This window comes from Bufo bufo, chromosome 1, assembly GCF_905171765.1.
Source record: "Bufo bufo chromosome 1, aBufBuf1.1, whole genome shotgun sequence".
NCBI classification, from domain to species: domain Eukaryota; kingdom Metazoa; phylum Chordata; class Amphibia; order Anura; family Bufonidae; genus Bufo; species Bufo bufo.
In genome coordinates, this window is record NC_053389.1 from 59,041,624 (window position 1) to 59,185,802 (window position 144,179).

Genomic DNA, 144,179 nt, shown 5'->3' on the forward strand with positions numbered 1-144,179 from the left:
GTTATTCAATAAAAATCTATCTGTATAGCGCCACCTGCTGTTTGCTCTTTTTCTAATTTCTCTGTCCTCACTGAGGTGGACGCACATGCTCAGTTCCATCCTTCAGCTGCAGCAGAAAGGACACACACCCCTGGGAAAGTACACGCCCCCTAAGCTGACAGCTTGAAATAAATCTAGCAGAACAATTGGAGCAATGAATGTGGAGATCTCTGGATCGATGTGAGGTACAGGGCCGGTTCTAGCTTTGTTAGAAAGCGGACGTATGATTTTTATTTTTTACATTACCCCTTTAACGTTCCAAAAATTTCGTGAAAAACTCACAATTTATCACAATCCAAACTGAATACAATATTGCAACATTTTAGCAAAACCCTGGAAGGGCTGCAATTCACATTTCAACCACTAGTCATGCTCTCCCACACATCTCAAGGGGGAAGAAGGGCTATATTAAACCAACAGATCATCGGACAGATTTTCTGACCAATCATTGGTCAGATAGCCGTTTACACACATAGATCTTTTGTTATACATACCAGCCATTGGTCTGATTGGACAGACATTGGTCAGATAATCTGTTGGTGTAATACCGCCCTAAGGAAGGACACATCTGCGTTCTCTGAACCATCCATGGGCTTTCTGTGAGGGATGTATGGGCTTGAGAAATGATTTAATTTTTTATTGATTGGGTGGAATTAAAATGATCCTTGCATAGAGAATGGCAGGATGTTCCCGAACTGTGAAATATCTGGAAACTGACATCAAATGCAAATAGGTTTATTAACTTGAATCACTTGATTTATTTCTTAATAAAAGCTCTAGCAGCAGGCGGTAAACAGACTACATATCGGTGATTTCCAGGTTTATATCACTCAGTAGTTTCCTCTCCCCAGGGATTCATTTAAATACATTCAAATGTAAATGCAGAGCTCCAGATTCTCTGCACAGACATACAGTAGTTAAATTCTGCTGCCTGCAGCCGCCACTAGGGGGAGCTGACGAGTGCATTATTATTGAGTTTGCCATGTAAATGGTAGGCAATAAAAGGAATCTGTCAGCAGATTTGTACCTATGAAACCGGCTGACCTGTTGCATCTGCGCTTGGCTGCTGAAGACATCTGTGTTCATATGTGCCCGCCTTGCTGAGAAAAATAATGTTTTAATAAATGCAAATGAGCCTCTAGGAGCAACGGGGGTGTTGCCGTTACACCTAGAGTTTCTGCTCTCTCTGCAACTGCCGCGCCCTCTGCACTTTGATTGACAGGGCCAGGAAGTGAAAGCGTCATAATGCCTGGTCCTGTCAATCAAAATGCAAAGGGCGCAGCAGTTGCAGAGAGAGCAGAACCTCTAGGTGTAATGGTAACGCCCCCGTTGCTCCTAGAGGATTATTTGCATATAATAAAACATCATTTTTCTCAGCAATGCGGACACATATGAACATGGGACCAACACAGATGCCTTCAGCTGCCAAGTGCACATGTGAAGGATCAGCCAGTGTCATAGGGACAAAACTGCTGACGGATGCCCTTTAGCTCCCTCTAGTGTTGGCCGTGCCCTTTACCTCTTTATATGGAGAAATATCAAGGAATTAAGAATTTCTCCCTATTTAGATTAAGAAAACAAATTAGTGTTTAAGAGTGACCATTCACCTTAACGGAGACCTCCTGACGTTTCTGTTTTTAGTAAATTCTTGTATTCCCTGTAATATAACAATTCTGGAGCATCTTTTCTTGTAACATTGTGTCGTTCTTCCATTGTTCCTACAAGAAATGTATGAATGAATTGAGTGTTACCCATTGGGGGGGTGTCGTTATACAGTCTGACACTGCCCAAATACTGCTGGCAGTGTCAGATTGTGCATGGACACTCCCCCCCCTTCCCCCCGCCCCCATTGTTAATTTATTTCTAACAGGAATAAAGTAGGAATAGAACAACATTTATTTAAGATACTCTAGATTTGTCTTTTCATGAAGAATACAAGTATTTGGTAAAAGAGATGTCAGCCGAGTCTCCTTTACAGGGGTTGTCCCAGTAAAGACTAGGAGATAAATGTATAATCACAAGAACACGGACCTGCACTCCCCATTTTGAACTGGGGGGCGCTCACACACGTCTCTGTCACTCCATTTAGCCGCTGTCTACAACAGTCCCATAGAGGTGAATGCATGCACGTCTGCTGTTCCATTCAAACGAGGATCATGGTCCCCCATTCTTGTGACTGCCCAGCAGTCGGACCCTCACCAGTCAGGTCAGACAACTATCCCCGATTCCGTGGATATGGGATAAGCTGTCTTTACGGGACAACCCCTTTAAATTTTACGAAACTTCCACTAAAATCACAGTCAGTCAATCAGCTGGACACCTCATTTTAAATAATATCTTCCAGACTTAGGTCTATTGCACACGACCGTATGGCTTTTTCAGTGTTTTGCGGTCCGTTTTTCACGGATCCGTTGTTCCGTTTTTTGTTTCCGTTGTGCTTCCGTTTCGGTTCTGTTTTTCCGTTCTGTTTTTCCGTATGGCATATACAGTATACAGTAATTACATAGATAAAATTGGGCTGGGCATAACATTTTCAATAGATGGTTCAGCAAAAAACGGAACGGATACGGAAGACATACGGATGCATTTCCGTATGTGTTCCGTTTTTTTTGCGGACCCATTGACTTGAATGGAGCCACAGACCGTGATTTGCAGACAATAATAGGACATGTTCTATGTTAAAACGGAACGGAAAAATGGAAATACAGAAACGGAATGCATACGGAGTACATTCCGTTTTTTTTTGCAGAACCATTGAAATGAATGGTTCCGTATACGGATTGTATACGGAACGCAAAAAACGGCCAGTAAACGGGAAAAAAAACCGGCCGTGTGCAGGAGGCCTTAAAGGGATATCGATAATTTGATAAGCGTGGGTCTCAGTAAGGTTATTCCTCATGTACACACACTGCAAATTTGATGAATGCAAAGTTTGCGGAAAGCTCAGCGCCTCTTTAAAATGTAAGATATAAAGAGGGATCGTGTATCTGGGGGTCTAGTTATAAAGCTACAATTTGTGTTCATTGGAAAAAACTTACCCCCCCCCCCCCTCCTCCCCTCCCCGGACTAGTCTCCCAATCTTACATCCATCCATTTAAAGGCGCCAGGCGTACTCTGCAGGAGATCGGGACTTAATGTGTCTTATCAGCTCATGATGAGGGAACATGGAAAAATCAATACCGTGACTTACAACGCCTAAGCTGACAATCTGTCCGCACGAAAGACATCCACACATCCATACGTACCGTCCAGTGTGTGCTTAGGGCAAGCGTGGGAAAGAAGTAGAGAAAATAAACCTCCGGCGGACGGAAGCCTCATATTAACGGTGGAATAAGATGGAGGTTTTGATTCCTTGCGCTTGTTAATAAGAGATCTATAATATTTGTTTCACATTTACAGCTATGAAAATATATAATTTTTAATAATAATTTGCACATTTCTTTTTTAAGAGGTTTTACCATATTTTTATATTGACAGCCTATTCTAGGGATTGGCCATGAAAATCTGACAGACTAGGGTCTGACACCCCTCTGAGCAGTCGCTCTGACGCAGGAACTACACAGCTCCGTCTATTGTGTAGTGGACTGACATGGCTACTGCAGAATTTACTACAATGGGAGCAGAGCTGCTGTAACTAGTGTAGAGCGAATGCGAATTTCAGGGAAAATTCGATTCGTCGTGAAGCTGAATTTCCTTGTGTTTCGTGGTAACGAATCGATTTACCCTGAATGGCGGTTAAAAAATATAAAAAAATCATACTTACTTCCATATGATTGCCGGCTGCTGCCATCTTGATTGAAGATCTCGCGCAAAATCTCGTGACGTATGACGTAGCCATGCTGGGCAATGTCATCACGGGCCGTGCAAGATTTTGCGCTAGATCTTCAATCAAGATGGCGGCTGGCTCTTTGCAATCAAATGGATGAGGCAAGTATGATTTTATTCATTATTTTTTATTTATTTTACACTGTACTATCAATGACAGATGCCGCGATCAGCTGTGAACGCAGCATCTGAGGGGTACAATGACGGGGGGAGGCGCAGTCGCCGCTCTCGGTCATTCCACCCACTATTTACAAATTAATGCGCTTTGTGATAAAGTAATTCGGCACAAAGCAAATTTTTTTAAACTTCGCTCATGAATTCTTTTTTTAATACTTTGCTCATCTCTAGCAGTAACCACTACAAAATGGACGGAGAAGAACAGTCGGCGGGGGCGTTGAGTGTCGGACCCTCGCCGATCTGATATTGATGGCCTTTCCTTAGGGTATGGTCATCAATATAAAAGGAGTGGACAGTTCCCAAATTAATGGAACATGCAGTCCTATCTGGTACAGAGCAGGAGGAGCTGAGCAGATTGATATAGAGTTTTATGGGAAAAAATTCTGTGTAACTTTTATTTATTTATTTAAACCTCTACTCTATGTTTAGGAGTCCAGTGGGCAGTCCTAGATGTCAGTCATAGATAAGACCGCCCCCTGGACTCCTAAGTACAGAAGGAGCAGAGATTTAATTGAAATAAAAGTGAATATTTTTGCACAAAATTATATATCAATTAACTCAGCTCCTCCTGTTCTGTCACATGCTGCCCACAGATACAACCGCATCTATAATGTCACAGGTCCCCTTTAAGCCGCCTCTATCGATAAGCATCAGTCTTATTATAATATACAATTTAGCAAAAAATAGATTTTATTAAAATTTCTGAATAATCTGTATTTAAGTTATTGCAGCTCTTGTGCCTCCTATTACGTATTTTCTTTTACATATTTTTGCCGCATTTCCTTTAGAACTGGATGAGAAAATATATTTAGTCCCACAGATATGCCCCCATGACTGCCCTCTGGCAAGAATGTACAAGACTTCATTCACATTTGACACATAATGCACATGATACGCTATAGAGAATCCTAAAGGATCTGGCACTTTAGGTTGCCCAATACCATCAACCACCAGAGATGAGCAAACTGGCAAAAAAAAATAGCAAATTTGAGACAATTTCCCAAATTTATGTTTTCATAATTGGGGGAGAATAGAGCAAATGCTGTATGATAAGAATAGACTTTAGGCAAAGGGAAGACATCTTTAGTTTGTTTGCATACAAAACCGATAATTGAATTAAAGGGGTTGTGCAATGGCTTAATATTGATGACCTATCCTCAGGACTGTCAGGGTCAGGGAAAGCTAAATGCAGCAAAGTACAGATATATTCTTATTCTTGAAATCCTGACCCAGAGTGCCGAATGTACAACGCAATAACCCCAAGCACACAGCTAAGACAATACAGGAGTAGCTTAGGGACAATTCTTTGAATGTCCTTGAGTGTTCCAGCCAGAGCCCTGACTTGAACCCAATCATCTCTGGAGAACCTGAAAATGGCTGTCCACCGACAGCCCCCATCCAACCTGACAGAGCTTGAGAGGATCTGAAGACATGAATGGCAGAAAATCCCCAAATCCAAACCTTGTGGCCTCATACCCAAGAAGAACTGGAGGCTGTAATCATCACTGCCAAAGAGGCTTCAAGTCCTGAGTAAAGGGTCTGAATACTTATGTCCATTGTCCATGTAAAAATGTAGTTTTTCCTTTTCAATAAATTAGCAAAGATTTCTAACATTCGGTTTTTACTTTCTCATGATGGGGCATTGAGGGCAGTAGGATGAGGAAAAAAACTAGATTTTTTTTTTTTATCTTAGCACAAGGCCGCAACAGAACAAAATAGGAAAAAAGTGAAAGGGTCTGAAGACTGTATGTAGTAGATGGTTGGTGGACCAAGAACCAAAGTAGAATTTATACTTCAGGGCAGGTACATTTAAGATGTCACTTTTTTCCACCTTCAACGTGGAGGCTCGGTTCATAATACAATGGGTCCCACCAACCTGGGTTTACCTACAGTAAATATCAGAATTTTCTGTGTAAGCACTGTGATTAGGGGCATGGGAAGATTAGAAAAGGTCACATCCCAGGAAATTGGTTTTACTGCCATTAGTACTGTCCACAAAGAAACATATTTTTCACTCCACATCAGAAATTCCAAAAAGTAAACAAAGTGCGTTATTTTTTTCTTGTTGCTCCATGACCATTTACTTTTAAATATGCAGAACTTTCCATTTTGGTTATACATCTGAACACCCAAAAATGGTATCCAAACATATACTGCAACAGGTACCATGACTTTAATTGGTGAAATCCGGATAGGGACAGAAATCAGGTCAAATTGAGTCCAAAGATGCATCATTTTCGCACTTCAGTTATTTCCATCAGTTATTGTGAGCCAAAACCAGCAGTGAAGCCTCCACAGATATAAGGTGTAATGGAAAGATTTTCATCCGTTTCTGTTTTTTTGACCTGCACCTAGTTTTGGCTCATAATAACTGATGGAATTAAGTGACCAAATAACTGAAGCGTGAACTCAACCTTAAAATGATTTATCTTTGGACTGAATTTGACCTGATTTCTGTTCTTTTCTGGATTTTCCGCCAAACCGAACAACACACATCTACGGTCCATTGATCAAAGCCAGAAAGGAACAAAAAGATCAAATGGATTCCAAAGGTGAATCCTTTGAACTCCATTTGATCCATTAAAGTCAATGTACCTGTCACAGTATACACTTGAATATCGTTTTCAGGTACTGTGTTAAGATATATACCAAGATGGAAAGCCCTGCAAAGGTCTAAAACTCAGTGTGAATGCAAACTTATATGAAGCTAAAATATACATTAGATAGAAATAAGCCAAACCTGTGGATTCAGTGAGATCAGTCAACTCCCCCAGCAGCAGATATTTGAAGAAAGAAGGATATGTATGCAATAATTCTTAATATATGTATTTACACACCATGCAGGCATAGTAGTTTTGGTGTGTGCATGTTGGTATTTTTTCTCTAGGTTCACATATTATGGGTAGTTCTACTTACATTCGGTAACCGTTAACCCTTCAAGCCCTCTGGATATATATGTATTATCACCTGATAATCATCTTTTTTTTCATTGATGATATGATAAATCAGCTCACCATACCCTGACTCCCTAGTGATGTTGATAAGCTTGTGTTTACACACAGCAGCCAATGAGGAAGGAAAGAGCAGCAGCCTGAACCAATGAGGAGGCGTGTCTCAGACTACCTCAGACTTCCTGTTGTCCCTGTATCTATCTGTAGTCACAGATCACAGCTCTGCTCTAAGGGATCCAAGCTAAAAAGCCACCAAAAAGCAAGATCTGAGGAAAATAAATAGCAGGCGATCGTCCATCAGAGATGCTGACTGGCAGGGTATTTTCAAACACCTGCCCGGACAGTCACTTTAAGTGATGTGTGTCGATCATTTTAAGACAATATGACACGGAAAGGTTATATATTTTTTTTCCTAATTTCTGTCCCAGCAATATTACCGGTGACTATATTGGAGCCTTCATAATCCCTATCTGTGGAGTATGAATCCAAAACAGTATTACCCAAATCCCTCATGTCGTATGAGCGTCAGTGAAATGTAGAAGGGGAATTTCCAATTTAATTAACAGCTGTCTAAACGTCAGGACAAACAAGTAGATTGGGAGTTTATTTTTATTTTTGCAGATGTGCAGTGGTTTCGCAGCAAACATGTAAAATGTCATGGAAATGTCTGTGCACATAAACATCAAGAGAAGAAAAGGGACCAGGCTGGTGTAGACGGGGAAGGGGATGAGGCGGCAGGCCCATCTCATTTACCATTTTCTACTGTCCATTCACACGTCTGTAGTTTTGGATCCGCATCCGTTCATTTCAATGGGGCCGCAAAAGATGCAGGCAGCATACCGGACAAGACAGCGAACAGCAAAATGCGGGAAACGCACATGGCCGGTGTTAGTATTTTTCGGATCCGCGATTTGTGGACTGCAAAACACTTACGGACGTCTGAATGTACCCTAGAAAATGGTCTAAATGTAAGACAGCTAGGAGCGGTGGTAGATATGCCGAAGTTATGGAAAGGCCGGCGCCCTCTATATAACTACGGAGGATCCACCGCCAGTGCAGGGCTTTATTAAGACTGGTGTATAAAACTATGTGCCTCATAGTTTTGTGGGATTCAGTATAAGTTGTATTTTATTCATTTATATCCCTGCTCTTTCTATGTTTAGGAGTCCAGGGGGCGGACCTACTGATGATTAACATTCCCTGTAGGTGCCGCCCCCTGGACTCCTAAGTAATTTATTTAAATAAATGTTGGTTGTCAGTGAATAAAAATTGTTTTCTTTAGGTGTCACGCACACGACAGTATCCGTTCTGCTGATCTGCAACATACGGTTACCTAACATTTGGCATCCGCATTTTTTGCGGACCCATGGACTTCCATGGGTCCGTGGTCTGCATTTTGCAGGCAAGCATATGACATGCTGTATCTTTTCATAGAAAGCACTTTGAAGTCAACAGGTCCACAAAGAGCTTTCGGTTTTCCTGAGCAGGTTAAAGGCTATGTACACCTTTGGGGGCAATTTTTCTTTTATTACTGCTGTATACTTATTTTGAGCTAAAAATAATTTTTTCAATTGGTCTTTATTAACAATATGGAATCATTTTTTCTGTACGGAGCTGAGATGCTCTACTAGCTGCCTTTTGATTTGTTGTCCTTTCCGTCATCTGAGGAGCAGACTGGCTCCTTATCTCTGCTCTCTCACATCATAACCACTCATTAAAGCTCAATCCTTATCTTACTAATAAGAATGTGGCTTAAATAAGTGTTTATGACCTCTCAGTAGTTTAGAAATAAGGGTAATTAGATGACCGGCACAAAGTGAAAGTGCAAGTGCAAGTACCAGTCACACAAAAACAGTTAACCCTTTGTGACTAAACAGCTCAATATTTTTAATAAAGGCCAATTGAAAATATAATTTTTACCCAAAAATAAGTAAATCGACTCCAAAGGTGTACATAGCCTTTAAGAACTGAAAGCTGAGCTCTGATTAGTTGCCATTAGGCTACTTTCACATTAGCGGCAGCCTTCTCCGGCAGGCTGTTCTGGCAGGTGAACAGCCTGCCGGATCCGTGCTTCAGCAAGTCCACGGGTGCCGCTGGAAGTCCGCTTTGGCCCCATTCACTATAATGGGGGCAGGCCGGAGCTCCGGCCGCAGCACGGCAAACACGCAGAGAGGCGGCCGAAATAAAACTACGACATGTCGGTGGGGGAGGGTCCAACACCAGGTGGACCTCCACAGTTACATCTCAAAACAATATAACAAACTAAACTCAAGCAACCTCCTTTTTAGAATCAAAGTAGAGACATGTCTGTGAAGGTTCTCATTCATCCAGGTCACGGTATATCAGTAGTAATGACTTGTACAAGGAACCTCTGGCATTAAATACCAGTGACTCATGCTTCGGCCCCTTTAAGGTGGCCAGACATTCAATAGCAGACAGCCAAATGTTTGTTGGGTAGACCACCAATTTTCCAGACCTCCCTATACACGTACGTGATCAATTTCATTAAGCTTGCATGAGTTTGGCGGGAGGGCAGTAAGTCACTGGCAGATACCTCCTCCTTTAGAACAAAGGATGGGGCATGTAAAATTCAACATGTCCAAAAAAGGCTTAATAAAGGACAGTGGAACGTCAAATAACATTAAATGGCCAGCCAGTCTACTAAAAAAGGCAGGTTTGGCCAACCTTAGTCTTAGTTTGGGAGCTGCTACCGTACGTACAGACTCCACCAGGTACCGTATCTACAGAGATATTTTTCTCTACACTCAACTCTTCTAGAGCATAATACTCTGTAATATGACAGATGGGACATCTTTTTTCTATAAGACTCTGCATCTCCTCTTTATATAGAATTGGAGGCATCTACAGAGGTACAATAAGTGCCCATACACTTGCATGGGCGCCATATTACAGCGCCATACAACCGTAGGGACCGTCCATATGGTTAGCACGGTTGCCTGCAACTCTGGTCTCAAATCCCTCTAAGGGCAACACTAACATGGAGTTTTCATGGGTTTCTTCCTACACATCTCAAGCATATCGAGCACAGGGACCGATTGTGGGTGATAAAACTCTGCAGAGTGCTGCGGAATATATTGGCACTACATAGATGTAGCAGAACTAAAAGGAATTGTGATAACACATGTCACAGTGTTATCTCCTGAAAAAAGTGATTGAAAAAGTCAATTAACATTTTCTTGCCAATCCGTTCTCTTCTGGCTCTGCTACATCTGTATAAACATCTAAAATAATAATAATGTACTATTCACTTTTCAATGCAAATCTACGAAATCTCATTAAAGTACTGACGGCCGTTCCGTCATCTCCACTGAAGACAATACAACGCAGACTGTAATAATGTTTTTATGAATTATTGGTAATCCACAATGTGATCGTTAACAATACCAAAATGTTGCATTTCTGTTGTATGAACTGGAAAAAGAAGTAGGTTGGAGGCACACCCACGTGACGTCGCATCCGTTACCTTCTACAAAGTACCGCCAACACACGTAAACCCACATTGCATTACATTACACAATTGCATTACTTATCTCGAATACAAAAAAAAATATGTTCACCTTCTGAATATTCAGTCATTCTTTAGTTACCCCCGGAGCAGCAGTTTACTTAAGTATACAATTGTGTCGACCAATTTGGCAGTTGTCAACGTGATGTCATTTTGGGTGGAACTGGACGCTTGGAGGATGGGTGCAATGACAAGGTTCCATGTTGAGTTTTTGTCGGAAATGTCCACTGTGATCTGTCCAGCCAGAAATGAAGACAACACAAAATTCTCACAAGCCTCCGAGACCACCCATTACTTCTTACATATGATCACCCCTTAAAAGAGGATTGTACCTGTGGCGGCCCAGCAGCCCGTACCTAGAATAAAGTAAAATAAAAAACTCCCAACAGTAGACAAAGAAATAATAAAACTATCCAACAAATTTTTTTTTTTTAAAAACTCTACAAAGAACCCAGCAGTAGATTCCAGTGTTTACAGCAAGGAATGGCAGGATGTGATGGACTCGAAACATGAGATGGCGATGTATCCGCTTCCAGGAGGGACCGGAAGGTTGCATATTTGACATATACATACAATCGGGATAGTTTTTTTTGGGGTTACTGAACCTTATGCATGTGTTTTGGATGTTAGGACTCTTCTGGCCTTTTCAGTAGTATGCTCTGTGCATCGGAATGAAGCCATGGCAAGCCTTATTGAGGGCAATATCAAGTAGTTGTGCGTTTCGCACAACATCTACTGTGTAAAGAAAAAGCATGCGTTGCGTGTCAACCTTATGGAAAGGAACTGAAACACGATGAGACCGTGACCCTGTTTGTAAGGTTTACGTCACCTCATGACAACGTTACGTGAGGCTGAATGTATAGCAGTTAAGAGGAATGGAGGGGGGGGGGTCTGTTTTTTTGTTTTTGTTTTTTTTAGGCCGCAAAGACCCAGCAGTTGTGAGGCATAAAAAAAAAATACTTTAGATATCAAGAAACAAGACAATGCTCTGATCACGTAATCATTGCTCCTGACAACCTTAAACACGTTCCCCATCTCAAGGGCCAGGGCATGTGCATGTGTCCAGCCACATAGGTCAGTTTATTCTGTACATCACTCTCACACGTACCACTCCTTCTTTGAGATGAAGGAACCATCATTCTGGGGCACAAGGTTATCGGGAAGATCTTCTGGCTCATATTGGAACCCTAGAGTTCTGTCCTCACCATAACCGCAGCGATCCCCCTCTTCCACTGTGAAGTACGGGCGCTTTGATTCATCGTCATACTTTGTGCTCATTTTACGCCCATTGATGCCTTCGTCATCTTCCTCCTCTTCGTAGCTAACGCTTCCTACCGGGCCTGGTTTCTTTTCGTCGTCAGAATCCTCAGGGTATTGCAAACTTTGAGCCATCGGTGGGTGCTGGGCCACACCAGCCTTGCTGTAGCCGTTTCCGTAGACGTGCTTTTTGGTGTTGTAGTCCCCCTTGAAGGTGTGATGTCTTCTTCGAAGCAGCACAAACAAGATAACCGAAACAGCTAGCACTAGAACTGCTCCGCCTACGGCCCCTCCAATGATTGTCGCGCTGAACATGGAGGAGTCGCTCTTGAACGTCTGTCCTGTAGGAGTCGGGGTGAAAGGGAATTCTGGGTAGGAAAGACAAGGAAAGGGACAATATCAGGTTCTGGATTCATGCTATAACCCATAGGCAGAGACGCAAATAGAGAGTAGTAGTATCGGCTATTCCCACCTGTTGACTGTTCTCAATTGGACCCTATACACCAGGTCAATGTGTTATAAAAAACTTATAGAAAACAAGACTTGTGTAAGGTAAGTACATTAGGGCTCATTCTCATGGCCGTTGTTCAGCCATGCCCGTATTGCGGCCCGCAATATGCGGGCACTGGCCTTGTGCACTCCGCATCACAGATGCGGACCTAATCACTTAAATGGGTCCGCAATCCGGAAGGTCGGTGCAGAACGGTGGCACTACGTAGTGCTTCCGTGGGGTTTCTATCTGTGCCTCCGCACCGCAAAAAAATAAGACATGTTCTATTTTTTTGCGGTGTTGACGGATCACGGACCCATTCAAGTTGAATGGGTCTGGATCCATAGCGGCAGCCACACGGATGGTGCCTGTGCATTGGGGACTGCAAATTGCGGCCCCCAATGCACAGAACGGCCAAACAACGGCCGTGTGTATGAGCCCTTACTGTAATAATGGGTTGTGTTCTATTAAAGGGAACCCGTCATATTGAACGTGCAGTCCGATCTGCAGGCAGCATGTTATAGAGCAGGAGGAGCTGAGCAGACTGATATATAGCTTTATGGGGGAAAGATTCATATAAGGCTCCATTCCCATGACCGTATTTTCAGTCCGCGTCCCATGCGCATTTATTTTTGTGGGGGGCCTTTTCTTGGCCTGAAAAAACCTCCTGAAATTCATTTTTGGGGGACTTTTTTTTTTGGGCCACACAATGTTTTACTTTTTTACTTCTTTTTTTTTTACTTTTTTATTTCCTATAGAAAAGTCTATAGGAAAACACTTGAAAAAAATGCCACACCCAAAAAAAGTCAAGGCTCCTTTCACAAGCTTTCCTTTCTGGTTTTGAGATCCATCATAGGATTCTCTTCCGTTCTGTCCCCATTCATTGTCAATGGGGACAGAACTGAACTGAACGGAATGCACCCGAATTCCTTCCATTCCGTTGCGTCCCATCAAGCAGCGTTTTTTTGTCCAGCATGGGATGCGGAGCAAGATGGATCCGTCATGACTCACAATGTAAGTCAATGTTGGCGGATCCGTTTTCTTGGACACAAAAGAAAACGGATCCGTCCCCCAATTGACTTTTAATTGTGTTCATGACTGATCTGTCATGGCTATTTTAGAGATAATACAACTGGATCCGTTCATACCGGATGCAGACGGTTGTATTATCAGTAACGGAAGCGTTTTTTTTGATCCGTGACGGATCCAGAAAAAACGCAGATGTGAAAGTAGCCCGTCTGTCTAAAAAGTGGCGCAAACTGGAGCAATTTGGCACAACTAGGGTTTCAACCCTTTTTCCTGACTTGCTCAAAGAGGGAAGTCGGGCTTAATGGGAAAAGGTGTAGCCTCACTTTTAAAGATGTGTGACCTAAGAGGCGCCATTTTGCCCCACAATTCTAGCGTAAAATTCTGTCTCGCAATAAGGGCTCATGCACACGACCTTATGTATTTTGCGTTCCGCAAAATAACGGATCAGCAAAAAATAAGGATGACGTCCGTGTGCATTCCGTATTTTGTGGAACTGAACAGCTGGCCCCTAATAGAACAGTCCTATCCTTGTCCGTAATGCGGACAATAATAGGACATGTTTTAACCCTTTGTGGAACGGACATACGGAAACGGAATACACACAGAGTAACTTCCGTTTTTTCTGTGGACCAATTGAAATGAATGGTTCCGCATGCGGTCCACAAAAAAACCGGAATGGAAACATAAAGAAAATACGTTCGTGTGCATGAGCCCTAAGCCAACCAATAGCTGGTGTACAGTCAGAGAGAAGTGTTTATCTCTGCACCACAGGATAAGGCCTCTTGCACACGAACGTGGTTTGGTTCCGCATCTGCATTTTTTGCGGCTCGGGTGCGGACCCATTCACTTCAACGGGGCCCCAAAAGATGTGCTGTCTGCATCCGTTGCTCTGTGCCGTGGCCCCGTAAAAATTATAGATCATGTCCTATTCCGTTTTGCAGACAAGAATAGGCATTTCTATAATGGGCCGTCTGTTCCGCAAATTGCGGAAGGCACACGGGGCGGCATCCGTGTTTTGCGGATCCGCAAAACACGGCACGTTTGTGTGCAAGAGGCCTAAATCTGATGCAGGTCTAGACCGCCGGTCTAAGCTTACACCATCTATAGTAGGGATCAGAATCTTCACAGATGAATCACTGACCATCTTGTCATGGATGTCGGATGTTTGAATGAGGCCTTATATTGAATCTTTTTCAATCTGCTCAGCTCCTCCTGCTCTGTAACATGCTGCTCCCAGATCAGACAACATGGACGGCATAACACGTTCCCTTTAAAGCTTTGCTCATGGCATCATGATAATGAAAATACAAATACAAATTTTCAAGAAATACAATGCAGTGGTGAATACCTATTTGAAAAAAAAAAGGAATTCATTGTGAAAATTTAAGGAGAGATTTATCAAAACTGGTGTAAAGGAAAACTGTCCACAGCAGCCAATCAGATTTCACCTTTCATTTTTCAGAGTAACTTTGGAAAATGGAAAGGTGGAATCTGATTGGTTGCTAGGTGCAACTAGGCCAGTTTTCCTTTACACCAGTTTTGACCAATTTCCCCCTTGGTATAAAATCCATTACTAGCTCTCTAATATGTCACTTCCCTTAGAACACTCTTTTAGATGACAGTTATTGCGTCCCTGCTAGGGTGGAGGGAGTAGGGAAGGAAAAAAGAGGAAAAATGGAGGATTTTAGGAAAGGCAGGCAAGCAGGTGGTGGGGCATACATATAAACTGTACAAATCAGTGAATAACAAGACACAGGCTCCAATGTCAATTATGAAGAACAACCAGCACATTTTTTTTTTTCTTTTGTGATCGACAAACCATCACGTAAATGATAATTACACCCAAATAACGCATGCTACACATGACGGCCACAGCGCACTTCTAAATGCAGGCTATTGAGCTCAGGAGGAAATTACGGAGAGTGGAGAAGGTTACACAGAGAATAAAAAGGGATAGAACCGGAGGATAAAAGTGATGCTGCTACTACTAAATACACAGGGGGTCATTTATCAAACTGGGGTAAAGTAGAGCTGGCTAAGTTGCCCATGGCAACCAATCAGATTCCACCTTTCATTTTCCAAAGGAGCTGTGAAAAATGAAAGGTGGAATCTGATTGGTTTCTATGGGTAACGAAGCCAGTTCTCCTTTACACCAGTTTGATAAATCTCCCCCACAGTGTCCAATTATCTAGATATTAAAGGGATCTATCAGCAGGAAATGTGATGATAAACCAGACACAATGCATTGTAGGGCTAGCTCAGCAGAATGTAATGACGCCTTTCACTTAGCGATACGTTCCTTCATTCTGGAACAAGAGTACTTTTATTCCATATGCAAGTGCACCGAGGGCGGGCCAAAGCCACTCTGTGAACCTTTGCTACTTCGGCTTCCTCTGTCAGCCCCTCCCCCTCTTTATTGATTGACAGTAGAGATGAGTGAATTTCTTTAAAATTAGATTCACCAAATTTCACACAAAAATTTGCTTAGTGACGAATTACTTCGCCACAAAGCGCATTTTTTTGTAAGTAGCGGGTGCAATGACAGGAAGCTGTGATAGCGCCGCCCCCATCATTGAAAGAACCCCTCAGATGCCGTGTTCATACATGATTGAGTGTACAAACAGTGTGAAACTAACATTAAAAAAAACATTACATCAAACTTACCACGTCCATTTGCGCGGGAAAGGCCGGCCACCAAGATCTTGGCTGAAATCATGTGCCGGCCGGCGTGATGATGTAATCTTGCGCCGCACTGGATTTCGGACAAGATTTTTAAGCAAGATGGAGGCTGGCGGCCTTTTGCGCGCAAATGGAGGCAGTAAGTTTGAATTTCAGGAATAATCGATTCGCTGACACGAAGCAAGAGGAAATTCGGCTTCTAGGCGAATCGAATAATTCCTGAAATTCGGATTGAATTCCACTTCGTGGGATTTGATTCGCTCATCTCTAATTGACAGGGTCAGGTTCCTGTAAAGTCATGTTGCCAATCAAGAAGAGGGAGGGGTTGTATGTAATAATGACGAAACAGCCGGACCCTGGCTCTTTCAGTTGAATGCGTCCAGTGAGGAAATCATGCTCTTTTCACAGGAGCGCACGGCATTATACTGATTTATAATGCTGTGTGTCTCTGCAAGACCTTCCTTCTACAGGATCATAGTGACAGAGTTATGTCAGTATAAGGGCTCATGCACACGACGGTTGTTTTTGTCTGAATCCGATCCACATTTTTTTACGGGTCGGATGCGGACCCAGTCACTTCGATGGGGCCACAAAAATGCAGTCAGCACAATGTGTGCTGTCCGCATCCGTATGTCCACGGCACCCACAAAAAAATAGAGCAGACAAGGATAGGACAGTTCTATAGAGGGCAGGAGGTTCCATTCCGAAAAATGCAGAACACACACGGCCAGTATCCATGTTTTGCGGATTCGCAATTTGTGGACCGCAAAAACGACAATGGCCGTGTGCATGAGCCCTAATTCTGTAAAAGTAAGGTCAGGCAGAGACACACAACATTATAAATCTGTATAATGCCATGTGCTCCTGCAAGACAAGCAGTGTCCAGAACGGAGAATCACACTCACATTCAATATCTGTCAGCCAGATGTTTGTTTGGTTGGCAGCTATTCTTCACCAATATCATATCGATGACCTTCGGGGATAGATCATCAATATCTAAGTCCCGGAAACCCCCTTTAATGTGCATAAGTCATTAAACGAAGCAGTATTTTAGACCTACTGGAAATGGTGCAAAGTGTGCGCAATCCATTTTATTCAATTTTTCCCAATGCTTTGATGATCTACATCCTGCAATGTGTGCACGTTCTCTACTCCATGTTCTCTCTTCTTCTTGTTATGTAACCTCTTTAGGGACTTCATACATTAAAATAATCAACACGGATGCAAAAAAAACGCAAACTGCCTCAATTACCGCATGTATGATTCCTGCTGAAGACGTGAATTCATTGACCTAAGAAGGGCCTACAGCACTTACTGGAGCCCCATGGCCTCTTCAAGCAGCTGATCGGTGGAGATGCTCGGCTGTTGCAAGGACATAAGTTTATCAAGGAGTCGAGCCAGATAGGTCATGTCATTGGCCCCTTATAGACAGGGTGGGTTTTCTATCTATAACCTAATACTCTGTTCATCGTCACTACTCTGAGTACACGTTTCCTCTGGATTCCTGGTTCTCCTACCAGTTTCTAGATGTTAGAGAACTGACATCTATTCTATAATATGTAGGTAAAAAGGTGACTAGGCTGTGCTAGCCCCTGGAAAAAAAATCATGAATATTACAATCTCAGAAGCCATAGCAGAAGAGGCCTTCAGGCGCATGTAAACTCTGTGCTTATGTTAGAGTGTGCTGGTCAGCAGGAGCAGACGTTTCAGTACTTTCCTTTCTTCTTCTCACTGAATCTGAGGACAGGAACCGAATCGGAACCCATGCAGAGGTCTGGGATTATGAGGTATCATAGCTTTGCTGGAGAATTCTAAATTTTTCATACATCAGAATGCATATATACATATATATATATATATATATATATATATATATATATATATATACACACACATACACATATACATCTTTTAGATATTTTAGTTTTAGCTTTTTTGAATCTATATCACATTTTGGACAAGCACAAGCTGGAGCTCATAAACCTGTCATTGGTCACCCACAGTGATTAGATATCATCTAAATTGTCACTTATGTTATTTTTCCAGTTGATCATAATAGATTTTTTTTTCCATAAATACAACATTGTGAGATTTCTAAACTTAAGTAGTAAGACAGGAATGTGTACGGGGGAAGGTGGGTGGGGGAAGGGGAAGGGTGTGTTGAAAGAGCTGGGGAAATGGCAAATTATTCCCTACAAGGAGTTGGTTCAGCCATTGGCAATTCCTATCACAGACATCTTTGTTGGAGACGTGTGCAGGCCTGCAGATATTTCCTGAACTATTCTGTTTACCTGCAGTCCTCTCTTTTCTGGGACAGACTGTTTGTCCCCGCCCTGCGAGAATACAGTAAGCCTTTTCTATCGCTCGATCCAGCAGTCTTGTAGGTGTGGAGTAGCTGGGACGTGTAGGCAGCACATTAGTTGCTCTAGTGCACCCACCGAAAAAAATTGTGCTTCAACAGGGCAGCAAAACAGAAAGACAGGATTCACGAGTGTCCAGGCAGTCGCTGCCAAGATGGCATGTACTTTGGTAGTATCTGCATGGAGCTATTCCATCCATTGGTAATAAAGCACAATGTGGCTGCAGAAAAAAATCCGTGTCCGGAGATCCCCTCCTCTACAATATGGTAACGCACGGGACAATTTTGTCTTAACCAAAGCCATAAGGAGATACAGCAGAAGCCCCAAGCACCTCTATAAGGGCTCTTGCACACGACCGTATGTATTTTGCGGTCAGCAACAAACGGATCCGCAAAAAATACGGATGACGTCTGTGTGCATTTCGTATTTTGCGGAACGGAACAGCCGGCCCCTAATAGAACAGTACTATCTTGCGGACAATAATAGAACAATTCTATCTTTTAGCAGAACGGATATACGGAAATACGGAAACTGAATGCAAACAAAAACGGAACGGACACAGAAAAGAAAATACGTTCGTGTGCAAGAGGCCTGAGGTAGTGTTTTTTGGAAAAAACATTGATGTCGTTTTTTGAGCCAAAGACAAAGGTGAATCCAGAAGGAAGAAGTTAAAGTCCTCCCATTCTCCTTCCACTCCTTGCTTTGGCTCTATAAAAAAATACACTGAGTTTAAAAAGAAACAAAAAACCGAAACTCTGGGTGTAAATGAAACTGCCCTTAGAACACTGTACAAAACGGAGTCATAATATGTCCATGAGCTAGCTGACGTCTCATTAACCTCTTCTTGCCGAGGGTCAATATAAGGTCCTCCTGGGAGTGTGATAACAGATTGTGTCTTGCCATCACCTAGTTAAGTGATAACCTGATACTAACATTATGACTGGCAACGGACACTATTTGAAAACTCGATGCATGTTGGGGAAGGAGGGATATACAAGGGAGACAGTTTGTGTCTTCCTTGCCTTTCTGCATATACAGAAATTAAAGAGGTATTCCATAGGATATGCCATAAATGTTTGATAGATATAGCTCCTATCTCTCCATTCACTCTAGAAGTAAGGAAACAGCTGTGTGCGACTATTTGTCTCTTCCCGTAACTCCCAAGTAAATGGAGAGAGCATGGCCTCCTCTTCGTTCATTTTAGTCCCAGAGGGATATCTCACTAGGTAGATCAGGGACATCTCTCTAGGTAGGTCAGGGACATCTCTCTAGGTAGGTCAGGGACATCTCTCTAGGTAGGTCATGGACATCTCTCTAGGTAGGTCATGGACATCTCTCCAGGTAGGTCATGGACATCTCACCAGGTGGGTCAGGGACATCTCACCAGGTGGGTCAGGGACATCTCACCAGGTGGGTCAGGGACATCTCACCAGGTGGGTCAGGGACATCTCACCAGGTGGGTCAGGGACATCTCACCAGGTGGGTCAGGGACATCTCACCAGGTGGGTCAGGGACATCTCACCAGGTGGGTCAGGGACATCTCACCAGGTGGGTCAGGGACATCTCACCAGGTGGGTCAGGGACATCTCACCAGGTGGGTCAGGGACATCTCACCAGGTGGGTCAGGGACATCTCACCAGGTGGGTCAGGGACATCTCACCAGATGGGTCAGGGACATCTCACCAGATGGGTCAGGCACATCTCACCAGATGGGTCAGGGACATCTCACCAGATGGGTCAGGGACATCTCACCAGATGGGTCAGGGCCATCTCACCAGATTTTTAGAGCAGTCTTTTTGCTCTACAGCTGGGATCGGAGGTAGCTCCAATTCCAACTGTTATCCCCCTGATTTCCACGGTCTGTGACCACAGCATGATCAAAGGGGATTTCCCTTCTGACTGGGTCCCAGTGATCCGATCAACGGCTGGGTAAGCCCTCTGCCATTGGTCCTGGGTAGTGTTAAGCGAACCTGAGTTGTCAAGTTCGGAGTACAAGGTTCGGGTTCAGGTTATCTAAGAATTCCGTTATGTATTCCGCTACCATGGACCATAAGTCCTGGGGACCTAGAAAGGACCCCAGGACTTTAAGATCAGAAATCCTGCTAGGACACACGAACGTTGCCCTAACCGCAACCTGTTCCATAGAGACACAGAGCATAATGTATTCATATACAGAAATATGCTAATACATTATAAAATCATTTTATAAGGCAGTAATTGCTTAATGGGATTGTAAAAAAAAGTAATAAAATAATGTAATGAAACATTTTTTTAATTAAAAAAAAAAACCTTGTAAAATATAAATAAGCAATTATTTTTCAGAAAATACTGTTTATGGCGCCTACATTATGTAAAAGCAAAAAAAAACCCCCAAAAAATAAATTATTACATATACACACGACCGAAATAACCCGAACAACTCATTGAACGGGTTATTCCGTGTGAAAATGCAGTGTCAGAAATAGTTTTTTTTCTATATTTACGATGAAAAAAGGCTATAAATTACAAAGTAATTTATATGTAAACTCAAACAGCACAAAAAAATATGCACTTTCTCCCGCCTAAAGCTAGGCCTTATACAGCCATGTCCATGAAAAAAAAAAAAAGTTATTAACCACGGAGAGGCAAAAAACTGAAAAAAAAAAAAAAGCTGGTCATTAAGTGGTTAATGGCTTAGCAGCTACAGAACATTGGCTTGTCTTTAACTCTGTGGAGAAGGCGATATTTAGAAACCCGATTTCCATAAAAGAGTAATCCCAAGACTGTGCATCCGTTACCACCCCCTGCAGACGCGGCAGCTATAAGAAGCCTGCTTTCCCGGGGATCCCTGACACCACAAGCCAAAAACGAATATCCAGCTAAAAATGTTATGAATAAACACTATCATTAGGATTTTTTTTTATTGCGTCTTAAATGAGTTTTTTCATTTATGTCATGACTGAGACGGGAGATTTATCAAAACCGATATAAACAAGGGCTTAGTTGCCCATAGCAACCAATCAGATTCCACCTTTCATTTTTCAGAGCTACTTTGGAAGATAAAAGATGGAATCTGATTGGTTGCTATGGGCAACTAAGCCAGTTTTGATAAATCTCCCCATGTCCCCTTAATTACTAGGGGCATGTGATTATTTCCCTAGCTTGGCCAAATCTTTTTGCAGTCCTTCATTCAAGACGTATCTTCTCCACATTCAATATGAGCCTCAATGAAAAGGCAAATTCTTTGTGAAATATTTGATCGGTGTCAAAAGGGATTTTTTCTGTACAGTAAGGTAAGTGTACGGAGTAGTCATTTACTGGAAAACCGAGAGATTTATCAAAACTGGTGCAAAGGAAAACTGGCCTAGTTTCCCATAGCAACCAATCAGATTCATCCTTTCAGTTTCCAAATGAAAGGTGGAATCTCATTGGCTGCTATGGGCAACTAAACCACGTTGGAAAATGAGAGGTGGAATCTAATTGGTGGCTATGGGCAACTAAACCATGTTGGAAAATGAAAGGTGGAATCTGATTGGCTGCTATGGGCAACTAAGCCAGTTTCCCTTTGCACCAGTCTTGATAAATCTCCTCCATTGGGTCACAATGACATAACTCAATCAATACTCAGCCTGAGCCCATGTTTTAGGCCGTTTTGGATGTCACCATGATGGACAGTCTGATATATGGACAGCGCCAATTCATTTACCTGTAATATTAACCTCCACTTGACCGGTCTGACTTCCAATGGTGTTTGTGGCCTCACAGATATAGGTCCCAGAGATGCTGTAAGTTACCGGGCCCCGGAAGAATATGGTATTATTTTTCACATCCGCACTGTCCGGGAGAGTCCCATTCGCCCTGCATAAAGAATGAAACATGAAAATCATGGTGGATACAAGGTTAAAAAGGGTTGTGTCTCTTCACAGGAACCCGTAGATTTCCAGGAGGAATAACAGAGAAACGGCACAATTTAGAGGTACGAGGTTTAATAGATGCAGTGTGTTAAGATATATAGTGTATACAGCAGTGTACTGACATGTGAGGTACGAGCTGTAATTTATACTTCACATATCAGTACACTGCTATATATACTATATATCTGTACACACTGCATCTATTATACCTCGTACCTCACATATCAGTACACTGCTATATATACTATATACCTGTACACACTGCGTGTATTATACCTCACATATCAGTACACTGCTGTATATACCATATATCTGTACACACTGCATCTATTATACCTCATACCTCACATATAAGTACACTGCTATATATACTATATATCTGTACATACTACATTATATCTCATACCTCACATATCAGTACACTGCTATATATACTATATACCTGTACACATTGCATGTATTATACCTCACATATCAGTACACTGCTGTATATACTATATATCTACACACTGCATCTATTATACCTCATACCACACATCAGTACACTGCTGTATATATTATATACCTGTACACACCATCTATTATACCTCATACCTCACATATCAGTACACTGCTGTATATACTATATATCTGTAAACACTGCAGCTATTATACCTCATACCTCACATATCAGTACACTGCTGTATATACTATATAACTGTACACACTGCATCTATTACACCTCATACCTCACATATCAGTACACTGCTGTATATAATAGATATCTGTACACACCATCTATTATACCTCATACCTCACATATCAGTACACTGCTGTATATACTATATATCTGTACACACTGCATCTATTACACCTCATACCTCACATATCAGTACACTGCTGTATATAATAGATATCTGTACACACCATCTATTATACCTCATACCTCACATATCAGTACACTGCTGTATATACTATATATCTGTACACACTGCATCTATTATACCTCATACATCAGTACACTGCTGTATATACTATATATCTGTACACACTGCGTGTATTATACCTCATACCTCACATATCAGTACACTGCTGTATATACTATATATATGTACATAGTGCATCTATTATACCTCATACCTCACATATCAGTACACTGCTGTATATACTGGCCAAGAATGCGTAGTGGGAGGGGCTATGAATGGGGCACGGGGGCCCAATTTAGATTCTTGCTATGAGGCCCAGTGATTTCTATGTACACCCCTGCACAATGTTTTATTTCTTTAGAAAAGATGATCAAGAATTCTTATTACATTGGAAAAGTATTAAATAATTTCAGAAATGGTAGGTTACTATGGTAACATCCTTAGATTTCTAGGAAGAATAACAGAGGGAAGACACAATGCAGAGTTTTCAGAAAATATGCTGCAGGTATTTTCCTCTGTAAAGTGAGGCGGTATGTGACATTAGGGCACAGCATTACGAGCCATTCCACGGTATAACGTTATTACCGGTTCTGCTCCCAGGATAACAGGAGGGATTCCTGCAGTGAACATGGCAGGTGGAGGGGAAATCAAATTCAGCCCGTTGCCTTCCAGTCTAATCAGCGGAGGCGCTGCTCGTTATCTCACGACGCGTCAGCGAGAGATGATGTTTATTGCAGTTAATTAGCGCCGATGCTCAGTCATGTAGTGATTCCAGGCTGATTTCATTCACTTCTCCTGACGGTTTGGACTCAACTTTACGTAACGGCAAAAACAAAAAGTTTTCTAGTCGCCCTCAATATGTCCCCTCTAAAGACTGAAAACTGATCTCAAGCGACACCTGTCGGCCCGCCTGTCACCCGCCGCCTCAGCATTAGTGACAGCGTAAGTGGAATGGAGGGTGAACGCGGCGGCCGATTCTAGGCTCTGACATATGTTGAAATGGCTGCGGCTGCTGTAACGTCATTCCTCAGTCTCTAGGGTTCAGCACTGATAAAGCCGGGTGAAGCTTCGTCTCAGCTTTGTGCGGTGTAATGGAGGTGTAATTCACACATCCGTGCCCAGGATGACATCCGTGACAAGATTGTCAGTGGTTCATCCCGTAAAGATGTCCATAAAGGATCCGTGTTTGGTCCGTGAATCCGTTTTTAAGCTCTCCGTATGTCATCCATATTAAATGGACATTGCTAGGCTGAAAATTATATATATTTTTCTAGAGTATATCCTAGCAATGGTCCATGAAAACCACCGACCTAACATGGATGGCATCCGTGTGTGTGAGGGATCCGAAATCATGGACAAAAACAGGTCACGCTTCCGTGCCGTCACTATGGACCCATGGTCCGGGGAAAACCACTGATGTGCGAATACACACATTAAAGTCAATGGATGTGTGGACAATGTCAGCGCATGTAGGGACCCAATCCCAATGTACTTGTATATTTCTCGGAGGTATAACAGATGAACAGCTCAACAAGCAGTTCTAAGAAATGAGACTCCACAATTATTATTTGAAGAAGAATCAGGAGAGGTGAAAAGTCCCAAGTGGCCCTCCGGAATTTTTTATATTGAAGGCCTATCCATAGAATAGGTCAAGTGTCTGATCATGGGGGTCTTAGTCACCGCACCCCCACTGATCAGCTGTTCTGCATTAGCTCCAGCACCTTAAGGAGGCACCAGACCTACACAGCTTCATCCAATGTGTGCCAGGAATCAGACCCCCACCAATCATATATTCCTGGAGCACCCCTAAGCAAAAAAGGCTGGGCTGAGCATGCATGTGTCCTGGTACGGGCAGGGAGAGCTGAGTAAGCTGCTGCCAGACTCTACTGCTGGTGACTTATCTCCCTGAGAAGTAAAGGATTGATCATCTACCTCAACATCCACCAGGAGCGAAGAGTTGAGAGGCCACCATACACATTATTAGTTGGTAGACGGGTCCCACCAAGTTGGTCATTTATAGTAATGCTGGCCCCTCAGGTAATGGAGAGGATTAGGGGCTCCCACTGGCATCAGGGCCTAGCTGTGTTTGCAGCCCCTTAGCTACAGCAATGCAATTATCATCATGTCTACTCTTCATTAATATTTGTGTACAACTTTCCATTCCCCAAAAAGATGTTTCTGCAGAAGGATTGAAGAATGAAATTAATCAGAGCACAATAATGAAACACGCCCGAGAGCGACATGTGAAATGCGCCAGATTATTTCCTCTTCAAAAGTAAAAACTGATCAAAACCCCTGTTTGCTGGGATATTTCTTATCAGCAGACGTCTTTGTTCTGTCTTTTTCTAGAAGGCACAACAGCGAGATATAATTGGCGGCGGCGGCTGTGGCCTCGCACATGAGCAGACATTTTAATAACAGTCAAATTATTTACAATCACGCCGCTGTTGTCCTTTGGCCATGACTGAAGGCAAGAACGATTCCCGAAAAAAAAAAAAAAAGTTTATTGAGATAAGGATGAGGACAATGTCTGGCGACAAACATGACAAGCCTTCTTCTTATTACATTTTAAAGGAACCAGAACATGGAAGGCAAAGGCAAATAATAATCTAAAAGGAGCGTAAAATTAGCTGCAAATTCTGGAAATGGAAAACAGTTCCAGTGCGGTTTTCCTCATGTATCTCATTAGGCTGTAAGTGGCATCTATGGCAAAAATGGAAATACTTGATGTGAAAAATATACTGTGTCATAATATACTATAGCAGGGGTGCTCAACTGGCAGACCATGGTCCACATATGGACCTCTTCATGTGCCACTCTCAACAGTTGACCACCATGGTGAAGCAGAGAGGTGACGGACGGACTGGGGGGGGGGGGGATGTGTAGAAGGTGTTTGGAGGCAATGCAGGGCATTTCACTGCACTCTTTGAGGGGACATCACTGTGCGGGGGGCACTTAAGAGGGCATCACTGTAAGGGGGCACTTAGGAGGGCATCACTTTGAGGGCGCACTTTAGAGGGCATCACTTTGAGGGGGCACTTTAGAGGGGCATGACTGTTGGGGCACTTAAGAGGGCATCACTGTGAGGGGGACAATTAAGAGGACATCACTGTGAGGGGGCACTCAGAGGGCGTCACTGAGGGGGCACTTAAGAGGGCGTCAGTGTGAAGGGGCACTTCAGAGGCCATCACTGAGAGGGGAGCAGTAAGGGGACATCATACTCTATGGTGAACACTAAAGGGGCATCTTACTGTCTATGGGGACACTAACCCCCTTAGTGTCCCCATAGACAGTAAGATGCCCCTTTAGGACTGGTGTTGTCCCTCCTTAGATTTTTTTTTCAGCTCAGACCTTCATCCAACAGCAAACCTAACTATGTGGACCTTTAGAAACGTACTTGAAAACCCCAGTACTATAGTGTACAGATATTATAGAAGCAATCAGATATAGGGTAAGAGCTATGCTTACATTCGCCATGTGTACGAGTGGGCAGGTGGATTGGCATCCGCTCTGCATGTCAGCTTTACTTCAGGACGCTTCACATACCAGTTACCATCAAAACCTTCAATTGAGACTAGGGGCTCATCTGGAAAAAAAAACAAACAGTAAAATGATAAAGTAGAAATGGAAGAAAAGTAAAGTAATAAAAGAATATAGCACTTTTCATCTGTTTCCATTGTCTACAAGCATATCTTCACTTAAAGTGATTGACTGGCCTAGTTTAAGGTGAAGCTCCATCCTTGGAACCATATGTACTAGTGAACTGGACAAGTTATCATCAGATCCAGCTTACAGAACGTACAGCATGTGAGCTGCAAAAAAAGTAACATCAGAGGACAGACTGCCATTTACAACAGTCTATATTCTACTACAGATTATCCAGCCTTTCATGAGTTGCTAGGTGTTCAACTGCTATGACCCTCAGAATGAATAGAGTCTCCTGGAGACATGGGCATGTAAAAGAAAAAAATGTAGACTGATCGTCCATGACATTAAAACCCCCTGCCTGAAATTCTGTAGGTCCCCTTCATGTAACCAAAATAGCTCTGATCCATTGCAGCATGGGCTCCACAAGACCTCTGAAGGTGTCCTGTGGTATCTGGCACCAAGACGTTAACAGCAGAACCTTTGGCTCCTGTAAGTTTTGAGGTGCGGCTTCCATCCAGCATGTGCCACAGATGCACAATTGGATGCTGCTGACTTTGGAGGCCAAGTCATCACCTTGAACTCTTTATCATGGTCCTCAAACTATTCCTGAACATTTCTGCAGTGCGGCTGGAGCATTATCCTACTGAAAAAGTCCACTGCCATGAGGGATTACCATTACCATGATGGAAAATTGCCGAGAGCATCATACTGCCTATGGCAGTTTGCCTTCTTCCCATAGTGCATCCTAGTGCCATCTGTTCCCCAGGTAAGTGACGCTCATGAACCAGACAGTCTACACAATGTAAAAGAAGGCATAATTCAGACAGCTTTACTCCATTGGTCCATGGTTGATGAGATTCCCTGTGTCTTTGGACATCTTTATTTCATAACCAGCTACAGTAGCTCTCCTTTGGGATCAGAACAGACAGTATAGCCTTCACTCCTCATGTGCATCAGTGAGACTTGGGTGCCTAGGTTGCTGCTCCACCAGTTGTCCTTCCTTAGGCCACTTTTGGTAGGTACTAACCCCTGCCTACTGGGAATACCACATAAGACCTACCATTTTGAGGATGCTCTGAACCAGTCATCTAGTCATCAAGATTTGGCCCTTCTCAAAGCCACTCATATGCTTGCTTTTGCCCATTTTCCTGCTTCTGAAACATCAACTTAAAAAATGTACTGTTTAATATATCCTGTCCCTTGATAAGTGCCTGGACCATCATCTATGAATTCCTGAATACCTAATATGAAGCAAAGTACTGACTTTTTTTAATTAATATGTAGTTTTCTATAGCAATTGACATGGGTTAGAGGGATTGGCCCATCTTGCTAGGATATGCCAACAATGTCCGATAGGTGCTGGTCCCACCTCAGAGACTGACATAACGATATAATTCAGGATCAGGATGAGTATTATCAATGTAATATGGATAAAAATGTATATACAATGTGACTATCTTTTGCTGCTAGCAGCTAGACTTTACTGCAGTGACGTCTTCACAGAATTGGCCATCTGTATGAGCGCTGTATGCTTCTCTCAGCTAATTCTCCTGGCTCCCCGTGTGTCGGATTGTGCGATGCCTTTACTTGGCGTCCCATGTGCTTGAACTCCTTGCTTATCCTTCGATACAGCGCACCGTTGATTGAGTTGTATCAGATTCTATATCCAGCGGTTCAGTTTTATACTTGTGTATCACGACTCTAATATCACGGGGGATCCTTTTAGATTATGTGAATTACACCATACGCATTTCGGAGCTACCGGCAAAAGCCACGGAAGAAGGAGCCGGTAGCTCTGAAATGCATATGGTGTAATTCATGTAATCGAAAAGGATCCCCCGTGATATTAGAGTCGTGAAATACACAAGTATAAAACTGAACTGCTGGATATAGAATCAGATACAACTCAACCAACGGCGCGCTGTATCAGAGGATAAGCAAGGAGTTCAAGCACGTGGGACGCCAAGTAAAGGCATTGCACAATCCGACACACGGGGAGCCAGGAGAATTAGCGGAGAGAAGCATACAGCGCTCATACAGACGGCCAATTCTGTGAAGACGTCGCTGCGGTAAAGTCTAGCTGCTAGCAGCAAAAGATAATCGCATTGTATATACATTTCTATCTGTATTACATTGATAATACTCATTCTGATCCTGAATTATATCGTTATGTGGACAATCTAAACAGATGAGAGATACATATGCACTTTAAAAGGGGAATGAAAAATAACAAATATACTAATAATCATGAACATTGATTCTTAAATTAAATTAAGCATACTATTAGTAAGAATATTAACAATTCATTATCATGAACATTGATTTTTTGGAGTTGAGTATATAACCTGGATTAAGTGACATTATTGATTATTTATCTTAATCATGAACATTGATTATTGGATGAATTGAGAATATTTGGACCAATTAATGTGATAATCTTTTAATACTTGGACCATTAGATTTTTTAGGATACGATTTCATCATTATTATTATTTTTTTTTTATCATACAACTCAATTATTGATATATTTCACAGAATGGGAATCATGTTTATGTATACTTGATTAAGGACTATAAAGATATACAATTGATAGCTAATTAACCACCATATGAATTTCTGATACAAATGCGGCTTATATTGTATTTTTAACCTTATTTTTTTAATTTCTTACTATTACTTTTCTATATTTTTTTGTACATTTTTCTTCTTATTTTTAATTGTTATATCTAATTGTTTTGATATATTAAAATTTAATTCTTAACGCAGTTCCAGGTGATTGAGTAATATAGAAAATTATTACTAAAAGGCTGTGGGGCAGGCCTATAACAGTGCACCTACTACCAGAAATTGAGACGGGTGAGCCACTATACTTTTTCTCTAATTTTATATCGCTTGGATATGCCACCAAAGGGCAAGATGGGCCAACCTCTTTAAAGGCTCTAAGAAGTAAGAGAACCATGAACCTTGACCATTCCAAAGAGGATCAAACATCAGCAACTGCATGTAATTCTCATAGTGATTTACATTGACATACCACCCCCCCCCCCCATGGGCTCCAAATACTTACAATGGACACTTAGAGTGGTGTTCCTTGTGAATCTTTCCGTTTGGTAATTTATGACACACGTAAGGGATTGTCTGTGAGCCTCTCGAGTTGGCACGAGCCTGTAGCGACTGATGACGGTCACCGTGCCATTGTCGTTCTTAGTTTCCTGATACTCCGCCTCTCCTTTTAACTGGGTTTCCCATGTTATGGTGCTTGGCGGTTTTCCATTGGCTGACATGCAAGTGGCGACCACCACCTTCTGTTTCGACCTTGGATTTGCAACCAGCTGTATTGAAGTTTCTTCCATTGTATTGGTGGGTCTGGCTATAGAACAAGCAAACAAGGACACTCAGAAAACAGAATGGAGGATACATGTAAGAAAACAAAGTCTGTGTTGATTAAAGAAGGACATGTACTGAAGGGAACCTTTCTTTTATATTTTTGGAACTCAACAACAATTAAACATTAATGTCCATATCAATAATTTACAGTACAAATCTGTGTTTTCCACTACATTTCTAGGAGCAAGGAGCATCACATACTATTAATAATGTAAAGGCAACCAATAACGCTGCCCATGACAACCAACCACTTTCCAGTGGGCATTTTGGTGGAAAATGAAAGTCAATCATCTGATCGGTGGATCTATTTCCAACTTTATACTTCCCCTGTATCTAAATACTACCCCATAGACTGAAAATTACAGTTACGGTCCTTTTACATGTGCCGATCATTAGGACAAGTATCGGGGATGAGCGTGCTGTCGATCACCTGACCAATCAGCAGTCGCTTATTCATCAGGTGATTGTTTCTTTCCGCCAGCACCTAATATCATTTATGGGTAGCAACTCGCCCTGTGTAAGCAAGGATGTGCTGACCACAAACCATGAATCTTTATGGGGATAAACGATCACAGTAGCGATCATGCATCCCCATACAGAGAAGATGATTGCTGTGTGTAAATGTCTCTGTCTCCTCTACTAAACGATCAGATAGTTATTATGAACAAATATCCTATTCTTGAAAACTGCCTGTGAATCGGTCCGTGTAAAAAGATCTTAAAGTAGGATTTTTTTTGTGAGAAGTTGACCTCTATCCACAGGAGAAGTATTACATCGTTGAGATCCTATTGCTGGGTCCCTCACTGAATACGAGAATGGGGAGGTCATACCACTCAGAGTCCCCAAAAGATGAACATAGTGGGAGGTCAGGCATGTGTGCTGCTGCCTCATGCACATGCTCGACCTACCACCGATTTCGGAGGGGTATGATCTCCCCATTTTTAGATCGTGAGGGTCCCAGCGGTAGGACTCACACCGATCTAATAGTTATCCCCTATGCTGTGTATAGGGGATAACTTCTAACAACTAGAATACTTTAAGTTGGGCCTTCTAATGAACTAATAAGGGTAGTGTCCGAGAGATGACTGACGGGGGTGTTGGGTGCCTGACCCCCACCGATCAGCTAGTGATGGCCTATCGTAAGGATAGGTGATCACTTAGTGAAGGCTGGTCAGCCCCTTTAAAGGGAATGTGTCAAATTAGACATTCAGTTCCATCTGCAGGCATTTACAGCTCTCTCTATATGCACAGTCATACAGGAAGATCTGTCAATCACCTAGTAGGACTGCCCACTGGACTCTTAAGCCCAGAATGAGCAGGGTTGTAAATAATAAAATACAATTTATACTGAATCTTCTCTCACCTATATCTCTCACATTATATGCCTTCAGATCAGACACCATGCTCAATGTGACAGATTCCCTTTAATTGCAGAGTTGGTCTAGAGCTGTTTGTCTCCCATCAACGCGCACCTGATGTCCTCAGAGCTTGTGAGAAGCCATCATATGGCTGTGGGTTTGATCCCTGAAGCTGAAGATGCATGTGGACATATACAACTAGAACTTCTGGTTCAGCTTCCAGAATAAGAAAAGCAGGATCTAGAGCAGGGGGCCAGCAACCCTCAGCATCCATGCTGTTGAGAAACTACAATTCCCAGCATAATCCATTCACTTGTACAGGAGTTCCAAGAACAGCCAAGCAAGTGTGCTTATCCCTGGTCTACGGTGTAGGTCTGTAGTGTGGATTTTTTTTTTTTTTTTAGGAAGTCATCTACCATAGTGATGATATATTCGTAAAGGGCTAAATTTTCTGCAACGATAAATTACCTCAATTCACATGAAAGGGACAGAAATTTCTGCAACAAATCTACCAGGTGTGAATATAACCAAGAGGTAGCTGCACCTAAGCAGCTTTTGGAGAAGAGTTTGATGCAGGTTTTTTGAGCCCAAACCAGTGGATTCAATGGGGAATGGGAAATATAAAGAAGGGACATAGTTCTCCTCCTTGCTGGATCTTCCTCTGGTTTTGGTTCACAAACTGAATCAAATCTGCTTCAAAAACTACATTTGTGATTCCATTCAAATATTCCAATTTTATTTATTAGATTACAGGGATGGTCCAATATCATCGAGTGCATTATAGTTTATAAAACTCTATAAAAACTGCAACCACCAAAAAAGCGTGTGTGAATAGACCCAAAAACTGCAATTAAAAATGCAGTAAAAATATCTTCTACTGTAGCCTATAAAAACCATCCAAAGCTGCCAGGTAAGAACATCAAGGCTTGTATTTCATGGGCTGGATATGTAGATGGTGAGTCAAACATCAGGAACCACCCAAATCTGTGTTAGGTATTTCGATAGATTTGATCTCATCTCCACCCTGACGGACAATGGATGGATGATGATCAGGTATTTTCTTCTATGGGAATTTACAGAAAATGAACAAGCACTCTTGTTTGGCCAACCCAAGAGAAGACATGCCCGACTACCTCTCCATTCGTTTTCCACTTGGACAATTGGATGGGATGGGGGACGGGATAGAGATAGAGGTGGGGTCTGTAGGGACGTTTCTAAAAATCTACTATGGGAATAACCCTTTAAAGGCCCTGAGCTATTTTAATGAAAGATGAGTTCTAATGACTTGTTTATTTCTAGACCATATGTTCCATAAAGAGTCTATTGCTCGCAGGGTGGGGTTGCTATTTTCTGCTCAGATTAGATGTGTTGTGATCCTGTCTTATAGCAATTATGACATTATGTATTCTGTTTTGTACACTGGAAACCACCTTCATAGAAACACAACCAGGTTTACTCATCCGTCGCTGTTGAGGATAAAGGGCTTGCCGTCAATTGAACCTTTATGCTTGTGTGGAGGAGATGTCCTTCAGGTGCATTATAAGTTGGCGTTATGGACACAGTGATTAGTCTGTAATAGTACTACATCTTAGGCCAGGTTCACATTTACAGTATAGGTTTCTGAAGTCTCCATCACAGATTTGAGCAAAAAAGGACCAAATACTGCTGCATGCCGAAATCCATGCAAGAAACCCAATGGACCTCATTACAGCATATAGGATCACTTGGGTGCTGGCGGTGTCTGGCATATGCCGGATCCAGCTATTCCAGTTCTGTTCCTATGCCCGAATTTCAGCGCATATGTAAACTTAGCCTTGATATGTGCGGTTTAGATGGGTTATCTGGGATTCTGATGGCCTAATCTCAGGGGCGGATTGGGGACTTAAAGTGGCACTGGAAAAAAACTAAAAGTGGCCCCATGTTGTAGGTGGGTCCAAACTGACAGATGGGACAAAACAAATAGGCAGGGACAGCAGAACCAAATAACACAGGACAGCACAAAATACTGCCGCCCTCATCACAGTATTCAACTGTATCACAGTTGAGTTCAGGAGGGCACCTGTGGCCATTGAGCATCAGATCATTAAGTGCCTAGCTTGTGGTCATCGAAAGGGCTTGAGTGGCCCCCTGGTCATCAGCCCACTGGGAAATTTCCCTGTAGGGTCTATGGCCAATCCGCCCCTGCCTGCCGATCAGCTGTTTGATGAGGCTGCTGCACTCCCTGGAAGGCTGTGGCCTTCTCACAGCTTACCAAGAATATCGCCATATATTGTACAGTGGCTGTGCCTGGTATTGCAGCTCAGGCCCATACACTTGAATGAGACTGAGCTTCACCCAGGCCATGTAACCGATGAACGTAACACTGAGCGCTGCAGCCTCTTCGAAAAACTGATCAGACATTAATAGGATAGGCCATTGATATCAAATTTCCATATAACCCCTTTAAATGGGTTGTTCGAGGCTGTTAACCCATCTCCAGACAGCCATACATGGTCTCAAAGTAAAAGGACTCTCCTCTTATTGGATCATTTCAGGTTCGGCACCTAACTCAAGTAGGACCGGAAGTGTACGTCACCACCGTTAGCCACTAATCAGTAATGTATCAGTAATGGCACGTGACCACTGAGGCAAATGATTGGCCAGCAGTGGTGATGTGCATGTAGGCAGCAGGTTACACTTCTGGTCCTACAGGAACCAGAAGAGGTGGAGATTAGAGCTCAGTGCTAGTCTGAGAATGATCTGAAAAGGAGAGTCATTTATTTCCCTTTACTTCAAGACCATGCCCGGCCCCCACCCTTTTAACTCAAGTTTTTTGTTAAAATATTTTAAAAGAGTTTTTGGTGTTTTTATCAGTGTTCCCTTTTATACTATTAAAACAAAAAAAACATCCTGACATCTTGCAGTTTCCACTCTGGCCACTGAGCCTCATAATAGGCTGGCACTTCCTGTTCTGTGGAGATCACTTCTCAGCAGTCATCTCATTATCATCACAGGCAGGAATACAATAAAGGATAACATCTACCTATGGATAACAGTAGGTGATAGTCACAGCTCACCTGCTCCCCGTCCCCGCCTAATGACCACCGAATAGGTCACAGAGCATGCCCACAACACTCCCCCATAGAAGTTAATGAGTCCTCTCCAGTCTACTGGTTTTAATAGGTGGCTGCTGTAAAGCACATATCTGAATGCTGTTAACATGCTTTCCTCATGATCACGTACAGAAAATTGAATACGATTTTAAATGTTTAATCAGTTTCTGGTTTTAATTAGTAAAAAATATAACGGTGATACATTGCCTTCAAGAAATAAGGTAGACTCTTACCAAGTACAGTGAGGTTCAGCTGACTCTCCCGGTTTCCTGTGGGAAAAGTTGCAAATTCGCAGATGTATGCCCCCTCATCTTCCAGCTGTAGACGCTTGATGTGGATGGTCCCGTCAAGGACCGTGGGGTTCTGGAAATCCACACGTTCTTTGTATGGAGGGAGGACAGAGCGGCCCATGTTAGGGTTGTAAATGGCCACATTTTGTTTTGTTCCATTTGTTGATTTTTGCCATGTGACCTGAGTGATCTTTACATTGGGTAGAGGATTGATGAAGCTACAATGAAGTATAACATCTGTGCCAACATATCCCGATACTGTGTCATTTACCAGTACCATTTGAGAATGTGCTCCTGAAATAAAAGGCGGAAAACATATATTTTAGACCAAAATGTCTACATAAAACGTAGTATATAAATATATTTGTAGCGCATAACAGAACCTCCCAAGTTTAAAAACACCTTGTATAGATATTGCATTAAAATGGCTTTGGCCGACTTTGGGGGCATTTTTTATGATCACATTCAACATATTTTGGGCTAAAAATTTAATTTTTTTTCAATTGGTCCTTAGGAAATTACAGTTTTTCCTCTACAGCTTTCAGTTTCACTGCATCTGCGGACTCTTCCCTCTCCTTCTCAGTGAATCCACTAGGACGCTGCTCTGATGGCTTAATCTGTAGCCCTTATCTCTTGTTCCCTGACAGCTCATAAACACTCATTTAAGCCATGTTCTTATTAGTTTGATAAGAATTTCCATAAATGAGTGTTTTAAAAAACAACAATCACGCTGTTTGTGACTTTTTATGCCACAAAACTGGCGTGAGTGTGAATGATAATTGGATCTCCCCCCTCACCCCCTTGTCCAATCTGTGAGCAACAGGTTATAGAACAGGAGGATATATACCATATTTTTCGCTTTATAAGATGTACTTTCCCCCTAAAGTGGGGGGGAAATTGCAGTGCGTCTTATAAAGCAAATAGTAGTGAGCACTTCCATTATGGATGCGCTCACTAGTATGCATTAGGTGTCAAGAGCAGGGAGTAAAGCGCTGCGAGCACTTCCAGTACTCACCCTCCCTGGTCTTTCTTCCCGGGGCCAGCACTGCACTGTCCTGACTGGCCGGAGAAGACAGGGGAGCGTGACTTCTACATAGACCGCCGGATGTGGAGAGGAGCCGTGGTGCAGGAGAGGTAAGAGAAGTTTTTTTTATTTTAATCTGATCTGATCGTGTTCTAGCAAGGAACTCTGATTGGGGGGGTCTGACACTGAGGGCTGATCTGAGGTCTGACATTGAGGGCTGATCTGAGGTCTGATGGGGGTCTGACATGGGGGGCTGATCTGAGGTCTGATATAGGGGTCTGATCTGATGTCCTGATATGGGAGTCTGATCCAATGTCCTGATATTTATGGGGGTCTGATCTGAGAATCTAATATGACGTCTGATGTATAATATTATAATTTTTTTTTCTTCTCTAAAACCTGTGGTGGATCTTATTATCAGGTGCGTCTTATAAAGCAGAAAATATGGTAATTTTGCGGGCAAAGATTCGGTGGAACTTGTAAGTTTACATTTTAATTGCTGTTTATTCTGCAGGAGTCCAGTGGGTGGTCCTAATCAATGATTGACAGATATCTCTGATTAGGTCCACCCACTGGATTTTTTAACATCGAAAGGACAGGGAAATCATACATACTGTATAATAAAATACATGAAATACTGAATCTCTTCCTATTAAACTATACATCAATTGGCTAAACTCCTCCTGCTCTAGAACATGGTTCCCACAGATCAAGCTGCATGTTCAATGCAACAGGTTCCCTTTAAAGGGGCTCTTTACATGCTACATCCTTATAAAAGCTGTAACTCATACTTTATTAACCCTCACCAAGAATGGTTAGGCCAGTGGTCAATGCCAGTGTCACCCCAAACAGTGCCATAGACAGGAGGATCCTAGCATATACTATCTAGCTAGAGTTCGCTCCTGCATCAGTTGCTCTGCGTTTGTAAAAGCTCATCTCCAGAAATTACAATTACATTGGACAGAACATTAATATTCGCTTCACATTGATTCTTCTGTATTGTTCCTGTAGTCAGATGATGATACCTAATAAGCTGAAATTACAAACTGCGTGCCAGATGCCATGCTGCTCAACAACGAGGGTGAAGAAATCCCTGATCAAATCTGTTGTTGGACTCAACTTCTTCTCCACTGTCTGGAACTTTTCACGAGTCTCAAAACCCACAGCTATCCCCGTCCAAGAAAAAATAATTGCATAATTAAAGTGCGTCTCCACCCAGGTAATAAATCGTGAATGTTCCCTGCTTTCTCGGCTTGTCAGTATCGGGCATGTTCCTCCGTAATCATGACCCTTCATCTTCTCAGACTACTTGGATTAGTTATTAAAAGGGTTATGCCATGATCGATGTAAGAAAAGTAAAATCAGACATCATATAGTACATGACAACCTCTTTCTAACAAAGCTAGAACCAGCCCTGTACCTCACATGGATCCACATTGAATTCTCCTATTTATTTCAGCTCGGAGGTGTGCTCTTTCTGCTGTAACTGCTACAGATTCTAATAGAAGATGTAGCTGGTGACAGAACTGCTCCCCCTCCGTCCCCATTCACTGCAGGTAACAGAACTGCTCCCCCTCCTTCTCCCTTCACTGCAGGTAACAGAACTGCTCCCCCTCCTTCTCCCTTCACTGCAGGTAACAGATCTGCTCCCCCTCCTTCTCCCTTCACTGCAGGTGACAGAACTGATCCCCCTCCTTCTCCCTTCACTGCAGGTAACAGAACTGATCCCCCTCCTTCTCCCTTCACTGCAGGTAACAGAACTGATCCCCCTCCTTCTCCCTTCACTGCAGGTAACAGATCTGCTCCCCCTCCTTCTCCCTTCACTGCAGGTGACAGAACTGATCCCCCTCCTTCTCCCTTCACTGCAGGTAACAGAACTGATCCCCCTCCTTCTCCCTTCACTGCAGGTAACAGAACTGCTCCCCCTCCTTCTCCCTTCACTGCAGGTAACAGATCTGCTCCCCCTCCTTCTCCCTTCACTGCAGGTGACAGAACTGATCCCCCTCCTTCTCCCTTCACTGCAGGTAACAGAACTGATCCCCCTCCTTCTCCCTTCACTGCAGGTGACAGAACTGATCCCCCTCCTTCTCCCTTCACTGCAGGTAACAGATCTGCTCCCCCTCCTTCTCCCTTCACTGCAGGTAACAGAACTGCTCCCCCTCCTTCTCCCTTCACTGCAGGTAACAGAACTGCTCCCCCTCCTTCTCCCTTCACTGCAGGTAACAGAACTGCTCCCCCTCCTTCTCCCTTCACTGCAGGTAACAGAACTGCTCCCCCTCCTTCTCCCTTCACTGCAGGTAACAGAACTGCTCCCCCTCCTTCTCCCTTCACTGCAGGTAACAGAACTGATCCCCCTCCTTCTCCCTTCACTGCAGGTAACAGAACTGCTCCCCCTCCTTCTCCCTTCACTGCAGGTAACAGAACTGCTCCCCCTCCTTCTCCCTTCACTGCAGGTAACAGAACTGCTCCCCCTCCTTCTCCCTTCACTGCAGGTAACAGAACTGATCCCCCTCCTTCTCCCTTCACTGCAGGTAACAGAACTGATCCCCCTCCTTCTCCCTTCACTGCAGGTAACAGAACTGCTCCCCCTCCTTCTCCCTTCACTGCAGGTAACAGAACTGCTCCCCCTCCTTCTCCCTTCACTGCAGGTAACAGAACTGCTCCCCCTCCTTCTCCCTTCACTGCAGGTAACAGAACTGATAAGAAATGTTTTTGCAGAATAACAAAATACAATCTTGTAGAATAGAAGAAAGAGGGCCATGAATGAACAGCATAATGTCTGTCATCACTGATACATTCACGATGATCTAAATTTGTAAGGAAGAGGATATGTATTTATATTGTGCTATTCTCCACAGACTCCAATGGAGTTAACATAAACAGAGGATCCGCACCAGAAAAACAAGATACATAGTATAGATTTCATATGGATTTTCTGCGTAGAAATCTGCACCATGTTCAGTTACTCTTAGGCCCCTTTCACACGGGCGAGTATTCCGCGCGGATGCGATGCGTGAGGTGAACGGGGGCTGTTCAGATGAGCGGTGATTTTCACGCATCACTTATGCGTTGCGTAAAAATCGCAGCATGCTCTATATTTAGCGTTTTTCGCGCAACGCAGGCCCCATAGAAGTGAATGGGGTTGCGTGAAATCCGCAAGCAAGTGCGGATGCGGTGCGATTTTCACGCACGGTTGCTGGGAGACGATCGGGATGGAGACCCGATCATTATTATTTTCCCTTATAACATGGTTATAAGGGAAAATAATAGCATTCTGAATACAGAATGCAAAGTCAAATAGGGCTGGAGGGGTTAAAAAAAAATAAAAAAATATTTAACTCACCTTAGTCCACTTGCTCTCGTAGCCCGGCATCTCCTTGTGTCTCCTTTGTTGAATAGGACCTGTGGTGAGCATTAAATACAGTTACAGGACCTTTGATGACGTCACTCCGGTCATCACATGGTACGTCACATGATCTTTTACCATGGTGATGGATCATGTGATGACCGGAGTGACGTCATCAAAGGTCCTTTACCCAGGTCCTAAAGAAAGAATACATAAGGAGATGCCGGCTGCGCTATCAAGTGGACTAAGGTGAGTTAAATTTAAAAAAAAAATTTTTTAACCCCTCCAGCGCTATTTTACTTTGCATTCTGTATTCAGAATGCTATTATTTTCCCTTATAACCATTACAGTGTTTTGCACTCGCGCGGAAAAATCGCGGGTGTTCCCGCAACGCACCCGCACATTTTCCAAGCAACGCCCGTGTGAAAGAGGCCTAAAGGTGTTGTCCAACCCTATGCAGTTTTAAAAACAGTGTACACTGCTCTAAAATATAAAAGTAGTAATACTCCCGTTACCCACTCCCCTGCCGATGCTTCCTTGGTCCAGAGCCAGTATACTTTTTTCCTGTTCCAGCAATGACTTGTCAATATGTGAATGCTACAGCCAATCACTGACCTAAGCAGTGATGATATTTCTCCACTACAGCTAGAGATTGGCTGCAGTGGTCACATGTTGTTTCGACATTTTATTGATAGTGCAGGAAGAACGGAGATTGATGGGTGTTTTACAGTGAATTCTGGGATACTGAAATAAAATAGGCTTGACAAGGCTTAGGTGAATAAAAAGTTCAAAGTAAGTAACAGTCAGCTAGGCTATGAACAAATGAGTGAGCTCTCCATTGACCAGTCCCCAACATGGCATCTAGCCAATGCCCATGGTAATACAGAGAGAAAGACATCTTACCCAATCAATATAATCAGAACAGCAGAGGACTAGGTTACATGCATCCTAAGGGTCTTCAGTGTGCAAGACACATATACAGTTTCTCCAACCCCTAGGAATGCAGCCTGGTACCAGGTACCAGTCTTGATGATGATAGAACAATAGGGGCCTGTATATGCTCACTAACTCACTACATTACAAGGAATAATTAAAGGGAAACAACTACTAAAAATAAACCTTGTCATACAATAGGCAACTTTGGAAGTGGTCTTAGGGGACATGGGCTTCTAAGAGTGGAGTACCCTGCTTAAGACTACCCTCTATAAGCCATAACTGGGAGTCGGCATGTTAAAGTAGAGGAGTAATCCCTTTCACTTGAATGACCTTCATGTAATACAATTTCAGCAATCTTTAACTTGACACTTAAAGGGAATCTGTCATCAACTTTTTGCTGACCATATCAATGGCAGAATAAAGTAGAGACAGGTGAGTGGATTTCAGCAATCTGTCATTTATAAGTAAAAAGTAAGTGGTTGCCGAGAACCAACATCACAATCATTGCAGACTGGGCCTAGAAAAGAGTCACGGCCACCTGAGAAGAGTCCTGGTTATTCATAATCTCCTGCTCTCCTGCCCACCCACTGGTGATTGATAGGCTTCTTCCTAGTTTTCTCCCTTTCTGTCTAGGAGAGAACTGCCAACCATCAGCAGATGGTCAAGAAAGCAGGAGATTAGGAATAACCAGGACTCTTCTCAAGTAGATTTGACTCTTTTCAAGGCTCAGGCTGCAGTGATTATTATGCTGGTTCTCGGAAACCACTTACTTTTAGCTCATGAGTGACACAGCGCTGACATCAGCATGTCTGTCACTAATTTATGCTGCCCTCAGTGAGGTCAGTATAAAGTTGATGACAGGTTCCCTTTAACACATTAAATACACAGTCGCCGCAAACTTTAAACTGACTCTTAACACAACACAAGCCATTGAAAGTCATAGTAACATCTGCTGCAGCTGTATTCTTAAAACACTATATCAAGTTAACCAGTGCTGCATCTGTATTACACCAGACATTCTCTTTGGTCTTCTGAAAATCAAATCGGATTGCCACGCCGGGTTCCTTTCTAAACAGCAGATGCCTTTTCTGCTATTTTACGTTGATGATGAGCTTAAAGTATATAAAGGAAGAGCGTTTCTAATAAAACTGAGGCATAAGAAACAGTTTAAGGTGCTATAAGGCAATACGATCATTGCAGGTGGGCATCTTTTAACCATCCGTGCACACAGGCTGTGACTCGCTCCATTTATCTTGACCATTAGACAGAACAGTAGGATATGGTCGTTTAACCCCTTTTTTTTTTTTGGTGCGGATTATTCCGATCTCCCCTGTTCTCCAGGTTTCTATTAGAGAAAATGCAACACTCGGGCAAAACTAATAAATTCTCTCTAAATATTCATCGAGATCTTCTGACACAATGACTAACCGAAAAAATATGCTGTTTTACAGTGGAAATGAATAATCCGGTATCACTCACGGGGTCCTGCATTAACATGGCATTATATCGGAAGGCTGGGTGATTACAGTATGGTTGTAAATTGAAAAGTGCACTGTACGGCGCTACAAATGAATGGCTGAGAAAAATCTAAATATTCATCAATTATGAGCGTTCCTTGGGGAGTAAAATTAATAAGGCAAAAGGTTAAAACACTATATATACTGTATATACAGTCATTGACAAAATAACACACCCAGATAGAAATGGCGGATTGCTGCCAAGCTCGGCATGCACTTTTGTCTCAGACAGGTATGTCAATGGTTACAAGTGTGGACTGATTAGACACTAGATCTCGCCAGAGGAGTCTAAGCCGAGCATGCATGTGTGTGTGGAAGGATCAGGAGAGAGAGCTGTTGGCTGAATGATCAGTGAACCAAAGTGGCTGTGCCAAGGTTTGATGTAATATTATTTCCTTTCCCCGGGATAGAGGATAACTAACTGATCGGTGGGGGTTTGACTGCTAGGACCCCCACCGATCCCAAGAAAGTGGATCCCGCTCCTCCAATCGGATGGAGCTGCAGGTCAAGCATGTTCCCCGCTGCTCCATTTATTCTCTAAGGGACCGCCGGAGATAGCCGAGCGCTGTATTCACCTACAGTAGCTCCGGAAGTCTCATAGAGAATAAATGGAGCGGCAGGGAACATGTTTGACCTGCGGCTCCATCCAATTGGGAGGGGGAACGGGATCCTTGTGCTTGGCATCGGTGGGAGTCCCAGCAGTCAAACCCCCACTATCAGTTCGTTATCCTCATCGGTTTCCGCACCAAAATCTGCATCTGTTAATTTCACATTTGAAGTAAATTTGCCCCAAATCTCACCTTTTGCATTGCAAAATCCAAACCGCAAGTCAATTTCTTCACTAAGAGGAGGATGTAATCAGAAGAACCTAGGGCGGGCCAGAGGGGTGAAAGGGGAGGGTTTCGTATGAAAAGCGACGAGGGGCCTGGGTAACGGCCGCGTGAACGCCGCCCCTGGGCACCTATAGAAGCTAATTAACATTTTGAATAAAAGTGTTTATCTGAGAAAATCGGCGATGGACAGCAATATGGAAGGTAGCATTCTAATATGGGGAATGTAGTGGAGATCCTGATGTCAGTGTTCTATAATGGTGATTTTAGGTGAAAGACTCCCTTTAATACGGTTGAAAAAAGACAAACGTCCATCAAGTTCAACCAAGGGATAGCTGGGGATGCGAATCCCAGAAGAAAGTGAGACTCAGATTTCTACACGTTTTCATAAGAATTAATGTTATTTACTTTTAGGAATTCGTCTAAACCCTTTTTGAAACTGTCCACTGTTCCTGCTGTGACCACGTTACTGAGGACGTCTATTCCACAGCTTCACCGTTCTTACAGTAAAGAAGCTTTGACGCTTCCGGAGACTGAACTTTTTCCTCTCCAGTCGGAGGCAGTGCCCCCTTGTCTTTTGAGGGCATTTTATATAGTCAATAGAGACCCTGCGGTGAGCTGTTGAATCCGGCAATATCGGAAGCGGTGAGCCTGCGGGAAACCATCGCTGGAGACGTGAACGTAGCCTTAGCTGGTACTGCATTACACCGTATGAAAATCTGCACATAAATACGCACCACGTGCATGTGGCCTTAAGGCGTTTTCACAAATTTCATTGTTTTTTTTAAGCCAAAGATTCTACTTCAATCTTTTTTTCACACTTCTAGTTTTGCCTTCAAAAACTGCATGAAAAAAAAACAGCACGTGTGAAAGCACCCTTACACATCAGCATGGCGGCTTATTTTATCTGAACAGATGATCGACATTTCTCGTGGAGCGTCCACCAGCTAACATCACAGCATCACTGTACATGGACGGCGGCCACAACCTGAAAGAGCGCACCGTCAGCTGGCACACCAGAGAACAAAGGGAGAACACATGGCTGAGCGTCTCCACCCCGGCACATAAAGCGCCGGAGATCACAGCGCTGTAAAAGGCACATTCCCTCAACGTGCAACCTGCATTAAAGAGAAAAGAAGAACAAAGCCTTCTTCGCCTGCACAGTAAATACACAGCCGCAGAGAACAAAGTGCCGTGTGATGTGTCATCTGCAGGGACGGCCAGGCAGTGCCCCTCACCATCCGCACTACAATCCCCACCAGTCCTGTGGCCCCTGAGTGCATTTCCTTTCGTGGCCAGCAGGTGCTGATTATATTGTGACAGAAGAGCAGGCAAAGTTATAGATGAGAAGTAAATTCCTGGAAGGGCTCATGCACACGGCCGTGCCCGTATTGTGGTCCGCAGACAGCGGGTCTGCAATATGTGGGCACTGGTTGTGTGCACCCCGCATGACGGACCCATGCTTCCCTGGGGTTTCTCTCCATGCCTCTGCACCGCAAAAAAATAGAACATGTTCTATTTTTTTTTTGGTGCGGACGGATCACGGACCGAATTGGTCTGGATCCATCTGCGGAATCCGCACGGATGTTGCCCATGCACTGCGGACCGCAAATTGGTGGTCTCCAATGCACGGAATGGCTGACCAACGGCCGTGTGCATGAGCCCTAAGAGGGTGTTCACATGTGACTTTTGATGCAGTTTCTTTTTTTAACCCAAAGATAAAAAAGAAGAGAAAAATATAATTTCCCTCCTTTTGGCATCAAAACGGATTCAAAATCACATACGTAAAAGAACCCTCAGGCACACGTTGCGGACTCTCGTTCCGAAAAACCGCAGCGTAGTACAGTACCAGCAAAGTGTATGAGATTACACGGAATCTCAGGAACACTTTGCAGATTTTTTCTGTGCAGAAATTAAATAGCGTGTCAATTACGTTTGCGGTTTTAGCTGAGGATTTCACCCTTTTCAATGGAAGGGTGAGATCTACGGTAAAACTGCATCGCATCCGCATTAGACATTGCAGATTTTGGTGCGGATATGGTGCAGAAACGCACATAAATCCGAACCGACGTTAGTGGGAGACTTATGTGCGTTCACCCGCACCCATCTGTAGGAGCCACTTTTTTAGACCTGGCGTAAGAGGGGAAAAGTCGCAGATTGCAACGCAGATAATGTTTGGGCCGCAAGCTGTGCCAGAAATACCTCTAATATAGGCGTATTTCTGATCGTAAGTGACCCCCATAGTCAGCAAAGGAAAGACAGGTGACGAAAATACGCCTGTCTAATTGAAATCCTAAAAATAGGCGAGCTTGATAATTGTGCCCCATAAATTACACCTAGAAATTATGACTCACCTTAAAACAATCAAAAAAAGAATGGCAGCAGTCATGGACACAAATAGATCCACGTGATAAAGTGGAGAAAATGAAGCTTTCTAACAGAAAAACAGGCGCAAAAATTGGCGTGAAATTATACTAGCATGATAAATCCTATTTATCATGTGTTTCTATTTGAGTTGATAAATCCGTTTTTTGCCATTCTTTTTAGGGCTCATGCACACAAACGTATTTTCTTTCCCCTTCGTTTTTTTGCGGACCGTATGCGGAACCATTCACTTCAATGGGGCTGTAGAAAATATAGAAGTTACTCCGTGTGCATTCCGTTTCCGTTTGTCCGCTTGGTCGTTCGTCAAAAAAGTAGTGCATGTCCTATTATTGTCCGCAAATCACGGTCCGAGGCCCCATTCAAGCCAACGGGTCCGCAAAAAATACGGTACGCACACGGAACACATCCATATGTCATCTGTATTTTGCGAATCCATACTGTAGAAATGCTATGCCCAGCCCGTATTGCTAATTAATAAGTTACTGTTTCTGTATACGATCCGCAAAAAACTGATCAAATATTGAAACCATACGGATATGTTTTGTGCAGTAATGGAACGGAAGAGGACAAATCAGAGAGAAAAAAAAATCAGATACGGAACAACGGATCAGTGAAAAACAGACCGCAAAACAACAATGGTCGTGTGCATGAGCCCTTAGGCTACTTTCTCACTTGCGTTGCTAATTCCGGTATTGAGATCTGGCAGAGGATCTCAATACCGGAAAAAACGGATCCATTACCATTGACTTAGAGTGTTTTCAGTATCCGTTTTTCCCTTTTTTTTATGACCGGACACAAAATCGCAACTTGCGAAGGCTTTGTGTCCGGTCACAAAACGGAATGCCGAAGGAACGGATCTCTTTCCATTCAGAAAACATGAGGACAAAACGGAAAAGTTTTTGTCCGATATTGAGATCCTCTGCTGGATCAAAATACCGGAAAACAACAACGCAAGTGTGAAAGCAGCCTTAGATTGTTTTAAGGTGTGTCGTATTTTCTAGGTGTTATTTATGTCTGGTGTGGCTTTCGAAGGTTACTGAGGCGCGTTTATCAAGAGGTTTTGCGTCTATTTCAATCATATTGTATCTGTGTGGAGTAGAATCGCATTTATTTGCGCATGTTTTATTTTTCCGTCTGTTTCGGAGATCGTGCTAACTTTTGTCAGTAGACTTGTGGGATTTATGTAAGTGCATCTAAATTTGATTAGTTTACATGCGAAAAACTCCGCCAGCTCCTGGCTGGCATATGGAGCTTGCGATTAGTCACATGCTTTGCGACTCTGTTGAAGATAAAAAGTCTCAAATTCAAGGGATGCGACTTTTCGGTTTAATTTGCAACTTTTTAAAGCATATTTGTAATTTTTCTAGGGAGAATGCGACCGTTGCCCGGCCGTGCCCATAATTGAGGCAAGGGCACCGGCCGCGTGCGCTAGGGTTGTTGCGATAATAAAATTTTGATTCGGTTTCGATACCATAAAAAAGTATTGCGATACTCGATACCATTCGATACCGCATTTTATGGAACGTCCGGCCCATAATCGAACAGTCCTATCCTATTTTTTGGGGGGACAAGGTCACAAAAAAAAATGGGGAATCACGCAAGTTTTATTTATTTATTTTCTGTTACGGCGTTCATCGCATAGGAGATTTTTTTTAATATTTTAGTAGTTTGGACTTTTCAGACGTGGCAATATGTTTATTTATTTATTGTTTATATGTTTTATATGTAAAATTGGGAAAAGGGTGATATATACTTAATATTTTGGTGTTTTGTTTTTTTTTTGTTTTTTTTACTTTTTATTTAATAACTATTAGCCCCCCTTAGGGGCTAGAACCTGGGATATTTTAATCCCTTGTCCTATTCCCCCCGATAGAGATCTATTAAGCCTCATGCAGGTGTCCGTGGAACACGGTCCGTGAGATACCGGACTGGCATTGCATGAACGCACGCCATCATTGGTTGCTATGATGCCGCATGCTCCTGCAATGCCAGTCCGGTATCTCACGGACCGTGTTCCACAGACGTCTGCATGAGGCTTTAGGGTGAATAGGACCTCTCACACTCCCTGTTGCCCTGTGCCTAGTACACACAGCAGCAGAGAGCTTACTATGGCATCCAGGGCTTCAGTAGCGTCCTGGCTGCCATGGTAACCGATCAGAAGCTGCCACTGCCACCAATGAGAAGGAGGGGACCCTGTGGCCACTGCCACCAATGATTTTAATACTGAGGGGGTTGAGGTGCACTGCGCCACCAATGATAATTAACGTCTAATACAGATACAGGAGGCGGGTGCCGGCGGCAGAATCACATAGCCTGCACCCGACCTCTTTGACAGGGCGCTGCAATCCGTGGCAGTTAACCCCTCAAGTGCGGCACCCAGCTCCCTGTCAAAAAGGTTGGGTGCAGGCTATGTGATTCTGCCGCCACATCGCCTCCTGTATCTGTATTAGACCTTAATTTTCATTGGTTGCGCCCCTCCTCCGCCCCTCTCTCCTCATTGGCAGTGGCGGCACAGGGGGAGGGAGAGAGTGACTCCTTCTCCACTGTGCTGCTGAGAGAACATGGCGCGCGCTGACAGCAGCGAGCTCCATGTTCTCTGATACTGGGCTGCACAGTAAAAGTATCGATTGGGTATCAATATTTTGATACCCGCAGCAACCCTAGTATGCGCACAGTATCACGGATGCGGACCGATTCACGTTCTATGTTTTTTTGCGGTGCGGATGGATCACAGATTGCATCCGTCTCCGGCAGCCGTATGGATGGTGCCCGTGCATTGGGGACTGCAGATTGTGGTCCCCAATGAATGGAACGACCGGAAAACTGAAACTTTCAACCCACAGAAAAACAGGTGCAAAAACAGGTATAAAATTGTGCTAGCATGATAAATGTGCCGCGTAGTTTTAGACAGTCTAATTTTATTAGTCACATTTACTACTGAAATCGCGCCCATTTTGGAGGCTTTTGCGTCTTGTTTGAAGTTTAAAACTAATTCAGGAGTTATCTAATTTTTGAAACTTTTTCCTCAACTATTTATGTAGGTGCGACTTTTTTACGCATGAATTAGGCACAAAAACAGTCTAATTTTAACTCCACTCCAGGGCTGACATTTTAATTCAACAGTTTTGAGTGGTAAAGTGCAACCTTTTTTTGCATTAAAAGTCGCACTTTCAAGAAGAGGTGCGACTTTTCTCTGCACAACTGCGACAATTTTTCATGCGCAAATAAGGCTACTTTCACATCTGCGTTGTGCTGTCCGGTTTTGAGATCCGGTTTTGAGAACCGCAGCACAATGCTTCCGTTTTGCCCATTGGGGACAAAACTGAACAAACCGGAACGGAGTGTGCCAGAATTCATTCCGTTCCAGTTTATTGCGTTCCCATGCCGGACACAAAACTGCTGCTTCTGTGTGCGGCATGGGAAACTGAAGAAGCAGGGTCCGGCACCAAAAACTATGTAAGTCAATTTCAGGTTCTTAATTTTCGATATAATACAACCGGATCCGTTCTGAACTAATGCAGACGGTTGTACTATTCAAACATGTCGACATGTGGTAGTTTTATTCCGGCAGCCTCTCGGCATGTTTGCCGTGCTGCCACCGGGACTCCGTTGTCGGAACTGCCTGCCGGATCCGCCGATCTGGATGTGACAAAGCATTTGTGAGACGCATCCGGATGCGGATCCGTCTCACAAATGCATTGCAAGAACGGATCCGTCTCTCTGCTTGTTATGAGGACAGACGAATCCGTCTTGCATCTTTTTTCAAATGTTTACCGGTCTGCACATGCACAGGCCGGAAGGACGGATCCGGCATTCCGGTATTTTGAATGTCGGATCCGGCACTAATACATTCCTATGGGGAAAATTCAGGCATTCAGGCAAGTCTTCAGTTTTTTTCGCCGGAGATAAAACCGTAGCATCCTACGGTTTTCTCTTTTGCCTGATCAGTCAAAACGACTGAACTGAAGACATCCTGATGCATCCTGAACGGATTACTCTCCATTCAGAATGCATGGGGATATGCCTGATCAGTTCTTTTCCGGTATAGAGCCCCTGTGACGGAACTCTATGCCGAAAAAGAAAAACGCTAGTGTGAAAGTACCCTAAAAATTAGACCAGTCTAAGTGAATATGAACCCGTCTAACTGAAAAACAACCACTAGAGGTCAGACTAATAACAATACGTCTCCTCTAATTCATCAACTGCTGTGCGACTTTTAATAAATACTCGGCAAAAGAAATACTCGGCAAAAGAAAGAAAGCCGAAAGAAATACGACTGACTAATTTTACTAATTTTATGCCCAGAAACCGACGAGCTTGATAAATATGCCCCAATGTAAAAACAAAACACTTCAAAGTATCCGTCATGTGAATGGGTCTTTAGTAGATATATAGATTGTCGTAATTTCCATCTAGTAAATTCCAATTGTTTAAATCTCCCCATTGGATCAAAGCGATGAAACTGAACTGCATGATATTTGATAGCGTACATCTAATTGACTAGCCTCGTCTCCTGTGCTGCCGCCCTAGGGCGGGACTGCAAACTCTCCTCAACGATTCCTAATCCAGCATCTCTTTCGTGTTTTAATGACTGGTAAAACCGCGTCATTAAAGGTTTTCTTACTTTTGCGGCCAAAGAAAAGAACTAAAAGGGTTAATAAAGCATAAAAACACTAACTTGTCACCCTTGTTGTAGCAAAAAAAAACTAATTACATCTCAATCTACATAAGAGGAGACGTTCCCGGGAGTTCCTGCCGCGTTTACAGATCACACACAAAAATTATTCACACTTTTATTTGTGTCAAACAAGAGCAGACTGGAAAATCCGGTTCTGCCGACGAGATGGGGGTGGGGTGGGAGGGGTGGGAGAGGAGCCACCGTAATACGGTGGAAGCGGGAAGAGATGCACCATGACGGATGCCTGGAGTCATCGTGAGGGACACAAGGAACAGATTTTGAACAATTTAGAAAGTTTTGGGTCGGGTAGGCCAGAAGGAGCTTGTCCAGGTGCTGGCGTGCAGCGAGTGGGCGATATAATGGGTGACCAGGAACACAGACAATGAGCAGGATGTGAGCAGGTGTGAGGCTGGAGGTGTGGAGCAGCCATCTGCCGAAATGCCTCCTAATTCATAGGAACTGAATGATGTTTCCGGCATGTAATACAAGTCAAAACTGGCAGCGGTGGTGAAAAAAAGCAGCTGCGTCATCTCCTTTATACATGTACCATTCGTGTTTTCCTAGCAGAAGAGAAGGTTGTAAAGGGCATGAAAAGGACACAATCTCAGGAGGAGATGAAGAAAAAAGAATTGCATTTCCAAGAATGAAAATCTTGGAGCATTCTTAAAAGGTGCTCTAGAGCTTCACCGACTTTTTGGGAATTAAAGGGGTTTTACAACTTTTTTTATACTGATCCAGAGGATAGGTCATCAGTATCTGATCGGTAGGGGTCTGACACCTGGGACCCCCGCCGATCAGCTGTTTGAGAAGGCACCTAGGCCAGTGATGTCACTTTCATTGGTCACGTGGCCTAGGTGCAGCTCAGCATGACTGAAGTGAATGGGGCTGGAGCTGCAATACCAAGCACAGCCACTATACAATGTGTGGCGCTGTGCTTGGAGAGCTGAAAGAAGGCCACGTCGCTGGTGCACGTTCAAATATCTGATTGGCAGGCCTCCCCGGTGTCGGACCCCCACCGATCAGATACCGATGACCTATCCAGAAGATAGATAAGTAAAAAAAAAGTCTCAGAAAATAGGGGAATTTATAGAAATGGTCTTAAAGAAAAAACATTTTTGGATCTGAATACTTTTGCAATTGCATGGCATCTATATAGCATCCCCTGCTGTTTGTTTTTTTCCGTATCACTGAGGTGGTCACACATGCTCAATTCCATCCTTCAACTGCCACAGACTATATGTATTGTTAAAAGCTGTGAAGTTGAGCTGCAGCAGAAATGACACACCTGATACACACCTTAAAGGGGTTGTCCGGATTCAGAGCTGAACCCCGACATCCCTCCATTTTCACCCCGGCAGCCCCCCTGACTTGAGCATCGGAGCAGTTCATGCTCCGATGCTCTCCTTTGTCCTGCTCTAAATTGCGCAGGGCAAAGGCATTTTCAGGAGTTCCGGTGACGTACCAGGGCTCTCCATGGGGCTGCCAGGAAGTCCGGTGACGTCACCGGCACTGATGGGCGGGCTTTAGCGCTGCCCTAGCCAGTAAAACGGCTAGGGCAGCAATAAAGCCCACCCATCAGAGCCGGTGATATCACCGAACACACTGCCGGGCGGAAGCCTCTGCCCGGCAGTGTGTTATTGTAAACAAAAGAGCCAGTGCATGAGATGCTCCGATGCTAACATCAGGGGGCTGCCTGGGTGAAAATATGGGTATGTCCGGGTTTAGCTCTGAACCCGGACATCCCCTTTAACTGTCACAGCTTCTGAACTGTGATAGGGAGAGAGCTGCAGTAGAAAAGACACTCTCCCTGAGCTGTGATAGGGAGAGAGCTACAACAGAAAGGACATGCCCCCTGAGCTGTCAAAGGGAGAGAGCTGCAGGAGAAACATCCTATGAGAAAGGACACCCCCTCAGAGCCACCAGCCTGAAGAAAATGTAGCACAGTAACTGGAGCAATGAATGTGGAGATCTCTAGTCTGGATCCATGTGAGGTACAGGGCTGGTTCTAGCCTTGTCAGAAAGAGATTGTCATGTACTAGATGATGTCTGATTTTAATTTTTACATTACTCATGGGACCAGACAGAGACCACCGTAAGATTTTATGGTGATCTAAGTTTGTTTCAGTAGAACCAGGAGATCTGGGTCTTCTGCTATATTCTGGATGCTAAAGTCCAGCAGTATGACCATATTGTACTGCACACCTGGAGATAAACCAAGAACCTGAAATGAGACGTCACAGCAAGTGCAGACCAAGTAGGGCTCAGTTTATGGCCAAACATCTTAGAACATTTGGGACTTTTTTGATTTTCCAGCTAGGCCAGCGAGAAAAACTGCAGCACATGGATGCATGCGTAACCGGTCTGACAGCTATGTGTACAGACACCCTCATACACAGACATGCTCGGTTCGGTGTGTATGAATTGTCAATGGGGAGAGAGGAGAAGGCCTCTGCCAGATACCTCTGGTTGTGGCTTATCTCCAAGGATGCCCAACCTGCGGCCCTCCAGCTTTTGCAAAACTACAACTCCGAGTATGCCTGGATAGCCTACAGCTATTAGACTTTGCTGGGAGTTGTAGTTTTGCAAAAGCTAGAGGGCCACAGGTTTTGCATCGCTGTCTTAGGCTGGTTTCACACGGGCGTTGCGGGAAAATGTGCGGGTGCGCTGTGGGAACACCCACGATTTTTCCGCGCGAGTGCAAAACATGGTAATGCGTTTTGCACGCGCGTGAGAAAAATCGCGCATGTTTGGTGTTCTGTAGATTGTATTATTTTCCCTTATAACATGGTTATAAGGGAAAATAATAGCATTCTGAATACAGAATGCAAAGTAAAACAACTCTGGAGGGGTTAAAAAATAAAATAAAATAATTTAACTCACCTTAGTCCACTTGATTGCGGCCCGGCATCTCCTTCTGTCTCCTTTGTTGAATAGGACCTGTGGTAAGCATTAAATACAGTTACAGGACCTTTGATGACGTCACTCCGGTCATCACATGATCCATCACCATGGTAAAAGATCATGTGACGTACCATGTGATGACCGGAGTGACGTCATCAAAGGTCCTGTAACTGTATTTAATGCTCACCACAGGTCCTATTCAACAAAGAAGACAGAAGGAGATGCCGGGCTACGCGATCAAGTGGACTAAGGTGAGTTAAATTATTTTATTTTATTTTTTAACCCCTCCAGCCCTATTTTACTTTGCATTCTGTATTCAGAATGCTATTATTTTCCCTTATAACCATGTTTAAGGGAAAATAATAATGATCGGGTCTCCATCCCGATCGTCTCCTAGCAACCGTGCGTGAAAATCGCACCGCATCCGCACTTGCTTGCGGATGCTTGCGATTTTCACGCAACCCCATTCACTTCTATGGGGCCTGCGTTGCGTGAAAAACGCAGAATATAGAGCATGCTGCGATTTTCACGCAATGCATAAGTGATGCGTGAAAATCACCGCTCATCTGAACAGCCCCATAGAAATGAATGGGTCGGTATTCAGTGCGGGTGCAAAAGAATACTCGCCCGTGCGAAAGGGGCCTTAGGAGAATGGGGAAAAAAAAAACTTAGTTCGCCTGATACTTAAGGGTGGGTTCACACTAGCGTTAGGGATTCCGTTATAACATGGTAATAATGGAAAATAACGGAATCCATAAGACGGAAGGACGGATCCGTTTTTCTGCCGTTAGACTTATATTATGACGGAATGCAAAACGGAAGCCTTTAAAAGGCATTCCGATTGCTTTCCGTCCTAATGGAAGTCTATGGGAATCAAAACTGATCCGTCTGGGTCCCGTTATGCAAGACGGAAAACAGTCCCGTCGACAAGACTTTGTTTTCCGTCTTGCATAACGGGACCCAGACGGATCCGTTATGCTTTCCCATAGACTTCCATTAGGACTGAAAGCAAACGGAATGCCTTTTAAAGGCTTCCATTTTGCATTCTGTCTGGGCATTCCGTTATAACCATGTTATAACGGAAAGCCATAACGGAATCCCTAACGCTAGTGTGAACCCACCCTATGGTGTATTTACTCAGCCTGAGAAATGGGCAGTTTATCGGGAACGAACTTTCAAGTGAACGGTCATTCTGGACAATCTGGCCATGTAAATGTGCCGCCGATCACCTGACGAAAGAGCGAAACGCTCATTCATCGGGTGATCGCTCGTGCAGGCACCACCGATCATGGCTTCTGGGAAGCAGATTGTGTGGTCTAAACAGCGATCTGCTGCTTAGAAACCATGATTCTGTATGAGGAGCAAAAGCCATCCCCGTCCTCATACAGCGAAAGGAGATCTCTCCATGTAAATGTGCGGTCTTCTTCACTGAACGAGTAGTGTTGGGCGCAAATATTCGAATCGCGAATATCGCCACTTCGAGAATTCGTGAATATTTAGAATATAGCGCTATATATTCGTATTCTCTAATATTCTAGATTTTTTTTTCCATCAGTAACCTCCCTTCTTGCTTGTGGGCCAATGAGAAGGCTGCAATGTCTTTGTCTGAGCTTAGCAACATCCGTAGCAACCTATAGGAAAGTTGCCTACCCCTTTACTATATAAGGACCTCCCCAGCAGCCATTTTCTGTAGTTTTATGGAGTTCTGAGAGAGAGACAGCAGTGTCATTGCTGTGCTCTGTGCTTTGCTGTGTCATTACATTAGTTAGTTAGCTTATATATACACTCACCTAAAGAATTATTAGGAACACCTGTTCTATTTCTCATTAATGCAATTATCTAGTCAACCAATCACATGGCAGTTGCTTCAATGCATTTAGGGGGTGGTCCTGGTCAAGGCAATCTCCTGAACTCCAAACTGAATGTCAGAATGGGAAAGAAAGGTGATTTAAGCAATTTTGAGCGTGGCATGGTTGTTGGTGCCAGACGGGCCGGTCTGAGTATTTCACAATCTGCTCAGTTACTGGGATTTTCACGCACAACCATGTCTAGGGTTTACAAAGAATGGTGTGAAAAGGGAAAAACATCCAGTATGCGGCAGTCCTGTGGGCAAAAATGCCTTGTGGATGCTAGAGGTCAGAGGAGAATGGGCCGACTGATTCAAGCGGATAGAAGAGCAACGTTGACTGAAATAACCACTCGTTACAACCGAGGTATGCAGCAAAGCATTTGTGAAGCCACAACACGCACAACCTTGAGGCGGATGGGCTACAACAGCAGAAGACCCCACCGGGTACCACTCATCTCCACTACAAATAGGAAAAAGAGGCTACAATTTGCTTGAGCTCACCAAAATTGGACTGTTGAAGACTGGAAAAATGTTGCCTGGTCTGATGAGTGTCGATTTCTGTTGAGACATTTAAATGGTAGAGTCCGAATTTGGCGTAAACAGAATGAGAACATGTATCCATCCTCTGATGGCTACTTCCAGCAGGATAATGCACCATGTCACAAAGCTCAAATCATTTCAAATTGGTTTCTTGAACATGACAATGAGTTCACTGTACTAAAATGGCCCCCACAGTCACCAGATCTCCACCCAATAGAGCATCTTTGGGATGTGGTGGAACGGGAGCTTCGTGCCCTGGATGTGCATCCCTCAAATCTCCATCAACTGCAAGATGCTATCCTATCAATATGGGCCAACATTTCTAAAGAATGCTATCAGCACCTTGTGGAATCAATGCCACGTAGAATTAAGGCAGTTCTGAAGGCAAAAGGGGGTCCAACACCGTATTAGTATGGTGTTCCTAATAATTCTTTAGGTGAGTGTATGTAATACAGATAGTTAATGGGGGATAGTCACTGTAGGTTAGATAGTGATATAGTGGAGCTGATTCTGCTGTCCATACATACATACATAGTGCTGTGATGTCACAAGTTCACAACAATACTTAGTGCACCAATCACTAATATGTACTCAGACCTGCTAAAATGTGAAGTTGCACGTATTGCGCAAAAATATGCTCATCATTAATTGCCGATTTGCGCAATCACGAATATATTGGCGTACTCTATCTGCATATAAAGCTATTGTAATGTTCTGCCGAGCCAACCATTTTCTCCAGTCTCAGGAAACTTCTAGCAGCTTGGAAAATGTAGCAAAAATGACCCACGCCTGTGTTGCGCACACAATACGCGCATATTACAAGAAAATAATGATGAATTCTCGAATTCGTGAATATATGACGAATATTCACCCAAATATTCGCAAAATATTGCGAATTCGAATATTGCCCCTGCCGCTCATCACTAGGAACGAGCAGCCGACTGTCAGCCCGTGTAAATACAGCTTTACTCTCCATCAACATCAATTTGTTGGGGGAGAAGTGGCTCCTCCTGATACACAATATCTTGTAGGTGAAGCCTGTCCTTCTCGGTGACGTCTGTAGAAAATACACTAGGGGCCTTATTATTCCATACTTGAGAAGGAGAACCCCTAGAGATGCATCAAATGCAACCTGTTATCTCCTCAGCACCGAGTCTGGTTTGGCTGATACACCTTCCCAGCCGTGCATCAAGGCTCTTTTATGGGTCGCACATGGACTTACAGAGTAGCTACCCATAGGTGGCAGTAGAGAGATTTTTTGGACCCCTCCTAAGACTTCGGACTGACTCAGAGAGGGCTCACTTGCAAGCACTGCACGCTGTGTACCTGGATTTCATGCCACGGCTCTCTTGCACAATCAATGGTTTAACAAATCTATCAAAGAGGCGTGTGTCACCGTTTTTCTTTTTCATCATACAAAGATTATTATTTTTTTTTTTCAAAGAAAATCTACGAGCAAATTTTTTCCCACATGTCATCGCCGAGCCTATGCTATAAACTTCCTATACAAAATGTAAATAACTGCTGCAATTGTAATTAGTCATAATCAGTAGCTCTACCAGCAGACTTCATGGGAGATAGGAACACAATAGGAGTTCTTATACATCACTCCCCAGGGTGTGGGACAGAGATGTAGACTGGTGCCTTCAGGGAACCAGGAGGCCAGGGAACGCTTGTAAATTCAGGGCAGGGCCACCAAGCGGGTTACAGCATGTTCCGAGAAGTTCACGTACACACACACACGGTGAAACTTGCTGCAATGTGCATTCTTCAAACAGGAACACAGCATGACCAGCGTATTGTCGAGTCGTTCCCCCCCGATCTCCCCATTCCCAGCCCAATAAAGACACAACTCTGCAAGTGGATTTTATTGGCCACAGCAGCCATTTTATTAATAGCAAACATACAATAAATAACAAATAATAACCAACCCCAAGGCCTTCCCATCTGAAGGCCTGCCCAAGAACCTTCCATAACATGAAAACACGGGGATAAACGCTAGCTCAGAGGCAGAAAATGGTAACCATGGGCAGCAAACGTGGGCAGATACCCGCCATATCACCCCAAATTCCACTACCTGGGGAGTCCAGAGCCCACTTGGCTCCCTCCCCACCACACCAGAGCCACCATAACCACCAACTCCAAAGACCCACCACCGCCCTGGCCGCTATGACAAGACAACCAGTCCTGACCAAACTAAAATCCACCCATAACCACCCCGGTACAACCCCCAAAAACTGCATCTCTTCAAGACACCAGACCACCTCCAGCTGCTGCACATCTGCTGTCCCCACAAGATGGCCCCTTTTCCCGCCCCTGCCACCCTTTTTAAACCCTATACCCCACCCCTAGCGCACCGCCCTCACCGGCCCTACCAATTAACCCCAAATGTCCCAGAGAAATTCCACTCCCTCCAAGCCTCAGTCATGCCAGGCCTACCCCCAGGCTTGCAGCCCAAGGTCCGGCCTGTGCTGGATGGTGGTTTGAAGATGTGTTGGGTCTTGACCACATATTGCCGCAGGACAGACTTATATATTACTGGAATAAATCCCTGTTTCCTTCAGGCCCCTTGCAGACGAATGTGTCCAGATTAGGTCCGGATGCGTTGAGTCTGCGATCAGGGAAAATTGTGCAAGTAGGTACGCAATTGCAGTCAGTTTTGACTCCGATTGCGTTCCGATGTTCAGTTTTTATCGCGCGGGTGCAATACGTTTTGCACGCACGTGATAAAAAACCGACTGTGGTACCCAGACCCGAACCCGGACTTCTTCACTATAAAGGTTTGGATCGGTGTTCTGTATATTTTATTATTTTCAATTATAACATGGTTATAATGGAAAATAATAGCATTTTTAAATTCAGAATGCTAAGTAAAAGGTCCATTGTGGGGTTAAAAAAAATAAAAAAAATGTAAGGGCTCTTTCACACTTGCGTTGTCCGGATCCGGCATGTACTCCACTTGCCGGAATTACACTCCGGATCCGGAAAAACGCAAGTGTACTGAAAGCATTTGAAGACGGAACCGTCTTCCAAATGCGTTAAGTGTTACTATGGCACCCAGGACGCTATTAAAGTCCTGGTTGCCATAGTAGGAGCGGGGAGCGGGGGAGCGGTATACTTACAGTCCGTGCGGCTCCCGGGGCGCTCCAGAATGACGTCAGAGCGCCCCATGCGCATGGATGACGTGATCCATGCGATCACGTGATCCATGCGCTTGGGGCGCCCTGACGTCACTCTGGAGCGCCCGGGGAGCCGCACGGACGGTAAGTACACTGCTCCCCCGCTCCCCGCTACACTTACCATGGCTGTCAGGACTTTAGCGTCCCGGCAGCCATGGTAACCACTCTGAAAAAGCTAAATGTCGGCTCCGGCAATGCGCCAAAACGACGTTTAGCTTAAGGCCGGATCCGGATCAATGCCTTCCAATGGGATTACTCTCCATTCAGAATGCATTAGGATAATCCTGATCAGGATTCTTCCGGCATAGAGCCCCGACGACGGAACTCTATGCCGGAAGACAATAACGCAGGTGTGAAAGAGCCCTAACTCACCTCATCCACTTGATCGCGCAGCCGGGCTGGTCTTCTTTCTTCTTCTTCTTACAGGACCTGGCTGGAAAAGGACCTTTGGTGACGTCATCGCGCTCACCACGTGGTGAGCGAGGTGACATCAGCGCAGGTCCTGCTGAATGAAGATAGAACTATAGGGGAGGATCACCTGCCACTTAATTTTCTCAGATCTGGTCCCTGGCTACATTTTAGCTCAGCTCCTTTCAGGCAGAGCTGTGATCGGTGACTACAGTTTAGCTACAGTGCCTACAGGGAGTGTGAGGTAGTCTGAGACACGCCTCCTTTCTCCTGATTGGTTCAGGCTGCTGTTCTCCAACTCCTCCTGTAGGCGCTGCCTCCTCCGATTGGTTGTCATGTATAAACACAAGTCTATCACAGCCTCTCCAGAAAGTCAGGGTATGGAGAGAGGATTTGTATTACAGCAGGGGCAGAACGATTATAAAGTATGGATTACTAAGCCACTTGTGAAGTCAGTGCAGGCGAATATGGGCCCATCTAATATTGGTCCATATTTTCTCATTGCTGCTGCTTACAGGGGTATTCCAGGACTCAGGATAACTTAGGATAGATCATCAACATCAGGGGTCAGCGAACTGCTGGATCTACAGTGTACTGCAAGCTCAGTCCCATTCAAGTGAAAGAGACTGAGGCTGCAGTTTCCTTACCGCTATATACGTTAGATAATGCTACTGAGTCTATTGCCTAGATAAAGGGGGTTTCCGTGGTACCATGGCTTTTGGGCTGTGGAGTCATTGGCAGGTTCAGCAAATGCAAGTGTTTTGTGTTTTAAGGGGAATATGTCATTAATGATGATCTACTTTTGAAATCAAGCTTTTACGCTAAGCAATAGCATATTTAAAAATACATATATTAAAAATGGTCACCAGGATTTTTATACTGATGATGTATCTAATTGGTAGGGGTCTGCCACCTGGGACCCCCACCGATCAGCTGTTTTGAGAAGGCACCGGCGCTGCTGCCTTTTTTTCGCAACTTGCCAAGCACAGTGCTGTGCATTATATAGCGGCTTCGCCTGGTACTGCAGCTCAGCCCCATTCACTTGAATGGGGCTGAGCTGCTCCTAGGCCACGTGACTGATGAAAGTGACATCACTGGCCTACAAAAAGCTGAGAGAAGATTGCAGCACTCACAGGAGCCCCGGTGCCTTCTCAAACAGCTGATCGGCGAGGGTCCCGAGTGTCGGACCCCCACTGATCAGATACTGATGACCTAGGTCATCAGTATTAGAAACTCAGGAAATCCCTTTAATAGGCTGAGACTTCCTGTTCTGTAGAGATAACATCTTAGCAGTCATCTCATTATCCTTACCGGCAGGATTAAACTGACAGATAATACCTATACATCGATAACAAATTTGCCACTATTCACAATAGTTGATGGACAAAGATCACCCCTCACCCTTCCTGCAAAATGACCTCTGCACAGGTCAGAGCATGCCCACAACACTCTCCCATAAAAGTCAATAAACATTTTACCTCTGGATAGATCATCAGTATCTGATTGGTGGGAGTGCGACATTGGTACCGCTATCAATCAGCTGTTTGAGGATGTACCGGTGCTCGCAGTCACTCTGTGGCCTTCTCTCATGTCACCAAACACAGCTCCGTACCATTGTATAGTGGCTGTGCTTGGTATCGCACCTCACCCCAATTCACTTCAATGGGGCTGAGCTACATCTAGGTCATGTGACCGATGACCGCGAAGTCACACGGTGTAGGCAAAGCTGCAAGAAGGCCGCAGCGATACCACCAGTGCCTTCTCAAACAGCTGATCATCGGGGCTCCCGGGTGTCGAACCCCCACCGATCAGATACTGATGATCTACGCAGAAGATATGTCATCAGTTAAAAAATCTCAGAAAACACCTTTATTAGAAATTACCTAATATATTTTCAGAAAATATTCAAATATCAGTGCAGGTTGTCAGCAATATGAATCAATTGTAAGTCAGCCAGACAAATTAGAAATCTTAACCTTTTCCCTATCATCAGCAGGATTATGCATAAAGCAATCTTTAGTTTCTTCACACACCACTGTTTTCCTTGAGTTTTTCCCTTAGCTACGGCTGTTTAAACAAATACAATATGAGGACCTTCTCAAGATGGCTCCTCTGCCAGTTCTCTGAGGCCAAAACTGCTTTCCCTCACTTCCCATACACTCTTGCTGTAGCCAGCAGCTCCCTGCCAGCCAATCAGATTGGATTACACGCCTCCTCACTCTGAGGCCTAATGCAGGCATGCAGTGTGAAGAACCGCCCTTCTAGCTTCAGTTTACACTAAAGGGAAGACAGACAAGCCATAGCAAAGGTCTTTTAAGGGAGCAGTGGAAAGAGACAGAGGACATTAATGAAAGCTGTTATTGTAAAGTAATTACAGATCTTCTGACAATCATTGACAGACTAACTCAGGTATGCATGCCTAGCTCTAATAAACTAGCAAATAAAAAAATAATATGACAGTTACCCTTTAATTGTAGCCTGCATCAGATAGACTACAAGTGATCTACGACAAGGCAGAAGTGGCACAGATGTCGTCTCTATTGCACGTCCCACAGAAGCTTCGGTCTTTATAACAACCATTTGTGCCCTGCTTCAATGTAGCACTGGATAGTTAATAATCAATTGGATTACAGCTATCACCGAATAACCTAAAATGATAAGATATCCACATGTACTCAGTTTTTGTAGTACTGAGCAACAGACTGGGCACTTGACATTTCATTTCTCCGTCACATCTCTGGAACCCAGGAGACATTGTGACCCATGATTTCCCCCTGGATCAGAGAATTTCATGCCTCAGTCATGACTGATGTGGACTCAGGTCCTGTCAGAGTATAATAATCTGCAGTCATCAATCATTTCATACTAACTTTGTGACCGACCACTCTTGGTATTAAACCTAATCTGAAAGACTTAAAAGCCCATCAAGAAGCCTGAAGATTTCTCCTGTGTTGTATGCAAAGTAGGTTTGAGGTTAATTCAGACAGGGACGTGGCTGGCAGGGAGTTTACAGAAGAACAATGGATAATGACTACATTGTTCAGAAAACAATAGCTAAAAACCCAAAGAACTTGGCAGAAAGACATAATACACAAAATAAAACACATACCAACCTGCATATAAATTTATAGAACAAAAAGACCTAAACCAGCCTACCCCGGTATGATCCAAACACAACACTCTGTGCCTGTAATAAATGAAGTTTAACCAGTTCAAGACTAGGTCATTTAACCACCCCCCCTTCCTTCTTCTTAGGGCTTGTTCACACGACCATGTGCAGCCCGTGCTGTGAGCCGCAAATTGCGGTCCGCAATGCACGGGCAACGACCGTGGGGCAGCCGCATGCGGATCGCGGACCCATTCACTTGAATGGGTCCGCTATCCGTCCGTTCCGCAAAAAGATAGAGCAAGTTCTATCTTTTTGCGGTGCGGAGGCACGGAGCGGAACCCCACGGAAGCACTCCGTAGTGCTTCCGTGGGGTTCCGTTCCGTGCTTCCGTTCCGCACCACATCTCCGGATTTGCGGACCCATTAAAGTGAATGGGTCCGCATCCGTGATGTGGAATGCACACGGCCGGTGCCCCGTGTATTGCGGACCCGCCGTATGTGGGCCCATGTGAGAACCATAACTTTTTCCCCATTTAGTTATGTAAATAATTTTTGTGACTTTATCAGTGATATATGGGGCTAATTTTTACTTTTGCATTCTTTAACTTTTTATACCTAGGGAAATGTAAAAAAAAAAAAAGGGAAAAGATACTGTTTTCCACATTTTTTTATATTTTTAATAGCACAATAAGCAACTAAAATACGGTTTTAAATCATGTCTCCTTTCTGTAACAGTCATTTTGATCTACAGTAGAGAGATATAAAGTTTAATGTCATGGCGCTAAAAGCTGTGGTGTAGCGTATGCTGGCGTTTTTTTTTAATTTTGATTGAAAAAAAAAAAAAAGACTTTTGCCCTCCCCCTTAAGGTCATACACCTTTAACTGGGACTGCCAACCCTCCAAGGACATCCAGAAACAGGAGGAGGACAGGTGGTCCACCTGGACATTTATAGGTAATAGGAGGCGGAAAAAGGGTTTTCTGGGGAGAGAAAATTTGCTTTAGGGACCAGTCACACAACCATATCCGCAAAACACAGATACCTGCTGTGTATCCGAAGATCAGTGCGTCCCTCCCTTTGTTAGAAATGTCTATTCTTGTCCGGAAAAAGGATAAGAATAGGACATGTTCTATCTTTTTTGCGAGGCTGCGGAATGGAAATGCGGACAGCACAAGGTGTGATGTCTACATTTTTTAAGCCTCCATTGAAACGAATGGCAAAAACTAGTTCCTCGGGGGAAGGCATTGTTGATGCGGACACCAAAATCATCATTTCTGAACAGCACATTGCTCTGTGTAACTAGGAATCTGCTGCCCAGAAACCATCACTCTCTATGGGACAAGCGATCACAGTAGCGATTGTTCATCCCCATGGTGGCGATTGCTGCAAGTAAATGCAGTTTTAATTTCCTCTGAAGAACGGCAATTATCAGGAACAAACGGTTCATTCCTATTAATTACCGGCTCAGTTGACCCTTGTAAAAGGGTCTCTAGACGCAAGACGATACTCAGTGAGTGCGGGTCCAATTCTCTGAGAAACTCTAGAGCTTTACCGCCAGCCTCATACTCAATAATCGAGAGTAGCGTTATGCAAACTTCAGGATAAATTTGATTTGCCGCAAAGTCGAATTTCCTCGTGTTTCGTGGTAGTGAATCGATTTAACCTGAAATAGTGTAAAAAAAAAGAAAAATCTAAAATCATACTTATCTGATCCATCTGCTCGCAACGGTCTGGCCGCCACCATCTTGCCTGAAGATCTTGCACGAAATCTCGCAGAGATTTCGAGCCGGATCTTTAAGCAAGATGGCAGCGAGCGGTCCGTCGTGAGCAAATAGATCGGGTAAATATGATTTTTGTTTTAAAAATTTTACACACTGTTATTTATATCAGAGGCTACGATCATGTATGAGCGCGGCATCTGAGGGGTACAATGATGGGGAGCAGCGCAATCGCCGTTCCTGGTCATTGTACCCACTATTTACAAAGAAATGAGCTTCATCACGAAGCAACTATTTTTGTAAAATTCGTCAAAGCAGCCAAATCGCATTTTTTTTAAATAATTTGATCATCTCTAATCAAGAGAAACCAATAGAAGAGGACTGGAGGCGCCGACATCATGTAGGAAGGTTGTCGAGGACTGTAAACCGCCAGTATGCTGGTTAAGGTAGGTGATAAAAGATAAAACGAGTCGCAGGGAGGATCACAAAGACCGACAGACTAATAAAACTTGAAATATGGAGCGGTGCCGCTCGTCATGCTGCTTGCGGTAGGTCGGATGGTTCGTAGACTTTTCGGATTTACCTCTGTGGGCGCTTTCAGAATCTTCCTGCCGGTCTACGTTCATTTATATTTTATGCTCATTTCTTTCATCACAATCTCCGCAGGAAAGCCACCTACGACCCCCGCATTGTTTTTGACTAACATCCGATTCAATCACGGACACATCTCCTGAGAATTTACTGACTAAATGGACGGTGGGAGCTATGAGTCTTGTATCCATGTACTTGAATACAGAGAGGACCGGGGATTTGGGACTCAGCAGAATAGAGATCATCTCTGGAAACTTTGATTTAGTTTGGTAGATGATTGGACATAACAGACAGAAGCGGAGAACGGGGACATAGGCAGGTTTGTAAGGTCAGATTATTATTAGGGTACCTGCAGAAAATCCGCAGTGTAAGTACCTGCAAAAGTGAATGGAGGAGATTTATCAAAACTGCTGTAAAGTAGAACTGGATTAGTTGCCCATAGCAACCAATCAGATCCCTCCTTTCATTTTCCAATAGGCACTCTGAAAAAGCAAAGGAGGAATCTGATTGGACAGAATGCACACATAGTCATTTCCATTTGTTTTGCGGCCCCATTGAAGCGAATGGTTCCGTATACAGGCTGCAAAAAATAAAATAAAAATACGTTCACGAACCCTGATACAGTACCGGTGTTCCGTTAGATTTCCCTACCTCGTGAGATTTCCCTACCCTCGTCACTTCCGGCCGCACCGGACATGACGTGAGGAGGCGTGCCGCGCCGCGCAGGCACACAACGACAGGGTAGGGAAATGTCACAGCAGAGTTAGCTGGACACCGGCCGACACTGCGCATGCGCCGGGAGCCTCACCAGCGGTTAGGGTAGGGAAAAATTACAGGCCAGTGCGCAGGTGCGGTGATCGGATGGATGTTCTCAGCTGGACACCGGCCGACACTGAGCATGCGCTGGAAGCCTCACCAGCGGTTAAGGTAGGGAAAAAGCACTGTCCCGATCACCGCGCCTGCGCACTGGCCCGTAATTTTTCCCTACCCTAACCGCTGGTGAGGCTCCCGGTGCATGCGCAATGTCGGCCGGTGTCCAGCTAACTCTGTTGTGAAATTTCCCTACCCTGTCGTCGTGTGCCTGCGCGGCGCGGCACACCTCCTCACGTCATGTCCGGTGCGGCCGGAAGTGACGAGGGTAGGGAAATCTCACGAGGTAGGGAAATCTAACGGAACACCGGCAAAGCGAACTACATTTGCCAAAATCTCATGCACGCAGTGGGTAGTTTGGACCTGCCATGCGGATTAAAAAATCCTGAAAAATAAATTTTTCAATGTATAGTGATTTTCTCTATAGACTTCAATGGGATTGTTGAAATAAACAGAAAGTCAGCACCAAAAACGCCAATAAATGCAGAAAAAACACAAACATTAGTTCAGATGTGTGTGGTTTTTATTGAGTTTATTTATTCAGTTTTCATGCAGATTTTCTGCGTGCAAAAACGCACCGTGTGCAGGTAGCCTAAGAGTTCTTTACGGTCACTGCTTGTGGCCCCAGTGCACGTATTCTTTACATGTATATGGACTATGTATGAAATAAAATTAGCACCTCCCAGCGAAGTGGAGTTGCACCTCCGTGCTAATGTGTGGATGCAATGCAAAGAAGCAGCAGCGCCCGGTGGACGTATGCAAACAGTGAATAATGGAATTCCATTAAGCTTTGCTATGCTTTGAAATGTGAGGTTCTTGTTGCACATTTCGAACCTGTCTGGCATTACAAGATGGGTCCACACGATACAGCAGGAGACTCTTGCTCCAGGTTCTACAAGATGTACTAAAATCGGTAGGGACCGGCTTTATTCTGTACTAATTTTACAGTTTGCCTCCATCTTGGTCTTGCTCTCCTCTCATCGAAGGCTTGGAGCTCCTACATATCCGCAGGGGCAGACTTTACCAGCACAAAGGCAAAGCAAATGCATGGGGTCCCAGTGGTGAGGGGGCCCCCTGCTGGTGACTAAAGAAATAGACATGCCATGTGTGCAGCTGGCTCAGGGGTCCAAGGAGGGGGAGGGAGCCCTTCCTAGCTGTACAGCAGTAGCAGGAGTGCCCAGTGTGCACTGGGGCTTAGAGGTGTGATGGGGCCGAGGTTAGCCATGCACTGGGGCCCCAGACATAACTTTAATTTGAACCCTAGAAATGGCAAACCTACCCCTGCCTAACCTGAATACATTTTGCAGGCCTGGGTCCGAGAGAGGTGAACAGTTGTACAGGTGTGATAAACCGCCACTACTGCTCTGTGGTCATGGCCTAGTGTTTGATGGACCTGTGATGTCCTGGTGCAGGGTTGGTGCATTTGAGTCATCAATCATTAGTGCAGAAGCATTAGGCATGACAACAATAGTTACATTTACTATGGAATGGTCTTCATAGGAGCGGGGCTCCTGCCGCCTACAGATTGGGAACAAGACGTCTCAGATGAGAGGCACAGTTCTTTAATGTTACAGTGGTCCATCTCACAAGTCAAAGGCCGTGAAAGTAGGTGGTGGTGCGGTGTGTGTGTGGGGGGGTAATGGGTATTTGGTAACTATATCATGCAGGATCTCCCCAAAACCTGCTGAAACTCCATGCTCATACCACCACTCTTTCCAGTCACTGTGTGGCTGGCACTGCCATACGGACGACCATGGAATATGGCCGAATAAACTGTGCACCCATAGCACCCCCTGCCGGCACCCCCACGGTCTGCTTCCAGATTGCTGCCTTTCACAGAACCCAGCTCCTCACACAGAGGTGCAATTTTCACATGAAGACTTGCCCAACCAACCTAAGGCAGGAAGGATAACTCCTTCATAATTTAGCCACTGGCACACACCAGGAGCAAGACGTCCCTATACGTTCTCACATCGGAGAGGGCCACCAATCCTGTCCTCTGGGACCGTATTCTACCTAAGCATTGGCGAGGACCATCACTCTTTACAAAACGCACAATATATACTGTATTCCGTAGACCTCTGAGGCCGGTGATTGGCTGTCATGGTCATCGCTGCAGCCAAGTAAACAACTGGAGGGAGGCATAAAAGAGGCGGCACTGGAAGTGGTGGGAATGGTCAATCGGGTGAGCATTGGGTTTTTTGTTTGTCATGTTATCACAGTCCCTGCCTTTGACAATATTGACCACAAGTCCTTTAAATCAGTTCCAACAATATTCAGGGAGTCTCCAGGCAGGTGCAACATCGTTTGGCTGGTAGAGTCAGGGTGAGACTAGAGTTCCCTACTGTAAAATCAAATAAGGCCCCTTTGTTCCTCCCTTCCCCATCTGTAGAATCAGTGAGCAGGAAAATGACAAGCCACCTTAATGATGGGAGTTGTTCCGGCACCATCATTACTGTTCACAGTATTTAGGCGTTACTTTGTTTCTGCAACAGACACAAAGAAAACTTCAGACTACAAGGATCTGGGTAGAAGAAGTATGGCCTCATGTATGTAGCATGAATCCAGTATGTGCAATGGAAATTTGCATCCTTTACCACAGCATAGATCATATTGCTGGAGAATACCAACAAGCTGCTATCCATTGCAGAACTTTTTGAAAATATACAAAATATTGCCTACGTCCAAAAATCAAATATGCAGTGACGTGACTCTTATTATATGGACAAAAGAGCATTATGACATTCAATGTATGTATCATAAAAGCAAACCTGATAAGAGCACCACAAAAAATGGGATGGGCAGCATACCTTTCTTTTTGGCTTAACATATCCCAAGATAGTGGAGCAAGAAGACCTGCTTTTTTTTTTAAACAGTATTTTGCAACACTCTGTCATGAGAGGTGTAAGATCCTCACCTGTCTCGCACTCCGGTGTGAGCAAAAAGGTGCGGTACAGGTTACGAGTGTCTCCACTGATACACCAGCTCCGACCCCTTTGCGAACAGACGCGGGGACATGTTCGCATGTGCGTCGGAGGGGAAGACCGCATGGGTTTTGGGGACAGCTTTGCCGGGCTAGCGGCACTACTCCGCGGCCGAGCTTGTCTGCGGTGCCTATTGCGGATTCCATTTCAGTGTCCATGTCGACGCGCTCGCGCACTCTCGCAGAGCCTGTCGTGCGTCCGCGTGTACGCTTGAAGACAGGTTTGAAAGGGAATATGCGGTCGCGCGTACGCGCTTCTTATGCGCTTCGCCGACCGGCGATGGGAATAGCACCTGGCCACAAGTTCAAAGTAGATTAGGGGGCCGGCATTGGTCTAATTGACTAACGACCGACCAAAGCCTTGCACACAGGTGTAGGGCAGGATCATGACCTATGGGGAGTGGACACTTGGCGCTCTGGGATTTTTTAGCAGGCACAAAAAAGGTGGCCTCCCAGGTCGGTCAGTGTCCACTGTTATCTTCCCTCATCCAGCTGCAGGTAAGTACTGCTAACTACTGACTGAAGTTTGCTAGAACTTTTTACTTTATGAATTATAATTTGTTCGGACATCTATGGGATCTTCATGAGTTAGACCTTTCCAGATACAGTTTTCATATTTCCTCCAAGCAGTGTACACCGTGGACATTGCTGTATGCCTTACTAGACCGATAGTCTATTTGCGCACTGATTTTTATAAAAAGAAATGTTCTATTTTCAGAAGTCTAGTTTTGCCTTAGGCTATGGCTGTAACATATATATAGCAGGAGAAGGATTTTGCAAAATAATGCTCTTTAGGTTCTGGGCTTCAGAAATAAAGGCTGAATCTTCCCAGTTTGAAGTAGACATGTCAATGAAAGTTGCTGCTACTGAACCTGTGCTCCTGTGTACAAGCATCATTAATGTATTACTTACTGTATGTCCTGTGTACCACTGCATGGCTATGGGTTTTCCATCCAGGATGGAAGGGTGACCATGATGGTTGGGCCAATTTTCCAAATCATTTGCTCTGGAGAGGTGACTTCACACCACCCATTAGCACAGGGGATAGATCCACCTATTTCCAAAGTCCCCATAGCAGTTCACATGGTCTGCCTCTATAGCTGCTCCCCTTGGGATCTTCAAAGTCCAGTTTCAGTGGTTCATCTATGATCGGTAACTTTAATGGGGTTGCCCACTAAACCCATTTTTCACTAAACCCATTTTCACATACCTTGTTAGAGAATTTGGAGTTAATAGAAGCAGGTCCTGTTCTGGATCCATATCTCTTGGTGTTGTTCACTCCTGTACTACACGGACAATTCTTTGATGGCTATGGGCAGTGTGTAATAATTTCCCCTGTGGTGGCGATGTCAGTGGAACTGAATCAGGTTCCTGCACAGATTAAAGCTGATCGCTGGGGATGCCAGCAGAGGGACACTTTATCTGCTTAGTCTGAAAAGTAGGGATTGTCCAAAACTGAGAACCCCCTTAATCCATCTGCAAGGTGTGGACACCCCTTATCTCATAATGTGTATCGATCATACCATGGTCATCTCACCATAAGAGCTTTCCTCCTAATACACATGGGACTGCCGGAGATAGCGAAGCGTCCTACTTTGCTTCTCTTCAGCAGTCCCTAGAGTTAGGTGGTGTGGTAGGACACATGCATGACCGCTGCTTCATTCACACTGAAGACTCTAGCACCTTATTCTAGTGACCGGTGAGGGTCCCAGTGGTTGGACCCCCACCAATCAGATACTTATCGCCTGTCTTGTGTATAGGGGAAAAGGTCTCATGGTGGGACAACGCATTTAAAGGAGTTTTTCCAGGAGTTTGATACTGATGACCTATCCTCAGAATATGGCACCAATACCTGATTGTGGGGGTCCAACTCCCAGCACCTCCACCGATCAGCTGTTTGACGTGGCCACGGGACTCTAGTAAGCTCTGTGGCCTCTTCGTAGACCAGTGACGTCACATTCATTGGTCACATGGCCTAGGTGCTGCTCAGTCCCCTTCAAGTTAATAGGTCTAGGCTGCAATACCAAGCACTATACAATGTACTGCGCTGTGCTTGGTAAGCTGTGAGCAGGCTGAGGCGCTCAAAGAAGTTCCTTCAGCCTCCTTCAAACAGCTGCTCGGCATGAGTGCCAGGAGTCAGACCACCACCAATTAGATACTGAAGACCTATCCCAGGCATAGGTCATCAGTATCGGACTCCCTAAAAACCCTTTGAAGGGGCTGCTTAATTTGAGCAATAAATCCCGTTCAAATCAAGTGGGCTTCACTGATGTTCTTTGTAGGCACTTCCTACTTTGGTAAAAAGATCAGGGTACTGAATCCCTCAGAATTCCATAAATTGGTGTAAACAAGATGAATCCTTTAATTTGTAAAAAAAAGGGAAATACACGGGTAAAATGTGCTATGGAGTATTGTCAAGAGATGGACTGGCTGATGTGAACAATTCCACTTCTATATGGATGACCCCCAAATGTAGACAAGAAGGAGAAAAGATTGTCAAGTATGTGGAATATGACCTCGCTAAAGGAAACAGTTATTATGGATGTTGCTATCATGTTTGCCCAAATTTACTGACCCTGAAACTGTTTGGTAAGTTCCCTTTACTTTAATTCAGCTATAAGTGGAAGCTGCCCCGGCTTGAATAGTTTTCCTTACATCAAAATGCTTTTCTAATTCTCACATTACTCAAAGAGTTTCAAAAATTATCACCGGATACTCAGCGACGCCGATGTATTTGTGTACTTTTTCGTAAGGTGTGACCACTGAATGGGAAAACAAGCCGGCATGACTGACACTCCATCTTTCCATCTGTCACATGTGCAGCGCTTCAAGCTGTAACACGTCCACAGGATCCAGTCTTACTGGAGGAGAGGAGCGAGAAAGGAGGAACCAAGATGTGTCTGAGCCTGCACTGTGGAAGACTCCACCTGCGGGAAGGAACTCACTGTATAGGCTTTGCACACGGCAGCAGCACTGTGTATCTTTCTGTCATGATCCCCTTTAGGTCCCAGGTAAAGTGACTTGTCCCTGCAATAAGCACTAAGGACACATGTCCCAGTTGTCCTCCCCTCAGCTGAAGCTCTGCTTAAAGTTTATAAGAAGAGCTGCTACTGTAATTCACACCTGCAAAGGTTTCTAGAGGTTCTCAGAACTGGAGATGTAAGATTAAAGGGATATTCCCATCTAGGACTTGAACGGTACATGGATAGGAGATCCCAAAGTTGTCTGATAGGGGCAGATTCAAGAGGTGGAACCAGTCCCTATCTGAAGAACATGGCCCTGCTGTGAATGGATAGCATGGTGCACATGTGTTGCCACCAAGGTTGGACTGACCAACAAGAGGATCCTCCTGTGGGCCCAAGCTCTGACAATAATGGACACCTGATAAAACAGGGTCCTTAAGGTCCTATACAGATGGAAGGTGGGCCCTCAGAATCATTTGCTCTAATGGGCCCATGGAACTTCAGTCTGACGCTGCCACCCCTCTATTCATCACTATGGGACTTCCAAAAAAAAGCCAAGAGCTGGATATACTATTTATGGAAATCCCATAGCAGAGAATGGCAGGGTCCTGCTATTGAGATAGGGTGGGACTTGCACTGCACTTTTAGATATTTATGGCCGATCCTATCAATATGCCATAAATGTCCAAATGGGACAACCGCTTTAAGTGTTGGTCATGAAAGCAGATATTTTACTTGACTTCCACTCACTGATACCATTTTTCTCTTCCAAGCCTGAAATGGCTGTTAACAGAGAAAAATAGTTTGCATTTAACAGTAGGTTAAACTAGGTCCTTGAAGGGGTTGTGTTTGATATTGAGGATAGGTCAATAGTATCAGATCGGCGAGAGCCTGACTCTCAGCACCCCTGCGATCAGATGTTTAAGAAGGTTGGGGCCTCCTAGCAGCTGGGGCCATCAATATGAATATCTAGGACAACCCCTTTAAAGTGATCCTCCAGCCGATAATCTTTATTTTACCCACAGGTGGCTTCGGAATCTGTACTTTATATTCATTCTGCTCTTTCTGTAATCGAAAACCCTTCTTCATGCACCGACTTCCTGGTGAGTGTTTAATAAACAGCCAATCAGAGGAGGCAGAGCTACAGGGGGAGGGAGATAGCAGCAGCTTGAACCAATGATGACATTGGGGGTGTGTCTGAGACGACCTCAGACTCCCTGTTGGCACTGTAGCTAAGCGGTAGTCACAGATGGAGAGGAGCTAAAAAGAAGCCGGTATGCAAGGTAAATGGAAAATAAATGGCAGGTAGCCATCCTCAGTGGGTACTGCTAGATTTAATTCAGGCTAGCAGCTCAGGGGGCATGTCCTTTCTGTTACAGCACTCTCCCCATCACAACTAGGCAGGCAAGTCCTTTCTGCTGCAGCACTCTCCCTGTAACAGCTCAGGGGACATGTACTTTCTGCTGCAGATTTCTCCCTGTAACTGTCACAGCTTCTAACAATAGATAAGGCTGATGGCAGTTGAAGGATGAAACTGAGCATGTGCGACCACCTCAGTAGGTGGATGTCCACATTACTATACAGATTTAATGCCAGGGGGCGCCATTATAACAAAGTAAAGAAAATATCTCACAACCAGAGCGTGTTTTTTGTATCAGAAAGTAAATTACAAAAGTAACTCGTTTTTCGTGCCGATTTTTAGTAAAATGACATTGAAGGGCAGCACAACCCCTTTAAAGGAGGCAGATCCAGCCTCAGTATATTCGGTCATTAAAAGCCACCGCAGTGAATGATCTGCCACGTACCGTTCTCATAGCGGCCGTATACAGTCTTAATTTAGCCGTTGCATTTCTTTGCATCAAACTCATTATAGGAAGTGTGAGTTTCAGCCTCACACCTCAGGAAAAAGCTTTCATGTTTGGAAACTTTGTGACTGATGTATCACAATGTCTCGTCAGAGAACATAAAAAAGCTAACCGCACACAGCAAATAATTAATGGTTAAATGCCAGCTTCACGCCTGATCTCAAAGCTGCCTGTTATTCCTGGAAATTTATGTTCAGCTATGGGTAATGGCGGCCCTACGCATAAGAGCAAAATCGGCCAAACTCTAAACAATCTTATATCCATGGGAGCATGCCAACTTTCTCCTGAAAGTTGATGTCAGATGAAAGAAGGATTGGGCGTGTCGAATTTTAAGATCCCTGACCAGTGTCTTACATAGAGAAGTAAGGGCCCCATATCAAGGATCAAACCAGGCCCACCACACAGGACGGAAGGGTTTCCTCCTAAACCCTTTTCAATGACCCTTGGGCCATTTTTCCACTGCCTCGTTTGCTAAAAGTTGTTCCTTTAGAGGGTAGAGTCCTAACCATGTTTTCACCTCCAGTAGAAGAGGAGATGATCCCAACTAAGACTGGGCCCCCTCTTGACATGGGCCCCATAGCAGTCTCATGGTCTGCCACTACGGTAGTTACGTCCCTGTCTGATTCTTTGTTCTCATGAGAGTTAAGTTGCCACTGCCAGTAGTGTCTGGCAGCAGCTCGGTGCCCTCTCCACTGAGAACCAACACGTGCCAAGCTGGGGGTCTATGTGTATTGGCAGGGGAATAGCTGGTTGGCTGAATGCTTGTTGAAGGAGTATGGCCTCCTTAAAGGGGTTCTCTAGGGGGGAAAAAATTCTTTAGAGTACTGTAAAAAATAATTAAGGGATACTCACCCTTACTGATCCACCACCACCCCCGTTCTGATGCTTACCGTGTCCCCGCTGTTCTCCAATTCCTGGTCCAGGCTCAACACACAGGAAAACACTGGAGATGCCTGCTCGGCCAACCACTGGCTGAGGCAGGTCACCAGTACCACCAGTAACTGGCTATGCTGGCAGTTCCAGGGACTTCCTGCATGAACTACATACTAACGGGAACCAACTACACATCAGAAATGGAGCAATAGGGGACCTGTGAGGGTAAATAATGCTTCTTATTTCATTTTGTCATTCCAGTCTAAAGAAATCCCCCTCCCTCCATCGTAGCAATGTGCATGTCCACCTAATGACCTGAGTGAGGGTGGACAGTGAAAACGTCATCACACCTGGCTCTGTCAAAGTGGAGAGGGCGTGGCAGTTGCAGAGAGGGCAGAGCATCTAGGTGTAATGGTAACGCCCCCGTTGCTCCTAGAGGCTCATTTACATATATTAAAACATCATTTTATCAGCAATGTGGACACATAGAAACATGGGACCAACACAGATGCCTTCAGTTGCCAAGCGCACATGTAACAAGGCACGGGCACCGTCCGTGGGGCAGGTGCATGGGGATCGCAGACCCATTCACTTGAATGGGTCCGCGATCCTTCCGTTCCGCAAAAAGATAGAGCAAGTTCTATCTTTTTGTGGTGCGGAAGCACGGAACGGAGCCCCAGAAATCACTCCGTAGTGCCTCTGTAGTGTTCCTTTCCGTTCTTCCGTTCCGCACCGTGACGTATCTCCGGATTTGCGGACCCATTGAAATGAAAGGGTCCGCATCCGTGATGCGGAATGGCCACGGAACGGTGTCCGTGTATTGCGGATCCGCAAATTTGGTCCGCAATACGGAAACGGGCAGCACACCTACGTGTGAACGAGCCCTAAATCTAAGTAACAATGCATCCATTGTAACAATGCCTAAAACGGACAAGAATAGGACATGTTCTATTTTTTTTGGCGGGGCTACGGAACGGACATACTGATGCGGACAGCACATGGTGTGCTGTCCGCATTTTTTGCTGACCCATCGAAATGAATGGGTCCGCATTCTATCTGCAAAAAAACAAAAAAAACAGAACGGAAACAAACAACGTTCGTGTGCATGTAGCCTAAATCGAATCTCTGGGAAATTTGCATGATCTACAGTATGTGCAATCATAGTCACACCAGGTTCCCGAAACTTAAGGTAGCACACCGTGGAGAGATGTACAGTCTCATTGCCCTGATTACTTCTGAAGCCTGAGGATCCACAAGGACTGTATGTATGCCACCGGAAGATTGCAACCATTTCTGATTAAGTGAGGGATTTAGGGGAAAATGTAAGGGCAGTGTTGGACTGTCCCACCAGTGGTTCCTCTGGTGGGCCTAGGTTCTTATACCACAGTAGGACCCAAAGGTCCCGAAAAAATTAATAAATAAGAAGTTGCCACCTGGGTCAATTTCCTCTGGTGGGCTCCAGGCACCATAGTCCGACCTTATGTGAGGGAGACAGTATGGATGGTTTAGGCATGTTAGGATTGGGGGTGAGCAAATCAATCTGTCTCATCATCAAGAGTTCTTCACCTGCAAGGAGCTGTCCCTGCTGTTGAAGAACCTTCCCCCAGCCACTTGTTTGACAGGGCTGGACATCTCACCCATCCCTGACAATCTCAGACTGCAAAGTAGCCGCCCAAATTGCAGAGGCCCTGTATTCAGAGCAGCTACTGTCCATGCGCCTCTACACTTCCGGGTAGCTGCTCATGAACAGTCAACGCTCCGGAAGTGAAGTCTCTGCTCTGGAGCCACTGCAGGCGGGAGAGGTCCATCCCCGTCAATCTAGCAGCAGGAGGGAGCTTCTCCACCAGCAGGGGCAGCCCTTTACAGGTGAAGAACTCTTTTTGATGAGACTGCTCATCCCTCGTGATGCCAATTGGTTAGAACCAGAACCATCATAAATCCTGCATTACATGCAAGACTATAGACTCAGACATCGGCAGAATATTTCAGGCACTTCTCAAAAGCTCGTCTCCAGCTCTGCTTACAGTAATAATCACCCTAATGTAATACATCACTGCTGGGTAAATATTTTCTCCGTACCCCCATGCATATAAATTCCCTCATTACACATGCAAATCTTCATTAGAACTAGATCTTCTGCGTTGGATTTACAGGTAGTCGGCTTGTTTCTACATTTCTATGAATGGCGTCTTGTTTTAGTAATTAAGCTGCCGAGTAGATGAAGGAGGAAAACATTAATTAGAAGCCACTGTTCACATGAAGAACGTGGTAATGTATGCACTTCTGCTGAGCAATTAAAGGCCGGTTTTGACAAGAGGCGTGGTGTTCGTTTTTACAGGGTGGTAATTGAATCTGCGTTTGAAAACTCATTCACAGAACGGGTTTTGTCTTCTCTTGAGCGCAAAAATCACAAAGGAAATTATGGTTTATGATCGGGAATGTGGATTTTGTTTGATTTTGCAGAATAGGTGACCCAGATAGGACATAGGCATGAGCAATAAGGGGCTACTGTTGTCATCTGTTATTTGAATATGTTATCCCATAAATAAAAAAGTCTGTATATATAATATATATATACATGCCATTTTTCTCTCTGGTAGCGCCCCCTGCCTCCTGCTTTTTCCTTCTGGTCCACCACCTCCTGCATTCAGCAGTGGACTAACATGTTCAGTAGCTTTCCTGCTCTCATCTCCCCATCTGAGTGATGGTGCAGGGATGGCCAACCTGTGGCTCTACAGCTGTTGTAAAACTACAACTCCCACCATGCTTTGCTGTAGGCAGTCTGGGCATGCTGGGAGTTGTAGCTTTGCAACAGCTGGAGAGACATCCCTGTCATAGTGAATTGGCTCAGACCCCTTTCATCCATTCATCCGCGCTTCTAAATTCCTAGAAATATATAGCTACATCTCACTCTAGACAGTAGAGAAGGAAATTGTGGGGGGGGCGTCACATGTCATGCTATAGGTGAATAACTATCTTCTATGCAGGGAAGGAAGGGGTTAGCAAGAGCTGATTGCAGTGCATCCTGGGAGATGCAGATGCTCGATTGTCTGAGCTGCTGCCCACCCACAGAAAGGGAAGAAAGAACTCCAGATAAGCGAGTTTTAAATTTGGGGGTCGACCCATTTGACTTTCCTAAGCCGCATCATGTGACCCTGACTCAATATACAGAGTAAGTGCAATGGGTCACTCATTTTAATAGCACAATGACAGCGCCTATGCTTTGTGGATAGGTGACGATTTACTAACCCTATAGGTGGCACCTAAACATGCACCAGATTTATCCCAGGGGCTCAGGCTGGAAGCAGGAGCGTAGGCATAGGGGAAGCCGCTGCTTTGGGGCCCACCTAGGAGGAGGAGGAGTAGGACTAAGAATATTTTTTGGTCAGTGCCCCCTCAGCAGTATTATTCAATGAGATTATATACAGTGACACTGTAGGAAACAGATGAAGCGGCTGCCGGGCCTCGTCTGAAAGCATGATCATGACTAGCCTCAAGAGTGGGGGTTGCACAGGAGTCGGGAGTTGCGAAGAAGTTGCTGGCAGTGGGGGGGCCTGATCAAAAATTTGCTGTGGGGATCTTTACTAGGTTAGGTGCAGATAATTGTGCTAAACCTAGATGCACCAAATTCTGCAATTTATGCCGTAATCTAGACGTTAGCAAATGTAGGCCACTATTTGGTATGATGTGATTTATTTTATTTTATTTTTTTGTAAATTCACTTTGTAGATTTACGGTAGTTTCTATATCCGGATTGTAAAAAATGCCTTTTATGCAGTGAACACCCACACAGCTGCCTTCTTCTCCATATCACACCCTGTTTTTATCTTCGTCTGGCTTTCACCAATTTCTAATCTCTGTCATATAAAAAGGTAACTTTGGGACACGCTCCTTTGTCCACCTAACAGTTCCCTTATCTGTTCTGGACAAATACTCATCAGGGCTTATCCATAGACTTGAGGTTGGTCCTTCACACAATTTATTACTTTCTTTGTCTCCATTGTTCTCCTTGGTTTATGAGCGCCCAAGTCACATCCATCTCCCCACTAACCATCAGGAGTGGACAGGTCATTGCCGGCCACAGGATGAGCACAACATCTCCTGCTGCTCCGCACATTCCATGCAACTTCAAAGCCTGACACAAATGGAGGAACCCATCATGAATGCTTACAAATAGCTTCTCAGAAATTGCTCAGGTTCGAGGTTTTCTTTACAATGTCCTCTGTGTGTATAATTCATGAAGGAAAAACTAAAATTACATCTGTTGGGCTGGTTTCACACTCAGCGATTTTCAGAAAAACATTAAAACGCCATTTACGGTAATTATTTTTTGCTCAGGGACAGAAGTAGATTCAAAATGAATGGCAATTCTAAAGGAAGGACTCCTACTTCTCCTTCCTGCTGGATCCACTTCTGGCTTTGGCTCCAAAAACTGCATCAAAAACTTCAGTTGTGTGTGAAACCACCTTTAAAGCCTAAGGCCACCTGCACACGAGTGCGGGTGAACGCACAAAAAAAAAATCAGCGAAAATTTCCGTGCAGATTTATGGACGTTTCTTCAGCATATCTGCACCAAAATATGCAATGTCTAGCAGCGGTTTTTGGTGCGGATTTGATACGCATTTGCTGCAGATCTCACCCTTCCATTGAAAAGGGTGAAATCCGCAGCTATAACCGCAAACATAATTGATATGCTATTTATTTTTAAATCCGCACGGCCGGCCAATTTCCGCACTGAAAAAATCTGCAAAGTGTTCGCGAGATTTGTGTAATCTCATACACTTTGCTGGTACTGTAATACGCTGTGGTTTGTCCGCACTGGAATCCGCATGGAAAAACCGCACGTATTATGCAACATGTGCCGGTGGCCTTAAAGGGGTTATCCCATCTTAGACAATGGGGGCATATCGCTAGGATATGCCCCCATTGTCTTATAGGTACGGGTCCTACCTCTGGGACCTGTACCTACAAGGAGAACGGAGCCGGGGAGAGTTGTGTCTGGAGGACCCCGGGTTTCCTGTTGTCCTTCCACCACCAGGCGCCGCTTCCCGCCTCTCCCATTGAAGTGAATGGGAGCGCTCCGCGCATGCGCGCCCACTGCTCCCATTCATTTCTATGGGGCCGATGGAAATAGCCGAGCCAGCACTCTGCTATTTTCGGCGGCTCCATAGAAATGAATGGAGGGCAGCTGCGCATGCGCAGTGCGCCCTCCTCAAGTTTCTCCGCTCCGTTCTCCTTGTAGGTGCGGGTCCCCGAGGTAGGACCCGCACCTATCAGACAATGGGGGCATATCCTAGCGATATGCCCCCATTGTCTAAGATGGGATAACCCCTCCTAATGCTCCTACACACATGCATTTGGTCTGGTGTTGTTTTGCATGTCACATGTGTTTTTATAGCCTTGTTTTGGCCTACAGGGTAGAAGATGGTGCAGAAAAAAAGGGCATTTCATCAACATGCTGTGAAGCACCTTCTTTTCTTTTTTCCTACATAGAAACGCACCAAAAAAAAAAAATATGTGAATCCAATACTAATACATCTTTGCTGCGTTCTGTTGTGATCGGCGCTGCGGCTGCGATGATGAAGCGCGTGGCTATGGCTAAACACCTCCGATAGATTCTTTGGCAGCACAAACATTTAAGATTGCCAGGAAGGACGTGAAAATGCCCAATTTTATAGCCGTCGTCTTCTATACCGTGCACTAAATGACATGTTAACACTCCAGGTCAGAAATCATTTCTTCTCAAGCTCTCCTTGGTACAGTTAGCTTAAAAGCTGGAGCGGCGCCAACAGACTGGGCAGGGCTCGCTAATATCACTTCACAATTAATTCCAGCATCCAGCCGTGGGAATGCGGCGCTGATAAGCCGGGCTAATTCTGTCAACGCTATCAATGCCCAGGAAATGGCAAAAAAAAAAAAAAGGACTGATAAGGCGGCAGGTTGTAATAAAGAAGATGATAAATACAGTATGCCACCACTGTCCGCCCATAGGGAAAAAGGACAAAGGGTTAAGCGGGGCAAATTTTTTTTATAAAAAATCTTCAAAAGGACATTTGGAAAGAATAGAAACAACATTGGCAGAAAATTCCTACAGTTCTGCTATTGGAGTCACAGGAGGGTCTATTTCTCTGCGTGAGGACAATTTCATAGATGAACCCTGACCTTAAAGTGAATAGAGGTCATGCAAACAATAGATTGCTCAAAGGGTCACAGGGTGAACAGCGTTAAAGGGAACCAAAAGGCTCTACGTTATAGACCGGCTAGTAAAAGGTCAGAAACAGAGGTTTTTTATGACTGAGAAACTACTTAACTCTTAAAGGCTATGGACACCTTTGGGGGCAATTTTTTAATCATTGCATTTTACTCATTTTGGGCTAAAATATATATTTTTTTCAATCAGTCTTTATTAAAACTTTTCAGCCGTTTTTGTTCTACAGCTTTCACTTTCCGTGCATCAGGTGATTGTGCAGGGTGGGGGAGTAGACGTGTTCATCACCTATTGTGAATGGTGGATCATGTGTTATTCCTCTATAGCGTAGGCGACATTGTAATCCTGCCCGTGATGATAATAGCTGCTGACTGCTGAAGAGTGATCTGTACAGAACAAAATTATTAGGCTTATTGACCAGCGTAAAAGTGCATTTTTTTTTTTTTTTTTTTTTTTTTTTAGCTTAGGCAGGTGCCGGCTCTCATTAAAAAGACCAGCTGTGTATGGAGACCTATTGGCAATGCTCCATGCGAAAAAAAATTACAAAGAGGTATCTCCAAGAAAAAGAGAACAAGTTTTTAATAGAGATACCAATATAAAAAAATTTATAAAAATAATTCACATTTAAAAAAAATATATTTAAACAATAGTTTTGTTTTTTTCCCGATGACACATTCCCTTTAAAATAGTGCATAAAATCGGTTTTGGTATAGATTCTGTATCCAAATGAGGGCTTCTGTGCAATAAGGGGGAGGGGTCTAGCGGGCACTAGGCCTGTAGCCTATCAGAGGAACGGGCAAGGCAGACGCCTGTCCCCTGCTTTTCCGTACCAGTCATCTGTATCGCTGTCCTGAGGACGGCGATGCAGATGAATATGGAGATGAGCGCTTCCACAATGGAAGCGCTCATCTCCACTCCTGCTGCCTCCAGACAGCTCTGTGGGCTGGATAAACAGCTCCGCCGGGTCTTATACGGCCCGCGGCCCGTAGTTTGCCCATCACTGGCCTAGCCCCTCTGTGCAACTCAACCTTCCCAGTGCTGGCCACACCCCTCAGTGCACCGAAGCCCTCATTTGCATAAAGAATGCAAATATTCTTTTCTCGATATCACAACCGATTTTCACAAGATAAGGTATCGTTTTAAATCGGAAGAATCAACCCGAAACCAGGCTGTAGGCCTGGTTTCAGAGGTCTGATCTTGCCGACAGGTGCTTTTTAAAAGGGGTTCTCCACTCTGGTCAATGCAAGATCAACCGTCGGCAAGATCAACCCTAGTATGTCTGGATTCAGAGGGTCGCTCCTGCTGACAGGTGCTTTTTTTAAAAGGTGTTGTCCGGGATTTTACTATTGATCCTGAGGATTGGTCATCAAATATCAGATCCGACACCCGACTCCCCCGCCGATCAGTTGTAGGAGGGGACGGCGCGCGCAGTGCGCACGCGCCATCTTCCTTCTCTCTTCCTGTCCGGTGCTGCTGTCCCATAGACATACAGCAGCAGCAGAGCAAGAAGAGAGACTGCGTGCGCCGTCTCCTCATACAGCTAATCAGCCGGGTGTCGGACCCCCGCCGATCTGATATCGATGACAGGTCATCAATAGTAAAAGCCCGGACAACCCCCTTTAGCTCTATTTTTATGGTCCTAGAGTCTACCCTGAAATACATTTACAGAAGACAATCCTAACTAGCATTTAGAGGAAATATACTACGTTCCTCCTCCCCCACCCCCGAAGTTATAAAGATATAAAAAGCAGAAAGCGAGATATACTGTAGCTAGAAATATCATCCAGAATGATGTGATGATCGCACTAACAATGTCAAGGTAAAACAGCGACAATCTGCCACCTGCCAAGAGCCTTTCCCCGGGGATACATTTTAACTTCACGCTTCTTGCCTTCCCCGACACAGACAGCACACAGAGAAAATAAAGGGTGTCATGGTGGATTGGATACTCAAAACATTTTAGTGAGATTGCTTCTGTAACTGGAAGGATGGCGCGCGAGCCGCGGGGAAATGCCGTATTTTTCGGAGCTCATTCTGCCGGAACTGAATCCAGTGGCACTAAAGAGTTAATTGCCCCAAAGACAGGAAGAGACGCACGTTGGTCATAGACTGAAATGTAATTAAGTAAAAACCTAAAAAAAAACTCATACAATGTCACATACATGAAACGTGTATGTGCGGAATTAGACTGTAGGGGTCTCTTTACTCTGCCAATTACTAGCACCGATCGATGTCAAAGGGGTTGTCTGACGAAAAATATTCTACATTTTTCCGACCCGCTCCTGGATCTGAATACTTTTATAACTGTATATAATAAAAAAAAAAAATGTGGTAGAAACACTGACATATTCAATAAAAATACATCTGTGTAGCGCCACCTGCTGTTTGTTCTTTTCCTTATTTCTCTGTCCACCTCAGTTACATCGCTGAGGAGGATGTACATGCTCAGTTATGTCCTTCAACTGCTACCACCCAGACCTACTGTTAGACCTGTGACAGACATAGGGAGAGAGCTGCAGCAGAAAGGACACACCTCCCCCACCAAGCTGCCAGAGGGACATAAATACAGAGCAATTGCAGCAATGAATGTGGAGATCTCTGGATCCATGTGAGGTACAGGGCTGGTTCTAGCTTTGTCAGAAAGAGGTTGTCGTGTACTATAGGACGTCTGATTTTTATTTTTTACATCAGTCATAGGATAACCCTCTTTAGAAGGAACTTTTACAGTTCCTATACACATTAAAGTCTAAAGTTGATCAAAGTGGACAATTTCTAACAAAGCTAGAACCAGCCCTGTACCTCACATGGAGCCAGAGATCTCCTCAGTCATTGCTCTGCTAGATTTATATCAAGCTGGCAGCCTAGGGGGCGTGTCCTTTCTCAGCTTGTCCTTTCTGCTGCTTTTCATTATTTCTCTGTCCACATAAGTAACAAGTGGATGCACGTGCTCAGTTCCATCCTTGAACTGCCACCAGCCAGATCTACTGTTAGACCTGTGACAGTTACAGAGCGAGGACTGCAGTAGAAAGGACACTCCCCCCTGAGCTGTGATAGGGAGAGAGCTGCAGTTAGAAGGACCCCCCTGTGCTGTGATAGGGAGAGAGCTGCAGTTAGAAGGACACCCCCCCTGAGCTGTGATAGGGAGAGAGCTGCAGTTAGAAGGACACCCCCCCTGAGCTGTGATAGGGAGAGAGCTGCAGTTAGAAGGACACTCCCCCTGAGCTGTGATAGGGAGAGAGCTGCAGTTAGAAGGACACTCCCCCTGAGCTGTGATAGGGAGAGAGCTGCAGTTAGAAGGACACCCCCCCTGAGCTGTGATAGGGAGAGAGCTGCAGTTAGAAGGACACTCCCCCTGAGCTGTGATAGGGAGAGAGCTGCAGTTAGGACACTCCCCCTGAGCTGTGATAGGGAGAGAGCTGCAGTTAGAAGGACACCCCCCTTGAGCTGTGATAGGGAGAGAGCTGCAGTTAGAAGGACACTCCCCCTGAGCTGTGATAGGGAGAGAGCTGCAGTTAGGACACTCCCCCTGAGCTGTGATAGGGAGAGAGCTGCAGTTAGGACACTCCCCTGAGCTGTGATAGGGAGAGAGCTGCAGTTAGAAGGACACCCCCCCCTGAGCTGTGATAGGGAGAGAGCTGCAGTTAGAAGGACACTCCCCCTGAGCTGTGATAGGGAGAGAGCTGCAGTTAGGACACTCCCCTGTGCTGTGATAGGGAGAGAGCTGCAGTTAGAAGGACACTCCCCCTGAGCTGTGATAGGGAGAGAGCTGCAGTTGGAAGGACACACCCCCTGTAAAAGGGAGAGGGTTAATATCTATTTAGTAGATGGCAATCTCTTTCTAACAAACTTAGAACCAGCCCTGTACCTCACATGGCTCCAGATATATTACCATTCATTGCTCCAATTTCTCTTTCTAGATTTATTTCAAACTGGCAGCTCAGGGGGCGTGTCCTTTCTGCTGCAGCTGAAGGATGGAACTGAGCGTGTACAGTATGTCGAGCTACCTCAGTGAGCAGGACAGAGAATTTAGAAACAGGACAAACAGCAGGTGGCGCTCTACAGGTAGATATTAGTTACTTTATTACATTTTTTATTACATTTAATTGCAAAAGTATTCAGATCCAGGTACTGGTTTGAAAATTGTAGAATATTTTTCATGGGACAACCCCTTTAACCTATGATGTTTTATGATATGGAGTAACCTGACCTGTGCGTTTCTTGTGAGTAGCAGGGGCGTTACTAGGGTCTCAAAATATCCGGGGCCCAAGCCCCAATACATATGTGCCATATTCTCAAAGTATCTACCCCAAACGCACACACACAAGCTCGCCCTAGGACTAAAGACCTATTTTACTTGCTGCATGGACACTAATAAACACACAGCGCTATATACCTCTCCCATCCAGGGCCTCCCAGATGATGTCTCCTCTGATGTAGACGTTTTCTTTCCCAGTCTTCTCCACTCGGCCCAGACAACTTCTATCAACCGCATCTACGGTAGTCTCTGCAGAGTTTACCAGTCATTTTATGTTCCTCACTTTTCTAATATCATCATCCTCCCCACCCTGCTACCCCAACAGTATTATCCCGGTGCTGCCCAGAATACTGTGCCTACTGTGCTGCCCAATGCCCCTAAATACTATACCACAGAAATGATACTGCTATACAGATTAGTCCACCTATAGTAATATAAAAGTCCTAATTATAACAATAATTCCCTCCCAGAGTGCCCTTCTTAGTAATACTGACCCCTACAATGCCCCCAATATTGATACTACTCTCCAAGAGTGCCCCTGTTAGTGATAGTGCCCTCCATATTGTGCCCAATAATAATGGCCACCATAGTGCACCCAGCAGTAATAAGGCTCTCTGTAATATTAATAAGGCCCCCTGTAGTACTTATCCACCATTATAGTGTCCCCAGTAGTTATAATGTCCCCTATAAGACCCCCAGTGGTTACTGTCTAATGCCCCCTATAGTGCCCCAGTGGTTCAATGCCCTTCTGTGGTGCCGCCAATAGGTATAATACCCTCCTGTACTGCCCTAGCAGCAAGAAGGCCCTCCTGGTGCCTCTATAGGAATAATGCCCTCCTGCAGTGCCCCAGTACTAATAATGTCCTCCTGTGGTGCCCCCAATAGGTATAATGCCCTCCTGTAGTGCCCCAGTAGTAATAAGGCTTTTCTGTGGTGCCCCGTATAGGTACAGTGGGATGCGAAAGTTTGGGCAACCTTGTTAATCGTCATGATTTTCCTGTATAAATCGTTGGTTGTTACGATAAAAAATGTCAGTTAAATATATCATATAGGAGACACACACAGTGATATCTGAGAAGTGAAATAAAGTTTATTGGATTTACAGAAAGTGTGCTATAATTGTTTAAGCAAAATTAGCCAGGTGCATAAATTTGGGCACCACAAAAAAGAAATGAAATCAATATTTAGTAGAGCCTCCTTTTTCAGAAATTACAGCCTCTAAACGCTTCCTGTAGGTTCCAATGAGAGTCTGGATTCTGGTTGAAGGTATTTTGGACCATTCCTCTTTACAAAACATCTTTAGTTCATTCAGGTTGGATGGCTTCCGAGCATGGACAGCTCTCTTTAAGTCACACCACAGATTTTCAATTATATTCAGGTCTGGGGACTGAGATGGCCATTCCAGAACGTTGTACTTGTTCCTCTGCATAAATGCCTTAGTGGATTTGGAGCAGTGTTTAGGGTCGTTGTCTTGTTGGAAGATCCAGCCCCGGCGCAGCTTCAGCTTTGTCACTGATTCCTGGACATTGGTCTCCAGAATCTGCTGATACTGAGTGGAATCCATGCGTCCCTCAACTTTGACAAGATTCCCAGTCCCTGCACTGGCCACACAGCCCCACAGCATGATGGAACCACCACCATATTTTACTGTAGGTAGCAGGTGTTTTTCTTGGAATGCTGTGTTCTTTTTCCTCCATGCAGAACGCCCCTTGTTATGGCCATCAGTCATCAGTCCACTGCACCTTATTCCAAAATGAAGCTGGCTTGTCCAAATGTGCTTTAGCCCACCTCAAGCGGCACTTTTTGTGCTGTGGGCGGAGAAAAGGCTTCCTCTGCATCACTCTCGCATACGGCATCTCCTTGTGTAAAGTGCGCCGAATGGTTGAACGATGCACAGTGACTCCATCTGCAGCAAGATGATGTTGTAGGTCTTTGGTGCTGGTCTGTGGGTTGACTCTGACTGTTCTCACCATTCGTTGCTTCTGTCTATCCGAGATTATTCTTGGTCTGCCGCTTCGAGCCTTAACTTGAACTGAGCCTGTGGTCTTCCATTTCCTCAATATGTTCCTAACTGTGGAAACAGACAGCTGAAATCTCTGAGACAGCTTTCTGTATCCTTCCCCTAAACCATGATGGTGAACAATCTTTGTCTTCAGGTCATTTGAGAGTTGTTTTGAGACCCCCATGTTGCTACTCTTCAGAGAAAATTAAAAGAGGAGGGAAACTTACAATTGACCCCCTTAAATACTCTTTCTCATAATTGGATTCCCCTGTGTATGTAGGTCAGGGGTCACTGAGCTTACCAAGCCAATTTGAGTTCCAATAATTAGTTCTAACGGTTTTGGAATCAATAAAATGACAACAGTGCCCAAATTTATGCACCTGCCTAATTGTGTTTAAACAATTATAGCACACTTTCTGTAAATCCAATAAACTTCATTTCACTTCTCAGATATCACTGTGTGTGTCTCCTATATGATATATTTAACTGGCATTTTTTATCGTAACAACCAACGATTTATACAGGAAAATCATGACGATTAACAAAGTTGCCCAAACTTTCGCATCCCACTGTATAATGCCCTCCTGTAGTGCCCCAGAAGCTATAATGCCCTCCTGTAGTGCCCTCTGCCCTAGTAGTAATAAGTCTCTTCTGTTCTGCCCCCAATAGGTATAATACCCTCCTATAGTGCCCAAGTAGTTATAAGGCCCTCCTGTGGTTACCCCTATAGTTATAATACCCTCCTATAGTGTCCCAGAAGGTATAATGCCCCCTGTAGTTCCAGCAATACTTATAGTGCCCCCCAACAGTTATAATGGCCCCCACATAGTGCCCCCATGTCAAATGACCTCTTCAGTGTCCCCAGTATTTGCAAAGGCCCCTGTAGTGGCCCCAGCGGGTATAATGCCAACATTTAGTGCCCATCGCAGTCACAAAGCGCCCACTGTGGACAACATATAGAAAAACACTCACCTGACTTCCCACCGCCGGAGGTCCAAGCTGCAGGCTTCTGGATTCAGACGGGCATGTTGAAGTCACCGTGCCGTCTGTGTCTTGGCGCAGGCGTGTGCGCGATGACATCATCACGCCGCCCGAGACCCGGCACAGGCAGTTGCTTGGCGACCGCCAGCGCCGTTCTACAAGCAAGAGGCCACAGTAATTCCACTGTATCGCCGTCCTTAGCTCGGTTGTATAGCTACCAGCCGTAACATTCGGGGCCCTGGACAAAGCATCAGGGGCTCAAGCCCCCAATGTTTTGACCTGGCGAGTAGCATCTCCGCATTATATCAGAAGTATGACAGGCCTATGAAATGTCACCCCCCGACAGGCGCGATGCAGAACACCCTCCTCACAGTATATAACCCCGCGCCATTATTTAGTAAAAGATGCAAATTTCATTCAAATCATTGCTAAAATCGTTGAGCCTCTGGCAATGGAAGGCGATATTGCCGTCGTGAAAAGGATGGAATTACGGCCGGCCGCAGCGCATATTTCAGGATTATGCTTTTCAGACGGATTTATACATTTAATTATTACAGTTACGTAGGGGAGGAGGAAACAGGATCCCGGCTGGAAATGTAATATTAATATCATTTGCGGGGTTATTATGCTTATTTCGCCATCATACATAGTAATGCCCGACATTAACATAAACCGCACACGTCAGTGGGAATTCTAAGGAATAACCCCTTCATGACCGGCAGGATCTGCTTCTCCTCGCCTTCTTGCATCTTCTAAGCTGGATTTAGCATTTTAATCAATTTGGTTGTAGAAAGCATGAATTTTCCACAGGAAATAATTTATGAAATTGGTTTAACCCTCGGGGCGGCTCTCCCCGATCACTGTAGGATCTTCTCTAGGGTCGAGCAATGGAATATCGTCTACTACGTGAAGACTTTTTTTTTTTTTTTTTTTATATTTTCTCTCCGGTTTTGGTTTTGCCATGACCTATTGCCTTAGCAAGATTTGTGTGCCTCTGCCTTACAAGCTGCATTGTCCTAAAGAGGAGCTTAAAGGGGTATTCCGGTTATACAGTAGAAAGTTATCCACTCTCCAGAGGAGAACTATCAGATCGGTGGCGGTCCTACTTCTGGGACTCCCACCCATCACAAGAACAGGGGGGCTCCATACCCTCGGAGCGGCTGGTCGGAAATGCGCGCCGCTGCTCCATTCATTTCTATGGGAGCGCCGACCATTTCAGGGGGCTCCACTAGGTACAGGGCCCCCATTCTGAAGCATGCACTGAAATATTTAAAGGGGTTCTCCGGGCTTTTAATATTGATAATCTGTCCTCAGGATAGGTCATCAATATCAGATCGGCGGGGGTCCGACAACCGCCGGGGTGCCGGGTGTCGGACCCCCTGTCGATCTGATATTGATGACCAATCCTAAGGATAGGTCATCCTTATTAAAAGCCAGGAAACCCCTTTAAGGCCTCTTTTACATGTCAGTGTATCATGTACGTGTGCTGTCCGTGGTCTCCACAGGCCGCTCATGTATGCTTTGACCTTAACGTTATCATGAATGAATACATCGCTGTCCCTCTCGCACATTATAGTCCGTGGGTCATAGAAGACCATGCACACAACAGATGCAATCTGCATTTGGTCTGTGGTTTTCACGGAGCGTTACTGGGAGATACTCTGGAAACCGGTTTCAGCCTAGCAGTGAAATACACACAGGGATAAAAAAAAGGGACCCACGGACCAAACACTGGTTCTTCACGGATGAACCACTGAGCATCTCGTCACAGTTGTCATCATGGACATGTACGCAGATGTAGTCGTGAGGTCCCCACACACCGACACACGGCCACCTATAGGGACCAGGGCTGCATACATATGTTTATAAATATTTAGGTTTTATGTACAGTATATGCATTTTTATTTTATATATAATATAACATATTTAATAAATATTATGGCCGGTGCTTCAGCCACTCGGAGCCAGGTTTGTTGCATGGTTATCTCTTTTGACTAGTGGGTCATAGTTAACGGAGGTCAGGTGTGTAGTCAAACCGCATAGGTATCCGGTGAGTATTTTTCTAGTGTAAGGCCTCTTTCACACGACCGTTTTTTTTTTCCGTTTTGTGGGCCGTTTTTTGCGTTTCGTATACGGAACCATTCATTTCAATGGTTCTGCAAAAAAAACAGAATGTACTCCGTATGCATTCCGTTTCCGTATTTCCGTTTTTACGTTCCGTTAAAAGATAGAACATGTCCTATTATTGCCCGCAAATCACGTTCCGTGGCTCCATTCAAGTCAATGGATCCGCAAAAAAAACGGAACACATACGGAAATGCATCCGTATGTCTTCCGTATCCGTTCCGTTTTTTGCGGAGCCATCTATTGAAAATGTTATGCCCAGCCCAATTTTTTCGATGAAATTACTGTATACTGTATATGCCATACGGAAAAACGGAACGGAAAAACAGAACGGAAACGGAAACACAATGGAAACAAAAAACGGAACAACGGATCCATTTAAAACGGACCGCAAAACACTGAAAAAGCCATATGGTCGTGTGAAAAAGGCCTAATATTTATTTTTCTAGGAGATGTAGTTCGCACACACACAGAAAAAAACCGAATTGAACTTGCATACAAAACCATCATCAGTATTTCCCTGAACAGATCCGTATTGCTCAGGTGAAAGAGGCCTAACGGTGGTAAGCCTTTTTTTCCATACCATAACATGAGGTTTAATCCTTGCTTGGCTAAAAATGCAAATATACAGAATGAAAAAAAAGAATGAAAATAGAAAAATAAATAAAACAGATGCTTCCACGTGTATTGTCTCCATATGAGTGACACACGGAAAAAATAATTGTGATGACCTTGTAGTGGTGGGAGAGCTCGCACACAGCAACAACACTGCTGTGGAAAAAGGTTGTTCCTTCAGGAGACTTGGAGACCTACAGAAGAAATGCAGACTGTACAAATGTGCTTAAAGGGGACATGTCACATTGAAAATGACGTCTGTTCTGCAGGCAGCATGTTCTAGAGCAGGAGGAGCTGAGAAGATTGATATATAGTTTTATGGGAAAATATTCAGTAAAGATTCCGTTTTTTATTCCTTTAAAGCCTTGCTCAGTCTAGTCTTCAGCGTCCAGTGGGCGGTCCTAATTAGGGAGGCTGGTAGTCACTAAGAGGACTCCTAAATCATAGAAACTGCAGTGATTTCAATAGCTAAATATGAAGTTCTACTGAATCTTTCCCCATAAAACTATATATCAATCTGCTCAGCTCCTCCTGCTCTATAACATCACGCCTGTGAACAGCATTTCCCAGGTTCGCTTTAAAATCAGCACCAGTCCAAGTTGACACAAAGCTCACAATTTATACTTCTGCCTCCGCTGCAGCAATTCGATGATGACTTTTGACTTTTACGTCCGTAGGATAGCGTCCCATGCAGATGTCGAAATCTAAAGCCGCTAACTAGGACTAGGGGTATAAAGACACGATGCAGCCTCCAGTCATCGAAAAATATTAAATGAAACTAAAATATTACAAGATATAATCAATTATTGTCTCAAAGGGCAGAGTCATAGTGAGTTTGATGGATGCTCCGATAATTAAAGGGCATGGGTTTTTTTTCGTGGCAGATACGTCAAGTTTGCAACATTTCTCAGTTAAAATCTGGAATATTTTGACCTATCAAGATTATACAGTATATACATATTTTTTTTGCAAATTACCGCGCTGTCAAGCGATCATCATTGTATGAATTCTATATTAAAGCCGCACTCCCTGCAATCAGACTGCATGTAGTGTACAGCAGGGGTCAGCAACCTCCGGCCCTCCAGCTGTGGTAAAACTACGACTCCCAGCATGCACACGTGCAGGACTCGCATAGAAGCGAATGGAGCATGCCGGGAGCTGTAGTTTCACCAGGTTGCTGATCCCTGGTAGACAGGGTACACCCACAAGGTTATTCTGCTTACCAATAAGGGCGGGTTCACATTATCGTTAAGGGATTGCATTATAGTGTTCTGTTATAAAAGGGTTAGAACGGAACAGAACGGAATGCAAAATGGAACTCTTTAAGAGGCATTCTGTTTCATGCATAACGGAAAAAAACAGAACCGTTATTTGCGCCCATAGAAATAAATTTGGACGGAGCAAAACGGAATGCCTCTTAAAGGGTTCCATTTTGCATTCCGTTATATTCCGTTTTAACCCTGTTATAATGGAACACTATAACGCAATCTATACTATAACGCTAATTCGGACCCGCCCTAAGTGATATCATAAAATGCATTTTGGGTGGAATTTATCATTGTAGGCGTGTGGCAAATTTATGACCATGACGCTCAGTTTTATTAAATTGGGTGCAAGTGTGATGTGGATTCGCCACTGCCATAAATGTTGCCTGTTGTAGCGACTAGGGATGACCGAATCGACAGTATTAGTACAGTATTAGAATGTATTGGCTCCAATGAGCCGAAGTTATTGCTTTGCGAAGTGTCCCGAGACTTCGCGCAATAACTTCATAAATTAATTTGTACTGTAAAAAAACATTTCCGGAACCCGAGTTCGGGGAATGGTTTTTTTACAGTACAAATTTATTTCTGAAGTTATTGCGCGAAGTCTCGGGAGACTTCGCAAAGCAATAACTTTGGCTCATCGGAGCCAATACATTCTAATACTGTACGGAGCTCCTGCTCCGTACAGTATTAGAACAAAGTTTTATGCAAATCGACTTCGGATGTTTCATCCGAAGTCGATTCGCTCATCCCTAGTGGCGACCTTTTTTTGTGACTTTGACGTATTTTTCTTCCGTTTCCGTTCCATTTTTTACAGGTTCGTATGCAGAACCATTCATCTCAATGGGGTTGGAAAAAAAACGGACATGACTCAGCGTGAGTTCCAAGTCCGTATGCCCACAACGTCCGTTCCGCAAAAGAATAGGACATGTCCTACTATTGTCCTTTTGACAGGCATTGTAACAATGGATCCGCAAAAAAAAAACGGATGCAAAACGGACGTCACACGGATGTCATCTTTTTTTGTGTGAATCCGCTACGGTTGTGTGCATGAGCTCTAAACAAGCCATTAAAGTGTTCCAATCCAATTTTACTCTCCAGTTAGAGCGAAGCTCATCAAAATTCGCACAATTTTACCAAAAGTCGCACAAAAATTCACAAATTGTCAAATGTGACATCTTTATGCCACAAAACTGGCGTAGCAGATTTGATAAATGCACGCCTTTATGTTTAAAGTGATGGGGGGGGGGGGAATAAAAAAAATTCGGAAAAAAGTCACCCCAAAACGGACCATGATTGAATTGTGTCTGCCTGATGTAGTGGTGGTTGGATTCTCCTCCGCACTCTATACGCAGCAGGTTAATGTGTGTCTTGTCTGGAGCTGTCATGTTTTAGATTTTAGGCACTGCCATTTTTTATCTAGACTATTTGCTGGGTTAGACCTTTGTCACGCCTGATATTAAAAAGAATCAGTCACGGCAGGACAGCTTCCTCTGTAAGCGGAGTACGTCCCGCATTTACTAGGGAGCTTCCTTCTCCTACCGCAGCTCAGTAAATTGAAGTTCTTAAATTCTCTTCTGTCAAATAATAAAAAATTATGTTTCTCCAAGAGCAACAGGAAAAGATTGTCCCTACCGCTACCAGACCTGCCGTCACCCGCCTGCCCCCCAGAGCTGCCGTCGCACGCCTGCCCCCCAGAGCTGCCGTCACCCTCCTGCCCCCCAGAGCTGCCGTCACCCTCCTGCCCCCCAGAGCTGCCGTCGCCCGCCTGCCCCCCCAGAGCTGCCGTCGCTCGCCTGCCCCCCAGAGCTGCCGTCGCCCGCCTGCCCCCCAGAGCTGCCGTCGCCCGCCTGCCCCCCAGAGCTACCGTCGCCCGCCTGCCCCCCAGAGCTGCCGTCGCCCGCCTGCCCCCCAGAGCTGCTGTCACCCGCCTTGCCCCCAGAGCTGCCGTCACCCGCCTTGCCCCCAGAGCTGCCGTCACCCGCCTTCCCCCCCAGAGCTGCCGTCACCCGCCTTCCCCCCCCAGAGCTGCCGTCACCCACCTTCCCCCCCAGAGCTGCCGTCACCCGCCTGCCCCCCAGAGCTGCCGTCGCTCGTCTGCCCCCCAGAGCTGCCGTCATAAAATAACTATTCTGGAGCATTTTATCCCATGACTTTGTGTTGTGCTGTTCCTCTCTTATTCCTCCCAGAAAACAATTGAAGGGTGTATCCCTGCACACTCTGACATTGTCCAATCAGTGCAGACACCACATTGACCAGTCGTCAATGTATAATTACATCAGTAGGAGGGATAACAGAGGGGCTGCATATAACAGAAAAGATGCTCTAGAATTATTATTACCTGGAAAACACGAGTAATTACTAACATGGACATGTCAGGAGAGGTGACAGATTCTCATAGTTGGGGAATATTGTGTCCATGGAGGTCTTCTTCAGGACCCTCACCTGTTAGCAGAGAGCTTCTCCCCCCTAGAGAGGACCTGGCATATCCATGCATTACATGGGCAGCCCATTGCTTTCAGTGGGCACCGATTCATGCCTTTTATTAGCCCTGTTCTGGCGCAGTATCGGGACTCTGCCACAGATTAGAGCTCATCCTTGGAGGTTTCAGGCGAGCTAAAAGTACGGCATGGCCAGAAGACCATTCAGCCTATTTTTTTAAGTGGGCAACCTCTTTAACGGATTGTGCTTTCTTCACCCATGACAACAGTATGGAGTTTTTCACCGCAGGGACTCGCTATAGTGCTGCCTCTGTTAGCAATGGCTGACGTACAGACAAGCAGGAGTACCCAAATCATGGTACCAAATCGGTAGGCTGTAGTCAAAGAAAGAACCAGGGCTGAGGCAGGTCAATTGTAAGCGGAAATCAGGCCGAGGTCAAAATGGGAGCAGACAAGAAGTCGCGGTTAGGGGAACAAGTTGTAACGCACACCAAATCAGACTGGAACCACGGTCATTTTTTGGCTTAGGACATATGGACATTGGCTGGAGTCAGGGGGCACTTTGTGAGCACTGTCCCTTTAAGACAATAATAGGACATGTTCTATTATTTTGCGGAACGGAAATACGGAAACGGAATGCACACGGAGTAACTTCCGTTTTTGTTGAGGACCCATTGAAATGAATGGTTCTGCAAAAAAAAATAAAAAATATGGAAAGAAAATCCATTCGTGTGCATGAGCCCTTAGCCAGCATCTTGCTCAGGGTGGACTTGCCCCACTTGCTCGGTAGCGCCCTCTATGGGAGTTGTAGTAGCAGCAGCAGCAGCAATCTCCTTTTTGTAAAACAAGGGAATAAAATGTCTGTTCACACTAATAGCAATTCGCAGAGGAGGGAAGGCTATATTTATCTGTGTCTTCTATTCCAGATAGAAATGTTCTATGACTGCCGGAAACACTTAAATCAGAGCACCAGACGGAGGAGCTGATGGAAGCTTTCCTCAATTACTCGCTGCTTTTGTCCTTCACTTTACCGTGAGGTCACATCAACTTGGCAGGACGGGGAAGTGGTGAGATAATGTGTTCAAGAGCCAAGGCCGGGGAGTGTACAGGTGAGTCAGGATGAGGTAATGCGCGGTGCACGCGGGCGCCCTCCACTATGTGCACACTTCACTCAGACGTATCGGATTGCACCGCAGCATGGCGGCACACTGCTTTCACTGCTAAATACCCGAAGCAACAGCATTCATTTACCGGACATTTTACCATCACAAAATTTCAATAAAGGTTTTCGTAACATTAACACAATGAAGGTGTATCCGACTGCAGCACGGTTTTTTCCGATTTCGTAGAAGGCGGCGATCGGTCTGCTCCTGGGGTTATGAAAACGAGGAGCGAACCTCACTTGACCGGCTGATAGGTCATCATTGGAAGAGGGAAAAAGAAGATTAAAATTAAAAAGGTACAGAATCATAGTTTGACAGTGGAAGACGCAATGTCCCAGCGGTGCAGAGTATTTCAGGAAAGATGTACGAGCCAATAATTGTCTAACTGTGTGATTGCATTAAAAGTGGCTTTCCAACTGTTTTGTCCTCAGGATAGGTCATCGGTGTCCGATCGGTGGGGCTCCGTCTCGCAGTAGCCCCGCCGATCAGCTCTTTGAGGAGGCCGCGGCTTACCAAGCGCAGCGCCATACATTGTACCGAGGTTGTGCTTGGTACCGAAGCTCAGTCCCATTCACTTGAATGGAGATGAGCTGCTCCTAGGCCACGTGACATCACTCGCCTAGGGTCAAGGCCCGTTGTCCTGAGACTGCAGATCTACTCAATAAGGTCCCATGCACACGACCATATCCATTTTTTAGTCCGCAAAACACAGATGCGGTCCATTTGCTGTCCTCATTTTATCGCGGACATATTCTATCTTTTAGCGGAATGGACTTCTGTAGAGGGTTACTTCTCAGCAGTCATCTCGGTATCATTACAGACAGGATTACAATGACTGGTGACACCTACACACAGATATCCATCATTTACAATAGGCGAGTCGCAGCTCATCTCCTCCCCCTCCCTGCACAACGACTTCTGCACAGTTCACAGAGCATGCCCACAAACCTCTCCCATAGAAATCAATGGGTCACCTCCAGACCACAAATTACTAAGGCCCATGGGACTGCTGTAAAGCACATCTCTCAGTGCTATCAATGGCAACTTAGGCAAGATGCCCCCCCCCCCCCCCCACCCCTGCATAATCAGGTGCAGACTAAAAAATAAAAACAAATTAGAAGTAAAAAACTGGTGTCAATATTTGTTTTAATAAGCAAAAAAATATCAATGATAGATTCCCTCGAAGGGAGAAGCTGTGACCGAGATTTTCGGAAACACATCTAGCACTTCATTTTTCCCATTTATGAATACTCTTTAGACATGCCTTTAGGCAGTGCTTTGGTTTCTGTAAAACCAACCGTAATTGTATTAATTAGTTATAATTATAAAATCCTAATAATATAAAATCCCCCAGAAGATGTTGGTCCTGTGAATGAGGCCAGGCCGGCGGCTCTTCTAACATGAAGCTCTGTCTGCCCAATGCTGGGCGAGTAGCACCGACTACTCGGTGGATTTATTAAAGTGTTTTCATGTTGCAGAGGATAAATTGTAATGTATGGATTTGTAACCCGGCTTGTATGGCGGTGCAGACGCATCGGGCTCAGGTGCGCATTGCATCAGATACGCAGCGTGCGGTGGGATTTTATAGGATTCCATTTCTTCTCTTCTGGCAGCTCTAATCTACCGAAATGAATGAGATGTGAGTCAGCTCACGCGCTTCTAGTTTACACACTGCCTTTCTCATCCACGACTCCCACAAGTGGATGCCATAAACCCGCACAGACAAACCCCTCTACTTTCTTCTCCGTCCCTTTCGTATATATATATATAAATTCATCTCCCCTAGCCTTACCACTTCGTTTCTTTGCTTGAAGCCGTCTCTCCCTTCCACTCCCCGGCAAGTGATGCCTCCACCGGCAAACCTTTCTAGAGGTCGCTCCTCAGCGACAGTGACTGACCGGCCAGAATCCGGTGTTCCGATTAAGAAAACTTCATCACTTCCTTAAGTGGGAAGGTTCGGCGGTGATATATAACTTAATTAACAAGTACATTTCCCAAGGGGATGGCGGACAACTTCCTGACATATTAAAAAAGATAGAATATTATCTCTGGACGGAGCACAAGAAAGAAACAGGAACTGGTAAATGTCAAACGTAAAATATCTATATATTCTTCTTTAAATGGTGCGACTAAAATATCAATGTATCCGCTCATTCAAATTGTTTTTATCTGGCATAGCTTTAATATCCATCATCCAACATCCAAAATCTATCTAATGTCCATCCAACATCCATCTAATATCATCCAATATCCATCCAATATCTATCTAATATCCATCCAATGACCATCTAATATCTAATATCCAGCCAACATACATCTATTATCATCCAATATCTATCTAATAACCATCCAATATTTATCTACCCAACATCAACCTACTATTTATCCATCCAATATCTACTATTCAGCCAACATCCTTCTACTAACCATCCAATATCTATCTATTATCCATCCAACATCCATCTAATGTCCATCTAATATTCATCCACCTACTATTCATCCATCCAATATCTAACATCCATCTATTATCATTCAATATCCATCCAATATCTATCTAATATCCATCCAATGACCATCTTATATTCATCCATCCAACATCCACCTACTATTTATCCATCCAATATCTAATATTCATCCAACATCCATCTGATATCCATCCATCGACCATCTAACATTCATCCACCTACTATTTATCCATCCAATATCTATCTAATATGATCCAATATCTATCTAATATCCATCCAATAACCATCTAATATTCATCCATCCAACATCCACCTACTATTTACACATCCAATATCTATCTAATATCCATCCTTCCATCCATCCAATGACCATCTAATATCCATCTACCCAACATTCACCTACTGTTTATTCATCTAATATCCATCCATTCAACATCCATCTACTATCCATCCAATATCAATCCATTTATAGTATTAAAAGAGGGACTTTCTTCTCCCTCTCGACACACCGGAAATGACTGTTCAGCCAATCACTGACCACAGTGGTGACGCTTCAGCTGGTACTGACCGAGGGAACACATTTCCTGTGTTGAGGGAGCAGAAAGTAGACACCGGCAGGGACCCAGGAAGCGTCACAATGGTTTGTTATGCCATTCTGCCCCTTTTATAAATAAATAACTATCTGTACAATCCCTCTAATCTACCATCTATCTGTAATGCTAACCTACGACATCTACTTGATTGGTGGGACCTCGGCTGAGTGCTAATCTCGGACAGCACAACATCGTACAGCTGCCTATAGACGTGGCAGACGTGGCCCACATTACCTTTTTCTAGCCTAGTAAGATGAGCAGCCGCCGTACCTCACCATATGTCAGACTATTGGGTGAGGGTACCATAATGAAACATTTCCTTATTTTCTCTTTAATACTGAAGATGTTGGTTCCATCCATGACAGCTGCGCTCCACAGCTCTATGTATTCAGCCTGGAACCGCCCTGAGTAAATGGAGGTAGATATGGGAAGCATACCCGTGTCAGTATACGGAGAGCCATGGGGAGGTCATGTACATAATACACTCATGGCGTCCTCTGCGCTCCTTGTATGATCGCCATTCAGCGCCTCCATAAGAAGAGGCTTCAGATGACAATATCAGAAGCTTTCGGTGTCCATTTCTCTTTTATTATCTAGGTCGTGTTAATTGGATTTCTAGGAGGTCTGATTTCTCCCGTCTCAGTCTAAAGGGACACTTTAAACAAATTAAATGAAACAATCATTACAACATACAATATATTCTGGCTACAATGAATCCATCAGGCCGCAGAACGCGCGTGTTTATACAAGCCAGCGCTTTTCCAGTAGCAGGTAAGCAAGCAAACCTGGGAGATGATAAGCGTTATCAGTGTGTACCATGCGCACGGTTTGTAGGTCAGGTACTATATAAACAGAAATATCTGCCCGCCGCCATACTGGATGGAGTGCGCGGGGCCCCCGCTGCACTGTAGGTCCCCGCTCCTGACAGGTCTGTTTTAGTAACTACTTGTAATACCGATCCTGGAGACTTTAGGTTGTGCTGTTCCTCTATTATTCCTATAAGTTTATGAATAAAGATATAACTAGTTATTAGGGTGTATCCATATGGAGAACACATGCCGCGCTTGGACTGAGCGTTCGTGTGTCGGGCGAGCTGTCCGCTACCTGAGGTGTACTGTCAGCTTAACAAGGTTGAGACATTGGCGGTCTATCACTAGGACCCCCGAAGTGAGCGGAGATCAGCCACCATTCATTTCTGTGGCACTGCCGAAAGTAGCTAGCTTGGCTACCTCTAGCAGTCCCATAGAAGTGAAGGCAGCGGCGGCCGCGCTTGCGCTGTGCGCTCTCCATTCATTTCGATGATACTCCTGAAATTAGCCGAGCGTGCTCCCATAGAAATGAATGGAGATCACGCTGCACATGCTTGCTTGTTCAGCTAATTTCGGAACTCCCATTGAAATGAAAGGTGAACACGCAGCGCATACTTGTTTGCTTGGCTAAGTTTGGAACCCCCCCCCCCCCCCCCATAGAAATGAATAGACAGCATGCTGCGCATGCGCGGTGCGCTCTCATTTACTTTCAGGAGCTTGTTTCGGAGATAGGTGCAGGTCTCAGAGGCGGGACCCGCTCCTATCTGACTTCGATGGGCTATCTTAGCGAGGTACCACCGATGTCTCATATGGAACAACCCCTTTAACTGCTTACAAAGTCGTCAGGCCCCCTGTAATTACAGCGGGAGAAGGCAGGGGGCTGCTGTGACTACTGAGGAATTGGGGGGTAAGTGCTGATGACTGGAGAATTTCGGGGGAAAGACAATGTAAAGAGGTGTGTAGACTCGGGGGGTGACCCTTAGACTTGTTCAGGTCCAATTCTTCTAGTAAGGCTACATGCATACGACCGTGTGTGTTTTGCGGTCCGCCCAAAAAAAATGGATGACATCTGTATGCCATACGTTTTTTTTTTGTGGATCCATTGTAACAATGCCTAAAACGGACAAGAATAGGACATGTTCTATTTTTTTGGCGGGGCTACGGAACGGACATAATGATGCGTAATACACACAGTGTGCTGTCTGCATTTTTTGCGGACCCATTGAAATGAATGGGTTCGCATCCTATCCGCAAAAAAAAACCAACTGAACGGACACGGAAACAAACAGCGTTTGTGCGCAGGTAGCCTGAATGGGAATGTTCCTTCAGCAGCCGATCTGCGCTGGGAGCTTCTCCTCCTTGCTCGGAATTGCTTTGTTTGACATGACGCAAGCATAAGAATCTATCCTCTCCCTTGTATACGGCCGATCAGTTACCAACGTATATTTCGGAGGGTTTTATTTTGACCGCACATTCTGGTTTCGTTGCTACATTGTCAGCATCCGCTCCATCATGTGATTCTGAAGGAAAATGACTCCCACCCATAACGGTGCCCGTTTAATAGAAATCCGCAGCTTAATGAACTGGAATGAGAGAGGACTAGCCTTTCCGCATGACTGAGATATTACTGGGGAATAGGATTCAGAGTCATTATCTTCTTACCAGAGCTCAAAAAATATTCCACATGGGTGGCAGATTGTCCTCATACAGTCGGGGCTTTCTTAAAGGGCATCTGTCAGCAGTTTTGTACCTATGACACTGGCTGACCTGTTACATGTGCACTTGGCAGCTGAAGACATCTGTGTTGGTCCTATGTTCATATGTGTCCGTACAGATGAGAAAAATTATGTTTTATCACATTCAAATGAGCCTCTAGGAGCAACGGGGGCGTTACCATTACACCTAGAGGCTCTGCTCTCTCTGCAACCAACGTTCAGCCAACAAATGAGCAAATGGTGATTTGTCATCAACTTTTATGGCAGCATAAAAATCGTCATAGACAAACAATCCTAGTAGCGATCATTCATCCCCTTACAGTATGGCGAGTACTAAACATGCCATGTGGACATCAGCTGGATGGAGTTTGTAGGTTTCCTCCTAGAGTCCAACAGCGTAATTGACTTAGGATTTGGTGCTAGTGTTTTTAAAAAGGACCCTTTCCTCTCCTGACACGTCTGTGTTTGGTAACTGCTCGCATTCCCCATGTAATAATTCAAGAGCATCTATTCTTCTGACTCCGTCCCTCTATTATTCCTGCTAGAAGTTATGAATGAATTACTAGCAGTTTGCAATGAAGGTCCAGATGGGTGTTACCTGTTGGGGTGTGCCCCTGCACATTCTGACACTGTCATCACTGATTGGATAGTGGCAGACTGTGCAGGGACACCTACCAAACACCCACCTGGACTTTCATTGCACAATGCAATATAATATATATATATATAAAATATACAGAAAATTAACCAAGATAGGTGCACGCCTAAAGGGACCAGACCATTGCCCAATATACAAAATAGTAAATAGGCAGCACTCTGAAAAAGTATTAAAAAATGCAAAAAGTTTATTCACCCATGTGGATACGCGACATTTCGGCTCATCCTTAGGTTTTCTCAAGCCGAACGTTGCGTATCCACATGGGTGAATAAACTTTTTGCATTTTTTATACTTTTTCAGAGTGCTGCCTTTTGTGCTAATCTATCTATCTATCTATCTATCTATCTATCTATCTATCTATCTATCTATCACTTCTAGTAGGAATAATACAGGAATGGCACAACATAGTCATAAGAATAGATGTTCCAGAATTATTACATGGGGAATATGCAAGTAGTTACTAAACCAGACCTGTCAGGAGAGGTGGCAGGTCCTCTGTAGTAGGGACATTGGATTGTGGAGGACTGACAGACGGGACGATGAGCTTTGTACAGCGCTGCACCCTATGTTGGTGCTATATCAATGATATTACAAGCTATTTGAGCTACTGTGACCGGGCAGGTACAGTATGCGGAGAGGATTACCATACACACTGTATGCATCCATTGTCCACCCTCTTGAGGGAGAAATCGCAGACAGCCCTAGGCCTTACAAGTAGGATTACTGGAGGAACGGCTCCACGTGTTATTGTGCCCACACGTCCTCCGTTTACTGCCATGAGGAAGCCTTTTGTTCCTTGTCCTAGGCTCGCTGTGATCTCTAATTGTTTCGGATCAGCAGTTGGTCTGTGATTTACACTCATCCTCTGCCCTCCTTAATAGGATGATGAGAGTAGAAGTGATCGGGGCTGGAGCATCATGGATGGGGAACGCTCCCGACCACGACCAGCTCTTCTGCTTTACAGAGGCCATTCCTGTCCGAGGAGCTGAGACTCATGCACACCAACGTATTTTTCTTTCCGTTTCCATCCCATTTTTTTTTTGCGGCCCGCATAAAATACTTAATTTACTCCATGTGCATTTCGTTTTCGTAGTCCGCGTGGTCGTTCCGCAAACAAATAGAACACGTCCTATTATTGTCCATATTACGGACTGTTAGGACTGTTCTAGTCACCCATTGTGTAGTGATGGAGCTGGTTAGGGGCCCGTGCATTGCAGCCCGCAATCTGTGGTCCGCAGTATGGGCAAGGCTGGCATACCACCATAAATACCAGGGGTTATGCACACGAATGTATTGTCTTTCCGCGTCTGCTCCGTTTTTTTTTTGCGGACCGTAAGCAGAACCATTCATTTCAATGGGTCCGCAAAAACCCCCCAAAAAAACGGATGTTACTTTGCGTGCATTCTGTTTCCGTATGTCCGTATTTCCGTTCTGCAAAACAATAGTATATGTCCTACTATTATTGTCCGCATTATTGTTCTATTAGGGTCCGGCTGTTCCGTTCTGCAAAATGCAGAATGCACGCAGACGTCATTCGTGTTTTTGGCGGACCGCAAAATACATACGGTCGTGTGCATGAACCCTAAGATAGCTGACTTCTCTTCCGGGTGTATGCGATGACGTCATCGACGCAGGCGCATTGAGGATGGAGCGGTCGAGCAGAGCGGCCGCCTCTCAGTGCGCCTGCGCCGATTGAAGCCAGGTACGGCGCAGGCGCGAGATTTCAAATTCTAACAGCGCCAGCAGAGAAGGATTACCTTCCCTGGCCCTGTCAATCAGCATGCCGAGGGGGCGTCATTACCATCGGAGGATGCGGCTGCTACCAGCAAGTAGCCGCCCTACTTGCTGGTAGCAAGGTAATTAGCATATTTTAAAAATCGTTTTTTAGCAAAATCTACTGAACCAAAATTATTAATTTGATTATGTATCATGAGATCGCACTATAGGGATTATTATTAAAGAAAAAAAAAAAACGGTTTAATGGGGTGACAGAAACCCTTTAAATAGGTTGGCAGCAACATTGACCAATCCATGGAAAATCAGGAAAGGTGATGAATGTATGATTGTAATGGGGGGGGTCTGGCCACTGGATCACAAGAAGGATTGTCCCTAAATGCCCTGTTTGAATGGATCGTCAGTGTTCGCGCACGGCCACCTCTCTATGGGGCTTTCAAGTAAAGCTTTATCTCTTGCAGTCCCATAGAAGTGAAAGGAGTGGTGGTCAAGTATGCCCACTACCGCTCTATCCCCACGAAGCCCGTAATCAGTGGGGTCCCAGCAGTAGGACCCCTAGGGATCATACATTTATCACTTATCCCGTGGTGTCCCTTTAATTCTGCGGATACACTGGGGATTCGGAGCCCAGAATCCGAAAGCATCTCTGACCCCTATGAGGATACATTATGGAATTAATGCGGATGCGTTAAGATAAATGGCGGAGCGGAATTTCACTAGATGACACATAATAACAGTCTGCGTCTAAGAAATGTCATTGTAGTGCAATAAAACAAAAGTCTGATTGATAAATCACAACAGAGATGTTTCTTTCTAAGTGACGGAAAACTAATCGCTTCTTCATGTAACTCGTTTAGACGCTGATCTCTGCGCACAAGTGCGAAGTATATTAAACATGGTTACGTGTCCGTATCTAATGTAAAGAATTTAAATCGATCATATAGTACGTGACAACCTCTTTTCTAACAAAGCTAGAACCAGCCCTGTACCTCACATGGATCCAGAGATCTCACCATTCATTGCTCTGCTAGATTTAGATCAAGCTGATAGCTCAGGGGGCGTGTCCTTTCTCAGGGGCGCGTCCTTTCTCAGGGGGCGCGTCCTTTCTCAGGGGGCGCGTCCTTTCTCAGGGGGCGCGTCCTTTCTGCTGCTGCTCTTGGCAGTTGAAGGATGGAACTGAGCATGTATGTCAAGCTACCTCAGTGAGCAGGACAGAGAATTTAGATACAGGACAAACAGCAGGTGGCGCTCTACAGGGAGATTTCAGTGAATAACTCAGTGGCTACACTAAATTTCCCTATCTCAGCTCAAGGGGTGTGTCCTTTCTGCTGCAAGTCTTCCTCTCACAGCTCAGGGCGGGTTTCCTTTCTCAAAAAGTAGCCTTACGATATGCTTCCTGCACCATGCGGCTGCTTTATGATGATCTATATGTGGGAAGGATGGCACAAAGGAAAACATTCTGTAGCCAATCATTTTTAGGATGTTCATATGCTTTAAGGCTTCATGCACACGGCCGTTCCGTGCATTCGGGACCGCAATTTGCAGCGTCCGTGCGGCGGCCGGGACGGATCGAGACCCATTCAACTTGAATGGGTCCGTGATCCGTCCGCACCGCAAAAAAAATAGAACATGTTCGTTTTTTTTTGCGGTGCGGAGGCACGGACAGAAACACCACGGAAGCGCTCTGCAGTGCTTTCATGGGCTTCCGTGCCTCCGTTCCGCACCGCAGCTCTGGATTGCGGACCCATTCAAGCTGTTTGCGGGCCGCAATACGGCAACGGCCGCGTGCAGGAGGCTTTAGAAGGCAAACATTAGTTGAGCCGACAGCAATCCCTCCGACTGAACATGGCTGAGCATGCATGTGTTTTAAATGGGGAGCTGCTGTGAATACTCCTCTGGCAGCAGCTACTTCCACTGAGAACAAAAGGATTGGACATGTTGGAATTCAACAGCCCAATCCATTTTTTAAGCCCTGCTGTCTGTGAACCTGGGAATAGTTGGAACCCCCCCCCCCCCCCCCTTCCCTCCATAGACAGCAGATGGTTGTCCGCAGATATTAATCTAATGTGTACGGACCTTATTTATTGACGACTGTATTAATAAATCCCTGCAAAATCCACAAAATTCGGCAGCAATGTCAGATTTGTGCTGGGAGCTAAATATCGGATTTCCCTGCAACAATATGTTCTACGTTTTTGGATTTTTGGTCTTGTGTAGAGCGGCCAAAAAACGATGCAACGATTGCAAAATATCTCCCGTTTCTGTGGGGTGAACGATGGTGAAATCTCTGGCGTTAATAAATCTCTGGACTGGAGCAGATTACGTGTCGCAGCATTATAAATGATCCCTAAATTCTGTAGATAATAAACATATATATATAAAACATATAACATATATAAAAAAATATATAAAACATATAAAAAACGCATTTGTAAGGGATGAACACCTTCAGTGAGAAATATGCAAATATAACAATGAACTCTGCGCTGTGTGGTCCCTCTGTTATTCCTCCAAGTAATGTAGGAATAAATTGACATGTGGGAGTCACCAGTTTGAGGGCGCGTCTCCGCACAGTATGACCAGACCGCGTCGGCCGTGTCAGACTGCGTAGGGACATGCCTCTTTCACAACCCCCCAGTTATCAATTTATTTAGCCATTTCTAGTAGGAATAACAGAGTAACAGCACAACACAAAGATATATATATTATATAAATAGGATCCAGAATACAAGGATTAGGTGAAACAGACATTGTCAGGAGAGTTGACAGGCACCCTTTAAAGAAATACATGGCTCCTAGTCATTAAAGGATACGGATGTATTAAAGAATGGCTCATACTCCATTTCTACTATTGGATTCCGGCAATTCGGATGCAAATGAATGGATTTGTGAGACGGATCCGGATGCGGATCTGTCTCACAAATGCATTGCAATACCAGATCCGTCTTTCTGGTTGTCATCTGGAAAAACGGATCTGGTATTTATTTTTTTCTCACTTTTAAAGGTCTGCGCATGCCGGATCCGTTTTGCCGGAACACTTGGAATTTAATGCTGGCATTCCGGCAAGTGTTCAGGGTTTTTGGCCGGAGAGAAAACTGCAGCGTGCTGCGGTATTTTCTCCGGCCAAAAAAACGTAAGAGGGACTGAACTGATGCATCCTGAACGGATTGCTCTCCATTCAGAATGCATTAGGATAAAATGCTCCGGTATTGAGCCCCTGTGACGTGTGAAAGTTCCCTAACTGAATGGGTTGCCGGCTTTGGACCATCGCTTTTCTATACGAGGGTCCCCTGAGGACAAGCAGGGCGCCTCTCCTCGGTGCTGGGACCACAGTGATCTGATGGGATCAGCGGAGGAACGGGCAGCAAGTGTTTACTTCCACTGCAGCACCTCCACAGGAGAAAAAAGGTATTACACTGCTCTCATTGAAATCAGTGGCCCTTTGTGTAACTTATGGATGCTCTGGGTCCTCCAGAATGGGGGACGCTCCTGTAACCATGCTCTGCTTTGGGTAGTAAGTGAGGATCTTGAGCCCCCCCCCCCCTTCTTATCTATTAGAATAGGCGTCGGTTTTCTAAATCTGAATCCCCTCTAAAGCCGCTGTAGAGGCAGAGCAGATATTGTTACACGTATGTCAAGCATGTAATTACTACGTGTTTTATGTCCGTTTCTACGCCGATTTAGGTTGTATTTTGGGTTCGCTCGGCTTTCGGATGATTCAATAACATAAGGGATTTAATTGCTGGGTGCGCAGGAGCTTACTAACGCTGATACCAACAGAATCATTGTGAAACCGCTATTCCATTCCAAGAATATCTCCTGGCTAAACTTCCTCCTACAAAAAAAGAGACTTAATACCGAATATACAATAGATTCGCCCTCCGCTGAGCGTCAGGATTACTCGCTGGCACCGCGCCAAAGGCTTGTATCTATTTGCATTGTGCCTGTAGCTGCTGCACCAGATAACGACTCGAGTCCAGATACCCGTCATCTCCTGGATCGGGCTGGAGATAATGTAGATGCGTCCATATGTAGCAGAGCTGACTTTGTCATTTAAAGAGGTTCTGCGTGAACAGTAGGTGATAAATGAATGATGGCTGGGGGTCCGGTGGCCGGGACCCCCCCTGATCACTCCTGGGTGAATGGAGTGCTAGTGCACATGGACTATCAAGCTCAGCGTTTGGCTGTGGCCTCTTGTACACGACTTGTGTCCCCCGTGGCCGTATTGTGGCCAGCAAACAGCGGGTCCGCAATACAAGGGGCACCGGCGGTATGCATTCCGCATCACGGATGTGGACCCATTCACTTGAATGGGTCCGCAAATCCGGAGATGCGGTGCGGAATGGAACAGAACCACGGAACGGAAGCACTACAGATGGCTTTTGTGGGGTTCTGTCCTGTGCTTCTGTTCCGCAAAATGATAGAACTTGTCCTATCTTTTTGCGGAACGGACGGATCACGGACCCCATTCAAGTGAATGGGGTCGCGATCCGAATGCGGCTGGCCCACAGTCAGTGCCTGTAATCCCAATGCCAGACAGTAACTTTACCAATCCCAGTAATCCCAGTGCCATCCAGTAACTTTATCAGTCCTAGTAATCCCAGTACCATCCAGTAACTTTACCAATCTCAGTAATCCCAGTACCATCCAGTAACTTTACCAATCCCAGTAATCCAAATGCTAGCCAGTAATTTTACCAATCCTAGTAATCCCAGTGCCAGCAAGTAACTTTACCAATCCTAGTAATCCCAGTACCATCCAGTAACTTTACCAATCCCAGTAATCCAAATGCTAGCCAGTAATTTTACCAATCCTAGTAATCCCAATGCCAGCAAGTAACTTTACCAATCCTAGTAATCCCAGTGCCAGCCTGTAATTTTACCAATCCAGGTAATCCCAGTGCTAGCGAGTAATGTTACCAATCCCAATGCCACCCAGTAACTTTACTAATCCAGTAATCTCAATCAAAAACAGTAAATTTACCGATCTCAGCCGGTAATGTTACCAGTCCCAATGATCCCAATCCCAGCCAATAACTGGTTGAGCAGTGATTTCCGATGTGTTGACAGGGACCAGGAGGCAGAGGCCGGCAGCAGAACGGCAGAGTTGGGAAATCGGTGAATACTTGGATTCTATACTTTTTTTAAACCCACAACAACCTTTAGGTGTCGGACAGCCCACCCTTTGATGAGAAAGCCCCTTTAACTCTTCAGGACTTCACAGGACTACAAGTCAACCCACTGCACTGTGTAAAACAGTCACAAACTCAGCTCTGCTACACTGGTATTCACTAGTGATGACGGTGTGCATAGTGCCTGCGCAGTACAGCACCGCCGTTATCCTCCAGCACTCTAATCCCCAGCATCTCAGACTCCATCTGTCTAATCCGGCCACCGCTGTCTCCCCTCCATTCGTATCTGCGTGTCGCTGTGTGCGCGCTTGTTGTGTCTGCCTCTTACTGCAAGGCGGCTTTTTCTTCATCGCACCTGGATACAATACAGAGTGCAGCGAGCTTGCAATTTGTCTATTTCCAGCGCGTTCCAAACCTCCCATTGTGGCGCTCTCCGGATAACTGTCTGTTGTACTCTGCATGTCAGTCTGAATTAGTGACGTGCGAGGTAATTGCTTGACCCGATGTGTTTGTCTAGAGGTTTCGGGAACCATTCACAGTACATTTCTGATGGGCTCGCAAAACCACCGTGCGGATGAAATCAATAGAGTTTAGTGCATAAGCTCGCGACTTCTTGCCCGCCTGCATCTAATTACAGGAACGCTGAACTGTATCTAAGAATCGGATTTGATACCCAATTATAAAAGATGTGGTGCTAATGGACGACTGCAGAGCCCTTCTCCGTACTGAGTGGGGTTGATGCGCTGCAGACGGTGACGATGGAAGACGGACTATGCTAATGCCACCGGTGACACCATGTTTTCACCCCCCCCCTTCTCCAAGGGAGATAGATCCAGTATCTAGGACGATGGGGGTGATCGTGCCAGCGAAAAAGTTCTAGGAAAGGTTTCTTCTGATGCTTTTATCCAACCTGCATATAAAAACTAGACATTGTTTTTTTTTTTACCATCAGTTTTTTCGCCGGCGAGGAAGGAAAAGCCGTAAAAGTGCTGACCTGCAGCATACGTGCCGTACATGATAACAATACACTGCATGAATGGAAGCACATGGGAGAAGTGGATCCAGCAGGCAGGAGCAGTGTCAGGCTGCTTTTACATGGCCATGTGCGCTTCGTGAAATACGGTCCGTGTGACGACAACATTTCCCAGATCAACCGCGCCTCACGTTATCTGAACGCCTAGCCTTTCTGCTGCCCGAGGCGAAAACTAAAAACGCTCCCCCCCTTCCCCCCCTCCATGGCCAATTTCTAAACCTAACCCCTTTGCCACAATGAAAGCGCTCATTGCCCATGGCCCTTCCGCTGCCCCCCTCTTGCCCCCCACCTGGTGCTGCATGAGACCATGGCCTCACCTGGCCTCATTGGTGGTGCACCATAGTGATCTATCAACCGAGGGTCTACTGTCCGGTACCCACAGCATCATTAGATGCGCTGTCGGGCTGTGACCACCGGGAAATATGGCCGCCACACGGACTGCACATGGACATTTGACAGCAACCCATGTCCTGCCTTTATGTAACCCATCCTTTTCGAATCCACTTATGACTTTGGCTCAAAAAAACGGATGTGTGATTTCAGTAGTAAAAGGGTTTTCCGACATTTTTTTAACTGATACATAAGGGCAGACTAGATGGACGAGGTGGTCTTTTTCTGCCGTTCCTCTGGATAGGTCATCAGTTTCTGATACTGGGGGGGGTTCACCCCGCCGATCAGCTTTTTGAGCAAGCATTGGCACTTGCAGTAGCGCCGCAGCCTTCTCACAGCCTTGTCTGGGCCACGTAATGTCACATTCGTCGCTCACATGGCCCAGGTGCAGCTCAGCCCCATTGAAGTGAATGGGGCCCGAGCTGTGATACCAAGCGCGGCCACTATACAATGGACGGCGCTGTGCTTGGTGGGCAAGGAGAAGACCGCAGCACTAACAGGAGCGCCGCTGCCTTCTCAAACAGCGGGGGGGTCCGGGGCGTTGGACCCCCACCAATCAGATAAAGATGATCGGTCACAAGTTTAAAAAAATCTCAGAAAACCCCTTTATACGAGTATTCCCATCTGGACATGGGACTGACTGCATTTTTTCGGCTCCTTTTGGAAGTCCTATGGCAGAAAGCGTGGGCCAATCTCCATTGCTCACAACAGGGCTCCATTCTGGAGATAGGAACGGGTCACAGAAGTAGGACCGGCACCTATCGGACTGTCCTGTAGATATGCCACAGATGTCCAGATGGGACAACTCCTTTTTAAAGGGGCTGTCCTATTACAGACATCGACAACATACGACCAACATCACTGCACCACCGAAGTGTCAGCGGCACCAGGAAAATCTCACGCGCCTACTAAAAATATTTTAAAAAAAGTCTGCAGAAGTCAATGGGACGCGGCTCATTCGCTGTTTTTTAATCCTAGGGGTCCCAACGGCTGGACCTTCGCCAATCAGACGTGTACCGTCCGTGCTGCATCCGTGCTTTTGGTGGACCCTTTGTGACCTCAATGGATCCGCGCCCCGCAGTATATGACATGTGATGTGGAAAGCATATGGATCATCCATTCCTTACGTCAGTTCACCGAATGCAACGGGTCCCCCCCAAAAAAAAAATAATGCAGCCGGCACACGGACCGCATCCGTATTTTGCGGATCCGCGGTCGTGTGCACGAAGCCTTAGTCTTCTCCCGTAAAAACTATAGATCGATGTGCTCCACTCGTCCTGCTCTACGCTGTACAACAGTTTCCTATAAAGATCTCCCGGATTAACTATTTACTAACCATACGCCGCAGTAGCAAATTTATCGCAAAAAAAGCAGCAGCACGGCGGATGCCCAACTGCTCCGAAAAACCTAAGTGAGGGGCGTTACGCCGGCCCGTTGAGCGCATTCGCTGGTTTAGTCAGCGGAGGACATCTGCAAGTTCTTTTTGCTGTTTTCAGCCTCAGCCTAGACACTGGGTCGCAGCAGAGAACTGCGGTAGAGAGACAGAGCGGCAGCGTCTTCTGCCAAGGAGAAGGAAGAGACGGAGAGCGGTGTGGTGTTCAGCGTGTCAGGGGAATAAAATGAGGGAGTTCACCAACCATTACTGATTGGAGGAGTCTGTCATGACAACTGCAGAGGTGGCGGGCTATCCTGGCCCCCGTCATCCACATGTGGCCTTGTCACAGGAGTGTGCGGCGATAGTCTTTTTCTGTAATATACATTGTCTGCATGCACTAAACCGTTCCGTTCTTAATGCCAGGGCATGCAGCAAACAATATCATGCCAACGAAGTAGCAGAGCCAAGTTTGCTATCTGCCATAACACATTAGGTCGTGCAGCGACAGTAGGAAAATAATGCACTCTGTATTGAGTGAAACGACACACTCGGCTCTGCTACATCTGCAAAGTTTTAGTAAAGGCAGCTTCCTCTTCCTAAGGCCTCTTTCACACGACCGTATGGCGTTTTGCGGGCCGTTTTTTTCCCGGATCCGTTGTTCCGTTTTGTTTCCGTTTCCGTTTTTCCGTATGGCATATACAGTATTTACATAGAAAAAATTGGTCTGGGCATAACATTTTCAATAGATGGTTCCACAAAAAACGGAACGGATACGGAAGACATACGGATGCATTTCCGTATGTGTTCCGTTTTTTTTTTTGCGGACCCATTGACTTGAATGGAGGCACGGAACGCGATTTGCGGGCAATAATAGGACATGTTCTATCTTTCAACGGAACGGAAAAACGGAAATACGAAACGGAATGCATACGGAGTACATTCAGTTTTTTTTTTTTGCGGAACCATTGTAAACGGGGGGAAAAAAACGGTCGTGTGAAAGAGGCCTAAAGATCATATCAGATTTGTAAACACTCTTTTTTTTTTGTAATGTCCCCTAGAGGTCATTCTGGGAATTGCAGTGACACACGCCCCGCATCGTTGCTGACCTTTCTGCCCTGCTGTGCCGCCTAATGATACAGCGAGCGTGTTATAATGATGTGATTGCTGCTGTAGAGGCTAATGGATGCACAGGGGCTGGATCACCGTCCGATATACTCCCGCTAATCAGGGAAGATTTCATTAAAAAGGATTGATGGTGAGGATAAGAGCCGTCTTGATTAATTCCTGGTGATTGAGAGGATATCGTTTAACCCTTTTCTTACCCTAACGGACGCATTTATCGAATCTGGAAGCAAACTCTGCTTCTGGTCATTCCAAACAATGAGAGCCTTCACCACCGAGCAGGAAGGGTCTAATTATTAAAGCATCAGGGGCCGGGAATGCGAAGAAATCGGTGCTCAGGGAAGTAGTCATCATCCCCGTCTGCTGGTGATTCAGCAGGACCGGTCTATGAGGAGTTAAATAGCCTGCCGAATGTCAATGGTAAGACGGAGGATTCAGCATGACTGGGTCTTATAATGGGCAGATTATGGCATTAGTCCACGTCACTCGGCTTCGAGTCATTTTGGGGAGGAATCGTCCTGAATGTAAGTTACTGTGTGCGACGCCATGGCCCGTGTAAGCAGAATACAGGGCCGACACCTGCACCGATCTGGAATGATCGTGGGGTGTCATCTAGATGATCGCGTCTAAGGGTGGCCGTACGTATGAGGTGGTTGCTGGCTGAATCCAAAGGATTTCGGTGGCATTGGCTGACCATGTAATGTGTATGATGGTGCCACAACTCTCCCTGGTGATCAAGGTCAGGCAGGTTGCATTGCAATATGCCCAGGAGTGATAATCTAACACCAGAGGTTGGTTAAGATGCCCATACACCTTCAATGGCCGGCAGACCACTCCCCCATACACACGTGGCCTAGAATATATATGTTTTCAATGGGAAGAGAGGAGAAAGCCACTGCCAGACATCTCAGGTGGCTTCTTATCTCCCTTTGGAGAACACATGCATGCTCTGCCAAGTTGAGTGTGTATGTCTGGGGGGAGATCAGAAGGATTAGCCTTCAGCCAAAAGAGTATCTACAGTCTATGGCCAGCTTAGACTATCTAATCGGCTCATGCACTTCAATGGATTTCAGCCTGGGGCATTATATGGGCCTCCGGACAGGAATGAATATAGAAATTCGGCTAAAAACAAGTCATAATTAGGCCTCTTGCCCACGAACGTGTGCGCCCCGTGGCCAAATGCACGAACACCCACCGTGGGGCAGCCGCAGCGGATCGCGAACCCATTCACTTTAATGGGTCCGTGATCCGGCCGTTCCGCAAAAAGATAGGACATGTTCTATCTTTTTGCGGAACGGAAGTACGGGACGAAAGGAGTGCTTCCGTAGGGTTCCGTTCCGTGCTTCCGTTCCGCATCTCCGGATTTGCGGACCCATTGAAGTGAATGGGTCCGCATCCGTGATGCGGAATGCACACGGAACGGTGCCAGTGTATTGTGGATCCGCAAATGCGGTCCGCAATAAGGCCACGGAGCGCACACATTCGTGTGCAGGAGGCCTTAATGGGTTGAGTGTAGATTTTCAGTTCCAAGTGAAATATACGGATGGTTCTAGCTCCGCGAGTCCCTTCTCCACCTACTTTTTCTCAGAAAGGTCTGAAGAAATTCAAGTATGAATAGAGCTTAAGCCGTGTCTGGTGCCGGCCATTGTTCCCTCCAGTGCTCTGAAGGCACTGTCAAGTTTGCACATCTTCCTATGACAGGGGAGCCTCTGTATCTGTGGCTTGGATTGTCTCCTCCTGTATATATATCCTCTTCTATCCCCGAGGCTGGATTGGCACACATGGTTTTTGGAACCAAACATAGAAGAGGGTACAGAGGAGAGGAGAAGTATCAATCTTTCCTTTATATTTTTTTCCTTTTTGGATTTACTCCTGGCTCCGGTTCAAAAACTGCACAAAAAAGCTACACTTGGGAGTCGTGGTAGATGGCATACGAGCCGCTGTACAACCCGACCACTTTAAGGCCCCCCCCCCATTTATTATTAGAATATGAGACAAAATGATTCGATTCACCAGGCTTGAGATTAACTGCGAATCGAGACAATTTCCCTCCTGGAGAGCCAAAAATATATATATATTTTTTTTCAAAGAATCTCTTCTAAACTTTACAGGGCGGAACTAGTTTTCCGAGAGGATGCAGATCAGACAGCTGTGGGGTCCCAAAACGGCGTATTCCACACTCTGCATGATCCCCCAGCTAACATTAATTCTAGCTCCTGCCCCCATGTCAAAAAGACAGCAAACCCCTTGGCAGCTCAACCCCCTATGTTGATGTTTTTGTGGAGGGGGAGGAGGGACCATTCATTCTCCATGTTGGTTGGCATAGAGGTCTACTGTACCCTCCCTCCCCCCCCAATAGGGATCAGATCACAAAGAGCTTCAATTTTGCCTCCAGTTTTATTTTCCAGTCCACAGAACGGCACATTCCTACTTCTCCCAGTTACCCGGGTGGCACTCACGCAGAACCGGGCAGCCTCTATAGAAATCAGGGAAAGTTCCATGGCTCCTCCTTGCTATGGTCTCATACAAGTGTCATATATTGTAACACAGGTCTGGCTCTGCCAAAAGCAGTATACAGAACGATGGTTGGGAAGAAAGTAGTACATGATAAGGTAGAAGTAGTACTTCTATTGTCGTTCGGCACCAAGCCAACCTGTTGCCCACTAGAATGGACGCCAGGAATTAAATCACCAACAAGTGTGATTGCTCGTCCCTGGAGAGGACACAGCCACCTCCATCACTGAAACCAAAATGCCTCAATCCAGACATTGTCTTATACTGTATTGTTTTGCAATGTATTATATTATACACTGCCTTATTGGATCTCATACGTTGCATTTTTATATTATATTCTGCCTTATTGGATCTTATACATTGTCGTATTATATTATGCATTGCATTATTGTATATTATATTATTCATTGCTTTCCTGTATATTATACACTGAAATATTGTCAATTACAAATCCTATCCCATTGCCTGCACTGTTATGGGATACATTGTAATATTGTATGGTATGGTTGTTTTATCACCCTTTAGGTGGCTGATGGCACATGATAATCATCCCCTTCTCTAGTCTCATTATAAACGGTCATCCTAATTGACAGATTGCAGCAAATGACACCAGAGAAGTCACGATGCGTATTCCAGCAGGGCATTAGATTCTAAAGTATATAATATTATCCTTCGCTGTAGTTTTGGGATGACAGGCGCTTCGGCTCTATGTGCATGACTCACATCCCAAGAGTCCACCTCGACTCCTTCTTCTTCCTCCTCTGTATGGCACTTCCCCAGTACCCATAGACTAAACCATTATGTACCATTCATTCTTCCACTTATTTCACATAGAATGAATGGTGTCACCTTCATCCATCCCAATTAAAAGCATCCCATTTTCCCAGCAGCCCCCCTGGACAGACTTCATTAGGACCTCCACTGCAAATCAAAGTTTCTCTCACCTTGGAAGACTGAAGCTAGGAAGATGCTGATGGTCAGGGGCCACCACAAGCAGCAACAGCAGCAGGATCCTTCCCGACCTGGAGCCATAATCCACCGGATAAGCATCAAATCCAAGTATCTAAAGCAGGAGCAACTTAAGAGACACTCTCCACCCTCTTATCCTCTTCCAGGGACATGTAACAGCAATGCAGAATGGCAAAATTCCCTGTGCATGTGCAAAATCCTTTTTTTCTTTTTTCTTTTTGGTTTTTGCTAACTAGTAGGACAAGGGAGAAGGCATCCACACATCCCCCTTCTTCTCCACCCCAGGGAGACAGTTACCATACACAGCAATTCTCCCTGCTTTCCCCAAGAGCTTTCTCTCGCTCTCTCGGAAACAAATGTTATTTTTTTCAGCTTTTTGTGGTCATGCTGTCTCAGGGTCCATGAGTGGTGAGACTTGGTTGTGCAGTGAGGTCTCTCCAGTCCAGAGGTGCACTTTCCAGAGGAACCAGTGCCTTGTTCAGAGCCAGGATCCTTGGACACTTTACACTTTGTGTGTCTCTGAGTCCCTGCTCCAGCCTGCCTGCCTGCCTTCCCCTGTGTGACTCTTGCAGTTCTCTCTCCCTCCCCCTCTCTGTATGATGTCAGTGATTGGAAAGCAGGAGGGCTGGGCTTGGGAACTAGTCTTCACAGCTTTAACACTTTATTTTACTGTCCATGTAGGAAAAAAAAAAAAGAAGCACACATTGTCGCCCATCCCTCTGGCAATGCGCTTTTGTCTTTTTTTTTTTTTACCAGGGATGAGGACTTCCATGCCCACTTTGCTGCCATTCACCTTTTGTTAGGGTAGGGCCACACGGTCAGGTTTCTGCATGCAGTTCTGGAAGGAGTGAATTTAAAAAATAAAATAAAAAAATAGTCGTATCTGTGCAGAATACTTTCTCTCCTTTTATGACCCCTGTCCTGATTTCGGCTTCCGAAACTAAATGTGGAAAACCTGACCGCGCGGCCGTGCCCTTAAGGGCCACCGGTAGGGAGTATGTGTGTGGGAGGCTAAAGGGTTAAGCACTCGCCCTCCCCGCACACTTCCCTAAAGCGAATACACAATCGCTGGGAATGCTTGTTGCGTTCAGACTTGTCTTCTTTTGTGCAGATCAAGACCTGAATTTTCGGAGCCTCTTCCTGATGGGCAGGATTCTCAGCTCCATAGGTGTAGCTCAGAGGAGGTGGGGAAGGGGGACAACCTGGTAGCAAAAGTGTATGTTACATAATCTCCAAGTGGATGTCTGCTGGAAGACAGTCTAAAACTTCTGAATAAAGATTGGAAATGTTTGTTATTTTCTGTCTCCTTGGAAACAATAGCATTGTAGCTTTCTTCTGTTTATAAATACAATTATTACAACCATTCTAATAATAATAATAATAATTAGAGATGAGCGAATTTCGGCTTCTGAAATTCATTTGTTGGTAAAAGGTGAATTGCGTTATGGGTTCCGTTACCGCGGACCATAACGCAATTCTATGACGGAATGCCTTTAGAGGCATTCCGTTATTCATTCCGTCATAATAGAAGTCTATGGGCTGCAAAACGGATCCGTCCCGTTTCCGTTATGCAGGGGAGTCCTCTTTGTATGACACTGGCTGACCTGTTACATGTGCACTTGGCAGCTGAAGACATCTGTGTGGGTCCCATGTTCATATGTGTCCACATTGCTGAGAAAATGATGTTTTAATAAATGCAAATGAGCCTCTAGGAGCAACGGGGGCGTTACCATTACACCTAGAGGCTCTGCTCTCTCTGCAACTGCCGCTCCCTCTCCACTTTGATCGACAGGACCAGGCAGTAAAAACATCATCACACTTGGCGCTGTTAGGCCTCCTGCACACGACCGTAGGTGTCCCGTTGCCGTATTGCGGACCACATTTGTGGATCCGCAATACACGGGCACCGTTCCATGTGCATTCACTTCAATGGGTCCACAAATCCGGAGATGCGGAAGGGAAGCGCGGAACGGAACACTATGGAAGCACTACGGGGCGCTTCCGTGGGCTTTCGTCCCGTACTTCCGTTCCGCAAAAAGATAGAACAAGTCCTATCTTTTTGCGGAACGGCCGGATCGCGGACCCATTAAAGTGAACGGGTCAGCGAAGCCGCTGTGGCTGCCCACGGACGGTGCTTGTGCATTGCCGCCCGCATTTTGCGGCCCGCAGCACGGCCACAGGGCACACACGTTCATGTGCAGGAGGCCTTAATCAAAGTGGAGAGGGAGCGGCAGTTGCAGAGGGAGGAGAGCCTCTAGGTGTAATGGTAACGCCCCCGTTGCTCCCAGAGGCTCATTTGAATATAATAAAACATAATTTCTCTCAGAAATGCGGACACATATGAACATGGGACAAACACAGACGCCTTCAGCTGCCAAGTGCACATGTAACAGGTCAGCCAGTGTCATAGGGACAAAACTGCTGACAGATGCCCTTTAAAGGAAAAAAGAAAAAAAATATTGGCTTTATCATTCTGAGACAACTGGTTGCTTGACAATTTCCAAAAAACGTGCAAATATAGCTTTTTCTCAGTTCTGTCAATGCCATTACATGAGGCCTCGTGCGCGTGACTGTTTGTCATCTCTTTGTTTGCAGATAGCGCACTGAGCCATTCTTTTCTATGGGGTGATGCAAACATCCGTATCTTTGTCCGGATCCGTGTGGCCGTCCTGCAAATGATAGAACACGTCCTATTCTTATCCGTATGGGCTCATGTACATATGGCAGGTGTCTGTATTTTGAAGATCCAGTGTTTGCGGACCGGAATATGGGCTCGGCTGTGTGCATGAAGGGTGTTAGGGTCCTTACACTTGCCAGTCCTAGTGAAGACCCAGTTGGAGGAAGATTCGACTAAATTATTAAGGGGCGCTCAACTCTTAATAAATTTGCTGCATCTCCTGCTATCTGTGCGCCAGAACGGAAAATGTATGACTTTTCTATGTAGAGCCTACCACGATGTCTTGCCTCAAGTGTCTTCTTCATGGCGTTTTTCCACTATATGCAAGATGACGTGAATATGCCCGAAAACTGCCAAAGCCTCAAGCATGTATCAGTTTTTTAAAATAACCCCGAAAAACAAAAACACCAGGAGCAAAAAAAATAAAAAAAATGCTTGTTTGTTCCTTGCTTCATCTTTCCCATAGACCTTCAGCCTACATCTGGAGGGGGCGTTTTTTAACTGGAAAAAAAAAAAGCACTAAAAACATGTGCAAAGAAATGCAAAAGAGCAGAAAAAAACACATTCTAAAATACTGCACATGAATTCAGCCCTAAGAGGTTGACCAAGTTTATAATGTGTTTTTTATTTATTATTTTGGGGTTTCTCTCCGTGCCTCCACCCCGGAAAAAAATAGAACATTTTCTATTTTTTTGCAGTGCGGACGGATCACGGACCCATTCAAGTTGAAAGGGGCTGGATCCATCTGCGGGAGCCGCACAGATGGTGCCCGTGCTTTGGGGACCGCAAATTGCAGTCCCCAATGCATGGAACGACACGGTTCGTGTGCATGAGGCCTTAAGGCTGTGTGTGACTGAGGATCAGCCACCAGTTAGTGACGGCACTAAACAACAGGCGCAGGGTGTGTGACTGAGGATCAGCCACCAGTTAGTGACGGCACTAAACAACAGGCGCAGGGTGTGTGACTGAGGATCAGCCACCAGTCAGTGACGGCACTAAACAACAGGCGCAGGGTGTGTGACTGGGGATCAGCCACCAGTCAGTGACGGCACTAAACAACAGGCGCAGGGTGTGTGACTGAGGCACAGCCACCAGTTAGTGACGGCACTAAACAACAGGCGCAGGGTGTGTGACTGAGGATCAGCCACCAGTTAGTGACGGCACTAAACAACAGGCGCAGGGTGTGTGACTGAGGATCAGCCACCAGTCAGTGACGGCACTAAACAACAGGCGCAGGGTGTGTGACTGGGGATCAGCCACCAGTCAGTGACGGCACTAAACAACAGGCGCAGGGTGTGTGACTGAGGCACAGCCACCAGTTAGTGACGGCACTAAACAACAGGCGCAGGGTGTGTGACTGAGGATCAGCCACCAGTTAGTGACGGCACTAAACAACAGGCGCAGGGTGTGTGACTGAGGATCAGCCACCAGTCAGTGACGGCACTAAACAACAGGCGCAGGGTGTGTGACTGGGGATCAGCCACCAGTCAGTGACGGCACTAAACAACAGGCGCAGGGTGTGTGACTGAGGCACAGCCACCAGTTAGTGACGGCACTAAACAACAGGCGCAGGGTGTGTGACTGAGGATCAGCCACCAGTTAGTGACGGCACTAAACAACAGGCGCAGGGTGTGTGACTGAGGATCAGCCACCAGTTAGTGACGGCACTAAACAACAGGTGCAGGGTGTGTGACTGGGGATCAGCTACCAGTTAGTGACGGCACTAAACAACAGGCGCAGGGTGTGTGACTGAGGATCAGCCACCAGTTAGTGACGGCACTAAACAACAGGCGCAGGGTGTGTGACTGAGGATCAGCCACCAGTTAGTGACGGCACTAAACAACAGGCGCAGGGTGTGTGACTGAGGATCAGCCACCAGTCAGTGACGGCACTAAACAACAGGCGCAGGGTGTGTGACTGAGGATCAGCCACCAGTTAGTGACGGCACTAAACAACAGGCGCAGGGTGTGTGACTGAGGATCAGCCACCAGTCAGTGACGGCACTAAACAACAGGCGCAGGGTGTGTGACTGAGGATCAGCCACCAGTCAGTGACGGCACTAAACAACAGGCGCAGGGTGTGTGACTGAGGATCAGCCACCAGTCAGTAACGGCACTAAACAACAGGCGCAGGGTGTGTGACTGAGGATCACGCTCGCTCTCACTCTCTCCCAGTTCTGCTCTGCTTCTCTGTACACACAACACTGGCACTGGAACGCAGACTCCCAGAGGTGTTACAGTTATGTGAGTCCCTCCCCCTCACTCTCCTCTCAGAAAATACAAAAATACTAATATATAATGGCACCTGGGCATTTGGGGTGGCGTTGGGCCCCTCATTGATGTCGGACCCTGGGCTGCCGACTCGAGTGCCCCTATTATAATGCCATTGGCCTGACCGAGCCTCCAGCCAGCAGCTATTCCCATGAATTGAAAACTTTTTTTTTTACTCATTTATCTGCTTATTTGGAGGGCTTTCTTCCCTTTCCGTGTGTGGGCAGCAGCTCACATCAGACAGTCAAGCACCTGCCTCTCCCAGGATACATGGCAATGACCTCTTGTTAACCCCTTTCCTCCGCTTCATAGAAAATAGTCCCGCACACACAGCCCCGGAGATACATACATGTGGTACTGTATGTGATCCCCCCACAATTTCCTTCTTGAATGTCTAGTCAGAAAAACGATTTAGTTCTATCAATTTAGAAGTAGGGATGAATGAATTGGAGGTGTCTCGGTGGCTTCACCTGCTTCTCTATGAGATCACCACACCAGCACTGAGGGGAAGGAATCAGGGAAGCTACTGAGCACGTGTGTCCACCACTGAATGCAGCAAAAGGTGGACTGGAAGGATAACCAGCAGGGGGTGCTACAAGAGAGGAAAATGTAATGTTCATAAAAAATGCATATACTCCACTTGAAATACCCTATTCATTGCATAGGAATAAAGGTGTGCGGCCATCATATGATGTCCAGAAGACCTTTCCGCCAATTCTGCCATCAGGGGGAGCAGGGTAGATGGCTTTTCCACCCTTCTGTGTCAGAGTTGTCTCAGGATAGAAATAACATACCCTTCTGACCTAAGTGTGCTTGCTTATGGAGGAGTAGTGTAGGATTCACAATAGCTGATAGCTCACTATTAACTCTTTAATGATGAGTCTGATGGATATGCCTTGTTAGCAGGGGCGGATTGGCCTTAGACCGTACAGGGAAATTTTCCAGGGGGCCACCTGGGCCCTCCTCACGGCCGGCCAGTGGAAGTTTTTGGGGTTGTATTTTGTGCTGCTGGCGGCATTATTTTGTGGTGGACTGTGGTATTTGGCTCTGTTGGGGTGGTATAATGTGCTGCAATATGGTACTGTAGGTCCGGCCTTCCATCAATTTGGACCAGACTACAAAACGGGGCCACTTTTAGTATTTTTTTTCCAGGGCCACTTTAAGTTCCCAATCCGCCCCTGCTTGAGTGGACAACTGCTTATTATTATGTCATCGTGATGATACATCACTAAAGACCTGGTTACAGGACGCTGATATTTAGATCATTCATTTATGGCCTGAGGGACAGATTTTAGGTAAATTCGTTAAATTGATGGTGTGATGCTTATCTTGACAACTCCTCTGATTCCTGGGAAGTAGCACATAACGAATGACAGAACTGACCAGTAACTCACCAGTAAATGACCAGTAATCCAGACACTTGTGTAAACAATGACAATGCTCAGTGTAAACAGACCTAATGTATGTGTCACACCCATTACCCCCAGGAGGGAGGTGTTGGCTTGGCTTCATCTCCTAAGGGCTACTCTACATGATCCCTTTATTGGCTGGAGGTTTGGGAACCTTGATAACCAGAAAAGATAACATTTACTGGAATAACTACATTGTGAATATTTTTATTCCATTGGTTGCTTTTTAATGTTTTTCCCATTTTTTGGGCAGAAGAGCTTACTTATCATAGCATACTGGAGCCAATATAAGTTAATGTACAAGCTGGCACATTTTTGTGAAGCAACCCTGGTTTGGAGGTGCTCCAGGTATGACATTTGGGTAGTAAAGTACAAGGGTCCTCTTATCCAAGTGCCAGATTGACAATAGAACAAGTTGATCAGGCCTTTAATATGAGCTAATGCCAACTGTATGGGGGATGATTGATCGAATTACAATTGTTCATCCTCTATACAGTTTGCATATGATTGGGAGCACATCCCTTCTTTACATAGAAAGATTTGCCTCTGACAAACGAACATTTTTATGTTAACATAAAATATTCGATCAGCCAACAAACTAGTATTTGAGGAGGATTGGTGGGGTACTTGGATGGGTCAATGATCAGGAACGAGCGTTCTTTTCAGGCTGTGTACAAGGGCTCTAACCAGTTGGTGCAAAACTCAGATCCATCTCCACCAGTAGGGTTTTTATGGAAAGTTGAGTGTAAAAAAAAAATCGGATATAGATTCCCTGTGTCGCTGGACAGCTTTTGGCTTCTGGCTACTCCTAGGGTATTATCTAACTAGCCCCCCTGGTTTTACCCTTTAAGGTACAGTACAGACCAAAAGTTTGGACACACCTTCTCATTCAAAGAGTTTTCTTTATTTTCATGACTATGAAAATTGTAGATTCACACTGAAGGCATCAAAACTATGAAATTAACACATGTGGAATTATATACATAACAAACAAGTGTGAAACAACTGAAAATATGTCATATTCTAGGTTCTTCAAAGTAGCCACCTTTTGCTTTGATTACTGCTTTGCACACTCTTGGCATTCTCTTGATGAGCTTCAAGAGGTAGTCCCCTGAAATGGTTTTCACTTCACAGGTGTGCCCTGTCAGGTTTAATAAGTGGGATTTCTTGCCTTATAAATGGGGTTGGGACCATCAGTGGCGTTGAGGAGAAGTCAGGTGGATACACAGCTGATAGTCCTACTGAATAGACTGTATTATGGCAAGAAAAAAGCAGCTAAGTAAAGAAAAACGAGTGGCCATCATTACTTTAAGAAATAAAGGTCAGTCAGTCAGCCGAAAAATTGGGAAAACTTTGAAAGTAAGGGCTATTTGACCATGAAGGAGAGTGATGGGGTGCTGCGCCAGATGACCTGGTCTCCACAGTCACCGGACCTGAACCCAATCGAGATGGTTTGGGGTGAGCTGGACCGCAGAGTGAAGGCAAAAGGGCCAACAAGTGCTAAGCATCTCTGGGAACTCCTTCAAGACTGTTGGAAGACCATTTCAGGGGACTACCTCTTGAAGCTCATCAAGAGAATGCCAAGAGTGTGCAAAGCAGTAATCAAAGCAAAAGGTGTCTACTTTGAAGAACCTAGAATATGACATATTTTCAGTTGTTTCACACTTGTTTGTTATGTATATAATTCCACATGTGTTAATTCATAGTTTTGATGCCTTCATAGTCATGAAAATAAAGAAAACTCTTTGAATGAGAAGGGGTGTCCAAACTTTTGGTCTGTACTGTATATACAGGGATCTGGGCTCCACTGCACAGGAACCACCAGACCACTACCTTTTGGTGTAGTCTCTGTAGCTGGCCAGCTAAGACCTGTCTTAGGTTGCTACTATAGCTTATATGTGTATACAGCTAAACCTGCCAATAGTCTTAATACAGTTCCTATGTTTATGTGTTAAAGACAAAAGCAGAGTTATTTACTGTGACATCATGTTTTGGATGTCATATAACTGTTATATAGTTTGTGTTCACAGAAGCAGAAAAAGATAATATGCTTTTAAGATTCATTTTGTAATGTAAGGTAAACTCAGTGACACAGCAGAAACAACAGAAAGCATAGTGTCAATCTGTTGTTATTGGGCAGAAGTCTAGACCAATCACAGCCAGCTTCTCATACAGCTGTAACGGTCGCGTACACACACACACAGGGGGAAGGGAAGTGACCACTGCGCTCCACCCTTACCCCTGGCCCTGCCTACTTGCCTCGCGAGTCCTAATGACAGGGGACAACTGGACGGCAATCCCTAACTTGGAGTAAGTGCAGGGATGACAGACAGACAAACAGGACGTGAACGGACCGAGTCAATACCAGGAAAGCTGCAAAGTACAAATGGAGCAAGCAGAGAATTGTCAGGAGAAGCCGGGGTCATAAATATCAGGAGAGCAGAGAAGTACAAGAGGAGTCCTAAGAGAGTAGTCAGGTGGGAGCCGAGGTCACAATACCAGGACGGATGCGCAGTACAGGAGGATCAGGCAAAAGGATGGTCATGGAACAGGATCAGGTAAGTATTCAGCAGTCCAACAAATACCAGGAACCTAGAAATTAACAGGCAACCTGTAGCCAGCAGGCTGCCTGTATTTATAGTGGGGAGTGAGGGTCATGTGACGTGGCCAGCGTCACATGACCGACAGACCAACCAGTCGAGCACCGAGTGATCAGCTCGGCGCTCAAGGCAGACTTAGGAGCAAGGAGCCACCCAGCTAGTAAAGCCGCCCTGGGAATGAGGTCAAACACAGAACCTCATTCCAAAAGCTAAGCAACAGTTCTGCGGGCAATGGGGGACCGAGTGCACCTTCGGAACCCCGTGACAACTGCAAGAGTTTTCACCAATCACAGCCAGCCTCACACACAGCCTATCTGGGAATCCCCCCAGCTCCTGCTGCTAGAGTCATTATTCACCAGAGACAGGAGCTGAAGAGACATTTACTCCACTGAGAGCTGAGTTTTATGGGAAAAAGAGGCCAATATAGGTATTTAAGCCTGTGAGGTCTTTTTAGTCCCTGCCGCCAGCACCATGATTAATGAACAGACCTCACCGGCTATGCTCCTCTCTGGACCAAAGAAGATCTCATGAGTAGAAATATGCATGAGACTTTTTTCAGAGAGTAAAATTGCCTGTACAGGCATCTAAGACGCTTGTATAGGCACCATTGCGACTTCTGAGTATAGCACATCTTTGCAAGGAACTAGCAAGCTAAAAACACCATTGCTCTGGTACCATACCGCAAGGAGTTGTCTGGGTTCAAAGCTGAACCTGGATATGAACCCTTCTTCACCCAGGCAGCCCCTCTGAGTTGAGCACCGGAGCATCGGTAGATGGAGGCTTCCACCTAGCAGTGAGCCAGGTGACGTCAACTGCACTAATGGGCGGTCTTTATTCGCTGACCTAGTAGCGCTAAAGCCCGCCCATTAGTTGCAGTGACGTCACCGGGAACACTGCTAGGCAGAAGCCTCCATCTAGCAGTGTAAAAATATAAATAAAACAGCACAGGGCAAGGGAGAGCATTGGAGCATGAAATGCTCCGATGCTCCACTCTGAACCCGAACAAACCCCTTTAAGTACTCTAAGGAGGTCAGCCATAGTTTAGGACAGATTCAGGTGTGGGCTTGGACTTGAAGAGCAAGAGAGACACACAGAAGGCAGAAGAGAAGGTGACAGCCATCATATAGTGGATGAGCACCACTCAAGTGAACTCACTGAGAAGAAGCAGAGAAGCACCAATGGGCACAGACCAAAAGAGAACAGGAGCAGGGTGGGTGTTCCAATAACCATACCCACCAGGAGCACAGCCTGCCAGTATAACATATCAACTCCATGTAGATGTTGCCCTTGGTTAGAATCAAACCAGAGACCCCAGGGCTGCAAAACAATGAGTTCCCTATTATGCCACCTGCACATGAGTGCGGGTGAACGCACATAAGATCCGCATGAATTTCCATGCAAATTTATGTGAGTTTCTGCAGCATATCGGCACCAAAATCCATAATTGTGGATTTTGATGCGGTTTTGCTGCAGATCTCATCCTTCCATTGAAAAGGCTGAAATCCGCAGCTAAAACCTCAAACATAATTGACATGCTGCGAATTTGGAAATCCGCAATTCAGGTCAATTTCCGCACAGGAACAATCCAGAAAGTGTACATGAGATTCCTGTAATTTCCTACACTTTGCTGGTACTGTACTACGCTGCATTTTTTTTCTGAACTGGAATCCACACATATTCCGCAACGTGAGCCGGTGACCTTATAGTGTTATGAACAGAGCATGACAACCCTGAGGAAACCACATAACCCTCAGATCACAGAATACAGACTGCCATATTGCCGTTATCTGCTGCAGCGCTTGCAGAAAAGTTGAGTAGCCCTTTTATTGTTAGCAGTATAATAAGGACATGCTTATTTTCTAATATTCCAGAGCTTCAAACAAGATCTTCTCTAAAGCGAAGGGGGTTAAGCGTCAGTAAAATGTCAGCAGCTCTGCAGCAGGTAAAACTTGTCAATTTTAGTGCAGGAGTTTTGTGTTTGACACAGAGCCAGCGGGACACAATTCTGCTTTTCCAGCGACTGTTACATTGATTTGTGGCACTTAGTACACACAGAATGATAAAACGCAGGCTGTACAGAATTACTATGCAGTGTAAACACTATGTCATTCTGCAGGGGAGCATTTTAACACATCCGCCTCGGATGTTCAAGCACCTTGATGCAACGCGGGGCAGGTACATTTCTCACTTTACTGAATATTATTCACATCTAGACATTCAAAGTAAAGACACTTTCAATAATTAGATTAAAGAATTGCATAAATGATATGGCATACATTTTTTAAAATATATTTTCAGAATCCCTTTAAACATAGCAGTCTGTATTCCGCTCATACTCAATAAGCCAAGGCTGAACCTGCCGCTGCCAACGCCACCGGCTGACCATCTAAAGTAAATTGGATGCATGGCTAACATTTAGTAATTATCTCTGGGGAGATAAGCCACCACAAGAGGTAGAAGCTTACTCCTCTGTCTCCATTCAGAATAAATGCATGCTCAGCCAGACCGTGCATGCATGTATATCTGGTGGTAGAGGGAGAGTCGTTAGCTGACAGCTATTGAAGTTCTATGGGTACTCTAACAATGCAAAACTTTTGCCTGGGGAGAGATACCCTTTAAAGAAGCAGCTCTGAAAAATGTCTCTTTCCCGTTTTCCGGCCGGCCGTAATTCCATCATTTTGGCGCCGGCAATATCGCCTTCCATTGCCAGAGGCTCAACGATTTTAGCAATGATTTAAATGAAATTTGCATCTTCTATTAAATAATGGCGCCGGGTTATATACTGTGAGGAGGGTGTTCTACATCTCGCCTGTCGGGGGGTGAAATTTTATAGGCCTGTCATGGGAATACTGGTTTCAGTGAAACTTCTGATATAATGCGGAGATGCTACTCACAAGAGACGCACGGGTCAGGTTACTCCATATCATAAAACATGATAGCTTAAGGGGTTTGTCCTACAAAATATATTCTACATTTTTTAAACCAGCACCTGGATCTGAATAGTTTTGTAATTGCATGTAATTCAAAATTTGGTATAGCCATTGAGTCTGTAACGGCAGTGGGTGTTGGAACTGCTGTGTCAACCAACAGATTTGGCATAGGGTTAAACCTAAGGGTGATATCCTGACAGTCCCCTGGTGTTCATCCTTTAACCCCTATACAGAGATCTGGACTTTGCTGCAGGGGTGCCACCAGGCAGATACCTCTTGAAGTAGTTCCGATGTGGTTGACATCTGGCCTGCAGGGGTCAGAGACACTGGTGTGGAGCACCAAGGGATCAGGAAAAACGCTTAGTCAGTGACAGGCCGGGTTCATGGCAGGCAGAATAAATTCAAATACATGGAACTGGTACAATTTTAGGGCGGTCAGCACAAGATCAATAGGGTAATCAGGCACAGGTCAGACCAGGCAACAGATGGTCAATAAGGGTAAACAGGTGCAGATCGGTACACAGACAGGCAATAGAACAGAAACACCTTTGCAGGAACTTGGCAAGCTAAGAGACCTGTTGCTCAGGAACCCTCTCACTGGGGAAGGTGCCTAAAGTACCCCAGGGCTGCCAGACATTGGCTGGTAAAGGTTGGAACATGTGCACTGGCCCTTTAAAAGCTGGAGGGAGTGTGCGCACCTTACGGATGCAGGGGGCAGAGTGGGCCTGGTGGCCTAGCCCAGCCGAAGGTGGAGATCAGCCAAATATAAATATTTTCTTGGCAATTGGTATTATTGAGACTTGTCCTTATCCACGGGAAATAACAGGGAGTTTCTAATTCTTCTTGTAGGTTTCAGTAAAGCTGGCCATAAATTTTATATCAAACGCTTGTTCGTTCCATCAGCAGCCGTTCTTCTCAATCCTCCCATACACCTGCACGCTTGGCCGAGCAAGAATGTGTTCCTTATGGGGAGAAGGGAGTAGGCTGCTGCCAAACACCTCTGGAGAAGATTTATCTTCAGTGACAACAAAAGATTGGGCATGTTGAAATCCAATAACCCCATCATTCTTTTCCCTGAAATTTGCCATCAAGGGAAAGTTGGAATAACACCAAACACATTACGTGGTCTGCTTAAGTAAGGTCCCCCCCCCCCACACACACACACATTACATGAATGTAGATTGAATCTGCTGATTTCAGCAGGACCATCTAATATATATGGGGAGCTCGCAGTTCTTCCCCAAGGGTAGGGGAGAGAAGGATCAGGCTGTTGGATTTCAACATGTCCAATCCTTTTGTTCTCAGTGGAGATAAGCTGCCCCCAGAAGTCTCTGGCAACAGCTTATTCCCCTCTCCCCATTCAGAACACATGCAAATTGGGCAGAGCTGAGCATGCATGTGTATAGGGCAGTTTTGAGGGATAGCTGTCTAAAGTATACTATATTTTTTAGTGGAGAATGATGGCAGATTCTCCATTGTTGGCTGACATTGGCTCAGTCTCAGGACTGGGATTATGTTTAACAAGTCTATACGCTTTTTGGCACAATCCCTTTAAGACAATCAAAATGGAAATACTGAAAAACAATTAATGAAATGGTATTATCCTAGGACACCAAGGGAGAAAGCTTCATATGCTGATCTTAGGGGCTGTTCACATCTCATTTTTGCTGTATTTTTAATGTATATGCTGAAGAGTTGCCGTACTTCCACACAATTTTACGTAAATGAATAGAACAAGAAACCACAAGAACCTTTGTGAAATGTTTTATCAGTGAGAAATGTCTAGTTCTCATGTTATCAGCTGTTTACCTCCCCCCTTGCTAATTACTTTTCAATTTAAAAAATGCTTTGAATTCCATCTTGAGATGGAGCAGCTCCATAGGAGGATCATATTAGACATGTTAATACAAGTCTATGGAGAGGGGAAGCAGAAGGATTGAGCAGCAGCATGAGTGAGAAAGGACTCAAAGAGAGACACTAAGAGCCCCTTTACACTGCTGAATTTAGGGTAGGAAGTGTTCCTTCCCGACAATTGCCTGCTTGTCAATAAGGAGACTTGTTTTTAATGCAGCGATCCCCTCCACAGTATGGGGAGGAGTGATCGATAATGCTGTAGCTCATCCCCTTCCTGAATCATTGTTTGCCAGCAGCAAAATGCTGCTTAGACAGCACGATCTGCTGCCGGCAAACTATAATTTAGGTGACCACATGAAATATTGCTCATTCATCAGGTAATTGGTAGCACTTTTAACCCACAGATTATCAATAACGAGCGTTCCTCGAAACACTTGTTAGCAATGATCTGCCTGATATGTGGTCAGTCTAAAGGGGCCTTAAAGAGACTGCACAACTACATGAGAAATTTAAACCTCAGCACAAGTGCTAAATTCACAACCATTACACGTCAGTAATTCTCTGTAATGTCCTTCGTGATCCTGGAGCTTCTTTTGTGTGAGTAAGAGTAGGTTAGGAAGCAGATTCTCCTCTACTTTCTGTGTTCGGTAGATGGCATCTCGTCTTCACCCACCATCTCTGGGAGGACTGCAAACTAAATGTAAAGCTTGTAAAACTGCTTAAAAATGCCAGATACAAGTGATAAAACAGCCAGAATTAGTGTTACACCTCATCTACACTCACTATACTACTGATTAATGCAGAGTTTGTTGAAAAGGTTAGGTATGCTTTAAAGGGGTTATCCAATTTCTGAAACATCCCCCCCATGCGCTGGGCCCCTCACAGGTAATATACTTACCCTGCTCCTGGTCCCCGCACCGCCACTGCTGCTTCTCCCTGCACACGGATGAAAACATCCGGTGTCGGGGAGGAGTAGCCAATGGCAGGCAGGGATGGGGACGAGCCTCCCTAGCATCGCGGGTGATGCTAGGGAGGCTTGTCCCCGTCCCCGCCTGCCATTGGCTGCTCCCCCCTTCCCCGGGGTAAGTATATTACCGGTGAGGGGCCCGGCACATGTGGGGGATGTTTCAGAAATCAGATAACCCCTTTAAGATGTACATTTAAAAAAAGTATACAAACGTACGCAATCTTCTGATAATCTTTTCCTTTTTTAACATATACATTACAGATGTGCATAAATTTCATTATTGTGTTTGTGTTGTTTTTTTATCTAAAAAAAGTTCTACGTAGGTACGTGAGGCAATATGTTTCAATACGTCTTTACCATTTACAACCGTATACACTTGACGTACAGCAAAAACGAGATGTGAACAGTCCCTTAGTATAAAGCAGGCTTGTGTAAGAAGCACCAAAATTATTAAGAGGTGCACACCTTTTAAAAAAATAGCGGGAAGTCCAAATGCCAGAAGCTAAAATCTACACCAGATTTCACGTGTAACTTGCAGCAGTTTTGTAGCATGAGTAATTTAAAAGGGGTTCTCTGGGCTACAGATACAGATACTTATCCTCAGGATTGGTCATCTGTATCAGACCCCCACTGATCATCTGTTTCGGGCTGCTGTGGCACCAGGAACTAATAATGTACAGAACGGAAACAGAAGGCTCCGTACACTATGTCGTTTCTGACCCTGTTGTACTGAAGCTCATCTCCCATTCAATTGAATAAGGGCTGAGCTGCAGTACCTGGCATGGCCACTACACAGTGTACGGCGCTGTCTGCCTCTAGCTCCATAAACAATTAGTTTTTGGCTCTGCAGCAACCAGAAACAGCTAATCGTAGGAGGTGTCGGGTTTTAAACCCCCACCGATGTGGTACTGACGACCGATCCAGAGGATTCATATCTGTAGTCCAGAGAACCCCCTGTAAATCTGTTGTGCCACATCTGCTTCACCTTTCACATCCTGGCCACTTTTCAAAAAAGTGGCAAGTGTGGCCTAAAATGTTTTTTTTTGTGCAACCTTTCTGGGCCAATTTTTTGGTGTAGGGCCATTAATACATTCTCCCCTCAGCATATAAATAAAATAATCTGGATTCTACAACTCTGGCACGTGCCTTATGGTGTAATGTATTTTTACTCACATAGCTGACTGTGTATTTCATGGTTCTATGCCCCGGAATATTGTCCTTTGGATTGTAAATTAAAATTCCGGCATTGATCAGACATCAAGGTTGATAGAAATCTCAGAGAAACACAAAAACATCACTTACTTTTCGTCGCTAAGAATATGAAAGAAAAAAATATGAAAGGCATATGTGAGAGCAAGACCAGTCATGTTGTTATAATACCAGAAGGAGAGCAATGCTAATACCCACAGTCAGTGATTGTATTAATGGAGGCTCAAAATATTCCCCCATTGTAAATTACGAAATATTCCTTGGGTCAGGGTGGGGGCAAGATTTATCATTCCTCCCATGACAGTTTTCTGGCGTAAAAAAGTCACACACCTTATGTTTGCGACTTTTTAAACGCTACTTGTGCAAACAGTTGCGCAAGTGACATTTATCTGCTACCCTCGTGACTTTCCTGAAAAGGTGGCGTAGATTGGGTGGGACCTTATCTTCTTTTATGCCAGGACAGGTGATAATTGAAAAACTGATATTTCATAGCCCCCCTCAGAAGCCCATAGGCGTAGACAATGCTGTCCTCCCAGTGAACTGTACCTAATATATAGTGGGCCATGTACAGTAGATAATGCGCAATAGATCACAGTTCTTAGCCAGCCATACACATGAGATAGCTGTAGATTTGGCTGATGTCTCTTGAGTCCCAGCCTAGTGTTCATTTCCTTTGGGAGAGAGGAATAAAACTGACCATACACATTACATACTTAATCAGGGGATAGTTGTTCCTGCTGATCCCATCGTGCATATACATGCTCGGCTCAGGGAAGTGTTCATGTGCTAGGAAGAAGGGAATACGCCACTGCCAGATGCCAGGAATTCAGCTTTGCAGAAGTTTACATAGTCATAAGTGCTGCCAAACTTATCAAATGTAAAACAACATTTGATAAATTTGGTGCAACTTTAAGTCCAGTGTCGGATTGGGGTTCTTGGGGCCTACCAGAGGAAATCATTTTCAAAGCCCAATGCAGTGGCCGAGTTTGGGGTGGCTGCAACGCTACGCTGGGAACTCTGGATACAGTCGAGGTGTCACCATGTGTTGCTGCTCTCCGGAAGGGATGATAAGGCGTGGTGCATCCCATTGGGAAATACAGTTGCAAGAAAAAGTATGTGAACCCTTTGGAATGATATGGATTTCTGCACAAATTGGTCATAAAATGTGATCTGATCTTAATCTAAGTCACAACAATAGACAATCACAGTCTGCTTAAACTAATAACACACAAAGAATTCAATGTTACCATGTTTTTATTTAACACACCATGTAAACATACACAGTGCAGGTGGAAAAAGTATGTGAACCCCTAGACTAATGACATCTCCAAGAGCTAATTGGAGTGAGGTGTCAGCCAACTGGAGTCCAATCAATGAGATGAGATTGGAGGTGTTGGTTACAGCTGCCCTGCCCTATAAAAAACACACACCAGTTCTGGGTTTGCTTTTTACAAGAAGTATTGCCTTATGTGAATGATGCCTCGCACAAAAGAGCTCTCAGAAGACCACGATTAAGAATTGTTGACTTGCATAAAGCTGGAAAGGGTTATAAAAGTATCTCCAAAAGCCTTGCTGTTCATCAGTCCACGGTAAGTCAAATTGTCTATAAATGGAGAAAGTTCAGCACTGCTGCTACTCTCCCTAGTAGTGCCCGTGCTGTGAAGATGACTGCAAGAGCACAGCGCAGACTGCTCAATGAGGTGAAGAAGAATCCTAGAGTGTCAGCTAAAGACTTTACAAAAGTCTCTGACATATGCTAACATTCCTGTTAGCGAATCTACGATACGTAAAAAACTAAACAAGAATGGATTTCATGGGATGATACCACAGAGGAAGCCACTGCTGTCCAAAAAAAACATTGCTGCACATTTACAGTTTGCACAAGAGCACCTGGATGTTCCACAGCAGTACTGGCAAAATATTCTGTGGACAGATGAAACCAAAGTTGAGTTGCTTGGAAGAAACACACAACACTATGTGTGGAGAAAAAGAGGCACAGAACACCAACATCAAAATCTCATTCCAACTGTGAAGTATGGTGGTGGGGGCATCATGATTGGGGCTTCTTTGCTGCGTCAGGTCCTGGACGGATTGCTATCATCGAAGGAAAAATGAATTAAGACATTTTGCAGGAGAACTTAAGGCCATCTGTCTACCAGCTGAAGCTCAACAGAAGATGGGTGTTGCAACAGGACAACGACCCAAAGCATAGAAGTAAATCAACAACAGAATGGCTTAAACAGAAGAAAATACACCTTCTGGAGTGGCCCAGTCAGAGTCCTGACCTCAACCCAATTGAGATGCTGTGGCATGACCTCAAGAAAGAGATTCACACCAGACATCCCAAGAATATTGCTGAACTGAATCAGTTCTGTAAAGGGGAATGGTCAAGAATTACTCCTGACCGTTGTGCACGTCTGATCTGCAACTACAGGAAACGTTTGGTTGAAGTTATTGCTGCCAAAGGAGGTTCAACCAGTTATTAAATCCAAGGGTTCACATACTTTTTCCACCTTCACTGTGAATGTTTACATGGTGTGTTCAATAAAAACATTGTAACATTTAATTCTTTGTGTGTTATTAGTTTAAGCAGACTGTGATTGTCTATTGTTGTGACTTAGATGAAGATCAGATCACATTTTATGACCAATTTGTGCATAAATCCATATCATTCCAAAGGGTTCACATACATTTTCTTGCAACTGTAAGTTCAGAGAGTCAGTGTCTAGAGGAATTCAGGTGCAAAACAGTAAAGGTAAGGCCAAGGGCTGGCTTCTCCAGTCTCCTCCCTGGCAGAAGAAGGTTTTGTGCTTAGGAAAGGCCTGAGCTAGCTGTCCCTCCATCTCTCAGGAGGCTACCTCCATAGCCCAAGGCTGGTGTCTCAGGGTATGTTGCTTAGTCATCGGGCTGGCTGCTTGGTCACAGGGCTGGTGACCCAGGATCTGTGACAGAGTATCCATCTCAGTGTCTTTTACTGGTCACTCATGCAGTCTGGCAGAGTCTTTCCTATTAAGCACTTGTCCCTATGTGCAGACAGCTAAGGGCTCTGTCTGCTCTCCTTATATACATTTTCTAGCCAGGAACTAGAACCTTCCAGTTGGAGAGGTGAAGTGGAGAATAACAGCCTAAACAGAAACATTGTTACAATTCCTGGCTATAATAGACTTCAATGCAAGTCTATAGGAATGAATAAGCAGTGCTAAACCAGATAGTCAGAATGTCAGGATGTCTGTTTTTTACCTCCAAAACTTTACATAGGCAGAAAGTCATAAAGTCTCTCAGTATTAGCTGGCTGTGCATTAACCCTTTAATAAACAGGATACATTACAATAAACATAAATGCAGTTCAGCAATATACAACAATATAAGTGCACACATATTACACAGAGCAATCGCCTGCTCACTAGCGGAGGAGACCGCTGCTATTACATGCAGTGAAGCATTGCTGGATGAACAAGAGTTTGCTCGTTCATCGCGCAATCGGCAGCAGTATTACACTGCAAGATGATCGCTAATGAGTGGTCCCAAAGGCAGCAAAATTGTTTTTCCCTCCACAATATGGACCAGAATAGGATACAATTTTTATACAGTAATTTGCAGAACAGATCTGCAAAAAATACGGATTTGTGCATGGAGCTTTAGAAATGAAGGCTGCAAAAAAGGCCAAAAGCACATAAATGAAAAACATGGTCATGTGCATGAAGCCTGAAGGGTATGCTCACAGGGAGTTTTTGGTGCAAATTTGCCAAATAACTGCACTAAAAAGGCATGATGATCTTCCAGATTTCTTTGGGGAATCCTGAAATGAATTAATACTGCACTTTCTATCCATCCATCATTAGAATGGATATATAGGCTTGCGACATTATAACCGCAGGGGTTAAATATTGATTTAGATTTGAAACCGTGCTTGAAGTGATGTATATGTCCTGGGCTATAACTGGGTTATAACTTCAAGGAGTAATTTTGAAAATGGTTATATAAAATGTAATATTCAGTAAGCAATAGAAAAGAGATTCTATTGGGGCATGAGTAGAAGTGGATATATGATAAAATACAAAGAATACGATACCCGAATTGGAGGGAGGGATAGAGTAGTCAATAAGTGAAGAGACGGGATGAGTAGACGCTGATGGAGAATTTGCATCACGTGATCAGGATGTGTAAGGAAGTAGTAATCTCTGATTGGACGCAAGTAGTGACGTGATCGTGAATCAGAGGCGGGAAGAGATTCAGGAATGAACATACTGGCATTGGTCTATATGAATCGTGTGAATAATGTTTAATTACTTCAGCTGGTGCAGGTGTATAGATTGAGTGATTTGCTGGTAAATAGAAATAGGTTTTATTAAATTAAAAGGGTTGTCCTGGTTCAGAGCTGAACCCCGACATTCCTCCATTTTCACCCCGGCAGCCCCCTGACTTGAGCATCGGAGCAGTTCATGCACCAATGCTCTCCTTTGTCTTGCGCTAAATCGCATAGGGCAAAGGCATTTTTTGGAGATCCGGTGACGTACCGGGCTCTCTATGGGGCTGCCAGAATTCCCGGTGACGTCACCGACACAGATGGGCGGGATTAACACCGCCCTAGCAAGTAAAACGGCTAGGGCAGCGCTAAAGCCTGCCCATCAGAGCCGGTGACGTCACTGAACACACTGCCGGGCGGAAGCTTCCGCCCGGCAGCGTGTTATGATAAACAAAAGAGCCTTTGCCCTGCGCGATTTAGTACAGGGCAAGGGAGCGCATTGGAGCATGAGATGCTCCGATGTTAGCCTCGGGGGGGCTGCCTGGGTGAAAATAAGGGTATGTCCGGGTTCAGCTCTGAACCCGGACAACCCCTTTGATGAGAAATTAGTTGCTAGGGAATATTTATTTACAGATGTTTTATACATTTTATGAATGTTTTTATTTAATGGTGTTTTGTACTTGTGGGGGGATGGGACGTATGTGGAGCTAAAAGGCAGCTTGGGAGTGGGTGGAGTGTTCTCCCCTGACGAAGCGTGAGCGAAACCCGGGTCGGGTGGAACACGAGAGATATTCAGTGCCTTGTAATATGCTTTTTATGCCGCTATACTTGTGAGTATAATAAACCTTTTATGAAAAAACCTTGGCCGATGGTATTTCACTATTCATGCGACCTCTTTGACGAGCCACAGAATGGTCCATTGAGGAATCGAATGAGTGGTGTGGATCCAATCTTTTCCTACGTCTGAAAGTGCCTCTGGCCCTAACCTTGGAAAGATTACCTCCTGAGGAGTTGTAAGCAGCGCGGTCCGGATAACGCAAAGACTGACAGTGTGAATTTTACCACTTCACCGAAGGACCTGCAGCGCAATTTGGATAAGGCAACATATCGGAGACTTTTATTTTATATTCTCAATAGTTCTTTATTCACAGTGGGTCCATCAAAAAGTGCAAAAATAGTGCAACGTTTTGACTAATACATAGTCTTTCTCATGCTTGAGAGACTACTTATTAGTCAAAATGTTGCACTGTTTTTGCACTTTGTACTTTTTGGTGGACCCACTGTGAATAAAGAACTATGGAGAATATACTGCCGTCGACTTTGTATTTGGACTATTCATGTGGAGTGTTCATTGTGGATCTGCGACTGCTGACTGGCGTGTGCCCATTGTGAAGGTCTGAAGGGAACGGTGGTGCTGCTCTCATATTTGTGTTTTTCCTTATCCTCAGGATAGGTCATCATTCTCACATCAGTGGGGGTCCAAGTCCCCGCACCCCTAATGATCAGCTGTTTTGGGAAGCTCTGGTGAGAGATGCAGACTCCCGACAGCTTTCCAAGGACAGCGCCAAACATTGTACAGTGGTAGTGCTTGGTATTGCAGCGCAGCCTCATTGACTTGAATTGGGCTGAACTGCAACTAGGCCACGTGACCGATGTACAGTGATGTCACTGGCCTAGGAAGAGGTTGCGGCGCTCAACAACTGATCGGTGGGGGTCCCAGGTGTCAGACCCCCGCAGATCTGATACTGATGACCTATACTGAGGATAAGTTATACATTCTAATGTCAGAAGAAGCCAACCACAAATTCTAATGCCAGAAGAAGCCAACCACCAGAGAGTGCTGTGTTGTAATAAGATATAATCTAAGCATATGTAAGTGTCGTTGTCACGGCTGAGGATGGGGGAAATCCTCAGCCGTGTGAAGCCAGATGATGTTATGGCTGCTTGACCAGGACAACAGGATTAGGGAGCAGGTCACCTCCTAAACGCATCCCTAACCTGACCCTGACTCCTAGCTACATGAGCCAACCTTGATGGTAGGAGGGCTCATGCTCTGGAACCTTGGAGTCCCTGCTAGCCCTCAAGATGGCCCTAAACTAGGAGCTGAGTAAGACAACCCACTCCTCCTAAGCACGGAGGAGCAGGAGTCTCAATGGCCAAGCTGCTGGAAAAGGGGAAACATAAACAGCTCCATGGATATGGCAGGTGAACAAGGAGTTCCACCTACCTGCCACAGCCTTGCTGACTGGATCCCTGTGTAAGCAGGGTGCAGAACACAACGCAACCCTACACAGGGACCCAGATCCATAGCTGCACAAAATCACAAACAAACATCAAATGGACATCACACATAACTAAACATAAACGTGACATAATGGTTATGACCACAGGGGTGGCTCTCACTGGCAGGTAGTAAAGACAGGAGGCTGCTTTCAGCTAAGCATGGCTGAAGCAACCTGCAGACCTGGAAAAGCAGTGAGGCTATATAGGCCAAGAAGCCACACCCCACAGTCGGACACACCCAGTGAGACACACATACACTGGGAAGGGAGTTAACCCTTCCAGCACCAAAGAAGGGAAACACACACTAAAAAGGAAAAGTGTCCAAACAACACATACACTGTGGCTGTTGCCGCAGGCAACGACATGGGTGGCACTCATGTCCAGGGAGTCAGCCCGAAGGCCGGGACACTGCCACCACATGTACAACAACGACCAAACGTTGCCACGGGCAACCACAGTGAGGGGAAGATGTACGTGCACACCACACATAACACAGAGTGTACACAGACATACAAACACACACACCTAACAGAAAGATTGCTAGGTGCAACCGCATGAAGATTGCCGCCAGGAGCCTAGCACCTGCTCAGGCTGCTCTACAGCGACAATACCAAAACTACAACGTGTTGCCCGCGGCAACCACAAGTGAGGCAGCACACAAGCGGCCCTCACCTGTGGTTGAACACCAGAACCAAACCGCAGGCAACCGCATGCGGTAGAGGAGTCACGGTCATAGCTATGGCCGTGACAGTCGTGGGAGGAGGGAATTAAAAACCCTAGTCCCTATTCAAGGGGTGCTGGAGTCACCACGTATCCCATAGCTGATTGACAGACTGGATAGCTGAGTAGACTATGCTGGACCATCCAGCGAAGCTATGAAGGGGGGAAGGTGATGAAGAGTAAGGTAAGATTAAAATCCCCATAGAACAATACCATCCCCCTAATTACCAAGTGATCGACCTAGTGTAGGAGGAAGGGTACCTCAGTTTGATTCGGGGCATAGGCATTAATAATAGTAATCTCATGGTCGCCAATGGAGAGAGAGAGAATGAGGCAGCAAGCCACAATATCCACTGAACAACCTGGTAAGCAAGGGATTTGTGTATGGCTGTAGATACACCTTAGGATTTAGAATTGGGGTAATTTGCTAAATTCCATGATGTGTAGCATTTGTGATGTATGACGGTAGAGTGTCCTACTTTAAAATGTGTTTCCTGAAAACAAACAATTTCTACCTTGCATCTATGGAAATGGTGCAGAATCTGTGCTCCCTTCTCCAGAGTATTCAGCCCCTTGGCATTGAACGAGGCTATTTTAAGTTCCGACGTCTGGAAATAAGAATTTCAGGTGAACGTATCAAGAAGTGATTGGGAGAACGGCAAGGAACCTGAACTCCCCATGGCCCAAAGAAACAGAAAGAGAAAGAAAAAAAAAGAGAAGAAAAGAAAACCTATGAAAAAGGGAAATAACAGGGATGACAATTAGAAACAAGAAAAGAAAATTATAAGCGGTGGATAAACAACTGCAATACAAACTAAGGGCTCATACGCACAAATATATATTTTTTTTCATGTTCCATGTTTTTTGTCCATGTTCCGTTTTACTGCGGCCCATATGCGGAACCATTCACTTTAATGGGGCTGCATACAAAAAACGGAAATTACTCTGTGCACGTTCCATGTATGTATGTCCACATGGCGTTCTGCGAAAAAATAGAACATGTCCTATTATTGTCCACATTACGGACAAGGATAGGACTGTTTTATTAGGGGCCAGCTGTTCCGTTCTGCAAAATACGGAATGCACAAGGCCAGTATTCATGTTTTGTGGGTTTGCAATTCGAGTGCATGAGCCCTAACACTGTGTAGTAGAGGAATATAGGGAACACCCAAAAATTCCCCGGGTCCTCTAAATTTTTTGAGGGAAAGTGACATTCAGGTACGTGAGCTGTCCAAACTCCATGCAATAAATGGAAAGAGGCATCATAACATAGAAACATACGATATACGAGATGGGGACAACCCATAGGGCGGAAAGGGTGAATTGGCAACTTTCTTATATAGAAAGGCTATATATCAAGAAAATTTTAAGCCTTCCATCAAGGGTAAGAGAGGCACAGATTTATATATTACACCACTCATTGGCCCAGAGGTCAAAATATATGATCATGCTAACCAGGAACAAGGTCCCATGAGCAAGCAAGGGATATTTCACTCTTGGAGTGTTAGCTAGACTAGAGATTTAGAAAAAAGCCCACACTACAGGTAACAGCAAACCATCTGAACACGTTTTGGTAGGCCATCAGGTGATAAGGGCAGACAAAGTTGTAAGTATTGATGGATGTCTTGAGGGATGTTGGTTTCATCTACACAGGCCTCTTGGAGGAAGGTCGATCTGATGACCAGGTTAAGCAGAATGTGGCTTTGGATGACGAGAACCACTAGGCATGATTATGAAATGGAAGGCAACAGATGGTTGCCCAAGGGCCTGGGAAAATCTGTGAAGATCTGACGGTGCTCAGAGGGTGAACGATCTGCCTCCACAGCTGGGAATGAGGACGAAATTAAATCCCCAATGGCGTGGGAGTCCAACATTGGTTTCAAGGTGGTGCGTTGCACCAAGGTATGCCAACAGAGATAAAAAATAAATAATTGGACCTGAGAACCCTCCTGTAGGAGAGGCTGATGGGCCTTTTGGAGCATTTGATCTTCAAACATGTAGAAGTGCACTTGACATATTACATCTCTCGGTTTAGAGCCATCTGCATTAAGAAGCCGTAAGGTTCTATAAGCTTGGTCAATTTCAATGGGCGAAATTGAAGGGTATGAGTATGATTATAGATATTGGTAATCATACAGAGTGAATCACTATTGGTAAGTGATTCCAGCAGGCCAAGTGCACCTAGATTATTTAGTCTGCTTCTATTTTCAATGTCATCATTGTTGAAAAGCAAAAGATGAGTAGCTTGTAAGTGCACAGAACCCCGTAATGCAGTAGTGTCAGTCACATGGGAATTTAGAATTTGGGTAAGATTGTCCATTTTGCCTGTGAGTGAAGAGAATTCCGTGCATAGTATCGCAAATTGCTGTTTACACTCTTGTAGTATATCCTTAGCAAAGAGAGAAAAGCTTTCTCTGGTTGGTAATAATTGCAACAGGAGTTGGAAGTATGCCATGGTCAGCAGTCCATGATTTGTGCAGGTATTGAGATGAAGATAGTTGACTCAGGCCTATAATGCCTCAAGGAGCATGAGCAGGTGCTAAGATAGCTACACAAGAATTTATAAGGGATGATGAGGCTGTCACTGTTTTTTAAATAAAAGGGTAAGAGGGTACGAAGGGGGAAAGAGTCGGAACGGGGACAGGACAGGTGTGTTCACTCCATTACGGGGCTGGACAAAATGTGGTGTGTTTTATGTCGCGGCAGTCAGGGCGGGGGGAGGTCCTCGAAGTTGGTGACACTGATGCTTATGGAGGATGGGAGGGCCTCAATGGTGGGGGGCTGGACTCCCATGGTTGGTGTAGTTGCCTCGTGGAGAAGGCGTCCGTGAGTTGGTCTCTGAGCTGGCGTTTTACGGCTGGAGGCAGGACGGAGGCACCAGTCTGGGCAAGTGCGTGTTAATAAAGTTGGGGCTTCGAGGACCTTCCCCGTCAGGGGGGAAGAGAATACTGTATTTAATGTTATTTAATGTTATTTAATTTTATTGATGCGTTATTGATGGTTATGTATCCAATATTTGGAAATAAACGGCTGCTGTGGCCATTAAATCCGAAATCGGTCTCTGTGTCTTCATTATGCATAAGGCAGTAAGTTGGAACGGGGGAGGTCTGGGGCGTTAGGTAATAGTTATTCCCCGAAAGAATAGACAATAACCTGGTCATGTCCTTTCTCTATCTGAAACTGAATCTTTTAAAAACTGAACTACTTGTGTTTTCTTCATCTACTAACCTACAGTATCTAAACCTGATATCTCCTTCACAGTACCCTGAAAGATTATCAAAATTAGGGTTATTCACGTTAGAAAAAAGACGACTGAGGGGAGATCTAATTACTATGTATAAATATATCAGGGGTCAGTACAGAGATCTCTCCCATCATCTATTTATCCCCAGGACTGTGACTGTGACGAGGGGACATCCTCTGTGTCTGGAGGAAAGAAGGTTTGTACACAAACATAGAAGAGGATTCTTTACAGTAAGAGCAGTGAGTCTATGGAACTCTCTGCCTGAGGGGGTGGTGATGGTGAGTACAATAAAGGAATTCAAGAGGGGCCTGGATGTATTTCTGGAGCGTAATAATATTACAGGATATAGCTACTAGAAAGGGGTCGTTGATCCAGGGAGATATTCTGATTGCCTGATTGGAGTCGGGAAGGAATTTTTTATTCCCCTAAAGTGAGGAAAATTGGCTTCTACCTCACAGTTTTTTTTTTGCCTTCCTCTGGATCAACTTGCAGGATGACAGGCCGAACTGGATGGACAAATGTCTTTTTTTCGGCCTTATGTACTATGTTACTATGTGTGTGGCACTATCATAACACCTAGGCGGCACGCCCCCTGTCTTGGTGTCATCTTCGACATTGATATTTCCTTCACCCTCTATTTTCAATCTCTTCCCCATTCATGCTGCCTACACCTCAAAAACATCTCTAGAATTCACCCTTTTCTTACTGTGGAAACAACAAAAAGCCATTTTTGCCCTGATCCATTCTCGATTACTGAAACTCATTACCAATCTGTCTACCCCTCACTAAAATCTCCTCTTTCCAATCCACAGCAGCCAGGCCTATCTATGTATCTAACCGTTACTCTGATGCTTCGACCCTGTGCCGGTCATTACACTGATTGCCCATACAGTATAGGATTCAATTTAAAATTGTGACTCTCACCCACAAAGGGTGAGAGTGACGAGTGCTGCAACCCTATATCTCTGCACTCATCTCTGTCTATCACCTTACCCATGCTCTATGCTCTAAGACTAATATCCACCATAGTCCAAACCTCTCACTCCTGTCTCCAAGAATTCTCCCGAGCTGTACCAGTTCTCTGGAATGCCCTACCATAAGCATTTAGGTTAATTCTCAGCATCCACAGTTTTAGGCTCTCCCTAAAAAACACATCTTTTTAGGGTTAGCTATAACATCCCATAATCCATCTCTTCTCCATAATCCATCTCTTCTCTAAATATTTAGAGGGTTTTCAGCATGGCAGGTGGTGTTATCACACCCTAACAGGCATAGTTGTCCTCAGCCAGTGTACAAAACATCACTTTTGTCCAAATGAAAATGAAAATTAGGATTTTCACACACCTCCAGCTGAGGCCAGTCAATAGATCTGCTGCTGTCTGCCTGCCTACAATTATGTTCTATATAACACAGCCACAACCTAACACAGCTACACTCACATTTACTGCATTGTCTGTTCTATGCTGTGCTTCTACTGCTACTATTGCTGCCAGTTATTACCTCTACACAATTTACCTTACGCAATCTACACTGTACTACTGCTGCTCAGAAATAAAAAAGAAAATTTTTCCACGCTTGTTCAACTTAAGAACACGCCACAGTTTTTTTTTAAATTAACATGTGTGTGTGTTTAAATACAGTCAGGCATTCTGCCTCCATTAACGCATAATTTATAGATGCTTGTGCAGAACAAGCCACTGTTTCTCTTGACATTAACAGGTTGCCGACCTAGGATGAGAATGCTCGTCCTAACTGGCCGGTACTTAACGCCTTAGGATGAGCATTCTCGTCCTAGGATTAACCGGCTGCCTCACAGGGGGCCCCTGCTGTATCTGCCAGCATTGGTGAAAACACCAATGCCGGTGGATTAACCCTCTGTATGGGGTTTGCGGCAACTTGTACATCCCCATTGGGTCCCAGTGCTGCGGTGATGGGGACCCAATGTTTGCTATGGCAGCCCCATATAAAATTGTAAAAAAAAACAAAACACACATATTAGGTATGGCCATGTCTGTAACAACCTTCTCTATAAAAATATCCCATGATCCATCCCGTCTTGTCAACATTGTAAAATAAATAAAATAAAAACTGTGCTAAAAAAAGCAATTTCTGGTCTCCTTTTATTACAAAAAGTATAATACCAAGTGATCAAAAGTCAAATGTACCCAAAAATAATACCAATCAAACCATCATCTCATGCTGCAAAAATTGAGACCCTACATTAGACAATCGGCAAAAAATAAAAAGGATATGGCTTTCAGAAAATGAAGACATAAAAACATTATTTTCTTTGTTTCAAAAATGCTTTTATTGTTTAAAACTAAAATATATCTAAAAAACAAACATATTAGGTATCGCCGCATCTGTAACAACCTGCTGTATAAAAATATCACATGAGCTAACCCGTCTGGTGAACACCGTAAAAAAATAAAATAAAAACCGTGCCAAAAATAAATTATTTTGTGACCATACATCATATATCATAAAAAGTGTAATACCAAACGATCAAAAAGTAGTATGTACCTAAAAATAGTACCAATCAAACCGTAATCTCATCCCGCAAAAAATGAGAGCCTAACTAAGACAATCGCCCAAAAAATAAAAAAGATTTGGCTTTCTGAAAATGGAGACATAAAAACATGATTGTTTTTCTTTCAAAAATTGGGTTCTCTGCTTCCCGTACAGCAGTTTACGACCACATATTAGGTGTTTCTGTAAACTTCAGAATCAGGGTAATAA

At 44.8% G+C, this 144,179-nt stretch overlaps 1 protein-coding gene across 1 annotated transcript; it reads right to left on the bottom strand.

Annotated features, from left to right (window-relative positions):
* Positions 1 to 10,337: 10,337 nt before the first annotated feature.
* On the bottom strand, positions 10,338 to 115,598 carry NECTIN1 (nectin cell adhesion molecule 1). Its single transcript, XM_040425091.1, has 6 exons — positions 115,007 to 115,598; positions 34,850 to 35,200; positions 29,847 to 30,149; positions 26,600 to 26,717; positions 22,019 to 22,170; positions 10,338 to 12,143 (listed from the first exon to the last, which is right to left on the bottom strand). The coding sequence occupies exons 1-6, from the start codon at positions 115,110 to 115,112 to the stop codon at positions 11,617 to 11,619; spliced, it is 1,557 nt and encodes a 518-aa protein (XP_040281025.1). The 5' UTR covers positions 115,113 to 115,598; the 3' UTR covers positions 10,338 to 11,616.
* Between the last annotated feature and the right edge of the window lie 28,581 nt (positions 115,599 to 144,179).

What these genes read in the sequence shown, in the direction of transcription:
- NECTIN1 (XM_040425091.1), bottom strand. Translation starts at nt 115,112, where the DNA reads ATGCTTATCCGGTGGATTATGGCTCCAGGTCGGGAAGGATCCTGCTGC. An exon ending in CCTAGCTTCAGTCTTCCAAG is followed by an intron (nt 35,201 to 115,006) that starts GTGAGAGAAACT and finishes CTTTTATTTCAG; the next exon opens with GAGCACATTCTCAAATGGTA. An exon ending in GCTGAACCTCACTGTACTTG is followed by an intron (nt 30,150 to 34,849) that starts GTAAGAGTCTAC and finishes CTTGTTCTATAG; the next exon opens with CCAGACCCACCAATACAATG.